The sequence below is a fragment of the Neovison vison genome, chromosome 8 (assembly GCF_020171115.1).
Source record: "Neovison vison isolate M4711 chromosome 8, ASM_NN_V1, whole genome shotgun sequence".
Taxonomy (NCBI): Eukaryota; Metazoa; Chordata; class Mammalia; order Carnivora; family Mustelidae; genus Neogale; species Neogale vison.
The window spans coordinates 31089064-31232200 of NC_058098.1; the positions used below are offsets into that span (position 1 = coordinate 31089064).

Here is a 143137-nt window from a genome sequence, read left to right on the forward strand (position 1 = left end):
TCCCAGTATAAAGCTTTATCGATCTCTTTACAACTCCAGTGTCAAGGCCCAGGAGCTTCAATTAGAGTACTGGCCTCCCCACACTCCTCTCCCATTACCAAATGCACCTAACTTCAGAGGTTGCTTCACATCACACCCCTCTGTCCCTCATTTCCCGAGTGCTAGTTTTTTCCCCATATGCACTCACTCTGTGAGTAATGTCATCCAGCTTTTAGATATTGTCCCAACAATGACTCCCTAATTTCTATCCCTGGCCTAAATTATCTCCTGAACTCCAGATCCACAGTTTGCAATTGCCTACTAAACAGTTTCATGTGGATGCAGAGTACGCATCTACAATTTAACACATCCAAAAATGAACTTACCTCCCCCAATAAACTTGCTCTACCCACAGCCCTCCAAATCTCAGTTGATGGCCCTTCCAGGCTTCTAGTTGCCCATGTCCATAAGCTCAAAATAAAAGGATGACTGAAAAGCAGTCTGACCCACAAGGCCCATTATCTAAAAAGTTAGGTGGTCCTGGGTACTGGGATCAAAGATACCATATAATCATTAAAATGTTTTCTGAAATATACTTGAAATTAACTCACTGGAAGTCTAGGTTTAGATTTTGACATTTTAATTTCTTTTGAATATGTTACTTTGTGCAAGCTAGGAACCAGAATCAAACTAAGGCAGTCTAGTCCATCTAGGGATCCAGGCTGAGTCTTGCAATCTTCAGCAGAATGACATCATAATGCAAGATGCTAACAACAGATTTATAATCTCTAAATAACAACCACTTATCTACATTTTTTTTCCTTAGGAAACAGCCAAAATCCAGTCCTTAAAGGCATGATATACAGAACATCTTGATCTACAAAGAACAGAATAAACCATATTTTATGCTGGCCAGCTTACTGGTGGCTGACCAAGGACTGGTGAACAGAGGGGTGTTTACCTTCTAGGAACTTGCTCTGAGACTTAAAAAAGTCCTGGCTACTGTTAATAAGAAAGCAAGTAAAAAATATTACAGATGCACCTACACTGACATTTGATTTACCAAGGTCTTCCACTAGAACACAAAGTGAGAGATGAGTGTAGGGGTAAGCTACTTAGATGTTTTCAAAATAAATTACTAGTAACATGAAATTTGACATATTAAATTCTTCCATTTGCTACCAGAACTGACAATGAGGACTATTTAAAACAAATGCTGAACTCTAACAAGGGTGACAGCAGTAACATTCTGCACTACACAAGAACCTCCTGCTTTCCTACATCATTAACACTGCTACTCTTCCAAGATACACATTCATGTGGAAAAACTTATCAGCTTTTGCCAGAGCCAGGAGATGAAAAACAGAGCATGTCCTAATTAGTTAATTTGTAATTGTAAGCTCAGTTGACATCTTGAGGATGGACCCGTAAAATCTGGCCATTCTTTTGTTTAACATCTGCAAACTGCAGAATGCCTTAGCCCTTTGCCAGTATCTACTCAGTATCTTAAAGCTGGTCTCAGTCCCATCTGTGACTCTTCTCCTCAGGGTTGAGGGTGGGTTAGCTAGTCATCAAAATCTGGAATGTCATCATAGGAGTAACCCCGGTAGCCTTTGGATGCATAGTAGGCGATGCGCAGGTGGTAAAATCCTGGCAGGAACACCAGGATGCCAATGATCAGGACGGGAACGGCCCGGTCTGCCCCCTAGTGGCAGAAGGAGGCAAACACATTAGTACCATACAAACGATCACTTAAAATAAAACAAAGCCATAGGTTCATTCCATACATCAGTATTTTACACTCTTCAGAGTATTTTCCTTTGGATAGTATGCTACCAATGGAACAGGTATACATCTCTTTTCCTCCTTATTATAAAATTCAGAAAAACTACAAAGCACTAAATATTATAAACAAATTGTCCATCTGCATCCACAGATAGTTCCCTTATTTCCTTCTGTTCTCCATTCTAGTTTCTAGTTGTGAACACACCATACTCTGTGCCTTGTTTTAGTCTCTTAATATAACAAGCAATTGCCAAGGTCTTATGAAAAGTTCTGCACTGGGGGTGGGAGACAGGCAAAATGGGTGAAGATAGTCAGAAGGTACAAATTTCCATTCACAAAATAAGTTCTGGAGATGCAGTGTACAACATGGTGATTATAGCTAAAAACACTGTATTGTGTATTATTAGCAAGTTGCTGAGAGTAGATCTTAAAAGTTCTTGTCACAAGGAAAAAAACTATGTGTGGTGATGGATGCTAACTAGACTTATTGTGATCATTTCCCAAAATATACTATACTGAATCATGTTGTACACCTGAAACTAACACATTATGTCAACTAATGGTGTCTACCATTCCACTGTAATGGATGCACCACAATTTTACTTAACCATGCCCCACCGACTGTTGGATACTTTGGTTGTCTCTCACTTTTTGTAACTGTACAGGATAACACAATAAACTTCTTTTTCTTAGCCTTTCAGATTCTTTCTTTAGTGTATATTCCCATAATCACAATTCACAGGTTAAAGAGGAAGAAATGGTGTTTAGTGTAGGGCTTCAACTATTTGGGGAGTTCCAGGAGGGCAGGGACTTTTGTTCATCCCTAGATCACCACCTGCCCCCAACATACAAATAAATATATTAAATGAATGAATCCACTCTTATAAAATTGCTCTGCCTTATTTTTAGGTACAGTTTTAAATGTTTATACAGTTAGGCTTATCCTCCTTTTCCTTTGTGATCTTTTTCCCATTAATTTTTTTTCTTTTTATTAACATATAATGTGTTACTTGCTTCAGGGGTACAGGTCTGTGAATCATCAGGCTTACACATTTCACAGCATTCACCATAGCACATACCCTCCCCAATGTCCATAATCGTCACACTATCCCTTCCCTCAACCCCCGAGCAACCCTCAGTTTGTTTCCTGAGATTAAGAGTCTCTTATGGTTTGTCTCCCTCCCTGGTCCCTTTTTGTTTCATTTTTTTTCCCTCCCGAACCCCTAAGAACTCCCTCACTCTCCCTTTCAAATTCCTTGTATCAGAAAGATCGTATGGTAATTGTTTTTCTCTGATTGACTTATTTCACTTAACATAATAACCTGTAGTTCCATCCACGTTGTTGCAAATGTCAGGATTTCATGATTTTTTTAAAATAAATTATTTTTTAAATTAACATATAATGTATTATTAGCTCCAGGGGGATTTTGCAGTTTTTGATGGCTGCATAGTATTCCATTGTATATCTATACCATATCTTCTTTACCCATTTATCTGTTGATGGACATCTAGGTTCTTTCCATAGTTTGGCTACTGTGGACGTTGTTGCTATAAACATTTGGGTGCATGTGCCCTTCAGATCACTACATTTGTATCTTTAGGGCAAATACCCAGTAGTGTGATTGCTGAGTCATAGGGTAGCTCTATTTTCAACTTTTTGAGGAAGCTTGCTCTGTTTTCCAGAGTGGCTACACCAGCTTGCATTCCTACCAACAGTGTAGGAGGGTTCCCCTTTTTCCACATCCTCGCCAACATATGTCATTTCCTGATTTGTGAATTTTAGCCATTCTGACTGGTGTGAGGTGGTATCTCACTGTGGTTCTGATTTGTATTTCCTTGATGCCAAGTGATGTTGAGCACTTTTTCATGTCTCTGTTGGCCATTTGGATGTCTTCTTTCAGAAATGTCTGTTCATGCTTCTGCCCATTTCTTGACTGGAATATCTGTTCTTTGGGTGTTGAGTTTGATAGTTCTTTACAGATTCTGGATACTAGCCCTTTATCTGATAGGTCATTTTTCCCATTAATTTTAAGTCTTCCCTCAGCTAAGGATTTAAACCCAGTCTAAAAATCTTTTTTTTTTTTTTTTTAATTTATTTGTCAGAGAGAGCAGGCACTTGCGCACAACCGGGGGAGTGACAGGCAGAGGGAGAAGCAGGCTCCCTGGTGAGCAAGGAGCTCAATGTGGGACTCAATTACAGGACCCTGGGATCATGACCTGAGCCGAAGGCAGATACTTAACCGAGCCACCCAAGTGTCCCTAAAAATCTCCTTTTAACATGGCTAGTTACACAATGTATACTGGTAGATTATCTACTCAATATAATTTTGACTGTGTCGTTCAAATATTAGTATTTACCTCATATAAGACAGTAAAAACTAAGTGAGGTAATACGTGTAAAGCAAGGAGCCTCAGCTGACACAATGACTCAATAAATCCCAGCTTAAAACCAAGGAAAAAAAACAAAACAAAACAAGGAAAGAGAACTTGAAGGGGCTCTCTCAGCCTAAAGATGGGACTACGTGAACATCACAGAAACAATAACAGTCTACAACTCTCACAACTGACATACTTGGTGCTATTTCTGTTATCTTATTTTACATTTTCTGCTTTCCTTCTTCTTTTTTTCTTTTGCAAGATATTGACTGTACATCCTTAGTAGGATTAAAGAACTGCAAAGGAAATCTATAGTGCATTTAGCCTTCCTATACTTAACATTAACACTCACGCTGGAGGGGCGCCTGGGTGGCTCAGTGGGTTAAGCCGTTGCCTTCGGCTCAGGTCATGATCTCAGGGTCCTGGGATCGAGTCCCGCATCGGGCTCTCTGCTCGGCAGGGAGCCTGCTTCCCTCTCTCTCTCTCTCTCTCTCTGCCTGCCTCTCCATCTACTTGTGATTTCTCTCTGTCAAATAAATAAATAAAATCTTTAAAAAAAAAAAAAACACTCACGCTGGAATTTTTTTTTTTTAAAGACGTTATTTATTTATATTTGTCAGAAAGACAGAGAGAGACAGAGAGTGAGCACAAGGAGCAGCAGACAAAGGGAGCTGAGCCAGGAGCCCGATGTGGGACTCAATCCCAGGACCCTGGGATCATAATCTGAGTCAAAGGCAGCTGCTTAACTGACTGAGCCATGCAGGCATCCCTGCTATCTTATTTTTTTAAAGATTTATTTATTTGACAGAGAGAGAGAAAAAGAGAGCGTGCACGTGCACACACATGAGCAAGCTGGGAGTGGGGTAGAGCACAGAGGGTCAAGTAGACTCCACACTGAGCATGGAGCCCAACATGGGGCTCAATCTCACAACTATGAGATCATGACCTAACCTGAAACCAAGAGTCAGAGGCTCAATGGACTGAGCCACCCACGTGCTACCCGCAATATTATTTTAAAGCTACTATATGTATAACATAGAATAAGGCAAATAAGTAATGACATCACTATCATAGGGTAGATATACCCATACAATATCAAAGAAATTAAGCTCTAATTAAATTAACTCTAATCTTAAATTTGCACTGAAAACTGTTTTCTAAAAGATACCTATTTCTTAGGGTGCCTGGGTGGCTCAGTGGGTGAAAGTCTCTGCTTTCGGCTCAGGGCATGATCTCAGAGTCCTGGGATCGAGCCCCACATCAGGCTCTCTGCTCAGCAGGGAGCCTGCTTCCCTTCCCCTCTCTCTGCTTGCCTCTTTGCCTACTTGTGATCTCTGTCAAATAAATAAATAAAATCTTTAAAAAAAAAAAAAGATACCTATTTCTTTTTTTTTTTTTTTTTTAAATTTTATTTATTTATTTGAGAGAGAGAGACAGTGAGAGAGAGCATGAGCGAGGAGATGGTCAGAGAGCGAAGCAGACTCCCCATGGAGCTGGGAGCCCGATGTGGGACTCGATCCCGGGACTCCAGGATCACGCCCTGAGCCGAAGGCAGTCGTCCAACCAACTGAGCCACCCAGGCGTCCCAAGATACCTATTTCTTGATTCCATTGCTGAAAAGGTCTAGAAACAATCAAAACTGAAGCATGAGCACCACTAATGCCCAGTCTGTGATCTCTCTAAATCTACTTCCTAGGGGCGCCTGGGTGGCTCAGTGGGTTAAAGCCTCTGCCTTCAGCTCAGGTCATGATCCCAGAGTCCTGGGATCGAGCCCCATATCAGACTCTCTGCTCAGCAGGGAGCCTGCTTCTACCTCTCTCTCTGTCTGCCTCTGCCTACTTGTGATCTCTCTCTCTGTCAAATAAATAAATAAAATATTTTTTAAAAAAAATAAATAAATCTACTTCCTATACAGAAACCAAGGCTCAGGCGCCTGAATGGCTCAGTTGGTTGGGCGACTGCCTTCAGCTTGGGTCATGATCCCGGGGTCCTGGGATCGAGTCCTGCATTGGGCTCCCTGCTCCATGGGGAGTCTGCTCCCTCTGACCTTCTCCCCTTTCATGCTTTCTCACTGTCTCTCTCTCTCAAATAAATAAATAAAATCTTAAAAGAAAACAAAAAAGAACACCAAGGCTCTTTGGAGAAATAGTTGTTTACAAGTTAGGAGACAGGAAATATATAGCTGGGCCTGGGATAATTTCCTGTGCCAGAAAGCAAGAAAGCTATCAAAGGCTACGTAGGCCATGTTTAAAAGATAAAGAAGTAACATGAAGGAGTTCTACTGACCAAACATGGAACAGTTTAGATACTAAAAAGAATATGGGGGACACTTGTGCGGCTCAGTTGGCTAAGCATCTGACTCTTGATGTCAGGGTTTTAGGATTTTGAGTTCAAGCCCCGCACTGGGTTCCACACTGTGTATGGAGTCTTCTCAAAAAAAAAAAAAAAGAATATGGACTGTGATTGATTGAAACACAAATATGTAGGGGCGCCTGGGTGGCTCAGTGGGTTAAGCCACTGCCTTTGGCTCAGGTCATGATCTCGGGGTCCTGGGATCGAGTCCTGCATCGGGCTCTCTGCTCAGCAGGGAGCCTGCTTCCCTCTCTCTCTCTCTCTCTGCACCTGCCTCTCTGTCTACTTGTGATCTCTCTCTGTCAAATAAATAAAATCTTAAAAAAAAAAAAGAAACACAAATATGTAAAAGAAAAAATAGAAGTTTATACTGATACCATTCTCTGAGTACCTTTTGCGGTTTTGAGGTTGCTAGGTGTATTTTTATAAAAGTTGTGAAGCAGAAAAACATTTTTCCTACCTTCACTATACGCATTATATTTTGGGGTAAACAGATGGTAGATTTGAGAAAGACCTTTACAGCAGAATTTCAGCTAATGAACGCAGAAAATGACAGAACTGCATTCACTAGTATAAATGGTAATGGGGAAATTTATAATAAATGAATTAGGCTGAAGGCACTTAAACCCAGCAATCTACTTTATTATCAACTAAAAGCAGGATAACCATTACATGCCTCCTAATGTAATACCACAATTTGGTTCTCAAATTGTGGTTTATGGACCACCAGCATTACCTGGGAACTTGTTAGAAATGCAGATTCTCACAACCCACCTACAGAACTGGAATCTCTGAGAATGGAACTAAGGAATCTGTGTGTTAACAAGTCTGCCAGATTATTCTGATGAACATCGAAGTTTCAGAACCAACCTGCCATAGCAAATACACAGCACCTCCCATGAAATATACTTTCTAAAACAAAACTAACCTGAATCTAATCAAGTCTCTAAATCTAACAAAAATATGAAGATCAAAGATATTAATACAGCATCTGTAAACTTATATAAAAACTGTTACAGATGCATACCGAAGATGCACACTTGAGAATACCAGCAAAATAGAGGTGCCTGGGTGACTCAGTTGGTTAAGCATCAGTCTCTTGATTTCATCAGCTCAGGGCTGTGATATTGGGCTCCACGCTGGCTGTGGAGCCCGCTTAGGATTCTCATTCTCTCTCTCTCTCCCTCTGCCCTCCACCCCACCACCGCTCCCATGCGCCCTCTCTCTCTCAAAATAAAAAAGAATACCAGCAAAATATAAATCTGGTATTTGGTTTCCTACACAGGAAAAAAAAAGTTGGGGGGAATACATGAAGCAAAATGTTTGTAACTGTTGATGAATGGGAGACACGCAGGGGTTTAATACATTATTTCATTTACTTCTGTTTTTGAAGTATCTGTAATAAAAAGTGAAAAAAAAACTCCAAACCAAACTTATTAGTGATTCTCTTAATTAACATCTTTATCCTTATTTATAAAGCAGTCTTTTATAAACCATACAAGGTAAAACGATATTTGCTGCATGTGGATCTCACCTCCACTCTCAATATTTGTAATTAACAGAATCCTCTGGGACTGATACCTCATACTGCAATGAAAGTTAACTGAATGGGGCATCTCGGTGGCTCAGTGCGTTAAAGCCTCTGCTTTCAGCTCAGGTTGTGATCCCAGTGTCCTAGGATCGGGTCCCGCATCGGGCTCTCTGCTTGTCAGGGAGCCTGCTTCCACCTCTCTCTCTATCTGCCTGCCTCTCTGCCTACTTGTGATCTCTGTCAAATAAATAAATAAAATCTTAAAAAAAAAAAAAAAAAGAAAGTTAACTGAAGGCACAGTCCTGAAGTTAGATGTTCAAACAAAGACTGCACCAAGTAAGCATCTGGTGACCACATAGTAATTTTAAGTAGGTAAGACCAATGGCAAATCAGATTCACTTCTTAAAAACCATATGCAGCGATTTTATTGCTACAATGCTACTATTCTCAATTTCTATAATGTCCACAGTTTTTCAAATGTTGGCTATGTTCCCTCTGCAGGACAATATGACCATGACTTGTGATCATTATTAGTTCAGATCAACTTGGGCACTATTAGCACATGTATACAGCCCAAGAAAAAGAACCACCAAACACCCCTTTAGGTAATAAAGATAACATTCTGAAGCTCAACAAGAACTCCAACCAAACCCAATGTAGTAAGGATCAGACTCAAGAGTCACAAGTCCTGGCATGGTCAGTGGCCCCAGACCTATACAAGCCTCACTGCTTCTTCCCACACATGGAACGTCTATGGCACTGCAAAATTATAACAACACATTCTACTCTGGGTACAGCCTTTATCAATCAGAAATCCTCAATGCTAGGCTCAAGTTTGCTGTTCCAAACTGTGACAGTGGGAAGACTGCTTGACATCTCAGAAGGAAAATGTGTCACACACACACACACACACACACACACACACACACACACATACCTCATAGAAACTGGGACAAGCATGTTGTTGCTCAAAAAAAGAAACGTATGTTTTGTTACCAGAGAACAAAATCTAAAAGAAAACTCTCTTCTTCTTTCTGCTGGAAACTCCTGTACTAGATATGAATATAAAACAGAGCCCAGGCTCACACTTTAAGGATTTCATGCACACCCCCACAAACTCTTCAGCTTACCCCTTTGCTGATATAGCCAGCCAGCAGGAGGGAACCTATGATTATGAGAAAGGCCCCAATCAAAAACAGCACTGTCGCAAGCGCAATGGCCTTATACGGGATCTTGGGAGGACTCTTCTTAAACTGGAAGAAAAACAAACAAAATACATAGCATTATGAAAATACCAGGACTGAAACACTTTAAAGCAAGGAGGATAATAAGAACCAATGTGGTTGGTTTGTGTGTCTTGAAGGAAGTCCTACTACCCACTAGAGCTCTGGGAAAGAAAGGCAAGGGACAAACAGGAGGTGAAGCTCTAATTACTGCTCTAACAGCCACTCGGAGGAGTCCCAGCAGAATGTTACTCTTCCTACTTCTAATTTTATTCCATATACCACTCACCATAAGAAATTACTTTCTCACAAAAACAGAAGATACTTTATGGTCATTCACTGATTAGATATTAGATACTTATTATGTGCCTGGCACATGGAAGGCTGTACTAATCTCTAGGGATTCAAGAGGAACATCGTGATCTGGAGAAGTAAACAAAACAAGTGACTTCTGGCATTCAAAGTTAAGTGAGCATACAAAGGTTTTAGAAACAGCTTTTTCTCAAGCATTAGTTGCCCACCCCAGGGATCAAGTAACCTGACTTGTTAATAAGTTCTATTCAAAGTTAAGATTCAGACACAAGCTTTCTGAGGTTTGCCTCATTTCTGTATCTGACCTAATGGGCTAGAAGATTCTCAGATGTGCTTTTAAAAAACAAAACTTCTATCCTTCAAGTATGGGTCCAAAGAGTGCAAAGAGTCATTGATTTGTTTATATTTAAAGAGATGGGTTCCTGCCTCTTCCTCCTTGGCCCTGGTTCCACCTAAACCATTCCAAGGGAAAGTGGGCAGAAGGAAATATGCTACATCATTAAGTATTTTATAAATAACGAATCAGGGTAGGATACAAACTTAACAAATATTAAATATTCTGTTTTACTTACTGTTTGCCAAAAGAATACCTTTAATAAATTGGATCTCATGACATCAGGAAAGAAGGAAGATTCCCACAATCTGTTGGCTTTAGCAGTTAGTTTCTCCCTTAAAAGATGAACTGGCTTTGACTAAAGTGTAAATGAACCAATGACAAAGTCCTTAAAAAAAATTCTACTTAACAAAACACAATCTGAGTATTTTCCAGAAAAACTAAATAAAATTTGTAACTACTGGGCTTTGGTGTTACAACTAAAAATTCTTAGAAATGAACAATGTTTATATTGGTTTGAAACTGCTCTACCAAGGCCCCTCCTTCTGCAAACTATGGCTGAAAGGGTCTCAGAGATAACTGTCCTTCTTGCTGCTGCTTCTAATCCCCAGAGACAGCAAAACCTCCACCTAGAAGGTCTTCCTGCTAACTCAACAGAAACGGAGCCAGCCAGTCTCATTAATTCCCTTCTGCATTTACCTGAAGGTCAATGTAGCCATCGTCTGTGCTGGAGAGCCTTGAGTATTTCACTTTACTACTGGGGATTCCAGTAGCCAGGTTGGTACGAGACGGCATCATAACACACTGACACAGCTACAGTCTGAAGACAAAGAAAACTGTCATTATATGCCACTGACCACAGTGTGTTACATATATTAGAATTTGGGTTAAAATGTCATACTAAGCAACTGGCAATTCACGACCCACTGCACTTAAAATCTGGTATTTCCTTTGACAAAGTGAAAACATTCTCCTTATGTACCTTCTCTGGCTTGTCCTGGTAGAATGAAAGTCAAGACACTGACCAAAAAACAGACCTCATGTTTATCTTCTCACCAATATTCCTGTGCCTCCTAATTTTTTCAAACCCTCCACACAGAGCAGGTGGAAGAGTGGTGACTTAAATACAAGTCTGACACCAAAGTCCACATTTTCAGTCATTCTGCTATAGTACTGCCTGGCCCCTGTCCCTGCTTCAGGAAAAAGCAAGAGGAGCATAAGCTCAAATGATTCTTACCTGCCAGGGAGGGATATGGAATACACTCACATTAAGCATTTTGTTGATTCTCCCTAATGGGTATCATTCTTTTATTTATTTTTATTTTTAAATTTAATTTTATTTAATTTTGAAAAGATTTTATTTATTTATTTGTTAGAGGGAGAGGGCACAAGCAGGGGAAGCAGCAGGCAGAGGAAGAAGCAGGCTCCCCACTGAGCAAGGAGCCCCATGTGGGATTTGATCCTAAGATCCTGAGATCACCAAACAAAGCCCAGCAGAAGGCCGACACTTAAAGGACTGAGGCACCCAGGCATCCGGTATCATTCTTTTAATGCAAAAAAATCTGCAGAGCCTCCAGTAAATTTGACTATCAGCACTACCACTACTGGTAATCAGCACTGTACCAGTGCCAATTTGTCTGCCTCTCTGCCCCACCCCAAGCACTGAAAGTAGTGATTTCATTTTCCAGATTACTTCTATAGCCACCTAAAAAAATTAAAAATAAAAATAAAACTTGTTTTTTGTGCAAAATATTCAAAACCAACTTCAGTAATGAAATCATGGCTATTTTGTCACTAGTTTAAGAGGGAGTAGATAAGATAAAAAAACAATGACATTTAAGTCAGAAAACATTTGTAATTTGATACAATAGACAAATCTATTTTGACTGTGGAGCTATTTCTAAAGGTGACATGGATCTGTAAAGAGAAAATTAAGTATCTCACAATAAGGGCACCATTAAAAAAAAACAATCCAGAAACCATAAAGACTTTGTCTTCCTCTGGTATGACACTTTGTAAACAATCATCATTATAATAATGTTGGTTAATAATTACCCACACTTAGATACCAGGTACTAGTCAAAGTGCTTTTTATATACTTTATCCCAATTATTAATGAGCTGTTTTAAGTGGCCAAGAGTCAACCTAAAATACTATGTATAATAAAAATGCTAAAATAACTAGCAATATGATGGAATTGGTGCTAAATGTGAATGTCCCTTTATAGCAATTATATAACAGTGCAGAAATCAAGTACTGGATCCAGTATGCTAATTTATAGGCTTTTCTGAAGTTAGCTCAAACTGCATCGAATACCAGGTTTTTAAGTGTTGCGATCCCGATTACATGATAACCTAAATTAATTCTACAAAATTTAAAGGCCAAACTACCGGTATGTGGGAGTTTGAGGGCATTTAATCACTTGTGATTTCTATCGTCTAAAAGACGATAAATAAAGTTTACGGACTCAGCTTTACCTATTCACACACCCGCATCAAAATAAGAAAGCGAAGGGTGTGAGGGAGAGGGGCGACGAATGCTTACTGGTAGCAAAGAGTAAGAATTCTGCAAAAGGAAGGAAAAACATAAACCGAAGTTTTCAGAGTACCATTCAAGTTCCCCAAATATATATATATATTTTTTAAACCGGTTCCACCGCAACTTTCAAACTCCCCGAGCCCGCCGGGGCTGCGAGGCTTTAAAAGCATCAGTAAAACCCTCAGCGCAGTGCCTAGCATTATGCGCCTCCACACACACTATCTTCCTGCCCGTCTCCAGACCTAGCCAGGAAGACAAATAAAAACCGACGCGAATTTAGACGGAAACAAACAAAACCGGTTTCTGGGAAGAGGCCAGCGGTGGCCCAGGCTGGTGAACGCTCCACACCCAGGGCGCGAAGCTAGATTTCGGCAGGGAGCGCAGTCTCGGCCCCGCCGGGCGCCTGAGGGGGGCGCTTCTGTTCCCACCCCGCCGAACACACGCCTTACCGGAGCCCCGCGCCAGGCCGCCCGCGTGCCGACAGCTCGCTCACGGTTGGCAGCAGAAGCGCCTGAGGCCTCATGGCCCGCCTCACCTAACTGCCACCCCTCAGCTGCCCCCCTTGACGCCGGAAGTGGCCCGCTGAACGGCGGCGTACCGGAAGTGGCGTCACCGGGAGCGACCTCTCTCAGTCCCCTTTCCGGAGCTTCTGTTTCCGCCTTGCGCTAGTGGTAGCGTACTGCGGGCGGTATGGGCGGCGGGAGTCGCTGTGGCCTGGGTTTGTTGCCAGGCACCTCCACTGGGTTGTGAAGGTGTCCAGGATGACCACTCCCGGAGTCCCAGTCAGACTCCGGGTGAACCGGCTACCTGTTTCTTTCCCTGATCCCTCGGGCAGTGTTGGAAGCTGAGTGGCACCAACGGGAGACAGAAGCGGACATTGAAGCTTGCGGATGACTGGAGCTGGCAGGTCTATTCAGTGCCCATGGCTGTAGCCCTTCTCGTGGGCGCGCCGCGGTCTCTGCATCAATACCCCACCACTACTCTTGCGTGGCCCCACATTCCTGTATTTCAGTTTCCCGCTCCTCGACATCAGGCCTGGACCAAGTAAGAAGCCCGCCCACAAGGGACATTTTGCAGCACATGAAGCTTTGTAAATGTCAGATTTATTAAAGTATAATTTACATACAATAAAGTACAATTGGATGAGTTTGACAAGTGCATACAGTCTTGGAACCATCACCGGTCTATATTAAAGTTACATCATTCCCAAAACTTCCATCAGGCCCCTTTGCAGCCAATATCCTTCCCTGCCCCCAGGCACACAGAAGGTAATTACTAGTTACCTACTGGGTATAGTGGGTTATACCTCCAGTAACCAGAACTCAGTCCAGGTACTACAACAAAGGAACCAGTCGTTTAAACCATCAAGCACAGAACACACCAGGAATAAAGGACTTTAATAAAGCGATTCTCAGTATGTGCTATGCCAGTTAGGCACAATTAGTAGGAACATTTAAACAATCTGTTTCACAACTGCTAGGATTAAGTCCCAAAAAAGGCTACTTATACTAGAAAAATTATTTTTGCACAATCATATTGCTTGGCCCCTATCACAGATCTACTAAATCTTTCAAGATTCATTTAAAAGGCTCCCTAGGCTAAAGAAACACTGCCCTATAACAGTGCTAGTCTTCTAAAGCCACACAGCTTTGGGTACATAAAGCTGGAAAAAAAGTGTTAGTTTTTGCTAACAAAATTGACAAAATAGCAAAATATATAGGTCTACTCTCCTGTTTATATCTTGAACTCAAGTTAGAAGAATACCAAAATAAGTTTGACAAATGAATCCCCCAAAATATCTTGTCACCTACTGTAGTTGGAATACTTTTTATTGCTATATCAAATGTATTTTTATCAGGCTGCTCTAGACTAGAAAAATAAGCACATTTATATGAAATGGTAGCTTGAACTGAATTCCCCAGGATACTTGCAACAGTCATGGTCCAAATGAAGGCACTGTCTTGTTATGTTTTAAATTCAAAAAACTTTTATTTAAATTGAAAAAAATTCTCAAAACTGCATTTAGAATCAAAGCCCTTTTGTTATGAATACACAAGTATTTTTAGGTAAGACAGAAATATTTCTAGGTTAACAAGACCAAATTTGACTTTGGATTTTATTCTTTAAACAAATTGTAAAGAATGAAGGAAAAAATAGGTTATTTACAGAAAATATCTACATATGTACTCAAGAGGTACAAATTTGGTGACGAACTTAGTACATGCCGGCATCTCAGAAGCAGTTCTTAAAGAGCTTAACTTTATTTTCTTGGATTTTAAGAACACCTAAGATCCTTCTTCATCCTCGATCTTGGGAGCCAAATAGTACTTTAAATGTCCCATGTCGGCAATTTTATACTCTACAACTGAAAGAAGACAGGAACACAATTATTGAGAAGTACCACATATACCATCTACAAAACAAGATTCAACAAACCAATTATCTTACCAAGGGGTACATCTGCAGACATACTGAGGGTTACTGTAGGAGAGAGCGGAGTGGCTTTTGTAAAGAAGTTCAGGTATCTCAGTGCAAAAGTTAGCTGAACTGGCTCATTCATCTCTATAGTAACCTGAGAGAAAACAGAAAGAGTAACCATATTGAAAAACATCAAGAAATTGCAGTCCATTAGTTTAGAATATATTTCTAAAGATTTATTTATTATTGGGGCGCCTGGGTGGCTCAGTGGGTTAAGCCTCTGCCTCCGGCTCGGGTCATGATCTCAGGGTCCTGGGATCAAGTCCCCCATTGGGCTCTCTGCTCAGCGGGGAGCCTGCTTCCCCCCCCTCTCTCAGCCTGCCTCTCTGCCTACTTGTGATCTCTGTCAAATAAATAAATAAAATTAAAAAAAAAAAAAAAAAAAGATTTATTAGAGACAGCGTGGGTGCAAGCAAGACCTTGAGTGCAGGGAGAGGCAGAGGCAGAGATTCCAGGCTGAATGCTGAGCCCAAGCAGGGCTTGTTCCATGAGATCATGATCTGAGCTGAAACCAAGAGTCGGATGCTTAACTGACTGAGCCACCCAGGCACCCCTAGAATATATCTTTAAAAACAAAACAAAAAAACCCTTACTGGTTTACTTTGGAGAGCGATATGAAACTAATTTTGAGGACTGGTAAATAAAGCAAAAGAATCAAGTATTTAGTCTGTCTTCCCATATGAACTGTAGCTCAGGTAAACAAAATTATGTGGTAAGAGAAAACTTCTCTTTATGGGAATGTTTCTAATAAATAAATCAGCTAATAAAAGGAGGAATGAAATGTATTAATACAACTCTAACCTAATGATTCTAAACAATTATTATGGCTGCTAAGAAAATGCAGACACCTCATACCTACAAGGGGTATACATACAAGCATCTGTAAAGTATTCTTATTCTCTCACTCCCCAAACAAAGAAAACACCGAATATCAAGCCTCTAGTGCTGTAACTACCAGTTTATAGGAAATATAGGTTAGAGAAGAATATTAATTGACATAAGGGATACAATAGGCAAAACCCAGATTCAGGAAAACTCAATGACAAAGGACTTGCCTCAACAAATTGTAATGGAGAGGGGGAATAAAGAAATTGAATGGAAAACCAATGGATTAAAAGAATTTGAGGGCCTATCAATGAACTAGTGTACAGAGCATATTAAAATTTTGATTCAGGGGCGCCTGGGTGGCTCAGTGGATTAAGCCGCTGCCTTCGGCTCAGGTCATGATCTCGGTGTCCTGGGATCGAGCCCCGCATCGGGCTCTTTGCTTGGCGGGAGCCTGCTTCTCTCTCTCTCTCTCTCTGCCTGCTTGTGATCTTTCTCTCTGTCAAATAAATAAATAAAATCTTTAAAAAAAAAAAAAAAGGGGGCGCCTGGGTGGCTCAGTGGCTTAAGCCTCTGCCTTCGGCTCAGGTCATGATCCCAGGGTCCTGGGGTCGAGTCCCGCGTCGGGCTCTCTGCTCAGCAGGGAGCCTGGTTCCCTTCCTCTCTCTCTGCCTGCCTCTCGGCCTACTTGTGATCTCTCTCTGTCAAATAAATAAATAAAATTTAAAAAAAAAAAAAAAAATCTCCCATCCTCTTTAAAAAAAAAAAAAAAATTTATTCAAACAACTTCTGAAATAACCAAGGAAATAGGAAAACACTGAAAAATTCCTTAATACCAAATAATGTCAGGGGCGCTCAGCCCAGGTCATGATCCCAGGGTCCTGGGATCGAGCCCCACATTGGGCTCTGCTCCATGGGGAGCCTCTCTGCCTACTTGTGATGTGTCAAATAAATAAAATATTTAAAAAAAAAAAAAAACAAATAATGTCATAAACACTCACATTTCAGATACAAAAATACTTACAGAAAAACTAATCTGAGATTAAAAAAAATAATCCAGAAAGGCAGGGAAGGTACCATGTAATTTAGCAGAGATAATACAGAATTAGCCCCTGAACTTTTGCTAGTAATATTTTTAAGTCTTCATTTAAACTGAGGGTTGAGGGCGCCTGGGTGGCTCAGTGGGTTAAGCCTCTGCCTTCAGCTCAGGTCATGATCCCAGGGTCCTGGGATGGAGCCCCACATTGGGCTTCCCCCTCTCTCTCTGCCTGCCTCTCTGCCTACTTGTGATCTCTCTCTGTCAAATAAATAAAGTATTTAAAAAATAAATAAAATAAACTGAGGGCTGAATACTCATGCAAGGAACTAAAATATCTAATAATTACTATAAACATAAAATGTCACACACTATGGTAAGCACTTTGAATGTTACCACATTTAAGCCTAATAATCCTAAGAAGTTAGAACCTTAAATTGTCCTTCATTTACAGAATTAACAGATGTTTTTTCAAAGGCTAGTAAGGCTTTAAAAAAAAAAATACAATTACATGGGCGCCTGGGTGGCTCAGTGGGTTAAGCCGCTTCCTTCGGCTCGGGACATGATCTCGGGGTCCTGGGATTGAGTCCCGCATCGGGCTCTCTGCTCAGCGGGGAGCCTGCTTCCTCCTCCTTCTCTCTCTACCTGCCTCTCTGCCTACTTGTGATCTCTCTCTGTCAAATAAATAAATAAAATCTTAAAAAAAAAAAAATACAATTACAAAATATTTGTTTATAAATATTCTTCTTAAAAAAAAGCACATGATTTTCTAGGAAAACCTTAATTTAAGGATGTTTAGTAATTAGAGTGTTCTTTGTCCCTAAATGGAGGTTCTCTAGGCCCCCTACTGGGCCTACATTGTTGAAACTTAAATATAAAGATTACATAAGAGCTCCTAACAGGTTAATTTTTACCTCCAACTAGATCCTCTGTTGAGTTGCAATTACCTTGCTATGGACTGAACGTCTGTGTTCCCAAAAAGTTCCTGTTAAAACCAAATCCCCAAGTGATGGTACCTGGAGGTAGGGCCTCTGGGAGGTGCTTAGTGCTAGTACCCTTCTAAAAGAGACCCGAGAGCTCCTCTGACCCTTCTATTGGGCAAGAAGCCCACTGTCTGAACCAAGAAGCAGGTCCTCACCAGACACTGAATCTGCCAGATTTCCAGCCTCTACAACTGTCAGAAATAGATTTCAGTTGTTTATAAGTCATTGTCTACCAGTATTTTGCTATAGTAGCCTGAACAGACTAAGGCACAATCTATTGTTAAGAAGGGTTACCATTCTCAGAAGAAGAAGAAGAAGGAGGAGGAGGAGGAAGAGGAGGAGAAGGGTTACCATACTCTTCAGAGTATTTTGTTAGTTAAGAAACTACTTACAGCTTCCTCCTCCTTATCGACATTACTTGTTTGTGACAACTTAATATTTCCATTTCCTAGTTCTCCACTTGCAGAAAATTTCACTCCATCTTTTGCACAGGAAATTACAACAGCATCTCCAATATGACTGAGATCTCGGCATATACGTGCAAATTCACCAGAAGGCATCTTTACTACACAGCTATACTCTTGTTCCTAATAAAATAAAATAAAAGTTCATCTGCTGGAAATTAAAAATTCTCCTTTTCTGAAGACTCTGCATCTAGACAAAAATTCAGAATTTAAGACTTCCTGATTACTTTGAAATATCACTCATTGTGCAATTTCATAACATACTCTAAACCTCGAAAAGCAAATGTAGATATAAAACAAGTATGTCATAATAATTATACTTAGAAAACTAAAATAAGAGTTTAAACCTTTAATGATAAATGTACTATTCAAGGAAAAGAGCCTTCCCCATCACCCTCCAGGGCTAAATCAAGAGGACATTAGGGCATGGCATACAAATGATGATGTGTATGCAAACAGGCCAAACTGCTTACCAAAACAAAATAAGAAAACAAGACACTAAGGATTTTAAACATCTTAACTCTCCTTTTATGTTGACAAACCCAACCTTAATGAATTTCTGCTAACACAGCCTTAAAGTCTACTCTTGGGAGGAAAAAAAAAGTATGGAGGTTAATGCTAATATACATTTGGAAGCAATCAATTCAACAAGATTCAATTTAGAGTACTGTAGTTTAATGAAAATTACAAATGTCAGTCTAAATACTAAATCCCTACTTTGGAACATGTACAGCAAATATACAGAAGTTCCATTAGGAATTGGGCTTTAAACTGTATTATTAACACTCTCTTATGTAACTATCATGCCCTGTGTACAGTACACTCAGAAACTTTGATACTCACTGGAATTCCAAGTTGTTCAACATCTAAATCCATTAGTTTCATTTCATAGTCTGAAACCTTTTCTTGATCTACCAAAAGAAAGCAGATTGAAGAGAAGCATTTAAGTTTATAACTATGATGCTAAGTTCTACAATCATCACATTTTCTTAAATTTCTCACAACTCTTGAGATACACATTGCATTTAAATTTCCCCTAGTATAACTTAGTTGAAGGGTATGACTTACTTGGAGCTTCAAATACTAGGGCCAGGGTGTCCGCATTATCTTCAGCCCTTAGTGTAATGATGTCCTCATTGCCAGCGCATTTCAGTATTTTGGACATGCTAGAATACAGAAGACACAGGATTTAAAATCCACACAATGTTCTCAAGATCGATTTCTGACTCAAAAGAAGGAGTTGCTATTTTTACCAGGGCTGTCAGAGGAACTGGGTATGTTAGGTAAACTGATATGGCCATTTTGTAATGCAATTTAGCAGTATTTATATTTTAGCAAGCACACACCCTATCACGAGCAGTTTCACTTCTGGAATATCAACAAAAGAGCAGTATTTTACGACCTGCACGTCCCTTTGGTGGGTGAAGCCAATTATTCGGTTGTGACGATCAAGAAAAATGATGGAGGATCCCCATCTAAACTAACACTCCATGTAGTCGGGTAAAGTATTTCTCACAAACATTGAGATTTTTTTTTAAAGATTTTATTTATTTATTTGACAGACAGAGATCACAAGTAGACAGAGAAGCAGGCAGAGAGAGAGAGAGAGAGAGAGGAAAGCAGGCTCCCTGGACCCTGAGATCACGACCTGAGCCGAAGGCAGGGGCTTAACCCACTGAGCCACCCAGGTGCCCCAAGATTTAAACATGTTTATGTACTAGACAAGTAGCGATCAAAACTTTGGAAGCCCCTGCCCTGGAAAAACTTTAAGTCATGACCTCAGGGTGCTCAATGCAACTTTATAATAATAAAAGACCAGAATCGACCGACTCTCCGTCCCCAGGTAGGGTGACAGAACTGGTCAATCAGGCCAAAGGTCTCTCGCCCAAGGCCGCGAGCACTTAATGCCCCAAGAGCTGTGCAACTCTCTTCCTGGCATTTCGAAGAAGCCCGTCATTTTCCCGCCACCACCCGCTTTGTGACTTTGGCGCGGAAAGTGCCGGTTCGCGCGGCTGCCAGCGCGGGCTTTCCGAACCGCGCGCTCCGCTAGGTCCCGCCCCTCGGCGTCGCAGGCCAATGAGTTGGCGCGGGTCGCCTGTGCCGGCCAATGAGGGCCTAGCTCGCCGGCGCTCCCGCCAAGAGCCGGAGGTGGGGGTGCACGAAGAGCCCGGCTCTCCGCCACCCTGGGGCTCACCTGGTGAGGTTCACACCCATGGCCAAGTTGCGGTCGCAGCGGTACGTGTCGAAGCCCTCGGAGCGCAGGGTGAGCTGCACCAGGGAGACGTGGGAGGAATCCATGCTCTGCAGGTTGACGCCGCTCGAGCTTATGTCCCAGCAGGCCTCATTGATGAGATCCTTTAGCGCCTCCAGCACCTTCTTCAGGATGGAGCCCTGGACCAGGCGCGCCTCGAACATGCTGGCAGAGTCACAACGACGCAGCTACAGGCGGAGATAAAGAGGAAGTTGTTCCCGGCTTGGGCGTCACTGGGTAAGAGCGAGCCGGCGAACGCAGGAGCTCACGACTGAGAGCCAAGACGATCACAACCAGCTCGAGGCGCCTGCGACGGTTTAATAGCGCCGCCTCTGCGAGCGCGCGCTCTCCGCCTCTGCGCCGCGTGTGGATACGTCACCACGCTGCCCCGCCCATTGCCTGTCGGAGAGACTCCAGGGCCAATAGTGGCCCTGATCTGCATGTAGCCCGCCCTCTCTGAACATCCATTGGAGAGTTAGACCCAGGGGCGGGGCAGGAGCGTGGCGCCTCCGCCTTCTTTTTTACCTAGTTCTGCGAACCCCGACGCTAAACAAGTCTAGGCATGTGAAGGCCTGACAGGGGTTCTGGGTCTTATTAGAGTTTTGTGCTGCCTGCTCAACCTCCCTCTTCTGGAAGACCAAGAAAGTGAAAATGAACCGCAAATCCAACCTAGCAGGAGGAAGACGCCTTGCAGCTTCAGTACAGCTGTTTTAAATGTGCGTTTTACTTTTGCTGTTAACGGAAGTGATGTGCTCCTAAAAGTCAGACGATGCAGAGGTGTGCAGTTACGATTAGAGAATTACCATGCCCCTTCCTCGCCCGCACGCACCCCAAGCTCTTGTTACTTACTGTAGACAACTTTCTAAGCATTTTTTTCTCTACAAATACATTTAAAAGAAAAACAAAATGAGTTTATACCAGAAACACTTCTACAATGTATACTTAATAAGCTTATGTTTTAATTTTATGTCACATACCACCTCTATATCATCACTTCTTAAAACGATGGAATTGTATCCTATGCATGTAGCCAAACTTGCCAATTTCTTGTAATTACAAACACCTTTGGGTACTTAGTTGATTTTTGTGAGATCGACTCCTTGCAGTGGCATACCCATTAAAGTTTTGATAAATGTTACTAAATTGACCGCTGAAAGATTGCAATTTGCCTAAGCCTGTGGACATGCTCATTTCTCCATGTTTTCCTAGCTATAGATACTAGCAATTTATTAACATAGAATGTATTATTAGTTTCGGAGTTCAGATCTGTGATTCTTCAATCTTACACAATTCACAGTTCTCGCCATAGCATATATCCTCCCCAGTGTCCATCACCCTGGCACCCAGTCCCTCCCATGCCTCTCCCCTCCAACAACCCTCAGTTTGTTATTTGCTGAGACCAAGAGTCCCTTAAGGTTTTTTTCTTGTCTGGTTTTGTCTTGTTTCATTTTTCCGTCCTTTCCCCTATGCAATCTTGTTTTAAAATCTATGCTTATTTGTGTGAAAATTCCAATTTGCACATTAAAATATTGTTACAGGGGGCACCTGGGTTGTTGGTTAAACATCTGCCTTCCCCTGGGGTCCTGGAATGGAGCTCCACAGGCAGGCTTTATTTAGCTCAGCAGGGAGTCTGCTTCTATCTCTCCTCCCTCTTCCCCTCCCCCTGCTCATGGTCTCTCTCTAAAATAAATTTAAAAAAATCTTTAAAAAAAAGGATTACAGGGTTATGAGTGGCTGCCTTCAGCTCAGGTCATGATCTCAGGGTCCTGGGATGGAGTCTAGCATCGGCTCCCAGCTCCGTCTGCGTCTCACTTGTGCTCTCTCTCTCTGTCACATAAATAAAAATTGTTACAGGTTGGATATCTTTTATATATATATACATATATATACTTTTAAAGATTTTTTATTTATTTATTTGACAGACAGAGATCACAAGTAGGCAGAGAAGCAGGCAGAGAGAGAGGAGGAAGCAGGTTCCCTGCTGAGCAGAGAGCCTAATGTGGGGCATGATCCCAGGACCCTGGGATCATGACCTGAGCTGAAGGCAGAGGCTTTAACCCACTGAGCCACCCAGGTGCCGCCTTTCATATATATATATATATATATATATATATATATATTTTTTTTTAAGATTCTTGACCATTGTATATTTTTATCTTTTCCCTTAAACTCTTTTTCCTATTGATTGCAAGGAGCACTTTATATATTAAGCATTTCTCTATTATGTTTATTCCCCCCACCCCATTTTGCTATTTTCCTTTTACTTTGGTTATAGCATTTCCCTTTAATTGTGTTTGCTATCTTATCTTGGTCTGTAGAATTAGTTTTTCTATGGTGTATCTCGATATAGATTTAGTTTTATTTATGCTGTCCAGGGAGTTTAGTTTCCCAAATCAGAAGATTTATGTATTGTATCAAGTCTGGAATATTCTCAATTATTAGTTTCAAATATTGCCTTTCCCTACTCTAGTCTCTCCCTCTGACAATTCAAATGGATGAATGTATTTAGCTGAAAGTAAGATAACTTTACCGTAAGATACACCATTGTTTTATGTAGCACAAGAAAAGAAAGGTTGAACCATCACACAATGCTATATCATTTAGAATTCCTACTTTTTTTTAAAGATTTTATTTATTTATTTGAGAGAGGTGAGAGAGACAGAGAGAGAGAGAGAGAGAGAGCACGTGCACAAGTGGATAAAGGGCAGAGGGAGAAACAGACTCCCTGTGGAGCAGGGAGCCGGATATGGGGCTTGATACTGGAACTCCAGGATCATGACCTGAGCTGAAGGCAGAGGCTTAACCAACTGAACGACCCAGATGCCCCTAGAATTTCCACTTTGTAATTATTGAAAGAACTTTTAGATTAGGGCCCCTGGGTGGCTCAGTGGATTAAAGCCTCTGCCTTCGGCTCAGGCCATGATCCCAGGGTCTGGGATTGAGTCCTGCATCAGGCTCTGTGCTCGAGCCTGCTTCTTCCTCTCTCTCTGCCTGCCTCTCTGCCTACTTGGGATCTCTGTCAAATAAACAAAATCTTAAAAAAAAAAAAAAAGAACTTTTAGATCATTTAAAATATTTGTATCATATATTATTCTTCTGCATACAGAAGCATATAATCAAGATGAATTAAGGTATTCTTTTTTTTTTTTTTTAAAGATTTTATTTATTTACTTGACAGAGAGAGATCACAAGTAGGCAGAGAGGCAGGCAGACAGAGAGAGGAGGAAGCAGGCTCCTTGCTGAGCAGACAGCCTGATGCGGGACTCGATCCCAGGACCCTGAGATCAGGACCTGAGCTGAAGGCAGCGGCTTAACCCACTGAGCCACCCAGGCGCCCCTGAATTAAGGTATTCTTAATATTTCTCCACATTCAGTCTTTCACAGTTGCTGATACTGCGGTTTCCATATGCTAGCATACCCTTATCACAGGTGTTGATGCAGCATTCTCAAAAGTGCTACACTCTTGTCCCTGGAATCTTTTCCAAGTCTGTGCCACCCATTTGTAAATTAAAAAAAATTTTTTTTTTAAGTTTTTAAAGTCAATTTAAACAAAACAAGAAAGCAGTACACCCATTTCTCCCACTCCCACCCCTCACCCCTGGTAACCACCTATCTGTTCTCAAGTTTTTTTGTTTTTGTTTCAGTTAGAGGCTCCACACAAAGATCTTGTGCTATTTGTCTTTCTCTGTGTGATTTACTCATTTAGGGTAATGCCCTCAAGATGCAGCCATATTGTTGCAAATGGCAAAATTCCATCCTTTTTTGTGGGTAAATAATATTCTGGTGTATATGTGTGTGTATTACATTTCTGTATCCATTCATTCATCAATGGACACTTAGATTGTCTATACCTTGACTAGTGTAAATAAAGCTGCAGTGAATGTGCAGATATATATCTATATATAGATATAGATATATCTTTTCAAGTTAGTGTTTTCATTTTCTCTGGATTAATATCCAGAAGTAGAACTGCTGGATTACATGGTAGTTCTATTTTTAATATTTTGAGGAACTTCCATAGTTTTACATTGTCATTATACCCATTTACATTCCCACCAATAGCGCACGTGTTCCCTTTATTCATCTCCTTGCCAACACTTTTTTTTTCTTTTTTTGATAATAGGTGTGAGATGATATTTCATTGTGGTTTTGATTTGCATCTCCCTGATGGTTAATGATGTTGAGCCTATTTTTATATGCCTGCTGGCCATCTGCATGTCTTCTTTGGAAAAATGTCTATTCAAACTTTTTGCCCAATTTTAAAATTGAATTGTTTGATTTTGTTATTGTGTAAGATTAGCCCCTTATCCTTTACATGCTTTGCATTTATTTCCTCCCACTCAGTAGGTTGCCTTTTCATTTTGTTGATGGTTTCCCATTGGTAAATTTTGATGTGGGTGCTTTCTTGCCTTATGTATGATCAACTATCCTTTGCATACATTTTAATATCAAAACATAATAGGTTTATCCATTAGTGAGTATTTTCCTTTCTTAGTTCTCTTAGAGTCTTCATTCCTTTGCAAAAATACGGAATTTGTTCACTCCAGAGAGGAACATTTGCTTCACTAACAACAAATATACACTTGGCTACTCTGTTTCTTTGCTTTTTGCTTACATAATTACATTTTGGTCTAATGCCAGATCTAAGTATAATTACTTTTTTTTTTTTTAAGATTTTATTTATTTATTTGACAGAGAGAGATCACAAGTAGACAGAGAGGAAGGCAGAGAGAGAGAGAGAGAAGCAGGCCCCCTGTTGAGCAGAGAGGCCGATGCGGCACTCAATCCCAGGACCCTGAGATCATGACCTGAACCAAAGGCAGCGGCTTAACCCACTGAGCCACCCAGGCGCCCTAAGTGTAATGAAGGCCATTTTTTTTTAAATTTTTTTTTAAGATTTTTTCATTTATTTGTCAGAGAGAGAGAGGGAGAGAGAGCAAGCACAGTCAGACAGAATGGCAGGCAGAGGCTGAGGGAGAAGCAGGCTCCCTGCCAAGCAAGGAGCCCGATGTGGGACTCGATCCCAGAAGGCTGGGATCATGACCTGAGCCAAAGGCAGCCGCTTAACCAACTGAGCCACCCAGGCGTCCCTTGAAGGCCATTTTAAATGGCAATTAAACTCCATCAATGTGGCACCCAATCAGTTGAAATAAGGGCATATGAATGGCAATGGCCTGTCAGAGAAGGCCTTCCAAGGTAGTAGAATTTTATCAGAAAAGCTAGCTGTGGGGCGCCTGGGTGGCTCAGTGGGTTAAGCCGCTGCCTTCGGCTCGGGTCATGATCTCAGAGTCCTGGGATCGAGTCCCGCATCGGGCTCTCTGCTCAGCAGGGAGCCTGCTTCCCTCTCTCTCTCTGCCTGCCTCTCTGTCTACTTGTGATTTCTCTCTGTCAAATAAATAAAAAATAAAATCTTTAAAAAAAAAAAAAAAAAAAAGCTAGCTGTTTGGAGATGGAAGAAAGCCTGAAAAGAATAGTATGTTGATGGGCACCTGAGTGGCTCAGTGGGTTAAGCTGCTGCCTTCGGCTCAGGTCATGATCTCAGGGTCCTGGGATAGGGGCCCGCATCGGGCTCTCTGCTTGGCGGGGAGCCTGCTTCCTCCTCTCTCTCTGCTGCCTCTCTGCCTGCTTGTGATCTCTCTCTGTCAAATAAATAAATAAAATCTTTTAAAAAAAAAAGAATAGTATGTTGAAAAATGATGCCAGATGTTCCGGTAATAGTTTGTTTTACAATTCAAAGACTTTTTTTTTTGCAGATTTTCCGGTAGTGGTTTGTTTTACAATTCGAAGATTTTTAAATGGGTACTCTCCCCCCGTTTTATTGAGATATAATTGACTTATAATAATAGAACTCAAAGATGATATGTTTGGGACACATTGATAAAAGGGGAGACTGGTGCAAGGTGATGTTGTAAAGGAAAGCAGGAGTGACAGCTCATAGGACTTTGCAAATGCAAGGGGAAATTATCAGAAGATCTTTGACATGATCTAATGTGTGTGTGTGTGTTTTAAGCTTTTACTTACTTACTTGACAGAGAGAAAGATCACAAGTAGGCTGGGCGGGGGCATGGGAGGGGGAAACAGGTTCCCTGCTGAGCAGAGAGCCTGATGCAGATGCTGGGCTTAATCCCAGGACCCTGAGATCATGATCTGAGCAGAAGGCAGAGGCTTAGCCCATTGAACTATCCAGGTGGCCCTCTAATTTGTGTTTTAAGAGGATCACTTTAACATTTGGTAAAGGTACTGTTCCAATCAGTGAGAGAAACAATGTATTAAGTAAACTATCAAACTTGACTAAATGTCTAGGAAACAATAAAGCTATAGACTCTTCCTAACAACTGTTCACCGAAATAAATTCCAGATAGATTAAAGAGTTAAAATTCAAATAAATAAATTCAAAATTCAAGTCAATATTGGCTCAGTCAATAGAGCATGGGACTCTTGACCTTGGGGTTGATCCCCTTTTTAAAACTAAAATCTTGAAAAATTTTTTTCAAATAAATATAAACCCAATAAGATGTGTAAAAGTCTTTTGGTAAATATGTATGAGATCTTGCTACAGGCTTCTTTTTTTTTTTTTTTTTAAGATTTTATTTATTTATTTGACAGAGATCACAAGTAGGCAGAGAGGCAGGCAGAGAGAGAGGGGAGGAAGCAGGCTCCCTGCTGAGCAGAGAGCCTGATGTGGGGCTCTATCCCAGGACCCTGAGATCATGACCCGAGCGGAAGGCAGAAGCTTAACCCACTGAGCCACCCAGGCACCCCTCAAATACCATTCTTAAAGAACATTTAATGATAAAAAGAAAAGTCAGGTTAAGAAATGGTATAAATAGGGATACCTGGGTGGCTCAGTTGGTTAAGCAGCTGCTTTCAGCTCAGGTCATGATCCCAGCATCCTGCGATGGAGTCCCGCTTCAGGCTCTTTGCTTAGCAGGGAGCCTGCTTCTCCCCCTGCCTCTGACTGCCACTCTTGTCTGCCTGTGCTCAATCTCTCTGACAAATAAATAAATAAAATCTTTAAAAAAAAAAAAAGAAATGGTATAAATAGTAGCATTCCAATTTTCTAAAACTGTTACATCTGGAAAATAGAATGAAAATGCAGTAATATAAATAACAACAGTAGTTCCCCATGGCTGATAGTACCACTAATGATTTTAATGTTTGCCATTATACATTTATGCATTTTCCACACTTTATCAGACATGTATTATTTTTTTTTTAAAGATTTTATTTATTTATTTGAGAGAGAGAGAGTGTGAGAGAGAGCATGAGCGAGGAGAAGGTCAGAGAGCAAAGCAGACTCCCCATGGAGCTGGGAGCCTGATGTGGGACTCGATCCCGGGACTCCAGGATCACGCCCTGAGCTGAAGGCAGTCGTCCAACCAACTGCGCCACCCAGGCGTCCCAGACATGTATTATTGATTGGAAATGTTTAATGAATGCTGGAAGAGAAAATGCTGTAAACTATTTTATATAATTTCTGGTAACTTTCTTTATAAGGTGATATCATGTATTAGAGTGAGTCTCAAGTCTACTGCCCCTTAGAAACACTTGGGGAGGAGCACCCGAGGGGCTCAGTCAGCTAAGAGTCTTCGTTTGGCTCAGGTCATGATCCTAAGGTCCCTTGGTTGGAGCCCGGCGTCAGGCTCCCTGCTCAGCAGAGAGCCTGCTTCTCTTTCTCCCTCTGCCCCTCCCCACTGCTCGTGCTCTCTCTCAAATAAATAAAATCTTTATAAAAATAATGGGAACTAATCAAGGAATGTAATGAAAAGAAGTCTCTGTAAACAAGATATGCCATAAGACTGAAAGAAATGAGCCTAGAAGAAAGAGATAATATGAGGAAAAGAAGAGAAAAATCAGGGATAGAGGAGGAAGTATAAGGTAATGTAAGGATCTGGGGCAGCTGGGTGGTTCAGTTAGCCAAGCATCTTCCTTCAGCTCAGGCCATGATCCTGGGGTCCTGGGATGGAGCCCTCAATTCAGGCTTCCTGCTCAGTGGGGAGGCTGCTTCTCCCTCTGCTGCTCCCGCAGCTTGTCTGGTTTTTTTTTTTTTTTCCTCTCTCAAATAAATAAGAAAAATCGTTATTTTTTTAAAAAGATTTTATTTATTTATTTATTTATTTGTCAGAGAGAGAGAGAGAGAGCGAGTGCACAAGCGGGCTGAGGCAGAGGGAGAAGCAGGTTCCCTGCCAAGCAAGGAGCCCGATGTGGGACTCAGACCCAGGACCCTGGGATTACGACTTGAGCCTAATGCAGCAGCTTAACTGACTGAGCCACCCAGTTGTCCCGAAATAAGTAAAATCTTAAAAAAAAAAAAAAAAAAAGTAAAGGATCAAAATTTTTCTTTGGGCCGGAGGTAGGGGGAGATTTTTACTTTTCATTTCTTAATACAGTTTATACATAGAGAAACCCTAAAGCTTGCCTAAAGGCCTATTAGTATGACTTTCCCGGGTCTGAATACTGCTTCCTATTATCTACAGCACTGACTTCAGAAATGTACTTGGTTTAAGCTCAGCCTGGGAGGGCTGAGAGCAATGGCTGAGAAGTTTGTTCTGGCCAAACTGTAGGGCTTATCCAACCTAATAATCATACTGTTCATTCTGAAACTGATTTATATGCAGTGCTCTACCAGCCTCCTTTATATTAGGCTCAGTTTGAAAGGCAGCAGTTGATTTGGATATTTAGTTGTGAGCTTCCACAATTACATACCCTAAGGGGTGAGGATTTGGATTCATCTCTATCTATCTCTATCTCAGAGGATGACCTTGTGGCGTTCTCTGTGTTTACATCCTTCCTACATCTTTTAGATAATAAACCTGGGATAATTTACTCAAGAGGTGTCTGGTTTTTAGATGAAGAAGTAACCACTGACATTGGTCAAAATGGTGGTCAGAGTCCTCCAGAGATTAAAAGAGCTTTAAGATTACCATCACTGTGCTGTTTACTTTTGTAAGGTCAAAACAAAAGACAAAATAAAATACAAAAGCAAAGCTTTCTATAAAAAAATTATGGACTGAAAGGAATGGTCTGTCATGTATGTGGAGTCCCACCTGTCCACACCCGCCCGGCCAAAACCCACTAAGTATTTGTGCAATGTTGTTCGTAGGGAACAAAGCACACCAGGAGTTCAGAATTCCTCCACACCTAGTTTACCATCACTGTGAAGAAGTTACAGGAACTTTGGAATATATTTACAGAAATCAAGAAAATAGAATGCTTTTCTCAGAATTCTCACTACTGTACCCAGAACCCACAACTAAGGTCAAAACTGGTAACATAAAATTGCAAAACTGCAACTCCTACCTGCGCAGGTTTCTCTCCTTGTTAAATTATAGTATGCTTATGGGAAGGGACCCCATTTCATACTTGTCTTACATTACTCACAAAGCAGAGAATAGGGACCGCTGAAGGCAATGTTTGACAACACAGGTATTAACAACGAATTTAGGAAGCCAGAAGTATGTGCAATGGTTATCACGGGCTTTGGTAACAAACGTATCTGTGTTCTAATTCCTAGTGGGTACTTTGTAGGTATGAGACCTTGGTTAACTAATTTTCCTTTTCCTTAGGATATATATATATATATATATATATATTTTTTTTTAAATGATTTTATTTGAGGGAGAATGAGCAAGAGAACGTGAGAACACGAGTGGAGAGAGGGGCAGAGGGAGAGGGAGAAGCAGACTTCCCAATGAGCAGGGAGTCCAACGGGGAGGGGGGCTCTCAATTCTAGGGCCCTGGGATCCTTACTTGAGCTGAGGGCAGACGCTTAAGTGACTAGGCCACCCAAATGCCCTTCCTTTAGGAGAATTTTTAAATCCATTCAAGTACTAAGTATATATCAGGTACACAGGGGATCGACTGCGAACGAACTAGGCAGCATTCCTGTCCAAGAAAAGGTCTTTCAACAGTCCAGAAGACGGAAATTTGAAAAACCGTGGAAGATCTTATCTGTAAAATAAAAATCATATCTGCTTCCCGGCAGCTTCAATGAGATAAAGCGATTACTTAGTTCAGTGGCTAGCATAATTAACCATAAGTACTAGAGACAGCTTGGCAAAGCAAAGCCGACTAAAGTTTGGGTTTCACTTCTTTATCACGTGGGCGTCTTCTCTTACAGTGGGGGCTCCTCGGCTTTTCCACTTCAGGGCCTAACAAGTGTCTACCTGCATGCGTGAGGGACGAGCCCTGGCCTCGGAAAACGCGAAGCCTAGAGCAAACACCATCCTCCAGGCTACAGCTTGGAGGATGCCGCTTCTCGACCCGGCTACTCAGTTTCCGCTTCTCGACCCGGCTACTCAGTTTGCCTCTGGGAATCAGGACGCCAGCGCCAGCCTTCCGCTGTCAGGCCGGAGCTCCCATTGGCTAGTCTCCTTAGGAAACACATGCCTTTTCCCGCCTCCTCTCGCAGCTAGCCCAATGCACGCTTCTCCGTTCCACTCCTCCCCGCCCCCAGAACTCCGCCTCCCTGATGCATTCGCGCCATTAGTGGATCTCTGCGGCCGTCCTGGCGGCGGTGCGCGTGCGCGCTCGCTCCGGGGGCCCTCCTCCCTAGCGGGGTGAGAGGGCCGGTGCTGGAGCAGGCTGTGTTCCGTCCGGGTGAAAGGGCGGCGGCGGCGCTGGGCGGGGCAGAGTTCCACGGCCAGCCGCCGGGCTGTGGTGGGTCCTGAGAGCTTCGCAGGCGGGGCGGGGCCGGCCGAGCGGAGTCCGCGCGCGCCCCCACTGAGCTGCCCGCTCCGGCGGCTGCGCTGCTCGCCTGCCGCGACGTCGCGCCGGGGTCTCCAAGCATGACCGAGCTGAGGCAGAGGGCGGCCCGCGAGCCGGACGCGGCGCCCGAGGACAAGGTAGCGGCGGCGTCGATGTTGGCGCGGCCGGGCAGCGGCGCCCCCCGGAGGTCCGCGGGGCCGCGCGCAGAGGGGTCGTCTCGCTCTCTGACCCTTTTGTTGCGGCCGACGGCGGCCCCGGGCAGCACCGGGGGTCTTTGGGTGGGGGGCTTGGCGGAGCGCGTGAAGGGGGAGGTAGGTCGGAACCCCGGCTCCGGGGACTGGTTGGAGATGGCATCTCCGGGGCGCAAGAAGGAGCGCGCGGGAGGTTGCGCGGGGCCACCTGCCTCGAGCGTTGCTTGGGGTCCCCACCTCCGCGAGGCCTTCCTGGTGTGGAGACATCGGGACCACCGCAAAGCCTTCTTTGGTAGGAGACTCATCTGAGCCGGTCTAAGGCTCTCTGCTTCCCTTTACAATGTTATTTGGGCGAGGAGGCGGCTATCAGGACAAGGCCATGGGATTTGCCTCTTAGGAGATTTCATTGCTTTCTTGAAAGTGAGATCTATTGGCTTTAAATTAAGCAGAGAGGTCTCTTGACTCACGTCGTCAGCAGGTCTACGCAGGTCTACTCCCTGCGTAGGTTTCCTGCTTCAAGTGTGGGCATTGATGGGGTAGAGCAGGAGGGTAAAAAAGAGGCCATCTTGGCGGGGACGCAGCTGGTTGGGGGGTGAGGGATGAGGGGAGTAGACAGAGACCTTTCACAGAAGTCAAAGATTTGTGTGGGGGAGTTCAGGAAGGTGAGAGTGGTTGGTTCTGTGGACGTTGAATGACAGCGTAAGGGTTGAGACTTGGCGGTAGTAGTTCGAGCTTCAGGAGCGTTGTATTTGGTGGCAGTGATGTGTGGAATGGACCGAGGGAGCCTGGGTCAGAATGGAAGACCCTAATTAACTTGGGGGTTGCCAGTGGGTGTCCTGCACATGTTCTCTTTGGTTCATATGCTATTTTAAAGACCAGAAGGTTTCTCCTAACAGTGTGAATTTCAGGCCTATGTGAGTAATTGGGAGATCTGCCATCATAGTCTGACCTGGTTAACATGGGGCTGGATCTGAGGAACAGCTGTTGCCACCAATCCCTGTTGTCCCACGCCAGGACTACCCCAGGCCTACAACACCCACTTATGTATGTAGCTTGCAGATTTTGATAGCTGGAGGAAAGAGACGTTGGAGAAAACACCAGGAAGGAAGAAAGCACAAACTTTGGGGATAGGGTGTCAACAGAGCAGTTATACTAGGATGCATGTTTGAGGTGAAAGATAATAGGGTGTTGAACAAACTTTTTGTTACTGCTGTTGACAGAAGATCATTCAAGGAGCACTCTTCATATTAATTTTTAGAATACATTTTGGAGAAAATTTAGGGTTTCAGCCCAAGTTTAGGGGTCAGTTTCAGAGAAACGGTACTTTGAAATCTCTTATCTTCCCATTAAATATTCTGGTTGGGGGCGCTTGGGTGGCTCTGTGGGTTGGGCCGCTGCCTTCGGCTCGGGTCGTGATCTCAGGGTCCTAGGATCAAGCCCACGTTTGACTCTCTGCTCAGTGGGGAGCCTGCTTCCTCCTCTCTCTATCTCTGCCTCCCTCTTTGCCTACTTGTGATCTCTCTCTGTCAAATAAATAAATAAAAAATCTTAAAAAATAAAAAAAAATTCTGGTTGGGTGTGGAATTCTGAAATAACTCTGCCCTATCCTGCATATATTAGTTGATGAATCTTTAGATGTTTAGAGGTTGGGTAACTCTGTTTAAGATTTAATGTTAATGGGACTTTGTGGCCTAAAAGCTATGAAGACAGGGAGACAAAAGAAGGTAAAAGAGCCAGGGGGCTATAAAAAAGCTATTTGTAATAGACATACTTACTGGTGAAAACAAACACTCCCCTCTATGGGATTGTGAGGTGAAAGTTTTTACCTTTCCCACTCCTTGGATCCATCTCCCAGAGGAAAAGTTGCAGTTGAGTCTTAATTATTTTCTCATTCCATGTTTTAGGTAGGGAGAACTTGAGGAGCTGTCCAGCTAAAGGTACCTTAAATTTTTACAACTGCTCTTGAACTGCTTGTACAATGACAGAATGCATGGGGTTGTGAGCTCCACTAAGTGCTTGTTCCCTAAAACACAGCAGCTATGCATTCAGTTAAAAACCTGATTGATGTAGTCCATTAGCCCAGAACAAGGTACTCAGCTCCTCCCCTGCCCTGTTATTCAGTATTTCTGAACTACCAAGTATGGTATTTTTAATAATAAAGATACATTTTAAGAACTGTGAAATGCTTTATGTACCTTTGATGAATGTATAGAATCTTTAAAAATACTCTATTTCATAGTTTGAAAAACCAATTTCCACGATTCTGGCTTTGCTGATATTCTTATGTTAAAACTTAAGAAAATTAGAATAAAACAAGTCTGCTTCTTTAAAGAAATGAATTGTGAAATGAGAATTTTCTTATTTCATAGTAGAAGAATTCAGAAAATAATACCAGGTCAGTTCATTAAAAGAACTGGAACAAATTTGAAAGAGTCTTTAAAATGTTCCATTTGCTTAATGGTCGTGGCAAAATTGTTTTGTAAATAAGCAGGCAACCATTAGTTTCAAAATAATGTGGAGAATGTGTTTATTAGAAGTCAGAGGTATTTTGTTATATTTAGCATCCTAGAATGGAATTTTCAAAGCCAACTGCTAATAAAGGAAATGTTTTCCTCTGAGAACCGTGCTTATAATTTTAAAGTCCCAAAGCACAGTATTGTTGCCAAATTTAAGAAACTTGGAATTTAAGCTTTGAGAATGATCCTCTTTCTGCCCAACCGTGTTTTTCCAATGGAGGTTAGGAAAGAAAAGGATGAAACATGGGCCAAAAGATTGGCATCTTAAAATTTATGTTTGGGTTCGCATTACAGGAGACTTTGTTTTAGAAGTTATAGTGAAGGCTCTGCTGTATTTAGGTGCTGGGGTGCTACTTAAATTAGAGGTTTACTTGTTTCAAGACTTCCTTAGTAGATGGATGAAGGCAGCATGGGGAGGAAATAGTGACATCATTTAGAAAGGGGAGTTTAAAGTTTAAATGAAGACACTCGTTAGGGGCAGGGACAGTGCCACTTACCAGCTGTGTAACTTTGAGCAAGGCACTTATAAAAGCCTGTTTGTCCATCCCTAAAATGGAGGTGATAAAGTAGCATGTGTTTCAGAGGATATTCCTGTGGATTAAATGAACATGTGTGTTTCAGAGGTAGGGCAGGAATTGCCACATTGTGATAGTCTATTAGCTAAGGTTGTTTCTGGCTGAAATATAGTGTTATAGAAAAAAATAATATTCACCTTCCACTCTTGTTAGATGATTAAAACATCAAGTTATGAGTGTTTGGAGTAGTTTTTCGCTATTCATCACTTTTTAAGGAAGGTGTTATAGACAGGGCTTGGCCTTCTATGACCTGTGTTTTCAATTCATTTTCTTGCTGAAATTTTCAATGCTCAGAATTAGTTTAGTTATAGAAGCAGCATTGCTGTATGCAGTTATCGTCCCTTCACTTCACTAGCTATAATGTGTTTGAGGACAATTGTGACTAATTAAAAGTGTTTTTGTGATTTTAAGAATGAATTACTGAAATAATGAAATCTTATTTTAAAAGCTGTGAAACTACAGATGTAGGAGAAATGCTCTATTTCAATTTCTTTTTTTATTGAGAAATACTTCAGGTATTAAAAAATTAGTAAACCTTGACTATGGTTCTTTTTAAAAATTTTTAAATTTTATTTATTTATTTTAAAAAAAGATTTTATTTATTTATTTGACAGACAAATCACAAGCAGGCAGAGAGGCAGAGAGAGAGGAAGTGAAGCAGGCTCCCTGCTGAGCAAAGAGCCCCTTATGGGACTCGATTCCAGGACCCTGGGATCATGACCTGAGCCAAAGGCAGAGGCTTTAACCCACTGAGCCACCCAGGTGCCCTAGTTTATTTATTTTTAAGAGAACACGTGCATAAGCTCCCACTGAGCAGGGTGCCTGATGCAGGGCTAGATCCCAGGACACTGGGATCATGACCTGAGCCAAAGGCAGATGTTTAACCGACTGAGCCACCCAGATGCCCTTGACTATGGTTCTTTTTTTTTCTTTAAAGATTTTATTTATTTATTTGACACAGAGAGAGAGATCACAAGTAGGCAGAGAGGCAGGCAGAGAGAGAGGGAGCCTGCTGAACAGAGAGCCTGATGTGGAGCTCAATCCCAGATCATGACCTGAGCTGAAGGCAGAGGCTTAACCCACTGAGCCACCCAGGTGCCCCAATGACTGTGGTTCTTAAACAGGAAGAGAAGGTACAAGATTTGTCACATAACCCACCATTAAAAAAATTTTTTTTTAAAGATTTTATTTATTGATTTGACAGAGAGAGAGATCACAAGTAGGCAGAGTCAGGCAGAGAGAGAGAGGGGGGAGCAGGCTCCCCGCCGAGCAGAGAACCTGACGCAGGGCTCAATCCCAGGACCCTGAGATCATGACCTGAGCCAAAGGCAGCGGCTTAATCCACTGAGTCACCCAGGCGCTCCTTAAATTTCTTATTTATGTTGATCCAAGTGTGTAAGTTTAAAAACTCAATTAGCTCCCATTTTGTGACTACTTAAAATTCTTTTTTTTTTTAATTAGTTTTTTTTTAAAGCTAATTTTGGGGGTGCCTGGCTGGCTCAGTTGGTAGAGCATGCAACTCTTGATCTCAGGATTCCAAGTTTGAGCCCCACATTGGGTGTAGAGATTACTTAAAAATAAAATCTTTTTGAAAAAAGCTGATTTTGTTTGTTTTGTGTTTGGACACATTTGTGATATTTCATTAGAAGAATTTATATCTTTTTTTTTTTTTAAAGATTTTATTTATTTATTTGACAGATCTCAAGTTGGCAGAGAGACAGGCAGAGAGAGAGAGGGGGAAGCAGGCTCCCCGCTGAGCAGAGAGCCCGATGTGGGGCTCAATCCCAGGAGCCTGGGATCATGACCTGAGCCGAAGACAGAGGCTTTAACCCACTGAGCCACCTAGGTGCCCCAGAAGAATTTACATCTTATTAAAATGTTAAATTGTTCTCATTGGTTATTAGAACTAGAAAGATCTTAGAGGTCATTATTTGATAGAAGAGGATACCATATCCCAGAGAGTTTACTTGCTCAAGGTCACACAGCTTGTTAGTGGCAGAAGGGGTCATATGAAGGTTTTCTTCATTCTTATGAAGGTTTTCTTATTTCTCTTTCTTTCATTATGTTGCATAATGCTGCCTGCAAGGGTATAGAATTAATTTACAGACTTTATTTTCTTTTAAATATTTTATTTATTTATTTGACAGACAGAGATCCCAAGTAGGCAGAGAGGCAGGCAGAGAGAGTCGGGGGAAGCAGGCTCCCTACTGAGCAGAGAGCCTGATGTGGGGCTCCATCCCAGGAGCCTGGGATCATGACCTGAGCAGAAGGCAGAGGTTTAACCCACTGAGCCACCCAGGTGCCCCTAATTTACAGTCTTTAAAAGCATGCCCAAAGAGCTTCTGTTTTTCTTATGTGGCTATAAAAATCAGAAAAATAACAAAATAGCTATTATCAGTAGCAAAATGAGTCTTTCAAAATATATGTGTGTGTATATTTTCATATATATATCAGTAATGTGGAGATCCTGAGGGGAAAAAATGGGCAGAAAAAGTTGATTAGGCCCAGTTTTCCCAGTTACTGGTGGTTTATATATTTTGAAGTCCATCCCTGGGAGCAGCCACTCGGGTATCTTTGGAAGAAACTCCTGGTGTGGGGTGGGCTCCTCACACTGAGCTGCACATGAGGCTGCTTTCTGGATGATGACTTTTAGTATCAGAACTGTTTGTTCCAGCAATAATCAGTCACTCAGTATTCCACACACCTTCTCCTCAGAACATTCACTGAATCCTGTGTCTGCTGTGTACAGTCTCTGTTAGCTCTGAGGGTGGGCTGGTGTCTGTTCATGAAGAAAATATTCAGGATTTTTTTTTTTATACCACTTTTGGCTCCAAATCTCCAAATATTTCATTCTTTCTCCATTGATCTCAAGAAATACAACTGCACAAAAAATGAATCTTGTAACTAATTTCCCAGTTGCAAAAGGATGCAAATAATCATCCTTTAAACTGAAAGAATGTGAGCGTCCATACAGTACCCCCCCCATCTGCAGGGGATATATTCCCAGACCCCAGAGGATGCCTGCAACTGCAGATAGTACCGAATCCTATATCTACTGTGTTTTTTCCTAGACTTATATACCTACGATAAAGCTTAATTTTCACATTAGCACAGTGAGAGATGAACAACAATATTGAAATAGAATAATTACAACCATATACTCTAATAAAAATTATGTGAATGTGTTCTCTCTCTCAAAATGTTGTTCTTTACTCGCCCTTCCTGTAATGATGTGAAATGATAAAATGCCCATGTGATGAGATGAAGTGTGGTCAGTGACTTAGGCATAGTAACTTAGAGGTTGGCTACTGTTGACCTCCTGACAGTACCTCAGGAGGATCACCTGCTTCCAGGCCCTGGCCAACTGCTGGTAACAGCCCTGGGAGAGCAATACTGCAGACATGGGGGGCTACTGTGTTTCTGGTTTGCATGCTCTTCCCTCTGCTCTAGGAACCATGCAGGTGGACTGTATTGAACTCATTTGCGTTTCCACTAGGCTTGCAGAGTACCTATCCTGCACACGGCTTCGTGTTCCCCATGCTGTGACAGCATCCCTGACTCTCCTGACCCATGCTGGAGGCTGCTCAGCATGAGAAAGAACAACCTTTCATATGCTGTACTGCCTCTGGTTTGTGAAGAAGACGTAGAGACCCTGACTCTTGATTAGTATTTTTCCAGGGTCATCTTGGAAAAATACAAATTTGCTCCCGGGCTTTGGGCAGAGCTCTTGCCTTCCAAGCCTTGTGCATGGTGGTGCAGTGCCAGTGATGGTAGGCTGGATCCGTTAGGCAGCTCCCCGCCAGTCCCCGGTCTTTGTTCTCACGCCGTTTGCCCCAACAGTGGGAGTGGCAATAAGGCCCACTAAGTTGAGTGACCTTTTTAAGAAAGTTAAACTTTATTGTGTCCTTTTGACTGGGCAGTGCATGGTTCCAAATTAGAGAGGTGCAAAGCGTACACTGTGAATTGCACCTTCTCTCTTCTCCAGAGTGCCGCAGAGGCAGCGTTTTGAGCCAAGTTTCATTGCTCGTGAGTGCCCACTGTTGGTGCAGGATGCAATATCTCCTTCCAAAGTCAGATATCCTTTTGTCACTTTTTGTCAGCAAGTCCTTTGTATTAGGGTCACCGCAGGGCCAGCCTGGGGCTTCTCCATGAAGACTCTGCTGAAAGAGCTGTTGAGACTTGGGATTTACTGACAATACTCTCTGCTCCTGGGTCCCTAATGTTGAGAGGATTTCTGTCATTGACCCCAGATTCCTCAGCAGGTGATTCTCAGAGCCTTCACCCCACAGTCTGTTTCCTGCTGGTCCTGGTGGTTTCAGTGACATCCAGAACATTCCTTGGTGCATATCCCTCAATCAGCGACTATCTCAAATCTGACTTCCTTTTTTCTAGACATTGACCCTCTTTCTGTCTCCTCTGCAGGTAGAATCAGATTTCTAAGTTGCTCTAGGTTAAGTCCATTGGTTCCTGTGTCTTCTGCTCTCTCACCCCATCCAGGTTCTAACCAGGGGTTAACCTGGATTCCTTACCTGTTGTTCTAGTATATTACTTCTACTTCTAGTCCATCCTTTCTATCCTCTGACAGCTCTGAAACCACCCTATAATTGGAGGGGAAAAAAGAATCCTGGCTATCGAAACTATAAAGTCTTCTCTCTTACCCAGTCCCTCTACTTGCTTGGTGCCCTGTGATATCAATCTAGGCTCTTGCTGTTTCCACTTCCTGAATTGTGCTTTTTCTCTGTCACCCCTCTCCCTACCTCTACCTATTTAAATCTTATTTTCTCAAAATCTGTTTTAGCTCTTCTCTGTCTCTTTACTTCATCAGCATATATTGTAGAAATCACAGAGATGTGTACATATGAGTATGAAACCCATCTGCAGTCCCATAATGCAGGGAGACAACCATTGTTCAAATGCATGTGGTTGCACACGGTCATAATAGCAGTTACCATGTCTGATCTGATAGCTTGCCTTTTTATGCTGCCAGAAGCATTTTCCCACACCGTTAAGGTTCGTTAAGTTCTTTATAAGCATTATTTCAAACTTTTTCTTACCGTGAAAGAAACAGATGAAAATAAATGATATTCATCGTAGAAGCACCAAAAAAGAAAATAAGTCACCTCAAACCTGCCATTGAGAGAGAACCACTGTTGTTGACATTTTGGTGCATAGCCTTTCTTTGTATATGCACTGCACATTCCTGTAGTATGAATACTACTGTTTTATAACTCATTTTTTTTTTAAAGATTTTATTTATTTATGTGACAGACAGAGATTACAAGCAGGCAGAGAGGCAGGCAGAGAGAGAGGGGAGGAAGCAGGCTCCCGCTGAGCAGAGAACCCGATGTGGGGCTCGATCCCAGGACTCCGAGATCATGACCTGAGCCGAAGGCAGCGGCTTAACCCACTGAGCCACCCAGGCGCCCCTATAACTCATTTTTAAACTTAAGAATATGCCCCAAACATTGTTCAAGTCTATAAACATTTAACCAGCATCATTTTTAATGTCTATATGTCATTTCATTGTGTGTCTGTACTTGAACTTATTGAACCAATCAGGCTTTTAAGTTGTTTAATTTTTTTTTGCTATTATAAGCAAGCTGCAGGAAGTACCCTTGTTGAAATAAAACAAAACACAAAAAGCCCTTTCTGCACATGCGTATCCTTAGATAAGTACTATGTTTAGAACTGCTGATTTAAAAAGGGATGTACATTGTCTAAGCTTTTGATACAATTAATATATTTCCTTCCTGCAGTAAATTTGTAGCTACCCTAACTGTATGAGAGTGTCTATCTTTGTGGTCTCTCCTTCCCCACAAAGACATACTGAGTATTCGCATGTTTCCTGTTCTTAGAAGAGGCATTAGAGCCTAGTAGTTACAAGCCCAGAGTTCTTCTTGGATTGCTTGGTTTATAACCTGAGTTCCCCCCAATAATTTGCTTCCGTTTTCTCCTCTGAATAATGGGGCTTAGAATGAGGTTGTTCTGAGGCACTATCATGCTTTTCCCATAGGAACTATACCTTAGAGTAACCAAATAGTTGATTATTTTACTAGAACAAATGGAAAAAGAGTGATAGAATATTAATATATTCAACTCCCCACTGAATTGATAAACAAGACCATAACCATCAATGCTGCTACCATCAGACAACCAGATATTGGGTATCTCCTGATGGAAGTACAAATCAGAGGAGGACTCTTGTCCAAAAATCATACCAGAGCCTAATCAGTACTTTAGTTCTAAGGGCTAGTTTACAGGAAATTCAAGGGACAGGAGAACACATTGAAAAACACTATTGGACAAATGACCTGGTTACTTTAGAAAATACATGGCAAGGAGATATTGTGCCCCATTTTAAGAGAAGGGGGGAGCAATAGATATGATAAACCTATGCATTAAAATAATAAGGCATATTAATGATTTCTGGACCTTATTTGGGTCCTGATTCAACCAAATTGCTATGAAGAAGAAAAATATGTGAAAATTTTGGGTAAATTTGAATATGGGAGGTTTAATATAAAGGAATTGTTAATTTTTATAGGTGTGATAATGGTATAGTGATAATTAAAAGCCTCTAATTAGAAAAAATAAACACCAATTATAAAAGAAATGGTAAATAGAGCTACATTAAAATTAAGAACTAAATGAAAAGGAAGTCTAGAGATGGAAAGGAAGTCTAGAGATGAAAAGGAAGTCTACAAATGAGAAGATAAAAAATACATTTGACATAAGACTCATATCCAGAATCTATGAAAAGAAGTCCTACAAAATGAATATATAAAAAAGACAACTCAATTAAATGGGGCTCTTCATGGGGTGCCTGGGTGGCTCTGTTGTTAAGCATATGCTTTCAGCTCAGGTCATGATCCCAGCATCCTGGGATTGAGCCCCACATTGGGCTCCATGCTTGGCAGGAAGCCTGCTTCTCCCTTTCCTGCTTCTGCTTGTATTCTCTCTCTCTTTGTTGAATAAGTAAATAAAATCTTAAAAAAAAAACGGGGCTCTTCAGGTGGTCAATAAATATATGAAAGTGTGACCAACATCATTAGTTGTTAGGGAAGTGCAAATTAACAACATTTTTAAAAAAGTTTTTTAAAGATTTTTATTTATTTATTTGAGAGAGAGACAGTGAGAGAAAGCATGAGCGAGGAGAAGGTCAGAGGGAGAAGCAGACTCCCCATGGAGCTGGGAGCCCGATGTGGGACTCCATCCCAGGACTCCGGGATCATGATCTGAGCCGAAGGCAGTCGTCCAACCAACTGAGCCACCCAGGGCGTCCTGGGAAGTGCAAATTAAAACAGCAATGAGATTCTACTGCACACCCATCAGCATAGCTAAGATTAAGAGGACTGAAGATACTAAGGGATGACAAGTATGTGGAGTTCATGTACTGTTTGTGGGAGTATAAATTGGTAAAACCACTCTGGAAAACTGTTTGGCAAATATTTACTGACACCTATGTATAGGAGCATCTGGGTGTCTCAGTCGGTTGGATGTCCAACTCTTGGTTTCAGTTCAGATCATGATTTCAGGGTTGTGAGATCGAGCCCCATGTTGGCCTGGGTTCCGTGCTAAGCTTGGAGTCTGCTTGAGATTTTTTCCCTCTCCTTCTGCTCTCCCCCACCTGACTCATGTGTGTGCTTTCTCTCTCAAATAAGTAAAATCTTAAAAAAAATAAAACCCATGTATACACAAATCCTATGAACATTCATAGGTGATTACTTGATAGAAATTTGTACATAATGTTCATAATGTTCACTAAAAGACAAGTTCTAGAATATTGAAAGCAGTGTTCTCTGCAGTAGCCCCAACCTGCGAACAACCCAAATTGTGAATAATGCTGCTGTGAACATGGGTGTACAAATATCTGTTGGGATCTCTGATTTCAGTTCTTTTGGGCATAGACCCCAAAATGGAATTGCTGGGTCATGTGGTAATTCTGTGTTTAATTTCTTGAGGAAATGCTACACTTGTGTTTTCCTGTATTTTGGGAATTTCTGTTTTAATATCTAATAATGGCAGTTATTGATTGATATAAATTACATAGGCAACTACTGAGGTCCTCAATAATTATGAGTGTAGAGAGGGAGGTGCCTGAGTGGCTCAGTCAGTTAAGTATCTGCCTTCCACTCAGATCATGATCCCAGGGTCCTGCAGCCAGATTTCATCCTGCAGCCAGCTCCCTGCTGGAAGAGGAGTCTGCTTCTTCTTCTTCTACTTGCTGCTCCACCTGCTTGTGCATGCACTCTCTCTGTCAAATAAATAAATAAAATCTTGAAAAAAAAGGCAAGAACTGCAGCTTTAATGAACTGTATTACTCACGAAGGAAGAGAAGGGTTGAAGCAGTCTTTGCTCATGGATGTGGATGAGGTGGGTGATACTCTCCTTTGCTCTGCAGTGTCTCAGTTTGGAGGACACCTTATATGGTCGCACTAATAATGGGATCCATTATTATTTTTTTTTTTTAAAGATTTTATTTATTTATTTGACAGAGAGAGATCACAAGTAGGCAGAGAGGCAGGCAGAGAGAGAGGAGGAAGCAGGCTCCCTGCTGAGCAGAGAGCCCGATGCGGGACTCGATCCCAGGACCCTGAGATCATGACCTGAGCCGAAGGCAGCGGCTTAACCCACTGAGCCACCCAGGCGCCCAATGGGATCCATTATTGGGTGGATCGTCCGACGGGGTGTTGTTTGGGGTTGTAGTAGAGCTTCCTAAACTGGCAAGCTTTCATCTTCTTGTAGACCATGCTTTAGGATGAAGAAACTACAGAGTATAGCTTTATTTCACCCTGGTTGCTACACTAAAAATTTCTTTATATGGTACTATAAGACATCAGGTCATTTTCTTTTCTTTTTTTTTTTTTTTTTTCCTAAAAGAAAGCCTCTTATTGTTTATTCACAAAGCATATGTTGTCAGTGTGACCACTCTCAAAATACCAGTAATCTGAAGACCATATATTCCTTTTGAATTTTGATTAATGTTTTGAAATCTATTAATTCTGACCCCCTGCTGCTGTTATTTGGAATGTAACTAAAATTTCCCAATGTACTGTTTTGTTAAAAGTCTAAAATGCGGGTGCCTGTGTGGGTCAGTCAGTTAAGTGTCTCACTCTTGATTTTGGCTCAGATTGTAATCCAAGTCTGTAGTCTGCTTGAGATTCTGCCTCTCCCTCTCCCCTGCCTTCCCCCCACCTTGTGCTCTTTTTCACTCTCTTTCTCCCTAAAAATAAGGAAGTCTGTAAAAAAAAATGTCAAATGGTAAAGATTTTACTTATCTATTTGACAGAGAGACAGCGAGAGAGGGAACATAAGCAGGGGGTTGGGAGAGGGAGAAGCAGACTTCCCACTGAGCAGGGAGCTGTATGCTGGGCTCGATCCCAAGACCCTGGGATCATGAACTGAGCTGAAGGCAGATGCTTAATGACTGAGCCACCCAGGCACCCTTCAGATGGGTTTTTGAGACACAAATATTTGTTTCTTAATAAATGTTGACTGAAAACATCACGTTGAGGGTCATGTGCACTGTATGAAGTTTGCATATTAACAATCTCTATGTGTCTTCTCAGGAAAATACTAACTGGGGGGGGGGTGTGTTGCAGGGTGTACTTGCTTGAGTCAGTCTTTTCTTCTGGTCTGCAGGACATAACTGCTTCCTCCCAAGGCAGGCGGCACCGAGCCCATCCAGTTGTTAGTCCTTGTATGCAGCCTAGAGTCTGTATCACAGTTTGATGTCCAGTGGTCTCATTGGGTCTGGTTACCATGTACTAAAGGTTATCTTCCATCCCTCTCGCCTTCAAGGACAATTGTGGAAGAGGGTCTGGATGAACGGGGCAGGATAACCCAAATAAGTAAAATCTTATTTTACTTGTCCAAATTCTCTCCATTTGGATAAGGAGAGAATGAGCAGCAATGTCTGGGCTTACCTCTCTCCTGACTGGGACTTTGTCTGAGACCTCTGTGTGCTTAGATGGGGCCTGTTGCTTGATAGGCTTCATTTTAGGTTGAACGGATGGGGAGCCACACCTCCTAAATCTCTCTATCATCCCATATGTCAGATCTCAGTCCGGAACTCCTCCAGGGTAGCAGAGGGCTGCTACTTTCTCTGGAGCCTTTCTGAAGTATATCCTCTTGGCTACACTTTGTTTTATATTCTCCATCTTAGTTCTTCAATCTACACTATTATCCAGAAATTTCTCGAAATCTCGTATATGTGGTTGGTCCCTGTCCCTTACTATTTCTGCCTAAAAGGACATGGTTTTATTCCTTACTATGCTTATTGACATTCATTTCAGTGGGATATTGAGGTCAAAAGGCATGCGCCCTGTCTGCTTTCATCAACAGGGGCGCCTGGGTGGCTCAGTGGGTTAAGCCGCTGCCTTTGGCTCGGGTCATGATCTCAGGGTCCTGGGATCGAGTCCTGCATCGGGCTCTCTGCTCAGCGGGGAGCCTGCTTCCCTCTCTCTCTCTCTCTGCCTGCCTCTCCATCTACTTGTGATTTCTCTCTGTCAAATAAATAAATAAAATCTTTAAAAAAAAAAAAAGGAAGTTTTCAGTTTTGAGAGACTGAGCTCATCTTACATTAGAAGCAGTCAGTTGCAACACTTTTGTTGTTCCGTGTTTGGGGTGAAGGATAAACATGGTTCCTCTTGATTGATGGCACCTGTGAATTCTGGGCTTCTGCTGTTGACATTAAGAAGGGCAAGAGCTGACAACTGATCATGGAAAGTGCCTGTGTTCGATTGGAGTTGACTGGTGGAGGAGAGGATGCTGGGTAGGAGATCAGGGAAGAGTCAGAAGAGGGTGGTGCAGGACCTGGCCGCGCTCCTACCTGAAGGGCCTAACAAAGATGCCGTGGTTAGATTCTTAGTGTGATGGGGCACTTCTCTTCAGAATGAATCAGTTATTGATATATTCAGTCTTCAAAATCATAATAGTCTTCTAAATAAGAGGTTATTGGTGGAAAAATAATCAGTTGAGAAGCGGCTCAGGGGGATTGACCAGCCAGCGTGCATTCTGATTCCCTTGAGCTAGTTTTTCCAGGGGCTTCCCTCTGAAGGCATAAATCATAAATCCTCTGTATTCCCCTCAACTGTCGGTGTGTAGTGTCCCACCCTACTTTTTGAGTAGGAGGGGAGTTAATAGAAGCCCGAAGACCTCCTTCACTGGCTACTTTAAGTAGAATCTCCTACTGCAATCCGGTCTGTTCTGTGTTGGGGGTGACGTCTTTCACCCCCTATAGATTTGGGAGAACAAGGGCCACATGGGCTTTGTTTTCTCACAGGGATGCCAGCCAGACTCTCAGTTTTCTCTTGAACAGCTGCCATTTCTATCTTCTGTCTGCTCCACAGAATTCTCCGTACAGAGAATTTTTAATTTTCACATAGTGGTCTGTTGAAAACACACTACATTGAGCACTTCTGACCAAGAACCATTTCTTCCAGAGATATCAGCCTTTCCTAGAGGCTTATCAGACAAGTGACATCTTAACATTCTAGAGGGTCCTGCTTGAATCCTAGGAGCTGTGGTTAGATCCTCTTTCCTAGATCTCAGGAAGAATTATCTGCATTACGAGGTTTGGTGTTCTAACACACGATTCTTAACATTTCTCATTGGTCTTAAAATATCCAGAATACAAACTCCCTGTCTTCTGTGCACTGGGAGCAGCTCTCCTGCCACAGCCCCTCATTCCCTGAACACGTAGGTCTGTGCGAAGTTCATCTCCACCCCCTTCTTGGTCAGGGGCACCTCTCAGCCCTTGAACCGATTAATATCTACAGCAGTGCTAAAAGCACCGGAAACACTGACGGATAAGAGCCTCAGCAGCTTGGCAGCCCTGTGTCCCCTGACCTCACTTATTCCCAGTCACAGCTGAATCAGAGCCATTTCAAGGGACATTGGCACAGCAGCCAAGTGCATGGGGGCTGGGGCTGCAGTGGTAGGCGTGCCTGGCTCTGGGGCTGGAACTGGGACTGTGTTTGGGAATTTCATCATTGGTAATGTCAGGAACTTGTCTCTGAAGCAACAGCTCTTCCCCTGCACCATTCTGGGCTTTGCCCTCTCGGAGGCCATGGGGCTCTTTTGCCTGATGGTGGCCTTTCTCATCCTCTTCACTATGTGAAGGACCTGTGCCTCCATCTTTTTCCTGTTTCTCCTCTACCCTGTATGTTCCTTTTCTTACGCCTCCCCAGGCAGCCAGAGGAAAGTGGTTAGCTCAGAGTTTGACAGAGGGAAGGCAAATAAATCCTGTATTAATAAGATAAAAGAAAATCTGAAGTATAAGAATGAGCCATTATTTGAAGTTGGAAAACCAAAGACTTTTAGTGTCCAGGGGATTAAAGGTGGGGTGCAAAACCAAGATGAGCTGAGATTTTTCAGGGCCCCCTTTTTTTTCCAGGGAAATTTTCCATGAAACATTTTTTCCTGGAAATTTCCTGAAGATTTTCATCTTCATTCATCACAAATGTCTCTTAGCTTTGATGAGTTTAGATAGATAGTGTGGTTGGGGAAGCTGACCTCAGGGGCTGGTCGTTTTGGTTAATTTGCAGAATCTCCTGTTGCCTCCTATAATTATCCATGTGGGACTGGGGCTTGCTCATCATTCTGACCTATTTAGCATGGCTTGGGGGCAAGGACAGAGGAAGGGCCTGTGGGGTGGTGACTTCTGAGTTGAAGGAGCAGGAATGTGTCTGGAAAGATGGACGAAGAATAAGTCAGGGGTCCCAGTGGAAAGGCCTGAGGGCCAGGCCAGAAAGTTTTAGGGTGAAGCCAGCACAGAGGAGTTGGAGAAGCTTAGATATATCCATTTGGCACTTTTTCAAAGTATAGAAACAATACTTGTTTGGTGATAAATGTGGAGCTGATTGGAAAATATTTAAAAATTTAAATTACCTTTAATTTTACTACTTAGAATATAACTGCTGATAACATTTTTATTGTGCCCTGCTTATCTTTTTTTCTATGGCTGCTTGGTGTTTTTCCCTATCTTTGTTAAGTAGATCATATAAATTGTTTCTTCTTCTTCTTCTTCTTTTTTTTTTTTTTTTTGTTAAAGATTATATTTATTTGAGAGAGAGAGAGAGCGAGAACACACATGAGCAGGGGTAGAAGCAGCGGGGAGGGAGAAACCTACTCCCTGCTGAGCAGGGAGCTTAACATGGGGTTCCATCCCAGGACCCTGGGATCAAGACCCGAGTCAAAAGCAGATGCTTAACCATCTGAGCCACCCAGGCGCCCCAGTTGTTTCTTCTTATAAGGACATGATGAACATCCTCATATAAATGAAGTATTTTTATAGATACTCACTTTGGGTATATTTCTTGCCAAGGAATGACTAGATCAGAGGAGATGTGAACCATTTAAAAGTTCTTAATACATATTTCCAAACTGCCTTTCAGAAGGTGGTACTAATTTACATTTGTGTGAGTACTGTATGAGTTCACGGGTTTTCTCTAAGCCTGGTCCACCATGAATGTTCTTTTGATCTGTTCAGTCTGATGTAAGAAAATGGCTTCTATGGCCGTTTTATTTTTTATGACACTGATTATTAGTGAGGTTAAATAAGTGTACAGGTTATTGTATTTGGCAAATTGTCTCTTGCTGATTTTTTTTCATGTGGGCATGGGTACATCTTATTGATTTGTAAGAGTTTTGTTTTGTTTTGTTTCTCATAGTTAAGGAAGCGGAAAGATCTGCTTTTTCACAGACATGCTGCAGTGATCCCTGCAGGTGTGTGAGGGTCAGGGGGCGCTGTTCAGCAGGGCTGTGATGTGATTACACATCCCAGTCATAAGGTCCTGGTCATACCATGACCAGCTGGTGACTTGTATATGCATCCAGAGGCAGGCTTCCTGGATGATCAGAAGTATTGGCTCTTGTTTTACAGGGATGAGCAAAAAGGCCTGAACTTCAAGTCAGAATTTGAACCCAGGTAGGCTGAACCTGAGTTCCATGCTCTTTGCTTTAGCCATTCTGCTTTCCTGGCCTCCTGGTCTCCCTAGTCATTTCCTTCCATGGGTTGGTCAAAGAGCCTGTAACAGAGGAAGACCTGTGAGCATCTCACCGTTAGCCAACAGGGCAGCGGGGCGGGGGTGCGGGGAGCACTTGCCTTACTCTGCACCTGTCTTGGAGAGAGGAGGTGGGTGGCCCTCCCACAGAGGAGGTGGCCCCAGAGTTCTTTGGGGCCTGCATGCTGGAAGCAGGGACATCTTAGCATGGCCCTGGAGCCCTCACCAATGTGAGGCCTGTGTGGCGTGGAGCCCTTACACCCTTATGTTCGCTTCAGCCCCAGCTTCTCGTGGAACCCTCTCTGCTCCTGCACTCCATTTCTTCATCATCCTTCCTTTTCCAGTCTTCTGTGGGACTTGACTATTCAAATTCTGGTTAGGTGCTTTCTCATCAGCAAATAAAGTCTCTGGGGTTGGGCTCCTTGTCTTGGAGTTCTGCATCTCCCACAAGATTCATTAAAGGATGTGTGTCGATCGGTCATGATGATTTCTGGGAGGGAGGCAAAACCGACTATCCCTGGGACAAGAAAACTGGAAAGCACAACCCTCCTGCCGACTTGGTCAGAAGCTCTTGGTTACTGTCACACTTGGCTTGTCCCTAGCACATATGGTTGTCAGACGGTGGAGTAGTGCTAAGTCAGCTGTGAAGATTAGCAACTGGTTGGGCAGTGAGAACCAGGCTTCTGGTTTCAGGAGGAATTTGTTGAGTAGTGATTAGTGTCGGAGAGCAAAAAGAAAATATTGGCATGTCAGTATTTATTTCTAGTACTGAAGTACCACATTATGTTAGCATGATGTGTACCCCTTTCAGAATTAGCCTGACTCCTGGCACCATATTTTATTTTTTGCTAGTTGTGATCCACTGAACTGATTTTTAAGACCCAGTAGGTTTCAATCCACAGCTCAAAAAACACCAATACCCCTGAGATAGGAATTGTTTCTGTCTTACGGATGAAAAACCTGAGGCCCAGAGGTGACATGATCTCTTCTAAGATCACACAGCTAGTACTGCTTTCCCCCTTTCCCCATTCTTCTGGGGGTACTCTTCTCCTTGATATAGACTTGCTTCTTTGGAAAGTCAGTTGCAGCCCCTTTTTTTTGGTTTGTTTTTGTTTTTGTCTAGTTCACCACTCCCTCTTACTTGTGTTTGCGGGATTGATGTTCATTATTAATGAATGTAGCATTAGTGAATTCTAGGATTACAGTTCTTAAGTACTGAGAATGTATTTGTGACGATGAGTAGTATACATTTGCTCATTATTTTGGAAGTTGTGTGATTTGGAGCCTTTCATGGTATTCATCCTCTGCATCTCCCTAATAGAATGAAACTCTACAGGCGCATAGTTGGCATGCAGTTGTGAAGGTGAATTGGACTAGGTATAGACAGCTCCCCACTGTCACCAGCTGCAAAGCATGATGACTCACATTTCTTTCTCTGTGTGTAGACGCCTGTAGATAGATTTCTTCTCACCTGATGTCTCCTCAGGCCTCAGAATACCTGCCTGCAGAGCCTGTGTGTCTTGTTGGTCCTGCTGATCTCAAGCCTTTCTGGTTGAGAGCTTATTGCTCCAAGCCAGGACCTCTTGGAGTAAATGGCTCTGGAACAGCAGGGACTGATGTTTAACTGTGCATTTCTAGAAGCCCTTGAGTGGGCACCGAGTCTGAGGACCCTCTCGGACGGTGAATTGCTCACTCGCTGTATCCATTCTTAGGTCAGGCCTAGTTCTAAGAGCCTGGGCCATCTGCATTCTCCATCCTTGATAGAGTTATCTGGGAGAGAGGCAGCTTGGAAACACTCTGAAGACAGGTCTGCAGTGGCCTGAGAATGAGGGAGGATCTTCTGGAATTCACATTTGAGCACTGAAGCAACAAAGTCTATATTATTGGGGCAGATAGCATCTTCATTCATTAGTGCCTGAGTCCTGCCCAGGCAGAACAATTGAGATTTCAGGCACTGAAAACAAGATAGCAGGCCTCTAATGGAGTCCCTCATGCTAAGCCTTATATCACCAAACTGAGACTTAATTAGTTTCAGCTAGTCAAAAGTTATCTGACAAAAGTTATCTGACAGCACCAGTTAGGTAATCTGCCTGATAGACCCTTGTCATCCCCTAAAGGAAAATGACTTCAAAGTAGCCAGTCTGCTTTGGCTTAGCATGACTTCCTTATTCCTACTCACTTCTGTCTATAAAAGTCTTTCATTTTGTACAGCATCTCAGAGCTCCTTTCTGTCTGCTAAATGGGATGCTGCTGTATTCATGCAACATTGGATACAGCCAATAAAATCTTTATTTAAGATTTATTTAAATTTATTTATTTAAATTTTACTCAGCTTAATTTTTTTTTTTAACAAAGAAGACCTAGGATGATGTCGTTAAATAAGTGTCCTCATTGCAGAGGTGCATAATAATCTTTTGATAGAAGATTTGCAACCCCGAACATTGATAAGAAATCTTTTTTTTTTTAAATTGATGAAGCAGGTACATTTTGGTTATCTAGAAATTTCACTGTGGATTAGTGGAGTTTTTCTTAATACTAGATGACTGAGGTGTTAGAGCTTATTCTATTCGTCAAACTTCAACTTCTCAGCTGAGATGGAGTTGGGTGGGGACAGCCAGCCTGTCCACAGTGCGATGACTAGAGGGGCCGCTGCAGTTGTGCTTGTTACAGAGATGGTGAGTAAGTTTTTTGGTTGATGCATCTGTCTGTCTTTGCATAGAGTGACAACCAGTTTGGCAGGGGCTTAGCTTCTGGAAGTCCAAGCTGAAGGAAGCAGGTATTTCCCTTTTGCAAGATTGCTGGACAGAAAAGCAGCCAGCAGCTGCTGGAGACTATTTTCTTATTCTACTACCCACCTTCATTCTGGAGGTTTGATGTCTCATCCTTAGAATGTTCTTGGGAATTTCTCATTCTTTCCACTTACGGAATTAGCAAATCTATGTGAATGCCGTGAGCTGGTGCTGTTTTATGCAGAGTGGCTGGCTATGTGAGAAATTATGCTTGCCATTTTAACCTACAGACCCAGAAGGGGAAGACTCCTTAGTTGTTCCTTAACCTGCCATCTTCTCTTTCTTCCTCCTTTTGTGAAGAAACCTGCATTGGGGACCTTGTATATATCAGTCAGTGTTGAAGGCCATGGGGGATATAGCAGTGAATAACTGAAGTCCCTTCCACGTGGACTTTGTGTTCCAGTGGGGGAGTCAAATGTGTAATAATTTCAGGTGGTAGTGATGTTATGAAGAACAAAGCAGGGTTTTTTTTTTTTTTTTTTAATATGGGGGTAGCATTTTGAATTGTTTGAAGCCCTTCCACTAATGAATCTGATTGGCTCAAAGGACAGATGTGTTCTTACTCTTTCTGGAGCATTTTCCATTACTCAAGGGAAATATGCAGAGACTTCTACCTTTTGTAGGGCAGGACTGAACCATTTAGGGCTCTGAAAGGTTTTACTCTGCCCACTTATTCATTATTCCTGGTAACATTAGTTACTGTTTGCAGATAGAGCTCATGACCACTCTGGGTTTTATGGGTGCCCTGGGGGATCTCCCTCAGCAGCCTCCCTGGCCCCAGTCATTTTAACCTTTGGGAAAGACTGAAAATGCAGCCCTTTTAGTCATTAGCTGGATTTGTATAGCTGTAGCTCTAGGGGTGATCTTCCCCACACAAATGCTGGCACACCATTATTCTAGGCTTTGTGGATAAAACATTAATGACTTTGATTAAAATTTAGTGAATTTTGGGGCACCTGGGTGGCTCAGTCAGTTAAGTATCAGACTCTTGATTTTAGCCCTGGTTTTGACCTCAGGGTCATGAAATTGAGCCCCATCTGGTCGGTTCTGCACTGGGTGTGGAGTCTACTTGACATTCTCTTTCCTGGGGCACCTGGGTGGCTTAGTGGTTTAAGCCTCTGTTTTCAGCTCAGGTCATGATCTCAGGGATTGAGCCCCATATCAGGCTCTCTGCTCAGCGGGGAGCCTGCTTCCCCCTCTCTCTGCCTGCGTTCTGCCTACTTGTGATCTTTCTCTATCAAATAAATAAATAAATAAAAATCTTAAAAAAAAAAGTTTCTCTTTCCCTGCCTCTGCCCTTCCCCACTACTCCTGTGTGTGCTTGCCCTCTCTTTCTCTCTCAAAAAACAAAAAAACAATGAGTTTTAAAAAGACAGTTATTTAGCTTTTACCAGATTCAAGGCAAGGAACATTCAAGATCAACAAAGATGAATAATGCAGTCCCTACTTTTGATGAGCTTGAAATCAAATCAGCTTACGGGATGTTCTGTCTTAACATAAATACAGATGGGCAACAAATGGTGTGAGAGAGGTATGAGTTACATCCTGTGGGAACTTTATTTGTAGGAGATAAAGGTGGTGGGAAGAATGGTCTGTTAGTTTCCTGGGGCTCTTCTAACAAATTACCAGGAACTGGGTGGTTTGAAACAATAGAAATTTATTCTCTCACTTCTGGAGGCTGGAAGGCTGAAATGAAAGTGTTGGCAGGCTTGCATTCCTTTCAGAGTCTCTAGGGCAGAATCCATGCCTCGCCTCTTCCCGGTTTCTGGTGACTATTGGCATTCCTTGGCATATGGCCACATCTCTGTCTATGCTGTCCTCACATTGCCTCTCCTCTATGTGTCCAAAATTTCTGTGCCTCACTCTTAGAAGGATACAGGTGATTGCATTTAGGGGCTAACTGGATAATCTAGGATTTGCCTTCTTTCAGGACTCTTAATTCAATCACACTGCCTTATGAGGGAATATTTACCCTTTTGCCATGTAAGGTAATTATTCACAGATTCTTGGATCAATTTATTTTCAGGGGAAGCCATTTTTTATTCCCGCCTGCTACAGATGAGAATCAGGAAGGACCTTCCTTGAGTCTTGGTGGCTTCTAAGATGGGACTTGAAGCATGAGCAGGGAGGTGAAAAGGCAAGGAACGAAGCGGGAGAAGAAGGAAGGGTGGGATGTAATCAGGGTCAACGGGTAGTTAATTGTGCTTGGATGGAGCATGTGGTGTGTGCAGGGTGTAAAGGGCCTGGAATGGAGGTAGTTTGTCTAAAGACATTTCACTAGGCAGAAATGAGTGGAGGAGGGGGATGCTAGAGCTGTGCTTTATGAAGATTAATCTGGGAGTGTGTGCAGAATAAATTAGAAAAGGGAGGAATTGGTGGAGAACCAACTGGGAGGCCGTTGTAGTAGAGAAAGGTTGACATGCAGACGTCAGCAAGGGTACTAGCAGTGGGAATGAGAATAAGGAAAGACCCTGTCATAAGAGGATCACACAGTTTGAGAACTGATGAGGGGATCCTGTGTGTGTGTAGGGGGGTTGTTAACCACAGTTCAACTAAGTAAAATTTGTAGGTTTTTTTTTTTTTTTAAAGATTTTATTTATTTATTTGACAGACAGAGATCACAAGTAGGCAGAGAGGCAGGCAGAGAAAGGAGGAAGCAGGCTCCCTGCCGAGCAGAGAGCTCGATGTGGGGCTTGATCCCAGGACCCTGGGACCACGACCTGAGCCGAAGGCAGAGGCTTAACCCACTGAGCCACCCAGGCACCCCTCAACTAAGTAAATTTTAAACAAGATCTAATTGGTTTTTATTAAATGATTCATGAATTGGGCAGCAAGTAGAGGGGAGCTCTGAGGAGAGGTATGGAATGGAAGGTTTTTATGGGGGCACGGGGTGGAAGAAGTTACTAGCAAAACATTCCAGGCAAGGGGAGAGAAGCTGGAGGTCTTCTCATGTAGATAGCATTATCTTCCTTTGGGGGATAGAGAGGGTCCACGTGGCTGACCAACAGGCACTGATCAAAAATTCCTGACCAACCAGTTAAGACTACATTTCTGGGGGAGGTTGAAACTGCAGTTAGATTCGGTGTTAAGCTTCAGTTTGGGAAGTTGGTGTAAGTGATGCCATTTGGGGCCTGTGGCTTCCATCAGGGGCTTGGAGACAGTGGTGAAGATCAGTGTTTCCCATGGAGTGCGTCTCAGGTACATTAGCATCTTGAAGGAGAACAGAAGGAAGAGCTTGTGTGGTTGGAAAGGAGGTAATGAGTTTGGACCTACCAAGTTTAAGGTGCTGGTTGGACATCAAAGTGTCTTACTGGCAGGTTGAAATTTAGAGCTTGGGAGAGAGGACATAACTAGTGTCCTGGAGGATGAGCCCACGGAAGAGACGCTGATGACAGTGGATTGCTCACTAAGGATACGGTGTACAAACACAACCTGCACTTAGGGAGTGTGGGGAAGAACAGAAAAGATGTAATCGGGGGCACCTGGGTGGCTCGTCATTAGGCATTTGCCTTTGGCTTGGGTCGTGATCCCAGGGTCCTGGGATCAAGCCCCACATCGGGCTCCCTGCTTGGCGGGAAGCCTGCTTCTCCCTCTCCCACTCTGCCTGCTTGTGTTCCCTCTCTTGCTGTGTCTTTCTCTGTCAAATAAATAAATAAAATCTTAAAAAAAAAAAGATGCTAATTGGAAAAGAAGAAAACTAAGACTGTTTTAGTTATAAACACAGCAAGCTGCTCAAATTTTGTGAAAAAGGAATTCATTGGCTCATGTAACTTAAAGACCAAGGGAATTCCAGCTTCAGGCCTAATTTAATCTAGGGGCTCAGAAAAAAGAAAAAAAAAAATCTCGGGACTCAGATGTCACCAAGCCTCGGTCACTGTCTTTCACATTGTTTTTGTTTTCAGGCTCCACATGGTTGCAAGATTTTCCAGCAGGTTAAAGCCCCATGGCCAAGGTCATGCCTTCTTCCTGGGGCCCCCACAAGAAGTACAGGGAATTGCTGTGATTAGTTTGTGTATCCAGTGAAAACATGCCAACTGTGACCCAAACATATTTATCAATATTATCAAAATTTACTGGTTGTTGAACGCTATCATTTTGTCAATAGACTCACAGTTTAAGGTACATGCAGTTGTTAAGCAGGGATTTTAGAAGTTTTGGTAGGGCTTGATTGTAATGTCCAAACCAGTGTTCTCTTTGTATTGAACCAACGATGATTAGATTTCCTATTGTTTTTCCCTCTCTGGGGACAATTGTTGGGTATCTCTGGTCAGTTTTTCTAAATTATCATTTGGCAGAACATTCTTTTGAAACATGACAGAAGTTAGGCTGTTGGTTTCCTTGAGAACAGTGTTTTTGGCAGAAATTTCAGCAAGGTGTTCAATTTGGCATCCAGGGAGTTGAATCTGGAATTCCTAGGAACCTAAATAGTAGCCAGAGCAACCAACAAAAGTATGGCATCTAATAAATTTTGGACATAGAAGCCATATTTATTTTTGTCCCATTGGAGGTAGGGATACCTAGTTGTTTCTGTAACATTCCAAATCATGAGTTACCCCAAAGGCATAGCAGCTATCAGTATAAATATTTACTGTTTTGCCCTGGGCTAAGCTCAAGTAACTCTTTTGGGCTGAAGTAGCTAAAGGTAAAGGTGCTGCCTCAGTGACTTCAAAGGAGTCACACTAGTGTACCCAGCATGATATTTACCATTTTCATCCTATAAATAAAAACAGTCAGCCAACCATGAAAAATTTGCTTTGGTTATAGGAGTTTCCTATAAATGTCATTGAAATCCAAAAGGTAATCTGTCTGTATTAAGCAGTCATGAGGAGTTCTGTCTGGATGCAAAAGTAGTTCTTGTTTCCAGATCAGATGCCCTAAATATGGAACCTGAGTTTGAGCAAACTGGCGGGGGAGGGGGGAACATATATATGTAGAAAGAGAGAGGGAGGGAGAGAGGGAGACTTTATGTCCCTTTAAGGCCCAAAGTGGTTGTTGTTTTTCCTTGTTTGTTTGTTTTTAAAGATTTTTAAGTAATTTCTATACCCAGTATGGGGCTTGAACTCACAACCCCAAAATCAAGAGTCATATGCTCCATCCATTGAGCCAGCCAGGTGCCCCTAAGGCCAAAAGTTTTAGCAGATGAGTGTTGTCTCCTGTGAAGAGATTTGAGAAAGGGAGCAGAGAAGCAAATCATATACATATTATAACCAACTAGAGCCTGCAGAAAACTTTATATCCTCCAAATCAGCTTTTAAGGTTTATAAGGAGTTAAGAAGGTCTGCCTGTATAACCCGGAGCATTACTGTCCAGGTTTATTACTGTTCTTCCCAGGTGAAAGCAAGAAGATACTGTCCTTATGAACCGGAATACTAAAAGTGCACTATATAGAACAATTGCAGGGAAGGAGGATTTGCTTTTAGTGGGAAAGGACATCAGTGTGTGGGGGTTGAGAACAACAGGGCGCCCAGGGATAATGTTATTTATTGCTCTGAGGTCCTGGACTAGCCTCCATCCTGGCCAGGGGTCTTCTCACAGGTAAAGTAGGGGCTCCCAGGGCCTAGTACAGGGGATGATAAGGCCCTGAGTCTGTGGTCTCCTACCCTGGGCTTGATTCCTTAAAGGGCTTCTTTATTTATAGGGCATTTGTTCTGGGGAGAGGTGGCGAGGGATCTGTTTGAATCTTGGTGGGAGGCATGCTGTGAATCTTGCCAGTATCAGTTGAGGAATCTGCCCATAAAGAGGGTGGCAGCTGACCCGATGGGGACAAATGCGCCGTGTCCCCAGACTCCCCTATCATGCCATCAGAGATGGAGCAAACAGAAGAGGCTGAAGGCTCATTTAATCCACCTGGCTGGCAATTTTGATTCTAAACTTATTTCCTTCTTTCGGGAGAAATTCTGGCATAATACTTTCCTAAGAAATCTTGCCCCATGAATGAATGGGATGGAGAAACTAAGGAGAAAAGGGTGGGAATCTCTCCAAGGGTCTAACCGAGAAGGTAAGGTGCAGAGACAGGAACCTTTGAGGTTTATGAGAGACCCCCCCCCCGCGCCCCCCCCCCCACTCTATTTGGGCTGTTTTCATGCTCTGATGCCTGCAGGACCTGCTCTCCAGGACTGGCGTTGCATACGGAGAATGTAGCTATGGAGTCAGTAAGACAAAGATTTATTCTCAGTCTGGAGAGTGGTTTCTTCAGGCCAATTAAGAGTGGGGACTGGGAAGAGCCCCTATAAGTCCTTGGAGCTTTGTTGCTGGGAATTAGGAGGATATTGGAAAGGCTGGCAAGAGGGCTGAAGGCTCCTGGAATACTTAAGTTTGTAACAGTCTTTTTTCCCATTGCCCTGGCCCTTTGCACCTATGGCAGAAACCAAGGGGTTTTGGTCTGTTTAGGGGCTGTCATTGGCCAGGGTTGAAAATCAAGAGTTTTACTGGTCTTTCAGGTGGCCCTTGTGGGTGTGAGTGAGCTGGTTTGCCAAGCTAGCTAAATGTGGAGTAGACACAGTTACCCATTCCATGCTGCTCCTTCAACTAAAAAATCCTGGTTCAACCTGTTAGTAAATGAGAGCTAAATGCTACCCAGGTGGATTCTCTAAAGGAAGACTAGAATCTTCCCCGGAGACACTTTGGCTTTGGTTTTAGTAGTTACGACCAGGTCATCAGGCTGTTGTGTGCAAATCTGAATTCTGTTTCAGTCAACAGGCTTAGGAAAAGCTACTGTAATTGCCTGATGGAGATTTCCAGTGAGCGTTCTAGGATCTTGCCAAAGTTAGGGGTTTGTTTCTCTAAATGTTTTAGGATGTTCTCATGGGGCTAATTTCATCCCGCGTTTGGCGTGGTCCTCCCCAACGAGTGCATGGCCTGGCTGATACCAATCTTAGAAACTGGGGTGGTAAGTTGGAAAACTATGTTAAATTCTTTTTTTTTTTTTTTTTTTTTTGGTTTTGGTTTTCAGAATTTTTTTTTTTTCCAATTTGTTTATTTTCCTATGTTAAATTCTTCAGCGAACATGGATCCTGAGTCACTTTAGGAAATTTTAACTCTGGCTCACAGTCTGACTTTGGTCCAGGGAACGTAAGAGATTTGGGATTTATTTGGATCCAAAGACTTAAATTTTTTTTTTTTAATTTTTTAAAAGATTTATTTATTTGACAGAAAGAGATGGTGAGAGAGGGAACACAAGCAGGGGGAGTGGAAGAGGGAGAAGCAGGCTTCCCACCAAGCAGAGAGCCCGATGTGGGGCTTGATCCCAGGACCCTGGAATCATGACCCATACTGAAGGCAGAATATTAACAACTGAGCCACCCACGCATCCCAAAACTTAACTTTAAAGTGGCAGGTTTTATTACATTCAGGGAAGGAGGGAGTGGGGAGAAGTTCAGAGGAAAAGGGAAGTTCTGTGAAAGGGTCAGTATACAAAGGGGGGGGTGATGTAGCGAAGGTAGGAACTGAATACCAGATAAATTGGAGATAGAAAACAGGAAAGGAAAAAAGAGGCTTCAGAAGCCCCCTTTTCTCCTTTGCTTGCTTCCATTAGTCTAGAAGAGGCGTTTTTAGATTCTTGGTAACGTTTGGAAGCTTCAAAATCCCCAAATCCCAAAATCATATTCAGTTTTAACAATTTTAGAGCCATGGCTGCCCAATTCAGTTTTGAGAAAGTAAGTTTGGGGAGATTGAAAGTTCTCTATAATGGCCACTAAAGTTTTAAATTACTTTTGTTTAAGTTGGTCCATTTAGTTAGAAAAAGAAGACTTAGAAGCTGTTTAGTCTTCTTTCCATGATTTGCTTGGCTCAGTTAATTTAGAAATAGTGTTTTGCACAGAGGCAATCTTTGAATCCTGAAAACGTTTGGATCCGTCAAGGTATCAATTAAAATGGGCATCCCATTCAGGTCTCTCTCTGTCTCTCATTTAAGGAGCCACAGCTTTCTAATTTAATTTGAGACAAACAAGTTTGGGGAGATCGAAAGTTCCCCATAATAGCTATTGGTGCTCTAAAGTACTTTTCACTAAGTCTTTCTATTTGGTTATAAATGTGCATGTGGAGGGGCCATAGTTTTTAAATATAAAACCAGTGAGGGTCCCAGAAAGGGGGGCACTTTCAAAGCATTCTGATGACTGGGATCCCATATCTTAGAGGTTTTTCTCTAAAGCAAGGAGAAAATGCCTGAAAGCACAGTTTAAACAGGAAGAGCCTGGTTCGAGAAGCAATCAGGCCCAAGGCCAGGACAGTTCCAATAGGAAGTCTGTCTCTGAAATGGAGTCAGACTGAAGGGCAAAAGAGTACTCTCATAAGAAACAAGACCTTAAGATAGATTTCAAATAAAGAGCTTGGACACAAAGTAGAGCTTAAAATCCAGGAAAAAACTTAACCTTCACACTCCAGGGTCGTTGAGAAAGCAGTGAACCCATTTGGCTCTATGGGTACTGGTACCTGTTTGCTCACCAGCCTTGGAGTTTTGAGGGATCTTTCCTGGGTCCCACTTCCTACCACAACTAATGTTAACATTAAAGATAAAAGTCATGTTACCAGCAAAAGTGGGTTTGCTGGGAAATAACAGAGACTTGTAATCTGAAACAAGAAAACTACTTCCAAAACCATGGGCAAGTTAACAGAACAAAGAAGAATGGTCTACCATGGAGGAGAATGGGGGAAGGTGGCAAGGCTGTTTCAAACAAAAAGTCCATGGGAGTAAACTGGAATAGTAGCTTTTCATTGGCTGGGTTGGGACTGTCTCTCATTGGCTGGGCTGTTACCAGGGAAGAAAAAGAACCTTTCTTCCTCCTGCTGAGATAGTAAAGTAGTAGTGACTTGACCTACTGACTTGAAAGATAGTGTCTTCCTGTTGGGTCTGCACTTGACTAGGAGTGGTAGGGCATGAGAGCTTCCCCTGCTGGCCTCCTGACTTCATTGTGAACAAGGTGTCCTTTCTTTAATTTTCACAAAGTGATACGAGTTTTAGAAAGACTGCTGGCTCTGAGGAGAAGGGAGGCTGGAGGGAGCAATTAGGAATTCATTGTAGATGAGAGATGATGGGGCTGGAATGAGCCTAGTCATTGCTGAGATAAAAGGGATAGATTTGATATATTTTGGCTGTGGATTCAACAGGACTTGCATTTGCAAATAATTTGCAAATCTAGTTGCAAATAATCATGAAATTGATTGGCTTAAACCATTCTCTGTCCTTGCCTTTCAGGTGTTGGTCATCCTTAGGCTGTCATGGAGGTGCATGCCAGGGCTAGTAGCACCTGATTTCCTTTTTCCTCATGCTAGTGAGGGAGAGAGAGCTCAAGTGTCTCCCCCATGGCCTTTTTATCAGATTCTAGAGCTATATTTTGATTGTACCATCTTAGGCTAAGTGCCTACTCTAAAACAATCATGGCTTTGGCTGGGGATAAAAATGCCTCTTCAGGAAATTGTTGCTGTGACAAAGGAGATGGAATTAAAATAATTAGTTTGCACAGACTACTGTGTGCCATCTAGGAAGAGTGGAATGGATTTTTGGAGGGAGCCACCTATAGTGTCTGGTACCTGGGGGAAGATGAGGGGAGAGGAATTAAGCATCACTCCCAAGTTTCTGGCTTATACAGGATACAGATTGTGGTGTCAAACCTGTTGGCATGGTGAGCCCTCAGGATTACCAGTTTTGTGGGCAACATCTGTAGTTTTGTTTAGATAGTTAGGTTTGAGATGCCTATGAGACCTTTCTGGTGGAGGTGTCGTTAAGTATTTGGAAACAGTAGTTGTGTCTGCCACTGGAGGAGGGATTGAGGTTGGTGGAATTGGTAATTAAAACCGAAGGGCTGGATGATGATAATTAGGGAGAGAATGTAGGGGGTTTAGAATCTGACCAGAAGAGCCCAGCATTTAGAGGTCTTGGAGAGGGAAAATAGCACAGAGACTGAGACAGAGCAATCAGATAAGATGAGAACCTGGAAAGTGTGTATCGTGGAAGCTGAGAGAGGAATGTTTCAAGGAGGAAGTCGTCAACCAGATCTAACATTGCCAAGAGGTACAAGATGAACACTGGAAAGTCCATCCAGTTTGGCAGCACTGAGGCTGTTTTATTTCTAAACGTGTTAGAAATTTCATGTTTCTTTTAGTTCTGAAAGCCTGGGGCATCACACTGAGGCCATGTTGGTTTTTCTCTGTTGAGGAATCTCATAATCCCTTGCCCTTCAGCAGACCAGGCAGCTCCCGCCCCTGCACCTTTTTTCCCTTCTAAACTTTTTATTAAAGGAGCTTTTCAAACACAGAATAGTTTAATCAATTTCCTCATACCCATTATGTGGTGAGGGCACGCTAAGGACTCTTTCCTTTTAATTATTGATTTTCAAAAGATGATCTAGTGTCCCAGCAGCCTTCAAAGGTGGCCAGTGTGGCTTCTTACAGTTATCATTATGAACTCACAGATTTTCATGTACTTGTGTTTAAATCACATTTAGTCTTTTAACACTCAAATTATCCCATCTTTGGGGATCAGGAGTCTTTTATTTCTTAAATGGCTTTCTTGTTTTCCCGTGCATCCTTAATGATTTATCACAAAAGCCATTTCACTTTGTTGCTTTCATAATTTCATCTATAGTCAATACAACAATTCTGAGATTGAGAACACTGTTAAATTTTTTTTCCCCCAATGGAGAGGAAATCTATTTGATTAGCATGTATTTCCATGACTATTAGTTATGAATCAGGAGTACCAAAAAAGTGACAATATTCCAATGCTATAAAACAGCTTAGGGTGCTTGCCCACTTACAAGGGCAGGGGAGGTTGGGGCACAAAACACAGGGACATCAGCTCTCATGCCCACTTACCTTGTCACCTTTGTAGTAAGCACTGTTGGAGATGAGGGAAACTGAGGCAGGTACCAGATGGCAATTTATGATTTAGGGGCTTGTCAGATATGGACCTCAGCAGCTGGTCTTGGTTTCACTTTGTGGCAGAGGTCTAAGGAGCACAGTTGAGCCCATTTTTGGGATTGCAAATATATCTTTCTTTTTCATCTTACTAGATTTTTGGGTAGTATTTTTTTTTTTAAGATTTTATTTATTTATTTGACAGAGATCACAAGTAGGCAGAGCAACAGGCAGAGAGAAGGGGAAGCAGGCTCCCCACTGAGCAGAGAGCTCAATGTGGGGCTTGCTCCCAGGACCCTGGGATCATGACCTTAGCCAAAGGCAGAGGCTTTAACCCACTGAGCCACCCAGGGGCCCTTTTTGAATAGTATTTGATATATTCTCTTTGAAAGAGTCTTTCTCTAATAAAGAGGAAACTTTTTTTTTAAGTTGCTTTCTCCCTCAGCAAGGCTGAAGACTCGTTTTTCCTTAAATGTTCAATAAAGATCCATGACTAGGGAACAGAAAGTAAGAGGACCTATCGGATTCCAGCAGGGCTTCTAGTATTTTGTGCTCTGACTCTGTAAGACAGTGGAAAAACAAGTGATCTCCTCAGGACAGAACCTTGGGCAGAGCCTCCTGGGAGACAGAGGCCATTTTTCCACCTTTGGTCATCTCTGACCTGAACGAAATAATGTCTTGTGATGATGGATACCAGTTAAGAGTTGTATGGTTCTTCTATTAGTAATGGATGCATTTACTCCAGAGGGAGGTTGAGTGGGAAAGGTGGGAGAGGGTGTTGGGAGAAAGGAGAATTCCTGTTCATTCTCTGTCATCCACACTCTTGGTTTTATGTATGAGACTGGCATTTTCGAGGAGGTTGGGACCCAGTCCTGTGTGTGAATTTGAAAGCCTTACATTCAGACAGCTTCTTCTTCTGTTACTGAACTGTTCTCAGAAATACCTTTATTGCAAATCCTGGGCTTTTTGCATCCCCGATAGCATTTAGGATGTGTTTGGCCACAAATGACTGAAACCCCAGAATAGAAGTGCTCTTCTCTCTCATGTAATAAGCAGCGCAGGCCCTTTTACTGTGTTTGTCCTATTAAACAGTCATCCTCCATAGCTATTCTTTCCTCGTTGTCAGCTCATTCCGTCTTGTTGCTTAGTCATTCATAAGAGGTGGATTTCACCTCCTAATTTGTTGCTGGAGCCCCAGCGAGGCAGTCTGCATTCTAGTCAGCATGAAAGAAGAAGGGTAGGATTGTACACAGCATCTGTGCTAATAACTCACTGGCCAGAGTTGGAAAACGTAGTCTTGATTCTAAGCCCAGCTAAAAATCAGGGCTTTTATGACAAAGAAAGAAGATAGATAGTGAGACCATGGGCTTCAACCCTGTGATGCTTCATGTAGTACTTGTTTTGTTTTAAAGATTTATTTAGGGGTACTGAATGGCTCAGTTACTTAAGAATCTCCTTTGGCTCATGTCTTGAAGAAGCCATGGTCCTGTAATCGACCCTTGCATGGGACTTACCACTTTTCCCTCTGTCCCTCTTCTCACTAGAGCTCTTTCTCTCACTCACTCTCTTTCTTAAGTAAGTGAATAAAATCTTAAAAAAAATAAAGATTTACCTGAGAGAGAGTGAGCAGGTACACAGTTGGCCACATGCACACAACTTGGGGGAGGGACAGAGGGAGAGAATCCTCAAGCAGACTCTCCACTGAGCATGGAGCCCTACACAGGCTTGGATCCCCCGACCCTGAGATCATGACCCCAGCCAAAATCAAGAGTCAGACGCTCAACTAACTAAGCCACCCAGCCGCCCCCTCAAGTACAACAGTACTTGTTAAGAGCACAGAAAATGAGTTGCTAAGTCACTCAGCTTTCTGCCAATTCAGTACACCCTGGATCCTCTTGGAGTGATTGGCTGAGTCCCCTTAAGCATATGTGGTAAGACCTGCTTAACTGTCTTCTCTGTTGTGGGTCCCATGCCAGATGCTGGATGTATTGTGGTGAGGCAGTCAACAGCAGGAGTCTGTGCAGTGTGGGGTGTCCTCTTAAGAAATGTTAGGAGGTCACTGGGGCACACAGGGAGTTGGGAAAGCCTTGGAGAGAAAGGGATCTTTTAGCCAAGATTTGAAGGGTAAATTAAAATTGGCCAGAAAAGAGAGAGATGGGTGTCCGTAGAAGTGATGTGCAAAGACTGTTCGAGGTAGGAACAGAATGAACAAAAGCCCTGAAGGTGACAAAGTACAGCCTGTTCTAGGAACTGATTGTACTTCAGAATGGTTGTGAGGAATGAAGCTGGGAAGGTAAACAAGACCCTTATCTCAGAGTGCCTGGAACACGATTGAAACAAGTGTGGACCTATCCTGTAGCTATCTATCCTTCAGATCACTAGAGGCAAATTGCCTCCATTTAGACTGGGCTGCTCCAGAGGGAGTTCAGGACAGGGAGTGACAGTATCAGATTTTTCTTTCTGGGTCAGGTTTTTAAAAGCTGAGTCTCGCACACCTGCATCTTTCATGTCCTTTCTCTGGAACCCTTTGGTGTGGAGTGCAGACACCTGTGGACGTAGGTGAAGCAGTCCATTTGAAGTAGTTGAGCACATTTTCTGTGGGTCATATTGATTGGAGCCTTTTAGAGGACAGGGGTATGGCCATATTGCAGATGACTGTGAACTTTCAGAGTAGGACTTCTCTTCCTTGACCTTTTGTCTAAAGAAGTAAACTTGGCAAATGGGATTAACATTAGAAAAAGCTAGAAATATTTGCTATTCCTAACACTACACACACACACACACACACACACCCCACCCATACTTGACTTTCTTAGTAAGAGGGACACTTAGGTCTCTGATGCTCTTATTAAAGATAAGCCCGTTTCTGGCGATTTCTCTCCTGGGGATATGTCTGTAAGTGGGGGAGTGGATTGCTTGGCAGCTCCCACAGGGTTTAAGAAGATGGCAAGCCCAATATTTAGCAGCAGGGTTAGGCTCAGCCTGATGACTTTCTTCCAGGATAAGGTTTGTGATTTGCATCTGAAGCGGCGCAAAACATAGTTTGTGTGAATTCCATAATTCACCGAGTAAATGAAACTTATGAATTTGAATGCACTGCCAGTGGAAAGGGCCGAGTTGTTGGAAGCAGAACCAGCCAGTGCCCTGAGCATACCTCTTAATGAAATTTCCCTGAAAGTGAAAAAGAGAGGGAAGAGCCTAGTGGTTGCTATCACTTATTTTTTTTCCCTAGTTTTTTGCCCCTTATGGGCAAACAGGAACAGAATATTAATATGTTTTCTTTAGCAAGGTAGAAAACTGAGTTGGCATCTGGTAAGGAAATGGGGTATGGGATAGGGTGAGTACCTTCTGCCCAGAGTCTGGTAGATACAACGCCAAGGGCTCCTGTGTAGCCTGGCCACAGCCACACTTTTTTTTGCACAAGTTCTGACCGTCAACCACTTGGGGGTGTCACTGTGGAGTCTTGAGAAACAATAAGGTCAGAGGGTGTACCCTGACACCAATGATGACCAGAAGGGAGCCCCAAAAGGATGCTGCCTCGTAAGCTTTCATAAGCTCAAGGCAGTCCTTCAGGAAGCACTGGGAATTAGGAAGGAGTGGGAAGAGGTAGGGTTTTCTACCCAGAAAATAACAGTGAAAATGAGCTCTATGAGTGCAGGTCCATCCCCAGGCCAGGAAAAGCCAGACCTCAACTGCAGGGAGCTTCCCTTCCCACCTGCTGTTTTCTCTGGCCCTCTCTCATTGCCTTCTCTTGCTTGCACTGAAGGAAAGTTTCTGTGCTGTGCTGTTTTGAGCCTCAGGTCAGGGCTAGGGTTGGCTTCTGGGCAGGGGCCCTGGAAGGCTGGAAGGGGAAGCCTTTCCTAGAAAGAGTTCCTCCAAAGATGTCAGCAGGCCTCCTGTGAGCCTTGGTACCCATGATATTCCCTCTGTCCATTATCAGACTTTCTGCTTTCCCTTCAGGGTCTAAGTGGACCAGGAAGGCCCAGAAGGGAGCTTTTTTCTTTATTTTGAAATTTCTTTTGTTTCCTGTTTACAACCGCACGAGGCCCCTTGGGGAATGACTAAGGGACTGTGGAGGATGGTTGTTGATGGAGATAGAATCTCTGAGAGTCTGTGCTCTACTAGCCTCTGATCTGGGCCTTTGGGTTGAAAAGGGAGGGGCTGCCTGGAAGCTGGGCTGAGACAGTTTAAAGCAGCAAAGCGGTTTTTCCTTGCTACCCTCCCGACAGGTAGGGGGATGGAGTGGGACTGGACTAGTCTGGTCCCGCTGTGAGGGCCACTGGGGAGGCAGGGGCATGGGTGGTGGCATGTGAGCTAGAGATCACAGTGGGTTCTGTCACTCTCTCCATGCAGTCTGATGCTTTGGTCTGTGGTAGGTCAAGTAGAATTCTCATTAACTCATTAGGTCACCAAGTCCTTGGGTGCCTGCTCTGTTCCAGGCACTGCTCAGCACAGTGGGAAGCAGGGAGCCCATGGCCACTGAGATACCGCCGAGTCTGACGTGTATGTGATGCTTTAGCCCTGTGCCCAGCTGGCACAGACTTAGGGAGTTATGTACGTGTACTGGTAGGCCCATTATAAAGTATGCACAGGAAAGAAAATACAAAGGAGAAAAATAGAAGTTAGTTGTAACATTTCTTCCCACACTTCAGTGGATTGTGTTGCACACCTCCCACTTCAGAGAGCACTAGTATGGGCCGCTGCCTTTATGTGTCAGTAGCTTTGGGAAGTGGGTTACTTTTGAGTTGGGGGGCTGCGTACTGGATGAATGGAAGGCATGGAAGAGGAAGCGGGACAGGGCGATGCTGAGCTCACGTAACTGGTGAGCACTTGGGCCCCAGCAGGTCCTGCCAGACACCATTCTGCCCATGCCACCCTCCTTGGGAAGGGTGCCCAGGTTGCCTGGTGGCAGGGGGTGGAGGGGTTAAGGCTCTGTGTTGCTGTCCTATGTGCCCTGGTCAGGATACTGAGGGCTGTGGGTGGCGGCGTTGCTCTTCTGCCTCTTTATCGTTTTCACAGACTTCCATTGCTGTGGCATTTGGATCATTCCAGATAAGATAAGGGATCCTTTCTTCCCTGGGAACACCAAGAGATCTGAGGCCTTGGGGGAGTGTAGTGAGCGTCAGAGCTAGAGCCTGGGCCCTGCTCTTCCAGACTGGCCGCTACCTCCTCCTGCAGGAGGTCATCCTCTGCATCTGCCGATCTTGTCATCCCCTGGAGGAGCGCACCAGTGTACCTCTAGCACCTCCGACTCTTGGTCTGGCATGTGCCACCTTGCTGCTGGGCAAGAACTTGGGCCAGGTCCCTGGCCCCTCGGCATCCCTGCCCGTAATGGAAGTTGCCTCCTGGACTTGGCTGCTTTTACTCAGGCATAAGCAGCCAAAGAGGAAGTCCCTAAGGTCTGAGCGAAAGGCCTTTTCCCACGGGGTGGAAAGGAGCCCGAACACCATAAGCCTCCAAGTTCTCTTCGCTTTTTATTCCCTTGGCCTGTTCTCTTGTGACATCTACACCAAGGGGTTGAGGTGGGGAACTGGGGGTCAGGAGCCCAGAGAGCTGGCTGTCTTGCCTGCTCCCCATCCATGTTTTTTGGGCTATGCCCTTGCCCCTTGCACAGGGATTTGCCCTTCCTCCTTGCTGGGTCCTATTGCAGCTTGTGAGGGAGTGGTTGTCTGGGTGGGTGCTGGTCTCCTGCTCAGAAGGTGCCACCAGTAAGGGTTCTGGAGATGCTGATTCAGTGACCTGCATCACGCATGGGTCCTGGGGTTACTTGCTTATGAGGCAGGTAAAACCTAGAAAGTTAACCCTCTTTCAGGCTTGTTCCTTTAGGGTGTTAACTTCATTTCTTAGCTTTATTTCTTAACTTCATTTCTTAGCCCCTGCATCGAGCAGGGCTCAATCCCAGGACTTTGAGATCATGACCTGAGCCAAAATCAAGAGTCGGCTGCTTATCTGACTGCACCCCCCAAGCACCCCTTATAGCATCTAGAATTATAGATAGAGCACTAACTCTTGTACTGCTTTCTGCCCTGGATACCCCAGTACCCCTCAGCCCTTCTCGCAAGGAAGGACAGGAGTCAGGATGATCTTGCAGGACACAGTGCTGGGCGAATGCTCATCAAAGGATGTGGAAGGACCAGAGAGGCTCAGCACGGAGCTGGAGCTCACTTCCCCTCCCCTGTGGGCGCTCTGCCTGGGCTCCTTCCTGCCCTTCCTCGCCTAGGGAAACCAGCAGCCTTTGTGAATCTCCTTGACGACGGATGGATAAGTTAAAAATAACCTTGTGCTGGGGCATGCATGCATGCGTGCGTGCGTGCGTGTGTGTGTGTGTGTGCACATGCGCTTGTGGCTGGATACAGGCTCTCTCCCGTGCTGGACTCCAGCCCAGCCCCTGTGGCTTCCTGATGCTCCTGGTGAGCATCTGTGGGAGGCCTTGATGCGGCCCAGGAGGTCACATGCTGAAGCTCCTCAGGTTAGGGGTCAGATTTAGATAATCTGCAGCATCATTCCTGTGCTGATGCTTGCCACTGGGGTGTGGGTGTTTATGTTAATATAAGGAAGGGAAAGCTTTTCTGAATGCCTCAGTCTTCGTTCACTCTAACTGGAGAGGGATGATTCCAGAGGCATTGCTGTGGTTCAGAACCTTTCAGTGCCGGATTAGGACAGAGCCATGGGGTGGGGGTGGGGGTGGGGGGAGGGGCCGTGGGAGTTTGGCAGTATCTCTTTAGGAAGGAGGATCTTTCTGGGCCTGTTTGATAAGGTGAGGACTGTGCAGCATGGAGACACTTGCGTGGACTTGTCCAGAGCCCCCTCGCACTGCTGTGGCAGCGTAAGGAACAGTGACCATGTCATTAGAAGCTAAGGCTCTTGCCTCACATCCTGCTGATAAGGTCATCTGGATAGGTCCTTCACCAAAGCCAGCTGCCTCTTATTAGCGGTCTTACACTAGTTAAAGCCCTCGGTTTTAGTGTAGTTTAGAAAGAGCTGTTTCCCTGAGGGCAGGGGCTGGGTAGCTCTTTACCATACCTGGAATTAATTCCTGGCTTCCTCTCTCCATTATTTTCCCATCCATTTGTGAGCATTTTGCTCTGTATCAGGCATGGGTAGGTGAAGAGGAAAAGGTGGTCCTTGTCTTGAGGGAACAACAGACAAGTACAAAAATATCGCCATCAGTCTGCATTGTGGCCAGCACCCAGAATGAGAAGGTTAAGAGAAGAAGTGATCGGGTTAGAGAAGGCTGGGAGAACACAGTGACACAGGGTACTTGAGGCTGGAATGTCTGAGACGCTCCTACAAATCCAAAGGAGGGCAGGAAACTCGGTAGAAAAATGATCAATGACTTGATAGACACTTTACAGAAGAAGATATCCAAAAAACCAGTAAACATGAAATGGTGCTCGATTTCATATACTTCTTGGGGAAATTCAAATTAAACTTAAGTGACTGTTTTCTGTTTTCACAAACCTATATAACAAAATCTTTGAAGATGTGGTGTTTGCCTGTTTGCCATTTCTAGCTTACTTCATAGTGAACTTCTTGCCGAAAAGTAAAATGGGGTCCCCAGCCTGACCTCCACAATCCCATCTTCGCGGCTATGGCCCCTACCTCCACACTCGGGGTGCGCTGGCCCCTGGCGAGCCGGGAAGCCTGGGTGCCCTGCCGCTCCCTGCGGGCTAAGGTCTGCTCATCGGGAACGTGCCATTGCTCCGAGGCAGTGGTCCACACCCTACCCGGGTGAACACGCTGTAGCAGCTTCTTGTGCTAGCTGTCTAGCGTCAGGAGGATATCAGGAATGAAGACATCCTGAATTCCCTCAAGGACCTCTGACCCAGTGGCGGGTTCGAGCCCACCCTCATCCTTTTTTGAGAAGTGCGAGGTGAAGGGTATGCAGGTGCACCTCCTCTTCACCTTCCTGCTCTGCCTGGCCCCAATGACTACACCACTGCCTTCATGACTGACCCCCACTTCACACGGTCTCCAGTCTGCCGCAACGATGTCGCCTGGAACCTCCTGGTGGGCCCAGATGGCATGTCTGTGTGCAGTCCAGGCCCTGCTTTCCAGCCATTGACGTCCAGCCTGATTTCGAAGACCTGCTGTCCCAGGGGCCCAGCTGTGCTAGGGTGCCCCTCCCCTCTCTGCTGCCTGGCAGTCACAGTGCTGTCCTCTGGGGAATTCATTCACGATGGTATTTCCTCGAACTCTGTGTAGAGGAATGCCTGTGGTCCAGGAAAATCCCCTGAGATGGGCACTTCTTGTCCATCCCAGCCCCACCCCCTCACCAAACCCAGTTTCCTTACTAATAAAGTGTCAGGTGTCAAAAAAAACCCAGTAGATTCCAAGATGCTTAAATAAAAGGAAATGTAGTGGGATGAACATGGAGAAGTCAGAAGACCTGGGTTAATAGGAGATTTGGGGCCCACCATTGAACTTGCTCAGATAAGGATCTTCCTGTCTCCTTTCCCTTCTTTTCAGAATGACTCTGTGGCTCACAACAGGTATGGAAAACAATCTTACAGCTGTTGAGAACTCTGCAAATCGAAGCAATGTTGTTCGACTCTAATTTGAAGTGATTTGACTTCTTTTCCATCTCTTCCCAACAGCAGTGGTTCTAAATTCTTGTAAGATAAATGCTCCGAGTAGTAAGGTCCCTAGGATTCAGAGCAGCCTGCTCTTGGTACTTTGGATAGAGAACCATTGCTGGCATGACTCTGCTCCCCTCGTGGGGGGGCTGGCAAGCAGGGTGAGTTTCTGACATGGCCGGAGCCCAGATGGCAACTCTGTGGGTGACATGGCAGGGTCCTCTGGTGCCTGGGGCTGTGTGGCTGGGAAAGGACAGTGGCACCCCAGTCCTGGTGAAGCCAAGACTCTAGTAAGCAGTATGGTGTGTTTTCCACACTGCCTAGGGCTGGCATCCTCATGGGGTGCTCCTGTGGAGTCTGGAAGTAACACAGCGGACTTTGGGGCATTTAGCGGGGAGGGGGGGGGGGATGACAGCCTGCACACCTGGCTTTTCTCTGAGAGCCTGGCCAGAGCCACTGGCCACTCTGGGGGCACTAAGGGTCCACAGCATGTTGTGGGAGAGCAGGGACTTTGCTGCATGATTTAGGTGTTGGTGGAGAGGTTTTAGAGGTGGATGTGTCTTTCTGGGTCCCCACGGCCAAACCCTCCTTGGCAGTAAACCTGGCAGCAAGGGCAGGGTCAGGAATGAGGTCCTGCTGAAATTCAGGCCTGCCTCCCCTTTTGGATACAAAAGAATCCCTTTCCCCCTCCTCCAGACTGTTCCCTCCCCTGCCCCTGGGAGGGCAGGGGGGAATTGAGCAGATAGTGGCTGTTCCTCAGTCCCCCATGGCAGATGCGTGCTTCGCTTCCAGCAGAGTCGGCCCCCTCGGCACATGTCAGAAGAGTGTCGGGATTGCTCTGAGTCCCATCTGCTCTGTCACCTGGCTGTGCTAGGTCCTCGAGCCTTGTTGGGGGGTCTTTTCCCACAGATCTCTTATGACGGGCATGTACTTCTCATTTTTGACCTTCTCCTCATCCTGTTTTTCTGCTGTGTAGGAATTGGAGTCAGAAGTGAAGATAGATGGAGAGACTGCTTCAGACAGTGAGAGCCGAGCGGAGACTGCTCCTTTATCAACGTCTGTAGATGATACCCCAGAGGTCCTCAACAGGGCCCTTTCCAATTTGTCTTCAAGGTATAACCTGGCTTCATGATACAGATGCTTGCAGGGGCCTCGCCTCAGGTCCGAGTGCTGTGGAAAACCCAGAGCCCTCAGGCAGCCTGTGGTCATGGGACGTGAGCCCATGGCTATCAAAGTGTACAGGCTTGGCCTGCCCGGAGGCAGTGGCCACCGTCTCCCTGCTTCTGCTCAGGCCTCCTCTGAATGAAACCTTGTGCTTGATGGCAGCTATGAGCACAGCCTAGAAGGATTTGGCCTTTGAAGGGTGCTTCGGTGGGGCCGGGAGGGACAGAAGTCTGAGGAGGAGGAAAGTGTGGACAAAGGGGTAGTGGCAGGCAAGGTTGCTGATAACTTGTGAAGGGTTTGTGACTAATCAACAGGCTGCTTTTCACAGAGGAGCCCAAGTTTCTAGGTCAAAGTTTAGTTTTCCCTCTCCCACACACATCCATTGTGGACATTCCATAAATTCACCCAGAAGAATTGAGAAATCTCAACTCGGGTGAATCCAGAGCTAAATTATTAGTCCCTTGAGACTCTGGTCCTCCAACACTGGCTATGTGGGCAGATTAAAAAACGCAAACTTTAAGACCTCAAAACATTATCTGAAGATGTTGCTATGTGTCTTGCACCCATGTGTCTCTTTGAAAGGTGGTGTCGTGCAATGGTCAAGGGCTTGGGTTCTGGAGTCAGACTTCTAGGATTCAAATCTCGGTTGGACCACGTCACAGCTATATGATTTGTGTATATCCATTTCCTATCTGGAAGGGTTAGTAGTGTTGAGGCTTAAATGCATTAATATATGCTGAGTCCTTATAAAAGTGCCAGATGCATCTTTGTGATTGTTATTACTGTTGTTGAATGTTGTTCATACTATAAAGATACAGGGGCAGAGTGATGCAGGATTTTGCTGCTGGAAAAATGTGCATTGTTTTTCTTTGGATAGAGAGCCCTAGAGGCTCCTTGCTCGGCAGGGAGCCTGCTTCTCCCTCTGCCTCTGCCTGCCTTTCTGTCTGCCTGTGCTCACTTGCTCTCTCTCCCTCTATCTCTGACAAATAAATAAATAGAGAGCCCTAGAAGCCATCCAAGTAAATATAGAAGTGGGCACCACATTTCCCTTGGGACTTTTGCCAGATTCGTTTGTTAAGATAGTAAGCTGGGAGTATTTTTCTGTACACCGTGGAGCACCTGCTGAGTTTGGTGTGGGTGAGGTGATGGCTGTTGGCCCTGCTTTTGCCCGCATGTGGCTAGTACCTCTGTCAACGGGAAGGAGGTACGCTGTAGGAAGGGATTGATCTCTCCTTCCAGAAAGAGCAATCCCCCTTGACTTTGTGCTTTGCTTCTTTCCTGGCTCCTAACATGTTTTCTCCTTCTCCTCTTAGATGGAAGAACTGGTGGGTGAGAGGCATCCTGACTTTGGCCATGATTGCATTTTTCTTCATCATCATTTACCTGGGACCAATGGTTTTAATGATCATTGTAAGTGCCACTTTGCATGCTTTTTGGTTTTGCCTTCAGTTTTTCCTGTGGCTCCATCATCTTAAGTGTAGGGTATTGGGTTGGTTCTGAGAATCAGTGGGAGTCCTGGGTCCTCAGACCACATCTGCCTTAGAACTGTCACTGCTCCCCTTCCAGGAGCCAACTGGAGGGCTGTTGGCATCAGCCAGTTGTGTGTAGTTAAAGATATCTCTTCATTTTAAAAGTTGATACTATTATTTCAGCCGTTTGATTAGCCAGTGACCCTGGCTGTGACTCTATGTGACTCTCCGTTTTGTTTCTTGTTTCCCTGGGGCCTCACTGTGGGGCTTAGGACTTTGATTTAAAAAATCCCAGTCCACAGCACTGCTCTCTTAGTCTTCCTGCTGGCACGGACAGGGTCAGATGACTAGTGGCTGACTGCTGAGCAAAGCAGTTGGGGATTTTCAGGTATTTCCATTCAAAGTCAAAAGGGGGAAGAGATTGATGGAGTCCAGGGAAGTACAAAAATAAAAAGTTAATTGAAGCTTCAGAGGTGCCTATTTCTTGGATCTAGTCTGTGGGACACAAAGGACTGCACTGCCAAGGGGGTGCAGAGTAAGTGGGAAAGGAGGAGGAGAGCAGAGTCACTGTAGGACTGACATTCTTAAATATGATAGTTTTTCTTCAAGGCCCATGACCTCTCTGTGCGTTTCTGTTTCCAAAAATGGTAAGAACTGGGGAATTAGCAAGTACTCTGATTATTTTCTATCTTGTAGGTGATGTGTGTTCAGATTAAGTGTTTCCATGAGATTATCACTATTGGCTACAACGTCTACCACTCCTATGACCTGCCCTGGTTCAGAACCCTCAGCTGGTAAGCCCTCTAGCCCCACAGGGGCCCTGAACGGATTTGGATGACGAGCGTTTTGTTATAGGTGTTTACAGTCATGGTGGATAGAGGGGAGTGATGGCCTCTCACTCAGATAGCCCCTTTAAGATCCAAGTATTTTATGTGGCTGGCCTGTGGGGAGTGTTTTGTAGTTGTCTGGGGTCTGGAGTCTTCTACATGACTGCGTCTGTGAGCACGTTTGCCTTGGTATTTGGATTTATCAGATGTTGCACAGCGGCCCCCACCTCTAGACCAGCATATTTTTTATGCTCTGATGTCCCGGCATCCCATGAGAGTCCTCTGTAGGTTGTCTGTGCTGGTGTTGCTGTCTCTGGAACTTGGTTTCCTTGTCCTTGAGACAGATGGTTGAGACTGAGTCTGTTGGCTTTGGAACCCTCATTCCTTGGACAGAAGTGCCTTAGGGGCCAGGTGGGCAGGAGTGACCCTGAATACAGAGGATCTGGGCTCCTCAGAGAAGCTCTGGTTCCTCTGTCATAGGAAAGGGCTCAGCTGCCTTCAAGCAGAAACAGGATCAAAGCCTATAGCCCAGGTGATGTGTGAGGTCCCTTTCTGATCTGAAACTCTGCTGTATTGGCCATACTGTCCTTGTGGGACACGTGAGCAGAGCTCTGCGTGGTGCCGAGAGGACTTGGGGCAAATATGGACCCTTCTCACCTTCTGTGTTGGGATGCAAGGGTTGGTTCCATGACTTAGCAGCCTGAAAGGAGTGTTTCATGCCCCAGCAACGTGGTCATGACCAAGGGAGCTGACGTGCACAGACTTGGGCTGGACACATCCTTCCTAGAGATGCTTCCCCACCAGCCAGCCATGCAAGCTGCCTCATGGTCTCCACACAGGCCTGTGCCTGCCACCCAGGTTCAAGTGTAGGTCTCTTCATGGCTCTTCTAGAGCTGGCAAGCGGCATTTTAAATTTTGTCCACACACTCAGGGTGTCTGACTTTCGATTGTGGTCACTGACCAAAGGGAGTGTTTTTCATGTAACAGAAGACAAATCCAATATGAGAGTTCTTGAACTTTCACAATTAAAAAAAAAAAAAAAAAGAAAGAAAGAAAAAGAAAGACAGAACATGGCAGAGAGAAGTCCTCCACTCTCTTTCCTACCTCAGGAACCTGGCTGAGTATTTGGAGTAGGCCTGCTTGCTCCCATACTCTGAAGCACCGCCGAGGCTTTAAAGGTATATGAGCCATGGCTGCCCCCTGCCCAGAGCTCCAGTAGAGGAAGCAGGTTATACACACATGAAGAGTTAATGCTGGTGAAAGGCTGATGTGTCAGAGATAGGCTTCAGGGAGGCAGATACTCTGAGACCGAGAATAATTAATTGCTTAGTGAAATGACCAAATACTACATACTATAGAAATAGACATGGGGGAGGCAGAGACCATGTTAGGTTGTACAAGGCTTTTATGAAGACAATGGTATTTGAGCAACGAGTGACAAAATGGGGTGAGTGAAGTGGATGTCCCAGGCTGTGGGAGACAGGAATGAAGCGGATGGTGGCAAAGCCAGAGTAAACCACTGTGATAGGTGTGCGGGGTTCCTGGAAGAGAGGAAATAGGATAGGGAAGCAGGATGAGCCACGCTCTGGAAGGTCCTCCTGCGGTGGGAGTGTTCTTAGATTAGGCATGGTAACTTTGCAAAAGGGGCAAAAGCTGAGTCCCAAGTTTGTGACAAATGGAGAGTGAGTGAAAGCTGCCACAGATTTCCAGATGGACTTCCCAGCCACAGGGTTCCCAGTGAACAGGGAACCATGGTTGGCTTGTTCTCAGCAAGCTGCCATGGGTGGTGCAGGGTGTCGGGGTCGCGCGGGCTGCTGCTCTGAGTTTTTGCTGGCAGCCTCACCGGAAAGGAGAGGCCACAGGTGCTCCCCACAGCAGTGACCTGTCTTCTTTTACAGGTACTTTCTACTGTGTGTAAATTACTTCTTCTATGGTGAGACAGTGACGGATTACTTCTTCACTCTGGTCCAGAGAGAGGAGCCTTTGCGGATTCTCAGTAAATACCACCGGTTCATTTCCTTTACTCTCTACCTAATAGGTAGGCATTCAGCGGTTCACCAGTTCTTGGGTTTGTCTGGTTTGTGTTTGCTGAGTAGAGGTTGGGGCACTTCTTGGTGCCTGCACAGTCTTGATGATGTTAAGCTTGACGGTGCAAGGCTGCAGAGCTGAGGACCCTGCCTTAAATCTGAGTCATAGCAGCTCTTGACTAAGAAGTGGGACTGAGGGCCTTGTGTGGCTGTGGGGACTGCAGTCATGGCCACCTGTCCTTGTGTCCCAGCCTCTGTGGGAGGGCAGCATAGCACGGTCCAGTCCTGACTCCCCTGTTGGCAGAGATTCTGCGGTGAGATCAAAACAAAAACCACCCAGGAATTTGGGTATAAAACCCAGCAGCTGTCTTTAGGGGAGTCACCTGAGAAGCTGCGTGAGAGACACTGCAGTGTGGTGGAGATTTTACCCAACTGGGTTTAAAAAGACTTTGTGACTTCGGAGGAGCTGGGGCTTAGTCTTTGGGTCTCTTGTCCTCTGGAGCTAAAACAGCAGACGCACTGTGAGGATTTGATCAGATGCATTAAAAGTTCACAAACAGAAGGGTGCTGTGTCAATCTAAACTCAGTACTACTAGAGAGTTAAGTGTTAATGCTCGTGTTTTTCATAGTTGCCCTCAAAGCCAGTTTGAGGCACAGGAGAAATTTGTTCTGACCTAAATTTCAGTCTGACCTATTTTTGATGAGCTTGATAGCAATACTTGGCTCCATGAATGGCCCCTGGCCATTAAAATAGAAAATCCACCGCCAAGGGGGTCTGTTGCTGATGAGCATAGTCCGAGAGTGTGCCTCAGGCCCCGAGAGTAGCCTCCCGTAGCGGGAGGCCAGGGGTCTGGAATAGCCATGTGTTGTCTTCTGGGTAGGGCTGTGTTTGAGGTGCCCAGCCACTCTTCTGGGTAAGTGTTTCTCTCCTTCCTGAAGGAGTGTAGGGGCCTTAAGGTTTATATTCATTTTTATTTTTATTTTGCCACCATGTGGGTCAGTGTGAGAGATGCAAGGCCCTGACTCCATGCTAGGGAGATCTGCCCCCCCTTAGCCAAACCTATAATTTAGGACAGGGGTCAGCAAGCTTTTTCTTTTAAAAAAATTTTTTTTTAAGATTTTTATTTATTATTTATTTGATAGAGAGATCACAAATAGGCAGAGAGGCAGATGGGGGTGGGGAAACAGGCTCCCTGCTGAGCATAGAGCCCAATGCGGGGCTTGATCCTAAGACCCTGAGATCATGACCCGAGTCGAAGGCAGAGCCACCCAGCAAACCCCACTGAGCCACCCAGGTTCCCCCAGCAAACTTTTTCTTAAAGGTCTAGATAATTTTTAGGCTTTGGGGCCCATAGGCTCTTTGTTGCAACCCTTCTGTTCTGCCCTGGAGCATGAAAGGAGAACCCCAGATAATATGTAAACAAACAGGTATGGCTGTGTTTCAGTAAGATTTTATTTGTGAAAACTGGTGTCTGGTCTAACCTTTGTTATTTGACCCCTGCTCCAGGATCAAAATGTTCCTCTCTGGTGAACAGTATTTTAAATTGAGTGTAGTCTGCAAGATTTAAAAAAAATATTGCCTTCCTTTGATTGTCTTGAAGGAGTCTGTTTTTGCTTCTGACACTTACTGGAATAGCTAGGTTTATTCCCCCTGGGCTTTGGAATTGTGCATTGCTTAACTGCTGCAAAGAAATTGGCCAGAAGACCGTTTAACACATCTAAAGGAAATGATTAGGACAAAGATAATGCAGAGTGTGATTCATTTTGCCCTTTCTCCTTCTCAAACTAGGGTTCTGCATGTTTGTACTGAGTCTGGTCAAGAAGCATTATCGACTGCAGTTCTACATGGTAAGCGAGATGTGTGTGTGTGTGTGTGTGTGTGTGTGTGTGTGTGTGTGTGAATTCTTGGCTTAAGTGAAGTTCTACAGAAACTCACAAGGCCTCTATGCTTTCTGTGACAGATCAAAACTCTGGAACACAGTCTGTTTTGTGTGCATAGAACCTAGAGCATGAAGGGATATCTCCTATTTAAGTTACCCTGCTCTACATCCACCTAGACCCAATCACTGTTAACGTACACCTCCAGCAGCCTCTCCACTAGAACCTGTAGGTGGCATCCAAGTGTGGCTCAAGGTGAAGCTTTAGGCAATGCCCACAGATACTCTACCTGCTACATCACTCCCTCAACTTGGAAGCAGCCCCTCACTGAGGGGCCTAAGCAAGGGTCCTAAGTAACATTTTCTTAAGATTTTATTTATTTACTTGAGAGAGCGAAAGAGAGGCAGCAGAGGGAGAAGGACAAGGAGAGTCCCCATCCACTGAGCAGGGAGCCTGACATGGGGCTCCATCACAGGACCCTGAAATCATGACCTGAGCCAAAAGCAGGTACTTAACCGACTTAGCCACCCAGGCATCCCAGCACTCAACATTTATGGAGAAAATGAGATGTACCCAGGCTTTCAGAACATAGAAGGACTTGTTCACTGGTGGGCCCTGTGGTCCCTACTTTTGGTGGTAATTGTAGCTGGGGGCAACGTTAATCCCAAATGCCTGTTCTGTACCTTTTTACTTCCAATAAGACAGGTAGAGAAGCAGACATATTTTCTACCTGTTCTGTTGTTGTTGTAGTTCAGCAGTTTGTATTTGTTATTGACTGTTATTTGAAGTTCCTTTCAAGGTAACAGGTAGGTCAAATGTATTCTTGATTTTCTTCTGCAGTTTGGCTGGACCCATGTAACATTACTGATTGTTGTAACTCAGTCACATCTTGTTATCCACAACCTATTCGAAGGAATGATCTGGTGAGTGATGTCAGGGAGGGAGATTTCCCTTTTATTTTGTGGGTTTTTCTCATGTCCAGGTAGACTGAGAATCCCTGCTTACCTTCTAAGCCAGGGGTTCTCACCTTGAGCTACGTCAAAATCCCATGCAGGGGCTGGTTACAACACAGATCACTGGGCCTCACTCCTGAGGCCTCAGCAGATTCAGTAATGAGAATTTGAATCACTAGTACATTCCCAGGTGATGCTGCTGGTCAGGACCTATACTTTAAGAACTGATATTCTAGACTAACAAGTACATGGATAATTAAAGAATCAAAGACAATGCAACCCTATAGCAACAGATTTAAAAAACTAAAGGAAAATGTTGTGATCTGGTAAAATGTAAACTACCAATAGTCATGAAGAAGAAAACTTGAAAAGATCATTAACTGTTAAAGATCTTTGAAAATTACCTAAGAATCCATACCTGGGAAGAAAACAACCAATGATAAGAGCAGAGTTTTATCTACCCCTTCATACTAAAGCTGATAAGCTTGGGGAGGCAGAAAGAAGAATGTTAAACTGATTTCTTTAATGATTACAGATAAACCATTGTAAATATTGGCAAATAGAATCCGGCAATGTGTCAAAAGCACCATGTACTCATTACTTAGTAGATTTTATTCCAGAAATGCAATGGTTTCAGTAGGAAATCTATCAACATTTATGGAAATCAGCAGGCTGAGAAAGCCAGATGATTTTGGTGAAAGGCGAAGGCATATCCTCATTTATATAAGAGGTACTGAAGTGTTGTGCTTAAGACCCCAAACTGTGCTCTGTTTCCAGATCTCAGAATGAGGGTATAGTAATATTCACCTCCTGAGGAATAAATTAGTAAATATATGTAAAGTGCTTGGAACAGAGACTAGCTCATATAAATGCTGGTCTTGCTACGTTTAAAACAATGGTAGTAATGGTCTGGGGAGGCTCGCAATTTTCCCCTTTCAGTTTTTGTTAGGTAATTCTAAAGAATGGCTTCTGATAAGTCCTTATCTTTAGGGCCAAACATGCCACTTGTTTCTACAGTGAATCATATTAAAATCTCTGGTTATTGGTTTTCAGCTTTACCTACAGGATTTAACTGTAGGTATAGAAAATATGAAGAGCAGAGGATATGTGCAAGAAGCCTGGACAAAGTAAATAATGGGCGGGGTTGTGAGGATACAGATGCTCCCTTAACAAACAAGATATTGCCTCTAGTTGATGGGCAAGGAAGTCAGAGATTTACGTATACTATGTTAAATACAGAACTTTAAATAGAGGACATTTGAAAAACATGATGGTCAGGGAGTGGAGAGGGAGGAGAGCAGAAGGATACAAGTGTGGAAATGGCCTCCTTTTTCATAATGGGGATCAGCAGGTGAGGAGGGGGGCGCGGGAGCTCGAAGAGATAGCTAGATCTGTGAGTTGTGATTCTGTGCTCAGCGTAGCCCTAGGGAGAGGGAGTGCTCCTGAGAGCTAGTCATAAACCGTTCACCTAGATAAATTATGAAATAGACATGAAGTAGTCAGGAATGAGTAAAAGTAGTTATTTGGGGGGAATGGAGATAGGGACAGGGAAACAAGGAAAACTTTCTCTTCTTTACAGTTCAAATTTGTATTACCACGTGCATATATTACTTCATAACAAAAAAGGAACACATGACATTTTATAGAACCCCACCTCCATTTACTCAGGAGCCATTTGGTAAAGATTGGAATGTCTGCTGTGTGCCAGGTGCTAGGTATAGCTTGTCTGGTATTTTCTTTCTTTCTAGCTTATTCCTTCATGGATGACAAGTACTTACGGGTTATTTTTTCCTGGAGTTGATGAATGGCATTGTTTTGTAGACCTCTGAGGTATTGTCATCTGGGGAGAGTTGGTTTTCACTTTGGTTTATCCCCTAGGTTCATTGTCCCCATCTCTTGTGTGATCTGTAATGACATTATGGCCTATATGTTTGGTTTCTTCTTCGGTCGGACCCCACTCATCAAGGTAAATGGGTCACCCTCACATGAAATACCACTGTGAGGGAAGGGTGGTCCTTTCCGTAGAGTAGATCAGCTTGGGGCAGAAGAAGTCTAGCTTGTATGAATGTCTTCATGTCGTCCTGGAGAAAGGCTGGCAATAACTTAGTTTTAGGAGAAAAGCCAAAGGAAGACGACTATTCATAGAGAAAAAAAGAGCTAACAGAGAAAATATCTTATAGATTATATAGACACATTTTTGGGACTTTGATCGGAATTTGCGTGTTGTCATTTAATTATATTTTATATATAATATAAAATATATTTTAAAAATATATTAAAAAAAATATATATATATAAACTGGGACAGACAGAAACTGAGGGGTATCAGGCCAGGAACAAAGAGAGCAGGCAGGGGTTGTTTTAGAAGGGAAGGGGGTTAACAGAATGAGGTGGGGTTTTTGTTTTGTTTTGTTTCTTATAGTAGGAAGGTTTTTAAATAAGTAATCATTGTTCTCAAAGCCAGTTATCAAAATGCCCTTTGTTAAGAATTTGCTTTCTGTCTGTAGCTGTCCCCGAAGAAGACCTGGGAAGGCTTCATTGGGGGCTTCTTTGCTACTGTGGTGTTTGGCCTTCTGGTAGGTGGTGGTTCGCTGCTGGGTGGGGGAGTGGACAGAGACCTCCCACTCTCCCTCAGAGCTTGTCCAGGGCTAGAGAGCTTGTTTCCTGAGGCCCAGGACTCTGTCCTGCTGCACGGTAACCTCGCCCCTGAGGGGCGTGAGTATGGCACACTCTGTAACTAGCCCCATGCCAGTTCTCAAACAGGGTCTTGGCAGCTGAGGGGCAGGGCCAAGTGCACCTGCACTCCCCTCGGGCCGAGGCATGTGACGCCCAGCAGGTAGTGTTCTTGTCCACCCTTTTGATATTTCAAGGTTGAGTGACTGGCAGCTGAGAGTAGGAGGGGAGGTGGGCTCTGCCGCTTTGGCCGAGGTTCTCTCCCATGTGCGTCCTGTGGGAGGAGGATGATCTTCCCACCCTAACCCTGCTTCTGACCATCAGTCCAGCCTCTCTCCTTTTTCAGGGGTGTCCAGCTGTCCTCCAGTACTGATTCCCTTTCTTCATTGCTCCTCCACCTTCTTCCCCCAGGCTGGCTGTCTCTCACTGTACCACTCCCTGATGTCCTGCCTCCAGTTCAAATGAAATTAAGGGATCCTGAGGAAAAAGGACCATAGCTCCCCTAAATGGGGAGAATCTTCTTGTAGTTCTTTGCCCAAATTCCTTCAGGTCTTTCATGGGTTTTGACCTAGGTGTTCAGGCAATTCTGTGTAAAGCCTCAGCAGGCCATGCACCTGTTTTCAAATCCTTTTCCAAATTTCAGGCAAAATACTCCTGTGGGGAAACATGAACCTCTGATTTAGTGCCCAGCTCACAGTTAGCAGGGTCCTAGGCACTGCGAGGGGGACAGCCAAGCCCCATGTGTGCTGCCTGGGTGGGCTGGCTGGGCCTTGTCTCTTCTGCCTGACTCTGCTTTTCATCCTCAGCTGTCCTATGTGATGTCCGGGTACAGATGCTTTGTCTGCCCCGTGGAATACAACAATGACACCAACAGCTTCACTGTGGACTGTGAGCCCTCGGACCTCTTCCGTCTGCAGGAGTACAGCATTCCTGAGGTGATCCAGTCGGTCATTGGCTTGGTATGTGCCACTCACATCGGGCAAGCTATCCTTGGTTAAGTAGTGACTACAGAGAGAGCGAGCCCTCTCTCCACCACTGCCACTCCCTCAGAAAAAAGCCTAGCTTCCTCCCTCCACAATGCCAGGGCCCAGGATAGAGGAGACTCGTTCAAGTCAGGTCAGAGTGAGAGCAGAAGGAGACCTTTCATCTCACCTCAGTTCATGTAGACCAGTGGTTCTCAAACTGTGCTCTGTGGATCCCTAAGGAACCCTGAGATCCTTTCAGGGGGACTGTGAGGTCACAGTTATTTTCATAATAATAATATGACATTATTTGCCTGTTTTTACTTTGTTGACATTTGCTGTGAATGGTGCAAAAGCCTTGGTGGGTAAGCTCGCTGATACTCTCGCACAAGTGAAGGCAGTGGCAGGAAACTGGACTAAGTCGTGGGATTTTTCATGCCACACACTCGCAGTTAGAATAAGCCAGCTCCTCTTAAGAATGTCTTTGATGAAAACGTAATGTGGTTCATTTTATTATATTCTGACCCTTGAATACATACCTGTCTATACTCTTGTGTACCCAAATGGAAACTATGCCTAGAACATTTCTGCTAAATATTGCAGTCCGGTGCTTACCTAAAGGAAAGTGCGCATGTACCTGTTTGGGTTATGAGCTGAGCTAGCTGCTTTTTTTTAATAGGGACATACTTTTTACTTGAAAAGAACTGACAAACTCTAGTGTTTCAGCCTTGTGTATTTGATAACATTTTTCTTCAAAATGAATGAAGCGAGCCTGTCACTTCAAGGAAAACCCCTGACAGTGATTGTTACTGATGATAGAATTTGGATTCCAAGTGAAAATTAATATTTTGGAAAGCATGTACCTGTCCCCAGAGTTTGACAGCTTCCTGATACTTTAAAGCTTTGTGGATGAGAGCTGCAGTGATTTTTTTGTGTGTGATTTTTATAGTGATTTTAACATACGATGTTTTGACATTATGTGTAGCAAACTGTCTACACTTGGAAGACTTACATAATTCGGTGAACTTTCGTTTTCTAAATGGCCAGTGCGTGGTGTTACAACTGTCAGGTGTGGGTCAAAGATCCATTCAAAGTGCAAGACATATTAATGGATTTTAATGTTAAGAGCACAGAAAGTTCATTTGTAGGATTTCAAATTCCACACTGCACCAAATTCTTAAGAAACTACCACTTGTCAAGTTCTGGTGTAGTGTCAGAGAAGAATACCCATAATTATCTAAAATACTCTTCCTTGGGGCGCCTTGGTGGCTCAGTGAGCTAAAGCCTCTGCCTTAGGCTCAGGTCATGATCCCAGGGTCCTGGGATCGAGCCCCGAATTGGTCTCTCTGCTCAGCAGGGAGCCTGCTTCCTCCTCTCTCTCTGCCTGCTTCTCTTCCAAGTTGTGATCTCTGTCTGTCAAATAAATAAATAAAATGTTTAAAAAAAAATAAGGTAAAGTACTCTTCCTTTTTTCAGCCACTTAATTTGTGTGAGGCTGGATTTTCTCCACATAGTTCAATTAAAACATCATACTGCAACAGACTGAATGCATGATACTGAATGTCCTCTATTAGTCTGAGCAGTAGAGAGCTACAGACAAAATCTAGTTTTCTTAATAATTTTGTTTTTGGAGGGAAAATAGAGTTCATTTCATAAAGACTCACTTGTGTTAACAAGGCATCTTGACTGATTTCATTTATTCTTCGTAGACAACAGTCTGGATGTACCCCTTCCAGATCCACAGCATCGCCCTCTCCACGTTCGCCTCGCTCATTGGCCCCTTTGGAGGGTTCTTTGCAAGTGGATTCAAACGAGCCTTTAAAATCAAAGTAGGAAAACCCTCTTTTTTGTTTCTCTCATTGTCTCCCAGCCTGGTCTCCTCCTGTCCCACACCACCCACTACCCTCTCCTTCAAAATACTGAGCTGTAAATACCAAGCTGTTGGTATTTAAACCAGACTATTAATGCGTGCTCCTCTTCACCCATGGGTGGGATTTAGGCTGGTAAATTTAAAGTACATTGTTTCCGGGGCACCTGGGTGACTCATTTGGTTGTCTAACTCTTGATTTCAGCTCAGGTCATGATCTCAAGGTCCTGAGATCAAGACCCACATCAGTCTTGGCACTGGGCATGGAGTCTGCTTAAGATTCTTTCTCTGCTCTTTGGCCGCCCCCTCCCCACATGCGCGCGCGCTCTCTCTCTCTCTCTCTCTCTCCAAAAAACAATAACAACATTGTTTCCAAGAAAATTATCATAGTTGACCCTTGAACAACACAGGGGTTAGAGGCACTGATCCCTCCCTCTTGTCCCCATCCTCCCACGCAGCAGAAAATTCACATATAACTGCTGACCGGAACAATTACTGATAACAGTTGATTAACACTTATTTTGTATATCATACGTATTATAGACTGTATTCTTACAATAAAGTAAGCTAAAGGGAAAAAAATGTGATTAAGAAAATTTGAAAGAAGAGAAAATGCATTCACATCAATGTACTGTATTTACTGAAAAAAATTCACGTATAGGTGGACCTGTGTGGTTCAAACCCCTGTTGTTCAAGGGTCAGCTGTAGTTTAATTTTCAGTGTATTTGTTCATATATCTTATATCTTTCTTCAGAAGAAACATTATATCATAAGACTCTGTCCTATTATACCCTTAGCATTTGAACCAATACTTCTTACTTTCTGTTGCCCTTAGCTACTCAGGACAGTAGCTGGGCACCGAGGTGGGAGAGTAGGCCAGGGTTTGGGGTTGGCCTCCCCAGGTTCACCAGTCTTGCCTCTGCCTGTAACAGGACTTCGCCAACACCATTCCTGGCCACGGAGGCATCATGGATCGCTTTGACTGCCAGTACCTGATGGCCACCTTTGTTAACGTGTACATTGCCAGTTTTATCAGGTACAGTGCCTTTCCATCTGGACCAAGTTGCTGTGATTCTGAATGTGGTGAAATTCTAGAAGTGTAGCTACAAATCAGTGGGAGGGAAATGCATCCCAAACATGAATGCGGTTTTCAGTTGCTACTCTGTCTGGGTTCTCTGAGGGTCCCCCTGCCCTCCACAAGTAGGGAATCCAGCGGGAATAGCAGCTGTTTGATAATCAGGCCCCAGAAACTGCTGGACCTCCGCTCAGCGCTGTTTCCTCACATTCTCTTCTAGGGGCCCCAACCCAAGCAAGCTGATTCAGCAGTTCCTGACCCTGCGTCCGGACCAGCAGCTACACATCTTCAACACTCTCAGATCTCACCTGGCCGACAAGGGGGTGCTGACAGCTGCCGTGGAGGATGAGTAGCGCCCCCAGGCCCAAGATGGCAGGAGCAAGCGAGCGAGGGGCTAGGCTCCAAGGCAAAGCCCCCCTGGTGTGACTCAATCGATGACAAGGCTTCAACTCACTGTCTTTTTTTTTTTTTTTTGTAGAGCATTTTTTATTTGTGGGTTTTCAGAACAATCTGTATATACAGTCTATGTGCTTATGGTTTGGGTCGTGGGTAAACTACAAGTTGAAAGAAATCACCGGGGTCAGACCTTCCAGGCTTTTTAAACAGAAGTTTTAACCTGGAAGACAGTGTTGCCCACCTGGGCTGCATCTGCTTGGTGCTTCTTGCTCCCAAGCTAGAGTTTCTGTTGCCGGGCTCCATCAGGGAGGGAGCGGATGTTTATCTGTGGCTGACCAGTTCAGGCCCCCCCCCCTTCCCCCAGCCTGCCCTTGTAGCTGCCCCCTAGCTGGAAAGAGGTGCATGGCTTGGATGTCTTCGCTCCGGAGAGCTTTCACCTGGGCCTCTCGAGAATCCCTGCCCTGGAGTGACGGGACAGTTGCCTTCTGTCTGGAGGGACAAAGACTGTTTAATTAGATAAGCATTCTACCCGCAAGATCCTGTGGGGCGTGAGCTCTGCTTTATGACATGGGTTAACCTTACTTCATCGCAAACTGAAAGAAGGCTTCAGTATTTTTTTTTTCAGGAAGCACGAGAAATTATTTATAATAGTCCGAAAAAGTACACTGTAATATTTTGAGTGTATGCGGTAGAACGTGCCGTCACGAGCCCTTCCCCTAGGTGGTCGGCTCACGTGGCTCCTCTTGGGCAGTTCGGCTAACTGTGTCTTTTCAGGGCCGATGCCCTTCACGTTTGTGCTGTAGACTTGTTGCTGCTGAATCCCTCCTGGGGGCTCTCCTGTTCGGCAGGGAGCAGGGGGTTTCTCGTTCACGTGCCCTTTGCCTGACCGACCGCCCTTGTAGCTGCTGTGTTGTGTATATACTACTCTAAAGGCAAGTGTGTACCTGTGTGTGTGTTTTAAAAATCACTTAGTTCTTACAGTGATTTCAGTTGTACCATGACTTCTTCACTGCAACCACAAAATCCTGCTTACAACTCTGGAAACCTAACCTGATTAGAGGTATAGAGGTGTGACTGTTCTGAAGATTACATGCACACTTTATATATATATATATACATACATACGTATATATATATATATATGAAATGTGACCAGTTTAAATGTGGTTCATATTTTATTGAGGGACCTTTTTTCTTTTAAACTGTGATCCCCCCCACCCCACCCCCGCCTTCTGATAGGAGTGATGTTGACTTTAGGGAGACAAATTCTTTGTTAGGTCAACAAGCAGGGGAGGATAGGAAAGAGAACTGGTGCCCATCTGTGTTCAGTTCTTCCGTGCCATGCTGGTTCTCCTTGCCAAATGAGGGTGCGGTGACTTGCTTCAGCACCTTGGTCTGCTACTGTCTCATTCTGTTTCTGTTTCCGTCAATCGTCCTTGAAAGCTCACGGTCAGCTCAGCTCACTGCCATGTGCGGGCACAGGGCGGCAGGCCCCCGTTGACATGGCAGCTCACGGTCACTGCCTGGGTCTCCCCACGAGTGCAACACTGAAGCAGCTTTCCCCGTCTGACCTTGTACTTCCGTTTCAACATGTGGCTTTCCTGGTTCAGGGCTGAGGGCCCCATAAAAACAAAGTGTGTTTTTGTGTGGGGTGTCCATTCTGCCCGGGTAACCCTGGGCAGGACACATCCCTCTCTGGTCCTCGTGTTCTGAGCACTCCCTTAATTCAGTATTCCGTGATTCTGACTGAGCAGGTTCGTGTCCCCAGAGGCTACTTGTGAGTATTGAGTTGTGTCCTCGGCACACAAACAGCAAGAGCTTTCAGGCCGTTTCTAAATGCTTGTCTTTGAGATGAATCAGTATCTCACCAACCTATCTTAAACAGTGGAGGTTATTAGTAACAAATCTAGTTTTCACATTGAAGAATGGACTTGGTTCCTAAAACCAGAGACAGAAGGGGTTGTCTCTGTCACCTTATTGTGGGTCTGCAGTGGGCGTCTTGGTGGCTGGGGCCCAGCAGCCCTTGAATAGGGGCATCGTTGGGATCGGCGTGCCTGGCGCAATCCTTTGTGGAAGGCAGTGGTTGCTGAGGGGGCCTCTGGCGTCCTGGGAGACTGAAGCTGGATGTTCACAAGAGCTCTTCGCAAGAAGTCCAGAAGGTCAGCTTCGGTTTTATCTTCTATTTTCCCCACATGCTTTCTGGTCAAGGAAGAAGAATTTCCTAGCCTAGTAGCCAGGCAAGCAAAGCCACCTGTGTCTCTGTCTATACACAGTGTTTTTCTTTCTTCCATTTATTGAGGTATTTCACCATATAAACAAGATTGCTAGAGACTATTTTAACATACCCCTGTGCAGGTCTTCATGAATGGCATAACTTGCTTCAGATCCACTTGTTTGTGTGTGAGAAATAAAATGTGACAGAAACTGTGTGCTCTCCCTTGTGACTTCCGTGTCTCCCTTCCATGTGTGGTGTGATGTTTCCCACTTGTTATTGCATCATAAATATCCTGCAGTCCTGGTTCAGAGACTTTTGTTTTCTGCTCTGAATCTTCCACTTTCTCACAGCGGCCCTCTAAGGCGCCTCAGGTGGGAGTCCCGAGCACCTTGTGGCTGAGGACGCAGAGGCCCAGAGCAGTGGGAGCCTTTCCCAGGGTCATGTGGCAGAGGCAAGCCTCACTCTACCTTGCACTCTGTGTACCAGGACAGGGTTCATCCCTCGCCCCACTTGCTTTTGTGAAAGTGGTGGTCAGTGTGCCAGGAATTCAGCATCTGGTGGACCTGTGCCCCAGGATGGAGCTTAGGGAGGGAGCTGATGAGCAAGGTTGTCATGGAAACCAGGGAGCATCTACAGAGTGTCCTCCCTGGGGACTGCTCAGGGGACACCCGAGTCTTTTCCCCTTATGAGCACTTGCCACCCCTTTAACTGCATTGCCTCAGCATTGAGAAAGTCACATGTATGTTTTGCTTCTGAGAGTGAAACCCCCTAAGGCAGCCTGGGTCTTATTTGTGTTTATTATTTTTTGCCTATTTCATATTCTGAGCATATTAGTAGCTATAGTATAATTATATTTAAAATGTATTTACTCTTAGTATTTTCTATATTCTGTATTCCTAAGTCGATAATGTATGTCTGAAGTTAGTATCTCTTTCACTTTTATAAGGGGTGAAATGTAGTATTTCATCATACACAGGTGGACTTAGGAGCCATTTTTGTGGTATTTATTTATTTTTCCCCACTGGGCTTCTTCTCCTGTAACTTGACATATTTTTGGAATCTTTCTGTATACCCTATTTTAAAGGAGATTAAACAGATCCTGATTTGAGTAAGCTAGTTGCTGAGTTGGCTAGAGGCTGATACGAATGGATCCTTGAGTTCAGATCTTCCAAGGGTCCGTGAATCCGCAGCTGGCCCAGAGCACCCCTGATGTTGATGGGAGATGGCAGGGGCAGGATGTGAATGACTCAGGGCAAAGTGCGTCACTGCTCAGAAAACTCAGCAATGGCCTTGCTCTGTAAGGAGCCTGCCCAGGTCCATTTCTAAGCAAGTAGCTTTTCATTACTCTACCAGATGTCTATCATTGCCAGAACCTCTTCTTGTGTCTGAAGTGTCTTTGGCACCGTCGCGATCTTCCTTGCTTTCCCATTGCGGTGATGTGCTGAGTAGCAGGTAGAGTGGGGAGGGGGTTGGTTTCACTTGGACCCACCAAAGTGGGTGGGAAGAGCTAAGAGGAGGATGTCCAGGTGGCTGTGTAGACATCACAGGGCGGTAAACCGTTTGCAGACTCACTGTGCTTGTCTGCAGCAGGGACCCCGAAGGAATAGCTGGAACAAACCATTGGCTTCCCGCAGACGGGCTAACTCCTGGGCAGAGTCTCATTATTCTGTCCTTGTCATGGTCAAAATGAACTTCTCTTTCCCTCGATTGCTGTCCACACAGTTGCCCAGTTTCTAGTTTTTGAAAACATTTGCCACTCCCACTACCTGACTTGGTTTCCCTTGTTGGGTGAGGATCTGATGGCCTGATCTGCAGAGGGTGCTGCCCTTTGGACCAAGAGATAATGAGTGAAAGGTCTCTTCTAGGCCCACCTTCTCTTGGTCCCAGACTCTGCTCACCCACGTCCTTGCAGAAGGCGGCCCTCTTCTCAGTAATGAATGGAGTCCCAGTTGCTGACTGCTTGTACCACTGGATGGTGGCCCTGTCTTTCTGTTCCTCCTGGCTCTGCCCTGCCACCCTCCCCTTTTCAGGCTGACCAGCAGTGACCTTACTTACCTGGGCTCTCAGAAGGGTAGAGGCTATACTTCCCTGGGGCTCTCTCCTGACTGAGTGAGATTTTCGCTGGTTTGTATGTAGACTGTTTCGAGGGCAAAGAGATCATAGCTGTGAGGGCCATTTGGAGGTATGCTTTGGATGCTGAAATGTTAGGGTTTGTAGAACATGTGGATGATTTATGAGACTGGGGGCAGAATAGGTGACATCTAGGACCTTATGGCCAGTGGGTTTCAAATCTGTTGGCCATTTGAAGACTCTGTCCCGTTCCCTCCCTCTCTCCACCAAATGCCTTTCTGCTGAAGCTCCTTTTTATTCTTGAGCCAGTAATATGCCAACAGTGTGTTTGTTAATAATAATTGCAATAATAGTCATAGTGCTTAATATGTGCCAGGTATAGTACTAAGGGCTTATCCCTTTTAATCTAGAAAACAACCTTTAATTAGGTATTATCCCCATTTTATAGGTAAGGAAACTGAGGCACCATGACAGGCTGATCTCAGTGGCTGAGGAGATAGACTTGCGGCTCCAATAGCCCTAGGTCTGGGCAGGTTACTGGGTGTAACTCCAACTGGTGGCGTCTGAGAGTTGCACCTCCCTCGTGGGAATGTTGTGAGGATTTTTAGGAGATAACGCATGTAAGCATTTAGCATAGTGTCTGGCACATAGTAAGCCTTCAGTAAATGGTAGTTATTTTTGTTGAACTCAGCGTGTAAATTGAACCTAGTTGGTGTAATGCCAGAGACTGGGTTCTTAGTCACTGCACTGTTACCTGTCCAGCACGCATCCTGGGTGTTCACAGTCTAAAAGATTTTGAGAGAAGTTATCCAACCTTAACACCCACCTCCAGCGTCTGGGTGCATCACACTTCTCTTTCCTTTCATCAGGCTGGCCTTGTAAATGGCCATGAGGATGGTCAGAAATTGTCCACTCTCAGTTGGAATGGTTTCCTTGAGGTCTTGCCCACTTCCTGTTGCCCCTGGTGTGGACTTTCCTTGGAGAAGGAGGCCCTTACTTCCTCCCTATTGGTGCCTCTGCTCCATGAGAGGGGAGGGCCTGTGAGTCACCCTGGACCCTGTTTTCTTCTGCCCAAGGACTCTGCCCTTTGCACACAGCTCAGGGACCTGCAGCTGTTCCCTGTGTGTGGGGACCTCTCAGTGGGGGAAAAGAGAAGCCTTCTGTGTGGCAGATTATAGCAGTGACAGAAAGCCTAAAAGCTCTGCCTGCACCCTCACATCGCCAGACAGGGGCCTTGTGTTTCGAGCTTCCTTACAAGTACTAACGGGCTAGAAGCAGGTGACCTCTTGAGGACAGATGGTGTGGGGTGTTTCTCTTGGAGTCTGGGTTAGCTAGAATCGAGCTTAGTTTAAAGGATCACATGGGTGTGTGATGAATGAAGGGGAATGGGCACTGGATTGTGTGAAAAATCTTTTCACTTGGTTTTCTGAATAGAGATGGGGACTTGGGGAGGGCATGGGTGTGAGGTGGAGGCTTCTTTGCTTTGGAGGAATCTTGTTGACAGAGAATCCATGAAATTCTCAAACCAATGGACTAGTGATAACAGAACTACCGATTGAACATGGACTGTTTCCTGGGTGTTGGTGGGGAAAGAAGACCAGACTCAAAGGCCCATTGTATTTAAAGAATGGTTTCTCCCCTTCAGTTGAATAATGAAGTACTGGCTATGACAGAAATCAGGAGAAGGTTGTGGAAGAGTTCAGTAAGCAGCTGCTGCGACAGGCTGATCTTGGCTGGTTCTCATGCCCTTCTGGACCAGCATTTGCCAGGCCTGGCACTTCTTCCCTTACTGTTGAGGCTGATGGACGCAGGCTGCTTTCTGTCTGTAGAGAAGTTGTCCTCTCAACACTGGGGATGCGGACCCAGTTGGGCTGTCGATGGCCCTGTGTTGGTCTCCCAGGCATTAGGCAGGGCCTGGCTCCTTGCAGCCTTTTCCTGTATACAGTGCTCTAGGGGTTTAGGTGGTCCGGCCACCTGTGATTCTGTTCCAAGTGAAATTGTGTCTCTGATCTCATCCCCGTTGCTGTTTTTGTCCTTGGCTCCCAGAACACGTCTGCTTCTCACCTCCATTCAGTTCCTGGACTGGGCTTGCTGCCTTGGTGCCTGGAAACGCCAGAATAGGAAGGGAGTTAAGAATATTTTCTAGTGGACAGAATGTATATACATGTTTTTCTGAGAGTGTCCTCGGTGTGCTGCTTCGTTTTCATACACAGAGCATTGTGTTGCTACCTTATGTCCCACTGGCTGGGTGTCTGGGACCTGGCTAGAAAGAGAAAGGGCTGAGCAGACATCAGGGCCGATAAAACTAAAGGACTTGGACCCAAGAGAACAAGTCAGGACAGGATGCAGAGATGGGGGGTTTCCAGCCAGAAGACCGCTGAGGAGCTGTGGGGGCAAAGGAGAGGCCAGGAGCCCCACAGCTGAGGACAGGCGGACAGAGGCCAGCACTGTGTTTTATAGGTGTGGGGACCAGAAACAGGGCTCAGAAGCCCATCCAGAAAGATTCAAAGCTCGTGGATTATGGATTATCTTCTGGAGCTGATGCTGATACCAAATTTTAATTTTTATTGATGTTTAATATTTTCCAAAAGAGGAAGGGAAAACCAAAGTGGGTGAGGTAAGAGGCTCCCCCTTGGAGCCCTGGGAGCTCTGTGTTGTTGGGTGAGTCGGGCGCAGCTGTGGACCCGCTCAGGTCTGTGTGCTCCGAGGATCTGTTTAATGGGAAAGATGCCCCACACAGAAATGGCCTCCCCACCCACACTGGGGAGTGTGAGGCAGTCACCTAGGGCCCATCATCGCCTGTGTCTGCCACCCAGAGCTTAGCCTGGATGTACCCTGCCCCCTCGAGGTCAGTTTCTCTGCCCCTCCTCTGGGGGGTGCGATTCAGTGGACCCACACGGATAAGCCGGGTACTGACATTTGATTTCTGGCCCTCAGATGCGGGGGACCTTGGAGCCACTCTTGGGTGCGTGTGGAGCCCACCGGACAGCCCCTAAGGCCTCCACAGTTAGGGGTGTGTGTGTGTGTGTGTGTGTGTGTGTGTGTGTGTGTGTGCTGTGCCCTTTAGCCAACGTGGGGGTTCACAGAGTCTGCGTGTATTCGCCACAGCTGACCTTTGTGTGCTGTCTGATCTGTGTTGAACAATACATGTAGATGCTTTTTCAGCGCAGTTCCAGAACATCCTATATTGTACATTGGGAAATATTTACCTTATTTATATACCTGAATGTTCCTGTTACACAAATAAACATCTATTAAATTCTGTGTTGCTCGTGGTTTCTGCTGGGGGAGGAGTGCCTTTTGAAGGCGCACACGGGCTTGGCTCGAGAAGGGGGTGATTTGTGTGGAGCCAGCATCCTTTCCCAGAATGCTGCCGACTCCTGCCTGCTTCTGGAGACACTCTGCCCTTGGCCTTCGCAACCTCCTCTCTTGGCTTTCCTTCTGCTTCCCTAACTCTTCCTCCTCTGCCACTTTTCTGAGTATCTTCTTCCACCTGTCCGTCCCTCAGACTGGGGCACTTTGCCCAAGGCTCTCTTGTCCCCAGCACCGAACTGTGTCCTGTGGGCTCGATGACCACTCTCACCTCCACGATTCCCAAGTGCACATCCCTAACCCACATAGGCTGTGAGGTCTCTTCATGTGGACTTTGCATGACCAAACCCAGACCCTGGCCCTTGACCCACACGTGCCCCAGTCCAGTGTTGTGTCCCACAGAGTTGTGTTCCACGGCTGGTACCTGGGAGCCATCTCGTCAGTAAGCACAGCCCGCCCGTCCTACCTTCATCCTGCCTGCCTGCGGGCTCTGCACAGCCTGGCTACCTCTGCCGTCCCAACCCTTCCTCTCCATCTGGGGCAAGATTTCTCCGCTGAAGCCCTCCTGCGGCCTGAGGGCCAAGTCCAGGCTTGTTTGTGAGTTCCCCAGTCTGTAACCTCTGACCCCACACCTGGGCCCTATTCTCTTACAACCTTGCTCCGTGCATGTCCCTGCTTTGTCCCAGCCACTCTTACCTCCCTGCCCCCGTGCTGTTTTCCCTGCCAGCTTTCTCTTCTCCTATCCCCCTGGTTTCCCCCACCTGCCTAACTCCTACTCACCTTACTGTCCTACCCCAAGACTCTGCTTTCCCAGCAAGACTGTGGGCCTGGTGGAGGTGGTGGTGGAGGACACCCTGAGTCTGTAGTCCCGGGACCCAGTGGGCCGGCCCCACCTGGGCTAGTACTTTGGGCCAGTGGGACCTCCAGTGTTTGCCTTTTGCAAGGGACCTCTGCCTTTCTTGCCCACAGGGACCCTAAATGGGGGGACTTCTGGGATGAACTGCTTCCCAACAGTCAAGGTGCAAAAAATTCTGCATTTACTTCTTTAAATCCCACAAAATCTCACTCCAAACCTTGGGTTTCCAAGGTTAAGGAGAAACGGAGCATTGGTTGTTTGCCCTGGCTGCCTGCCCCTCTTTTGTACTGGGAGCCACGGGCTCATGTGGTGCTGTTCATGTGCTAAGGCTCTTGTCGTCCTGGCCTGTGAGGTCCATCTGCTCACTCTGAGGAGGCCTCAGTCCCCCGTGGGCACCCGTGCAGTCTGCTGCTAATGTCCTTCCACCTCAGAGCCCCCGTGCTTCGATCTGGATGGTCTCCATGCACTCAGCACAAGCTCCTGGAGCGCCCGCTCCGTGCTCGGCCCGTCTGGACACTGGGATGCAACAACCAAGTCTCTGTCCTCATGGAGTTCATTTCAGGAGAGCGTGGCAGACACTTGAAAAAGGCAGTAGCTAGTTAGCTGGAGAAAACGTAGCCAGGAGAGGAGAACACGAGTGATTATTTTAAATAGGGTGATCAAGGAAGACCTTGCTATCAAGGTGACGTTTGGGCAACTGGGCACACTGAAGGGTGTGGGGAGGGTGTTCGCGCAGATGCGCAGCAAAATGCGACACGTCCTCGAGGAGCTGCAGTGGTGGATGGAGTGGGGTGAATGGGGAGCAGCAGGGGTTGGAAACGAGGTCCCAGAGATTGGGGGTTATCATGCAGGGCAAGACCACTGGCTTTTACTTTGTGCAAGATGAGAGCTGTTGGAGAGTTTGGAGCCAAGGAGTGATTTGATCTGATGTTTGTTCTCAAAGTCACTTGACTGCTGTGCTAAGAGCAGATTTCAGAGGGGTGAAAGGAGGAGGACCAGAGAGGGGGACACAGCAGCAGCCGAGGCAGCAGAGGACAGTGGCTCGGTGTGGTGGTACAAGGAGAAATAGCAACATCATTCAGAATTTGCTGGAGGATTCTACTTGGCAAGGGAGAGGGGTGAAGGATGGCTGTGGCTCTATTGGTCTGGGCAGCTGGGAGAATGGCATCCCCATTGTTTGGGGCTGAAGAAGGCTGGGGGAGAACAGGTTTGGGGTGGGAGGTAGAGCAGGGGAGAAGATCAGGAGTTTGGTTTTAGACACAGTAAGTCTGATGTGCCTGTGAAATACCCACGTGGGGATGTCCAAACCAGGGGGGTGGCCAAGATACGGAGATTATTCTGGACCAGAAGACTAGATGAGACCATTGATGGGGAAGAGTTCAGATCCAAGGCCAAGGTCTCTGTTCATTGTTCTGCACTTAGGAATCTGCTTCTTTTCGGCTAGGGCCCTTGCTTTCAGTGAGATGGTCTCGTTTCTCAGGGATTCTCAGACAGTCCAGCTCTTGGGCCAGGACAAAGACTTGGATGAAGTTTGTCTTTGGGTGGCCCCACCCCCACCGGACAGCAGAAGCGGTTGCTAACTTCCTCCTGGGTAGGGGACCAGAATTTTAGAGGCTTGAGTGCCTTTTCCTTGAGAAGGAGGGGAGCCATGAACTTTTTGGTCTTTGGGGGGAAGGTGGCAGAGGGAAACAATAGAAGAATGACTTCTGTATTCGGATATTCAGAGGACAGGCCATTGTGGTAGAAAGCCCCAGAGAATGGACTGATGGCCTGACCGTGACATCATCACAAGCCACTTCCTCCCCATAAAAGACATGGCTAGTTCCAAAATCCGTCAAAGCCCCAGTAGCTGTCAAATGGAATAAAATAATGTTACCATTCCCTTCATGCCTCTTCTCAATTTTAACAAGAAAGCTCAGTACATTTTCAGGGTCAAATGTGTGTCCATCCGAGACTAGGTTCAGGGTTAATTCAGATTTCTATTTGAGGTGACTGAAGCTGTTATTCCTACAGCAAAAATGGGCCCCTCTGATCTCGTTCATGTGGTCTTGATTTCTCTGAGATTCGAAGAGCCTTGGAGGTAGTACTTTCTAAGTCAGTGATTCTCAAGCTTGGCTGCACATTGGAATCACCTGAGCAACTGGAAAAAGAACATCAGTGCCCAGGCAGCACCTCAGACCAATGACATCAGAATCCGGGTGTTTTAAAGAAATTCCCAGGTGAGTCCAATGTGCAGCCAAGGTTGAGAACCAGTGGTTGAAACTCCCTCCCGGGAGTCTGTCCCCTGTCAGACACCCCCTCTCCCCCTGCAGGTGGTCAGTGCCCTCTTGGGCAGCATCTCCAATGGAGAGTCGCAGGTGCCCGGAGGTGAGCCTTCTGGATTAATTGCTGGAATGGTGTTGTGCACCACAGCCACAGTGTAGAATGACGTGCCTTCCAGCCCCTCCACCCAGAGCTCATTCCGTCATCTCGCATCTCGCAGACTGGGTCTGCTTCTATTTTGCTTCACAGATACCCTCAGTGTTCACTATGTGCCCCCAGGTAGCTCCGGTCCTTGCCACCAGCCTTGTCTTCCCAAGCTCCCCATTTTCTGCCCTTCCTTCTTCCTTATGAGAAATGCCTCTGCCCCTTCCCTCTGCCAACCAGTGTCTGGACACACACAGGCTTATCCCTTTTGAGGGTGCCCTCTCGTTCCCTGTAGTTGTGAATACCTGTGTGCATTGGTGGGGCTGCACATGGGGTCCTTGGGAACTGAAGACCTATAGTCCAAGAGGTAGCTTCTGCTTCCTCTCATCTTAAGCTTGGTCCGCGTACTCCGGACCGGCTGCAGTGCTTGTGATTATCGTCATGAACACGAGCCCTGAGGGTCATCGTTTTGTGGTTTCCTGCAGACTCCATCAGTTGCCAGCTACTGTCTCAGGAGAGCTGTGGTTGGTGGCTTCCTGTAGGTACAATTATTTACATTTTTATTTGAAATAATTTTTTAAAGGATTTTTAGAAAAAATTTATTTGACAGAGAGGGGGAGAGAGAGGGAGAGAGCAAACAAGCAGGGGGAATGGCAGGCAGGAGAGAAGCAGGTTCCCCAGTGAGCAGGGGGCCCAATGTGGGGCTCCATCCCTGGACCCTGGGATCATGACCTGAGTGATCAGTGGCTTAACCAACTAAGCCTCCCAGGTGCCCTTGAAATAATTTCAGACATATAAAAAATAGTGTGAAGAATTCCCTCCAGACTTCACCCAAATTCCTCAAATGTGAACGTTTTATCGAGTTATTCCCTCTCTCTCTCTCCACACACACACACACACACACACACACACACACACACACACACACACACACTTTTTCAAACTGTTTGAAATTATAGACATGAGGCCCCTTTACTGTTATGTAACCTTATTCAAATTCCACCAATGATTCATAACAAAGCAATACATAGAGTTTGGACTAAGGCAATTCGTCATTGTCAGTGACTCTGCCACTCTGAGAATGAGAAATACCATCCCTGCCCTCCTCCCACCCTGTCCCCACAGGGCTGCCACCACTTCGGGGTCAGATGGAATCACTCTAGAGGCCTAGGTGACACGGGGCCCAGCACAGCGGGGCAGTGCTGTCATGAGCCCAGCAGAGGGCAGCCGTGAGTCACAGTGAGGCCCAGGGCTTTGCTGTGAGAGGACTCTGGGTGGAAGCCTCGTCCAGTGGCCACCAGCTTTGTTGTCTTGAAGGAAATACTCAACCACTCAGCTTCCTCCTCTATCAAATGGAGATAGAGCAAATCTGCAAAGCACTTGTCCAGCACCTAGTACCTACTACGCACCCATCAGAAACTTATTTGTGGTACTACTCCTGTGGTCTGAGAAGAGAATTTCTGGGGGATGCAGGCAGGGGAAGGAGCTGGCACCCACGCTCCAGCAAAGACAGGAGCAGAGCTGGACACAGAGGCTGGTGCACCCACCAGGCAGGAGGCTCTCGGGAAGGAAGGCAGGGGGAATTGAAGTTATCAATAGCAGGTAAATTATTGACCTTGGGCATCCCAAGGTCAGTTAGATCTGAAATTCTCCCTGGGATGCTGCCTGAGCATATCAGGGCATTGCACAGATTCCCACGTGGTGCTGCAACCCCCGGCCCCCCGCTCCCAGCCCCGCCGTGGAGGCCCTCACAAACCCACAAAGGAGGCGTGGCTGGCCTTTTCTTTTATGGCTGGGAGAATGACCCACCTTGTCTCCTGAATCCATCATTTCCCGGTGTGACCTGATGTGACCTGGGAGCTTCGGGCAAGTTCTTTAACCTTTCTGTGCTTGTTTCCTCAGCTATGAAGCAGGGGTAATGGGAGCCCCCACCCCACAGCATTGTTGTGAGGGTGACATGAATTAGGTCTTGGGAAGACCTTAGACTAGCTTCTGGCACATGGTACGTTTTCATAAATATTAGCTCTTATCATTCCAGTGTTTCCCTCCTCCCTTCTCTTCCTGATCTGTGTCCTTGGCCTTTGCATATCGCCCTGGAGACAGCCCCATGGGGATGAAGGAGTTAGTGGGGAGGGCAGCCATCCCTCGCTTGAACATTTCTGTCGTCCACAGTGGCTGCTCACACTGAATTCCCTGGAGCCACCAGGGATTTTAAGCCATGTGGGATTTTAAGCTGACCAAGGGCTCCCTACCCGCCCATTAGCTATTGCCGCAAACATACCAGGGAGCTATAAAAAACAATAGGGCCATATCAATAAGAAGAAGCTGCCGAAGATGGGACACTCCAAACGTCAGTAAGAGTAATAAGGGCAGTTGATTGAACCCTATCAATTGTGCTTAAATACATGAGTTCAGGAGGATATTTACGCTCAGTGGATCACTACCAAAGGATGCTAGAAAAGGAGATCTCTTTCTAGAATGTGTAAACAAAGGGGCAGAATCAAGCATGGACCCTGCCTTGTCTAAATAAACTGTACCCGGAGAATCAAATACCTGCTGCATGAAGATGAACGTACTAGCCGCCTAGGTAGCGATTTTGAATTCGATAAATAAAGTGAAGAATTAAGAGCAAGGAAACAGACTGCACATCTATGATCACTTGGTGTATGACCAAGGTTAGTGCTGCGGGCAAAGGTTAGTCTTTCCCATAATTGCGGACCGGGCGCCACTGTTTCCTGGTAAGAGGCTCGCTGCTTAGCCTAGGACAGAGGTGGTCGTGGGGAGGGGGAGAAAGCCGAGGGAGCAGGCACTAACTGCATGAAGGATGTTTCAGAGGAGGAACACCTGGACATCTCCCGCTTTGCCTGTCCCCATGCTGCAAATCAGAACTTCTCATGGTAAAGTTGCGCTCGTCTGGGAGCTGAGAGCACCATCCAGGGCTGGCTGCTTTGGTGCGTTTGTTTCTGCTATCTTTGTTTTGACAGCCTCTCTCTTTCTGGCATTTCGTGGGCGTCAGCATAATTAGGTTTGCAGAAGTAACAGTGCTGCTTCTTCTGCCCGCTGAGTGTGATTGATGTGACTGTCCTTTGCGTGTGTTTGGTTACTCTGTGAAAATGACACCCCGTCTACACAGGAGCCTGCAGAACCGGAAGGGCTGAAGGGAGAATCCACGTGGCCAGTCCTTTAAGCAGCTGCTTTAGGTTGGGCTTCTCCGGGAGCAGACCCCAAGACGGGGAGGTTATTGGGAAGTACGTTCAGGGCAAACCTGCAGTGGTGTGGGAAGCAGACCGAGAAGGGGTTATTAACCAGCAGGTCCTGCCAGGGGCAGCTGGGCTCCATCCCCCTGCAGGAACCCGTGAGGCTGGGAAGAGCACGTTCTTTGGCGTTGGCACCACCAGGAGGCGCCGAAGTTCCTCCAACCTGCTTTGTCCCCGGTTGAGGGGAACTTCTTGGGGCATCAAATCCTCTAGCACCCTGTACCCCCTGTGCAGTGCGCTAAGAACTTTTCCACAGTCCAAGGCAGCCCCGCAGGCGACAGGTGGCAAGCACTTGCGTAGGAAGCCGTGGCACATTGGGAACCTTGAGGGCGCAGGGGGTTTTGGTGGGGCCTTCGTGTCCTCAGCCACAACAGCTTTCAGGGAAGACCTGGGCTGCAGGACCTCAGGACAGGACTGGGAGGGCAGGCGGATAGTCTTTCCAAGCATGACACAAAGGAGACCGTTGGGGTCTGTGGCAGTGAGATCCTCATGACCGATTGTGAATAATAGCTAAATAATGGACCATGACCCTTCCATTTCAAAATATCCCATGCATTTTTGATATTTCATCCAACTATTTTGTTCTTTAAAATAGCCAGCTTAGGGGTGCCTGGGTGGCTCAGTGGGTTGGGGTCTGCCTTTGGCCCAGGTGGTGATCTCAGGATCTTGGGATTGAGCCCCGTGTTGGGCTCTCTGCTCGGCAGGGAGCCTGCTTACCCCCTCTCTCTGCCTGCCTCTCTGCCTACTTGTGATCTCTCTCCCTCCCTGTCAAATAAATAAAATAAAATCTTTAAAAAAATAAAATAATAAAAAATAAAAAATAAAAATAAATAAATAAAATAATAAAAATAAAAATAAATAAAATAGCCAGCTTGGATGTAGCCCACGCAACTTTTGGAGAAAGGATGGGCTGGATGTGGCCGATCTTTTCCAGAAATTCATGGAGGCACTATTGAGATAATTAGCTGGCTTTAATTTATTGATACCTGACCCCTGGGAGCTCAATCTATTGGATTCTGGAAGGCAGACAGCATACTGCATAAGGATGCTGGCTGATGGGGGTCAAAGGCAGTACAGCTACGCTCACTAGCCTCCAATGTCCAGCAAGGAGTTACATCCAATCTGGATACATCTGGACACAAGGAATCTACAGCCTGTCTGGAGGGTGTATCTGTTTCTAATTGGTACCAAGTTAGCATATGGGTTAACGGGAGCCCTACATAGGAAAAGTGAGTTTAGAAGAGAATGGTTTATAGCCGCAATATGTCATTAGGTCAGCCGTTGGGCATCATGAAGGCACTGTACTGGTTGGTGTTCAGTGCCGACAGGAAGAGAAGTCCTAATTGTTCTGGGAGCTGCCATGTTTCTTCCCATCTCAGTCCAAATGACACTAATCCTTCTGAGGACATTTAACCATTAACTCGAGAAAGAATGGAAAGGAGTGGAAAGTCACGTCAGCTGTCTTTAAGACAACTTTGTTTTACTCCAAAACAATTGTGATAACAAATACCAAATAACCACATTCCCACTTCACACAAAGGGAGAGAAACACAGGAGCCTACCAGTGGGGGCCTCGGAGAGTCCACAGCCTTAACCAGCTTCTGGAGCGGTGTGGATGTCACAAGCCCATGTAGACTTCAGAGTCCCCTGCAACTAAAGATCCAGTGAGAAGAGTGAGTTAGTCACCTTGAATAATGTAACAGGAAGGTTGCAGTCTGCACTCCCACTTTGGCCAACGTACGGAACGGACCTTCCATGGGGAAGATGGTAAAAGTTCAGAGAGGGTCTTTGCCATGAGGAAAGGAATGAGGAGGAAGGAGTGGGGAACTAGCTGAGTGATTGGACACTGCCCCTCACGTCTCCGAGCCCACACCTTACACAGGCAGTGTCCACGTCTGGCTCTCTTCTTGCCGTGTAGGTTTTATGGCATGGGTATCCAGGGTGTCACTTCTGGTACAAATGACATTCTACTTACACTTTCTCTTGAAAATGATGTACTTCCGATCACTTCTTGCCCCTTGCTATCACTTTGGAATGAGCCACTCTCCTAACTGATCTCCCTTTCTCTATCTCTTTCTTCATTCTAGTAGCAACACAGCTGCCAGAGTGACTCAGCCCACTCAGATCCTATCCCTCCTCTCCCAGAACCCTACAGGAGATTTCCTCTCACTCAGCAAAAGCCAGGGTCCTTACAATGTCTATACGATCTGGCTTCATTTCCTCCTCATGTACTCTGTACCAATCACACTGGCCCCCTGGAATAGTACGTCCCGCCTCAGGGCCTTTGCACTTGCTGTTTCCTCAGTTTGGATTGCCCTTATCCCAGATATCCATATGGCTCCTTCAGATCTTTATGCCAATGTCTCCTCCATAGTGGGCTTTCTCAGCCCACCTGTCAGACCTCCCCTGTCCTCTTGCCTGATATTTCTTTTTCCATAGTGCTCAGCACGATCTAACATACTACATATTACTCATTCTCTCTCCCTCTTAAGGATGAGATTCCCGAGGGCAAAGATTTTGCCCACTTTGTTCACTGTTGCATCATAACCTCCTGAAACAGGGCTGGGCCATAGTCAGTGCCCTACAATACAGATTAAGTATGAACGGTGGGAACCGAGCACTGCTCATTATGAATTTATCAGCAACCATCCCAAATGGCCCCTGGGATCACGTCCCTTCTGGATTCCCAGGTATGCAGGTATGTGAAAGGTTAGATGTTTTGGCCTCTCCTTCCTAATCCCCTATTTCTGTCTAGCTGTATGGACAAAATGACATGAAGTCCTCTGGTCTATGGTTTCCCATAAAATAATGGGTTTGAACTAGATGATCCTGGGGCTCCTAACTTCTAAATTTAGTCTCCTAAGCTTTAGACCTTTTTTTTTTTTCCCCCCCATTTTCTACTTTCATGTGGTCAACCTTCAACAAAACTGAACTACCAGGGTAATTCCTGATTCCTTCTGGGGAGTCTCAGTCTCAGCTGCCTACTGTAGACCCTCCTCCCCCGCAGTGACTGGCCCAGGTCTTGGCTCTCACCAGTACAGGGCACACTGACTACAGTCCATTGTGAGCCCCTGCACCTTTCTGCATAAGACTTTTCTCTCCACAGGGAGGAGGTGGAAAGTTGTGGGGAGTAGGCGTCCTTTAGCTGCTGGTGTATGAGTTGGCAGATAAATGATCCAGTCCCTTTGCCCTGCTGGTGGGCTAACTCTGAGTTGTGTTTTATGCTCTGTCCTGGAGCTGCCTGAAGACTGAGCCCCAGTTTCCCAGGGGGGCGTTCTGCTTGTTGCCACTTTCTGCCATCTCTCTATCTCTCATCCTACTCCCCTTACCAGTGTTTCAGTGTTTCAGGGGATCACCTCCCTAATCATCTACTAGCACTCAAATCCTGTCTCGGGTCACTTTCTGGGGAACCCCCTAAGACACTGTTCCCTAACTTCTGCTGTCTCTCAGTGTGCCTGCCTCCATGAGTCCTCCTTTCTCTGGGATTGGGGGCAGAACTGGTCTCATCATCCTTTCTTTCTTTCTTTCTTTTTTTTTTTTTCAAAGATTTTATTTATTTGACAGAGAGAGAGATCACAAGTAGGCAGAAAGGTAGGCAGAGACAGAGGGGGAAGCAGGCTTCCCATCTGAGCAGAGATCCTGATGTTCGGCTCGATCCCAGGACCCTGGGATTATGACCGGAGCTGAAGGCAGAGGCTTTAACCCACTGAACCACCCAGGTGCCCCCTCATCATCCCTTCTATGGTCCCTTTCTTCCACCATATTGCTAGGACACCTTTGGTCCCAACTCCCCTTCCCATTTCTCCACACTAACTCCAGGCTTCAGCAAGCAAATCCCAAATCATTATGCAGAGTGATTTAACTGTTCTTTATCCTTATTTCTCTCACCTAGGCAATGCCCACAGGGATCTTTACTTCCCTACCAACCCTACCTATCAAGATGCTTGGCTAAGCGAAACAGTAAGTCTCACCCTACACATTTTGCTTACTTCGCTGAGTGTTAGCTGCTGCTCACTCTGCAAACAGTTTTAAAACTGTATTTTCCGGGGCGCCTGGGTGGCTCAGTGGGTTGAGCCGCTGCCTTCGGCTCGGGTCGTGATCTCAGGGTCCTGGGATCGAGTCCCGTATCGGGCTCTCTGCTCAGCAGGGAGCCTGCTTCCTCCTCTCTCTCTCTGCCTGCCTCTCTGCCTACTTGTGATCTCTCTCTGCCAAATAAATAAATAAAATCTTTAAAACAAAACAAAACTGTATTTTCCTCATCGCATCTGGCACCATGAGGACAAGTTAGCTCAAGGTCCACCAAGGAGCCTTAAAGCCACAGCTGGAAAGTTCTTTTGGTTCACAGTGTTCACGGTAAGGCATGCTCTCTGTTACTCACAGGAATGACAAGCAGAGATACAAATTGTACAAAAAGATAATGTTCCTTCTTCCTGGAATCTCTCTTAAAGAGGAATGATGAGGACTTTGGGTATTATTATTTGAAATATTAGCATATAGCCTCAAATTGCCAATCAGCCTCAAGCACACACTTGAGCCTATAATTTTTCCTGAATGTCGAGCATACAGACGTTAGCCTCCATGTCCTTCACTAGACTAGCAGCACGGACACACTGGAAATAGTGAATTGCCTGCCTGGAGGCCAGGTGGATTGGAAAATAAATAATGCATTCCATAACCCCATGCGACATCATGCTCCATGGAGCCTTAGAGATGTAATGCGCTACTGTCACTCTGTGCTCCCCCAAGCACTTCTAATTAACTCAAGGACCGTAGGCCCCTGTGTGGGATTTCGGGAGAAGGAGACGTCGGGGAGAGAACACAGATCAGAGAGGTTTTTTCCCTTCCTTCTCATCTTCATCTCCATTTGGCCACCCCAGATCTCTTTGCCTCAATGATAAGGGGCAAAACAAAACAAAACAACTTCCCAAACTCAATTAATTGCAAATCTGTCCATCTAAACACCCAGCCCTGAGATCCAGCTAGATGATCAAGGTGTGATCAGATGCCATAGCCCTTACAGTCACGTTTGGAAGAATATTGGTATACAGGGATAAATGTTCACAACAGATTGCAGGGTGCAAGGCAGAATGTACAGAAAGTCTTCATTTTGACAAATTATTTAGGCAAATAAAAATCATAGACACGTTGGTAAATTCCTCCCATATGTATGATACATGCTTGTATTATTCCTTTAAGTTACTTACACACATCAGCTACATATACAAAAATTCGAGGAAAGTGGATATGACCGTATTCATAATGGGTACATTGGAAGGAGGAGTGGTTTGGAATTTTGGGGAAGATACTACTGGTGCATTTTCACAGGGTTTTTATTGACCGTATTCTTTTTGTAAATAGAAAAACACATCAACAAAAAGAATATTTTCTTTCTCCTCTTGATGCAGATAGTTTGAGCAAAACTACTCCTTTTTTTTTTTTTAAAGATTTTTTATTTATTTATTTGACAGAGAGAGATGACAAACAGGCAGAGAGGCAGGCAGAGAGAGAGGAGGAAGCAGGCTCCCTGCTGAGCAGAGAGCCAGATGCAGGGCTCGATCCCAAGACTCTGGGATCATGACCTGAGCCGAAGGCAGCGGCTTAACCCACTGAGCCACCCAGGCGCCCCAAAAATACTCCTTCTTTCAGTGGCTTCTCTTCCAACCCTAGCTGTGGCTCCGTCATTCATACTAAAACAGTTTACCTAGGCTGAGGTGCTAGTCAAGGTCAGCAGACCTGAGGGCAGGCTCCTCACCCATGGGGCCTCTATCCCCATGAAGAAACAGCTGTGTGTCCTCTAAGTCTTGTCAGAACACGCCACTGGCCGTGGTTATATGCTCTTCATTGTCCTCCGTATCAGCTTAGACAGCAGGGGAATTGCTTTTAGTGCAGGGATGACCCCAGCTAATGACAGCATTGCCCTGCCCACCACAGAGATGGACCTACCTGCTGCTTCAACAAGGGCTCAGCGTGTTTTTATAATGACGCTGTTACACTGAGATATAACTTGCCTTGACACCAGAAAAATCTGGCATTAACTCGTAGGTCAGAGTTCCAACCCTACGTGCTGTGTGACTTGGGACATGTTACTTAACTTCTCTGAACTTCCCTTTACCCATCTGTAAAACAGGATCCATGAGAGGGTTATTGTGGGGATTAAGAAAGTTCATCACCCAGTGCCAGTGCTGGTGGCCTAGTCAACATGTGACGGCCATTATTATGGTCTATTTTGTCACTTTCTAGCTTTTGACCTTAGGTTAGAACTCTTTCTGAAACTCGAGTTTTGCGTTTATAAAGTAAAAACAGAAACAACAAAAACCAAACTTGCCTGGCTAACCCCCAGGGGATTGGGGTGAGGATTAAGTAAGGTGAAAATGAGAAATGGTTCTTAACCTAAACCAATGGGAAGAACTCAGTAGTCTCTCATGGAGAGGAACCAGAGAGAAAGATTAAGGAGCCACTCTCACTGCAGAACTGATTGCAATTTTAGCTCGACTTCTTCCTCTCCTTGTACCTACCTTGGCACTGCGACCTTGTAGCTCCTCCCATCAAGAGAGAGAGAGTTCAGGGTGCCTGGGTGGCTCAGTTGGTTGGGCGACTGCCTTCAGCTCAGGTCATGATCCTGGAGTCCTGGGATCGAATCCCACATCGGGCTCCTTGCCTGGCAGGGAGTCTGCCTCTCTTGCTGACCTCTCTCCTCTCATGTTCTCTCTCTCTCTCTCTAATATATAAATAAGAAAAATATTAACAAAAAAAAGAGAGAGAGAGACGGAGTTCATATCTTACTCCTGGAAATGGGGCTGGGACATGTGACTTGCTCTGCATCGCAAACGGAAGCATCAAAAGCCCTGTGGAGCCTTCCCTTTCCAGGGGCTCTTGGGAACCCCAGTTCCACCGCTATGCGACTGAACCCACTGCCAGATGAGCAACACATGCTCTGATGAGCAGACCTTTACCGCCCCTGCCGACAGTCAGACACTCGGCGAACGTGGGAGTGAGCTCATCCGCCGAGAGCTGATGGCAGTGCACAAGGGAACCCCGCCAACACCTTGGTGAGCAGCCATCCGTCTGGCCCAGCCCATCTATGGCGAAAGGCATCCCTCCCTGTCTATAAGGGAAACGACTCTCTGAATTATTGCCCTTGTTAGTTGCGAAGCTACAGTTTCAAACCTTATCCTTGTTCCATGTATGTTTGAAAGCAAATGGTACAGGGCGCCTGGGTGGCTCAGTGGGTTGAGCCGCTGCCTTCGGCTTGGGTCATGATCTCAGGTCCTGGGATTGAGTCCCGCATCGGGCTCTCTGCTCAGCAGGAAGCCTGCTTCCTCCTCTCTCTCTCTGCCTGCCTCTCTGCCTACTTGTGATCTCTCTCTGTCAAATAAATAAATAAAATCTTTAAAAAAAAAAGCAAATGGTACAATCCCAGGCTCAGACAAGGCACTTGCTGAGTGTTTGTAGACTGACTGACAGCAGCAGAAATGGTGATGCAGGTCAAGGCAGGATACAAGGCTGGAGCAGGGGGTTCTGGTGAACAGTAGTTAGAGCAGGGTTTCTCAAAGTTACTGCTGTTGATATTTTGGTCCGGATAATCCTTCGGGGTGTGTGTGTGTGTGTTGGGGGGAGGGACTGTCCTGTGTATGGTAGGGGCACCCCTGGCCTTTATCCACTAGATATGAGTAGTGACCCCCCTGTTCTCCACACTGTGACAGCGAGCGACAATCCACACATTGTCAGATGTCCCCTGGGGAGCAAAACCAACCCCCCTCCTCACAGAGTCCAGGGAGAAGATTCTGATCAGCTGTTGGGGTTACATCTAAGTCGTGGTGAGCAGCTGCCTGAGATCGAGGGCTTCATCCATGGAGCCGTGAACAGCACGGAGCGGTCAGGAGGGCTGGCTGCAGGTTCTGGGGCTGAATGTCAGAGTTCCTGAGCCATGGGATGTAACAGAGCTCCGAAGCTCAGGTCCAGGGTCAAAGTGGGAAATGAATGATCTAGTTTGTGATAGGCATCTCTCTCCCCTGCCTCCTCACTCTTTGTTGGTATCTCACTGGTCAGTGCACAGAGGAAATAAAAACCGAAGAAGCTCCAGGGAACCAACATTGTTGTTCGCTGTAAGGGTGGGGGGAAGGGAGAGGAAATGAACCCAAATGGCCTTTGTGGGAATTTCGGTTTCCGGGGCCTTCATCCCTATATAGAAAAGGTCATTAAGAAGTAGCTTTAGGGGCGCTTGGGTGGCTCAGTCAGTTAAATATTCGACTCTTGGTTTTGGCTCAGCTTGTGATCTTCAAATTGTGGGATCAAGTCCCACATTGGGCTCCACACACGGTGTGGAGTCTGCTTGAGATTCTCTGCCCCTCTCCCAGTCTATGCTCCCTCTGTCTCCCTCTCTCTCTAAAATAAATAAATCTTTAAAAAAAAAGTAGCTTTATTTCCAAATAGCAACATACACCCAAACTGACAGCAATCCTTACCAAAAAGCAACTGATTGGCAATTGTTTAGGAGAAGATGGTGAAGTCAGAGCATTAAATATTTCTCCCCATACAACGCAGCAGAGATCAATAGCTATTTGAGTACTTCTCCCTCATAATCCAACCGTCCACAAGCCGCTGGGTAAGACGGTGCTGTTACAAAGCCTTGGTCCACCGATGACGTTTTAATGTCCCCTGACACCATTACAGAGCGAAGATGTTCTATAAACAGAAGGCAGCAAATATGCCTGGGCTAATAGCTTTTCTCTCCCACTGTTATTCAAACCACCCTAATGCAGAAGCTCTCACATTTATAATTCTCAGCAAAACAAAGCCTGCTTCCCGGCGTTATCAACCGCCGGTACGGGGGTGGGAAAGAAAATACACCAAGGAGATGCCTGAATGTCCATGTTTCCACAGAGGTAGAGCATTAGATGGATGTGTTTTTATTGGCGGTCTCTGGGCCCTGGGGATAATGATGCACTACGGTCAGGGGTTTTCTAACAGGATTGGAAGATGAGATTTCCAAGTGAACCAAACATCCTGGCCTTTTGGAGAGTTAATGACTATCAGTGACTTTTTGCTATATTAGACTATTAGTTTGCCATGACAAAGTACCACAGACCTGGGTGCCTTTAGCACCAGAAACTTACTTATTTTTCACAGTTCTGGAGGCTAGAAGTCCAAGATCAAAGTGTCGTTGGAGTTTCTTCTGAGGCCTCTGTCTCCGTGTCTTCACATGGCCTTCCCTCTGTGTGCATCTGTGTCCCAATTTCCTCTTATAAGGACGCCAGTCTTAATGGATTAAGGCCCACCCAGGCACCTCATTTGATCTTATTTACCTTTTTATTCATTTATTTTTTATTTTTAAAAGAAGTTTTATTTATTTATTTGAGGGAGAGAGAAAGAGAGAGAGCATGCACAAGCAGGAGGAGCAGGGTGAGGGAATCTCAAGCAGACCCCCACTGAGCTTGGAGGCCGACATGGGGCTTGATCTCATGACTCAGATCTTGACCTGAGCCGAAACCAAGAGTCGGACGCCTAACTGTCTGTGCCACCCAGGCACCCCTTAATTACTTTTTGAAAGACCCTATCTCCAAATACAGTGACATTCTGGATCCTAGGACCTACATGCTGGATCCTAGGACCTCAATATACAAATTTGGTGGTGGTGATGATGGGAACAGTTCAGCCCCAACAGTGACTATAGCCAGGCACATATCCTGTCTCTTCCCAATCCACATATCACCAAATGCACAGAAATGCCAGGCCCCTTCACCAGCCAGTGTACCTGTCTAGGAACTTCCTTGGGAAAGGCTCTGTCCCCTCTCTGGATGCCCACAGCTAATGAAGACTGATTTTGGGGTACAAATCAGTACAGCAGGGTACTGTACAGCCCCCTCACCTTAAGGTGAGACTGACCATGTGGTGCGGTTCACACTCTCGAGCTCCCTGTGGACAGGCTGACACCACACTCCAGCTGAAGCCACAGCCCTGCTCAGCTCCTTCCCCTGCCCCCTCCTCCTTCTCTCACCCCCTTCTCCAGATAGTCCCCCTCTATAAATCGTGCACCTGAATCCTGTCTCAGCTTCTGCTTTTTTTTTTTTTAAGATTTAATTAATTAATTAATTTATTTTTTTGATTTTATTTTAAGATTTTATTTTATTTATTTGAGAGAGAGAGAGACAGTGAGAGAGAGCATGAGCAAGGAGAAGGTCAGAGGGAGAAGCAGACTCCCCATGGAGCTGGGAGCCTGATGTGGGACTCGATCCCGGGACTCCAGGATCACGCCCTGAGCCGGAGGCAGTCATTTAACCAACTGCGCCACCCAGGCGTCCCTAAGATTTAATTTATTTATTTGAGACAAAGAGAGGGAGATTATGAGCAGGAAAAGGGGCAAAAGGAGAGGGAGTAGCTGAATAGGGAGCCCGATGAGGGGTCCAATGCAGGGCTCAATCCCAGGACCCTGAGATCAAGACCTGAGCTGAAGGCAGATGCTTAACCAACTGAGCCATCCAGGCACCACACCAGCCTCTGCTTTCAAGGGATTAACCTTGAGACTGAATTTCAAAGAAAGCACTCAAATGCATTTAACAGGAACCTTCTTCAGAAGATAATGTAGTTGTTCTTGGATGGCCCAGAAGAGACTCCCTGCCCGTGCAGTGTCACAGGGCTCTTACTCTGATCGTCAGTTACATATTTCTACAGGGGGGAGGAAATAGCCCTGCACAGAGCACACTTCTGGCTAGAGCATGCGAGGACACATTTTGATTTAACAGCGGCTAGAACGCAGTCTGGCTAGATGCAAATAAAGCCAAATCTGATGGCAGAGCCAGAGATCAGAATATCTCTGGTTGACATCCTCTGTACCAACGCCACAAAGCATAGTCATGGTGCTCTCTCCTGTGTATCTTCTTGCTCCAACAACACTTCCCATTGTTCATTTCATTTCTAGATACAAAGGCTATTAGTGTGGGGAGTCAGTCATCATTCCTCTAACAACTATTTTGAGCTCTGTGATGGGCTGGATGGCGTTTCCCCCCAAGATATGTTGAAGTCATAAACCCTGGAACCTCAGGAGATGGTCTGTCTTACTTGGAAATAGGGTCATTGCAGATATAATTAGGATGAAGTAACACTAGAGTGGGGATGGGGGGAGAGTCTAATCCCAAACGCTCTACTTTCTCATTGTTTTGTTTTTTAAAATCATGGGAAATGGGTTTTAGAACTTGACAAAATTTTATGAAACGTCATGGCAAATAGCCACTTGTTATATTTCCTATTTAAGAGTTTAAAGATGGAAAGGTCCACGGCGTTGTGTAAAATGTCTCATCCTACTGGAATAAAAAATGATTGAAAGAATATAGGAAAACAGTCTGGTAGCAAAATCAAAATGCTGTCCTTGGTCAGAAATTATGTAGAGGACTCCTGGAGATTTGGAAAATGTTAAATGACACAGGTGGGAAGTTTGCAATGTGTTTGATGGAAGTCCAGAGAGCTGTTACTTATGTGTGTGTCCCAGAATATCGTGCTTGTTAGATTCAATCAGTAATAAAGTGCAGAAGGTGTTTTTTTAAAATGAAGCATGAAAGGAAAGATGAACTAGACGAATAGTCTCAGTGGTAATGGCTTTTCAAATAAAGCCAGTGTCTGATGAAAAGGAAAGCTACCAAAACTTATAGCCACCCAGGATCATCTATTTTGATTTGGAGAGGGGAACAGAAAGGATTTTGGTGTAAGGATTTTGGACATCCCGTAAAAAAACCTGCATTCACCATTGTTTCGGAGACCACGTGTTGCAGCAGAGCGGGGGAAATCAGAAGGGCTCTGTGGACATCGCTTGCTAAATAAGGACATGTTTAAGAGGATGACCATGGAAAGCATTTGATAACATGAGAATTCATGAGTGATCTGGTGGCCAAGTTTGTTAAAGAGCTTCTCACTTGAAGATAAATTACACAGTTTTCCTTGAAAACAAGACACGCGTTTCAAATTTGGGAGCCTATTCTGGGAAGACAAGTAACTATCAATCGAATTGACAAATGACATATGAGGGCTCAGCCTGGCGGAAAGCCAGGAAACACTCATGGTTGGGTAAATGAGCAAGGCTCACTCATTTCACTGATGGGAGTCGGTTATAGTCAGAATTCACTGCAAAGAGATCAGGAATGTTCACTGAGCCACACGGAGGTGCAAACGTGTGCACTAAATCTCCCTGAGCTTCACAATGTCAGATGACAAAATCTGATCAGGTAAGGATTCCAACAGACCTTCTGGAAGTCTGTGTCTTTGGCTCCAGACTTAGCCAGTAAATTCTGCACTAGAGCCAGAAGCACTTCATCACTCTTGGAGTTTATGATATGAAGTATTATTATAGGTCCTAGTACCCTCGGCCATGAACACAGCCTTCTGTGTCCCCTTCGGTTCCCCAGGCTAAAAGCCTTGTCCAGACACATTCCTGAGCTTACTGCTGTCCAGCTGTCTTGGATTAAGAGGGACCTGAGAGACCTATCAACCAAATGCAATATGTGGTCCTTGTGTGGATCTTGGCTAAGACAAACCAACAGCAAAAGACGAGATGGCAACAATTGGAGAAATCCGAATATGGATTGGGTACTAGGTGACATACAATAATTATTTGTTCATTTTGTTGGGTATTGTAGTATAGGTTTATGTAGGAAAGTCCTTATTTTTAGATATGTATATAGGAGTATTATGAGGTAAAATGTCACAGTCTGTAATTTATTGTAAATACTTCGGCAAAAATTATGAAGCTAATCTGGCAAAATGTTAACAATGGTCAAGTTTAGGTAAGGTGTATATGGAAGATCATTACACTCGTTTTTCTATTTTTCCATATTTTTGAAAATGCTCATAATAAACATTTTTATAATAAGCAAAATTAATAAGAAACCATCTGTACCATCAAGTTGAAAATGATGGGGTTCAGCATTGAGAAAGAAAGCAAATATTTTTTGGGATAAAATATATGGGGAGGATATTTTGAAAGTTTATATTTTATTGATAAAAGAAAAAAAGTGGGTCATCGACCTCCTGCCTTACTTTAAAAATTTTTGGGAAACACAATAAACAACCCAAAAAGGAAATTAAGAAAATAATTACATTTATAATAGCAATAATGAGAAGAAAATACATAAGATTAAACTTAACCAAGGAGGTGAAAGACTCCTATCCTGAAAACTACAAAACATTATTGAAAGAAATTAAAGGAGATAAATAAATGGAAAGAGATCTTGTATCACAGATAGGAAGACTTAATATTATTAAGATATCAATTCTAGGGATGTCTGAGTGGCGCAGTTGGTTAAGCTTACGACCCTTGGTTTCTGCTCAGGTTGTGAGATCAAGCCCTGTGTTGGTCTCTGTGCCCAGCTCAGAGACTGCTTGGGATTCTCTCTCCTCCTCCCTCTGCCCCCCACCCTCGTGTTCTCTCTCACTCTAAAAATAAATAAATACTTCTTTAAAAAATGGTATCTAGGGGCACCTGGGTGGCTCAGTGGGTTAAAACCTCTGCCTTTGGCTCAGGTCATGAGCCTGGGATCCTGGGATCAAGCCCCGCATAGGGCTGTCTGCTCAACAGGAAGCCTGCTTTCCCCTTTGTCTCTGCCTGCCTCTCTGCCTACTTGTGATCTCTGTCTGTTAAATAAATAAATAAAATCTTTAAAAAAAGATATCTATTCTATCCAAAGCAATCTACCAATTCAGTGCACTCCCTATCAAAATACCAAAGACATTTTTCACAGAGACAGAAAAATACATTCTAAATTCATATAAAATCTCAAGGAAACCTGACTAACCCAAAAAATTTTGTAGGGATAGAGGGAATATTTCTCAATTTCATAAAAACCATCTATGAAAAGTCCACAGTGAATATTATTCTCAAAGGGGAAAAGCTGACAGTCTTCCCATTGAGATCAGAAACACGACAAGGATGCCCACTCTCACCACTGTTGTTCAACATAGTACTAGAAGTCCTAGCAACAGCAATCAGAAAATGAAAAGAAATAAAATGTATTCAGATTGGCAAAGAAGAAGTCAAACTCTCTCTCTTCGCAGATGACATAATACTTTATGTGGAAAACTCCACAAATTACTAGAAAGCATACAGCAATTCAGTAATGTAGCAGGGTAGAAAAGCAATGCACAGAAATCAGTTGCTTACTTATACACTAACAATGTAACTGTAGAAAGAGAAATTAGAGAATCAATTCCATTTATAATAGCACCCAAAACCTGAAGATATCTTGGTATAAACCTAACCAAAGAGGTAAAAGATCCATATCTAGAAACTACAGAAACTTATGAAGGAAATTGAAGAAGACACAAAAAGATGGGAAAACATTCCATCTTCATGGATAGGAAGAATGAACATTTTTTTTTTAAGATTTTATTTATTTATTTATCAGAGAGAGAGAGCGCGCGAGCACAGGCAGACAGAATGGCAGGCAGAGGCAGAGGGAGAAGCAGGCTCCCTGCCGAACAAGGAGCCCGATGTGGGACTCGATCCCAGGATGCTGCGATCATGACCTGAGCTGAAGGCAGCCGCTTAACCAACTGAGCCACCCAGGCGTCCCACATTTTTAAAATGTCTATGCTGCCCAGAGTAATCTATACTTTAATGCCATCCTGATCAAAATACCACTGGCATTTTTTGAAGTGCTGTAACAAATAATCCTAAAATTTGTATGGAACCAGAAAAGACCCTGAATCACCAGGGTAATGTTGAAAAAGAAAAAAACAAAGCTGGAGGCATCATGTTGTCTGATTACAAGCTACATTGCAAAGCTGTGATCACCAAGACATCATAGTACTGGCACAAAACCAGACACATATTTCAATGGAACAGAATAGAGAGCCCAGATATGGGCCCTCAACTCTATGGTCAACTAATCTTTGACAAAGCAGGAAAAAAATATCCAATGGAAAAAAGACAGTCTCTTCAATAAATGGAGCTGGGAAAGTTGGACGGGTATATACAGAAGAACAAAACTCAACCATTCTCTTACATCATACACAAAGATAAACTCTAAATGGATGAAAGACCTCAATGTGAGACAGGAGTCCATCAAAATCCTAGAGGAGACCATAGGCAGCAACCTCTTTGACACTGGCCACAGCAACTTCTTTCAAAACACGTCTCCAGGGGCACCTGGGTGGCTCAGTGGTTAAGCCTCTGCCTTCGGCTCAGGTCATGATCTCAGGGTCCTGGGATTGAGCCCCACATCGGGCTCTCTGCTCAGCAGGAGCCTGCTTCCCCCCCCTCCACCCCGCCTGCCTCTCTGACTACTTGTGATCTCTGTAAAATAAATAAATAAAATCTTTAAAAAAAAAAAAAAAACACGTCTCCAAAGGCAAGGGAAACAAAAGTGAAAATGAATTTCTGGGACTTCACCAAGATAAAAAGCTTCTACACAGCAAAGGAAATCAGTTAACGAAACAGAGACAACCCATGGAATGGGAGAAGATATTTGCAAATGACACCACAGATAAAGGGCTGGTATCCAAGATTTATAAAGAACTTCTCAAACTCAACTCTCAAAAAACAAATAATCAAGTCAAAAAATGGGCAGAAGACATGAACAGACATTTCTCCAAAGAAGAGATGCAAATGGTTAACAGACTCATGAAAAAATGTTCAACATCATTAGCCATCAGGGAAATTCAAATCAAAACCACATTGAGATACCACCTTATACCAGTTAGAATGGCAAATATTGACAAGACAAGAAACAACAAATGTTGGAGAGGTTGTGGAGAAAGGGGAACCCTCTTACACCATTGGTGGGAAGGCAAATTGGTGCAGCCACTTTGGAAAACAGTGTGGAGATTCCTCAAAGAATTAAAAATAGAGCTACACTATGACCCAGAAATTGCACTTCTGGATATTTACCCCAAAGATACAGATATAGTGAAAAGAAGGGCCATATGTACCCCAATGTTCATAGCAGCAATGTCCACAATACCCAAACTGTGGAAAGAGCTGAGATGCCTTTCAACAGATGAATGGATAAAGAAGATGTGGTCCATATATACAAGGGAATATTATTCAGCCATCAGAAATGGTGAATACCCAACTTCTGCATTAGTGGATGGGACTGGAGAAGATTATGCTGAGTGAAATGAATCAAGCAGAGAAAGTCAATTATCATATATTTTCACTCATTTGTGGAACATAAGGAATAACATGAAGGTTATTAGAAGAAGGAAGGGGAAAATGAAGGAGGACATAAAGCAGAGGGGGAGACAAACCATTAGAGACAATGGGCTCTGGGAATCAAACTCTGGGTTGTTGGGGGGAGGATGGGTAAGCCCAGGGATGGGCATTAAGGAGAGCACGTATGCATGGAGCACTGGGTGTTATACGCAAACAATGAATCATGGAACACTACATCCAAAACAAATAATGTGTAGTATGGTGACATAACATAATAAAAAAATTATAAAAATAAAGGAACAAAGCTGGGGGCTCACATTTCTTGATGTCAAAACATATTACAAAGCCACAATAATCAAGAATATGGCATTGGCATAAACACAAATAGAACAATGGGACAGAATAGAAAGCTCAGAAATAACCCTTGTGTATATGGTCAAATGATGTTTGACAAAGATGCCAAGCCCACTCGATGGGGGAGGACAGTCCTCTCAACAAATGGCCATGGAAAAACTGGATATCCACATGCAAAAGAATGAAGTTGGACCTTTATCTTACACCATATTCAAAAATTAACTCAAAATTGACTAAAGATCTAAACTTAAGACTTAAAACTGTAAAACTCCTAGAAGGAAACTTAGGGGAAACGCTCTTGACTTTATCAATGATTGCTTGGATATGAAACCAAAAGCACAGACAACGAAAGCAAAAAGACAAATGGGACTACATCAAACTTAAAAACTTGCACATCAAAGGACACAATCAACAGAGCGAAAAGGTGAGATACAGAATGGGAAGAAATACCAACAAATCATATATCCGACAAAGGGTTAATATCCAGAATATATAAAGATCTCTTCTAACTCAACAAAAAAATTCAACCCAATTTAAAAGTGGTCAAAGGACTTGAATAGATATTTCTCTAAAGATGATATCGAGATGGCCAATGGGCATTTTAAAAGATGTTCAACATCATGAATCATTAGAGAAATGTGAATCAAAACCATGATGAAGGGGCACCTGGGTGGCTCATTCCATTGAGCATCTGACTCTTGGTTTCAGCTGAGGTCATGATCTCATGGGTTGTGAGATAGAGCCCCATGTTGGGCTCCACTCTCAGTGGGGAGTCTGCTTGAAGAATCTTTCCCTCTGCCCCTCCCCCACTGGCATGCACAGGCTCTCCCCCTCTCTCTCAAATAAATAGATACATAAATCTTTTTTAAAAAAAACCCATAATGAAATATCATCTCACACTTATAGTGGCTACTATAAAAAACAATGATAGAAAACAGTAAGTGTTAGGGAGGTTGTGGGTGAATTAGAACCCTAGCGCACATTTGGGATTGTAAACAGGTGCAATTCCTATGGAAAACAGTGTGGAGGTTCCTCAAAAAATTAAAAACTATCATATGCAGCAATCCCATTTCCTTTTGTTTTTTTAAGATTTTATTTATTTATTTGAGAGAGGATGAGAGAGAGAGAGAGAGCATGAGAAAAGGGAGGGTCAGAAGGAGAAGCAGACTCCCTGCTGAGCAGGGAGCCTGATGTGGGACTCGAACCCAGGACTCCAGGATCATGACCTGAGCTGAAGGCAGCCACTTAACCAATTGAGCCACCCAAGCGTCCAGCAATCCCATTTCTGAGTGTATATACAAAAAAATTGAAATCAGAATCTTGAAGAGGTATTTGTACAATCATGTTCCAGCAGCACTGTTCACAATAGCCAAGAGACAGAAGCAACCCAAACACCTACTAACTGCTGAATGGATAAACAGAACATGGGGACATCTCGGTGGCTCTTTTGGTTAAGCGTCTGCTTTTGGCTTAGGTCATGATCCCATGGTTCTGGGATTGAGCCCCAAATCAGGCTCCTTGCTCAGCTAGGAATCTGCTTCTCCCTCTGCCTGCTGCTATCCCTGCTTGTGCTCTCTCTCTGTCTCTGACAAATGAATAAATAAAATCCTTTTAAAAAAACCCAAAATAAACAAAAATGTGATACACACATGCAAAGACACACAGACAGATTATTCAAACTTAAAAAGGAAAGAAATCCTATCACAAGCTACAACATGAATAAACCTTGAGGACTTTAGGTGAAACAAGCAAGTCATGGAAAAACAAATATTCATGATTTCACTTACATGAGGCATCTCAAGGAGTCAAATTCAGAGACAAAGAGCAGAAAGGTGGTACCCAAGAGCAGAGGAGAAGGGCAAAGAGGAGTTAAAGGCTAGAAAATTTCATATTTATGGTATAAAAAAATTTTAGAGATCCATTTGCAACATTATGAATATACTTAACGCTAATGAATTTTACATTTTAAAATGGTAAATTTTATTATGTGTTTTTTACCACAATAAAAAGTGGAGGGGAAAACTTGGGAACAAAAGGATTGAGTTATTTAAAAGTTTCCAAATGAAGTATTTCAGTAGGTTTTAGGCTTTTTTTTTTTTTAAAGATTTTATTTATTTATTTGTCAGAGAGAGAGAGAGAGAGAGAGCGCACAAGCAGGGAGAGAGGCAGGCTGAGGGAGAAGCAGACTCTCCGCTGAGCAGGAAGCCCGATGAGGGACTCCATCCCAAGACCCTGGGATCATGATCTGAGCCGAAGGCAAACGTTTAACCCACTGAGCCACCCAGGCGGCCCTTCAGTAGGTTTTGAACTGAAACACATTGTTAATATATAAGAACACGGCACCTCCTCATTAGTCTGCAAGAACCTCAGGGAACAGAGTGATTTACTTGCCGTGTGTCAACAAGAGTCTTGCATAATTGATGGTGGAAGAGAGAAAAATGAGCATTGCAATTTCGGAGAGCACATCTGATGATGTCTTTACTACATTCACTTCTTGTGAGAAAACTTTTTTGGTTAGAACAGATGTCAAAAGCAAGTGTTGAAAGGAACAGACCTCCCTTCAAATTATAGTACACAAAATGTGAAGTCAATATTAAAAAAAATTACGGTGAATCGAGTTGTGTTTATTTATTTTTTTTTTTTTAAAGATTTTATTTTATTTATTTGAGAGAGAGAGACAGTGAGAGAGAATGAGCGAGGAGAAGGTCAGAGAGCAAAGCAGACTCCCCATGGAGCTGGGAGCCTGATGTGGGACTCGATCCCGGGACTCCAGGATCACGCCCTGAGCCGAAGGCAGTCGTCCAACCAACTGCGCCACCCAGGCGTCCCTCGAGTTGTGTTTAATTCAAAGTACTAATAAACATATTTTCATGAGAACTATTGACCTACTAATACATTTCCGAAAATATTTATTAAGTATTTATTTCCTGTTTAGTTTATTCTTTTAAAATTTCCTCTGGTTACAGCTCCAGTATTTTTACTGACCACTTTATTACCACTCCGGGGTCATTGCTGGAAAGTTTATTCATACTCACAAACCCTGTCCAATCTCTTCTAGAAATTCTGAACCCAATGTAAGAAGAGGCCGTGGTAGAAAAGAAGGGAGGGACGAAAGAGGAGAGGAGTCTGGGAGGAAAGAGAAAGACCTCTATTTAATTTGATTTTCAGATTCTTTCAGTTATCAAGAACAACTCCACTGAGGAGCTTTCTGTGAGGAGGAGAATGTTCTCTTATCTGTGCTGTCTGATCCCATAGCTACTGGTCACCTGGGGTGACTGAGCACTTAAAATATTGTTATTGTGACCGAGGACATGAATTTTCAGTTTTGTTTAATTTAAATTAATTAAGATGTAATGGGCACATGTGGCCAACGGCTACTCTGTAGGTCATGGCAGTGCTGGAAGGAACCCGCAGCCGAACACGCCTGAAGTGTTCAGGGATCAAAGGGAAACAAGAAATGCGTGAGCCTGGCCGTGGAGAGCTGCTCACGGGTCAGCCTGAAGGAGTAAGCGGCTGCCACGACGTCGAGTTGGGATGATTCGCACGATGTAGGTGGCTGAGTTATGCCAAGCTGCTGTTACATTTTCTAAATTAAGACTGAAAGATTTCTCATCTCTGTGCTGTGGCAGAACGGAAACACAACTCAGGTGTCACAACTTACCGCCTCTGAAAGGCGTATGCAATATACTTTCTGTCAGTTTAATCGTATTTCCTAGTTTCAAATAAGTTTTCCTTTGTGAAGTTGCAGGTAGGGGGATATGTACCCTCCCCTCTTGAAATCTCATACTCTGGGTTTATAATTTCATTGCTGTAAGCGGGGTAATTTCAGTCTTTCTCTCTTCAGGGTTATAGATGGCCTCCAGATTTCAAGTTCTCTCTTTGTCTTTGTGAAACCGCCCTCTTCAAAATATCTCCTTCCATTGCTGACATAAAATTCCTTTTACAGGTGCACCTGGGTGACTCAGTCGGTTAAGCGTCTGAATTCAGCTCAGGTCATGATCTCGGGGTCCTCGGATTCAGACCTATGTGGGGCTCCCTGCTCAGTGGGAACCCTGTCCCTCTGCCTCCCTAACCTGCCCTTGGCTTGTGTTCTCTCTCTCTCTCTTTCGTTCTCAAATAAATATATAAAATCTAAAAAAAAAAAAATCCTTTAACAGCAAGCAAAGTCTTTTGTTTCCCAATTAGAGATAGAGGTTTATGGTAGAGATACTACCTGACATCACACAAGAAAGATACATGTTAAGAAAATAATTCAATCAGTGAATTGAAGAGGCCATTGGCTCCTTCTCTATGAAGGAGAGGTAGATTAAAAAGGGGAACCAGTGGTTCCATTTTTTTAAAAAATGTGTACTGTGGGGATAAAGATGAACTGTATTATCAGGCATCATCATCCCTTTGTCTTTGGCCAAAGGGGAAGAACAAACTAAAATCAGTGTTTGGGATGCTTGAAGCTCTGGGCTGTGGAGTTTAGAACAACTCCAAGGGGACTTGTCTCTATAGAGACATTGTAAATTCTGGGAGGACAGGGACCAACTACAATAAATTTCCCACCTGCATCCTGGTTGCTTCCAACATGGTGCCAAGCCCCCCGAGTATAAGTGTCTGTTGGAAAAGTGAAAGGATATAACTTTTTTTAAAAAAAGATTTTATTTCTTTATTTGACAGAGAGACAGAGATAGAGATAGAGAGGGAGAGAGAGAGCACAAGTAAGCAGAGCAGCAGGTAGAGGGGAGAAAGAAGCAGACTCCTGCTGAGCAGAGAGCCCGATGCAGGGCTCAATCCCAAAGACCCTCGAATCATGACCTCAGCCGAAGGCAGCTGCTCAACCAACCCAGGTGCCTCATAACTTTTTAAAAACCTATTTAAATCCTGGAACAGTTCCCAGGGAGGGAGCACTTTCTTTCCCCCTTGAACAAGTGGATGAGAAAATGACCTAACTAAAAACCTCCTGGGAATGACATTCCCTCCCAGCCTCTGCTTCTCACTGATGAGAACGTAGACTGAAGAGCTCTTCTGAAAGTTCTTTAGCAGCAGCCAATTTACTAATGAAAATCAGTGTTAAGTCTATGAGCATTTTGGAAATTAAGACAAGGAGGCTTTCCATATAAACTCAGATTTTTCATTTGTCAAAGCAAGATTTATTATGGGAAAGATGATATGATTTTATTGAAAGATGTTAAGGAATATTTAAATAGTTGCATAGAAATGCCATGTTTATGACTAGAAAGATGCAGTGCCACACACGTATCAACTTCTCCAGAAATGAGCTATAAATACAAAGTCATCCCCCACTCCCCCCAAAAATAAAAGAAAGAAAAGAAAGTCAAGATGCTCCCGACAGAGCAAAACAAGGCAGTGTGAGGTCATGGTCTACTACATATCAAGACTTACTGAAGTTCAAGTTCAGTGTGATATTGTCACAGGAGGGGCAACTGGAGTAAGGAAGCCAATAGACGAGCCAGACTGGAAACACAGGTCCCTGGAAACTGAAGATGCTCACTGGGGGCCATTGCAAGAGGAGGAAGGGGCGCATTGATTGATATAAGGCTTTATGACCCCATAAAAGGCTTGGTGCTCTATGCTTTCAGTTCCCCTGTAACAGCACTCCAAACCCTCTTAAGGGTTAGCTTGCCTCAAGAATACACTCTCCTTGGGGCGCCTGGGTGGCTCAGTGGGTTAAGCCTCTACCTTCAGCTCAGGTCATGGTCTTCAGGTCCTGGGATTGAGGCCCGCATCGGGCTCTCTGCTCAGCAGGGAGCCTGCTTTCCCCTCTCTCTCTCTCTGCTTGCCTCTGCCTACTTGTGATCGCTCTCTCTCTGTGTCAAATAAATAAATAAAATCTTTAAAAAAAAGAGTACACTGTCCTTCCTAGCTGACCCAAGTGCCTTGATCTGTAGCAAAACAGACTTACTTTGAGATTTGTAGACCACTGGCCTTGAGGAGTAAAGGACCAGACTTTCCCAGAAGATAAGGCCAGACCACATTCGAGGACAGCTATCCCAGAGGCCAGCAATGACTCTTGGTCTCACTTCAGTTCTTGATCTCAGCGTTGGGAGGTCAAGTTCCATATTGGGCTCCACACTGGGCCGGAGCTTACTTAAAAAAGAAAAGGAAAAAAATGTAAATATGAAATTAGTATATGACCCAGCAGTTGCACTCTTGGGCATTTATCACAGAGATATGAAAACATGCTCACCCAAGAGCCTGCACACAAATGTTCCTGGCAGCTCTTTTTGTAATACCCTGGAAATGGAACAACCCAGATTTCCTTACATGGCTGAACAAACCATGGTGTCTCCGAGCCATGGAGTATTCCTCAGCACTAAAAAGGGACGCTGGGGGACGCCTGGGTGGTTCAGTGGGTTAAGCCGCTGCCTTCGGCTCGGGTCATGATCTCAGGGTCCTGGGATCGAGTCCCGCATCAGACTCTCTGCTCAGCAGGGAGTCTGCTTCTCTCTCTCTCTCTCTCTCTCTCTCTGCCTGCCTCTCCATCTACTTGTGATCTCTCTCTGTCAAATAAATAAATAAAATCTTAAAAAAAAAAAAAAAAGGGACGCTGGGCACTGCGTACAACAAGCTGGTTGAATCTCCAGAGAATTGTCCCAAGTGAAAAATCCAAACGTACAGTGTTATGTACTGTATAATTCCACTTACACCATATTCTTGAAAGGATGGAATTGTAGAAATGGAGAGGAGGTTAGTGGTTGCCAGGGGCCAACGAAGGGGTAAGGATGGGAGGGAAGTGGATGTGACTCTAAAGGTTAACATCCTGTGGTGTTGATAATGTCCTGGGTCTTGACTGTATCCATGTCAATATCCTGGCTGTGATTTTTTTTTTTAAGATTTTATTTATTTATCTGACAGACAGAGATCACAAGTAGGCAGAGAGGCAGGCAGAGAGAGAGAGAGGAGGAAGCAGGCTCCCTGCTGAGCAGGGAGCCTGGATGAGGGGCTCGATCCCAGGATCCTGGGATCATGACCTGAGCAAAAGGCAGAGGCTTTAACCCACTGGGCCACCCAGGCACCCCCCTGGTTATGATATTTTACCACAGTTTTGCAAAATGGTAAACAGGATAAAGGGTATATGGAATCTCTGTATAATTTCTTGCATCTGCATGTGAATCTACAATGATCAGATAAAAAGCTGAAGCAGGGGACACTTGCGTGGCTCAGTAGGTTGAGTGTCTGCCTTCGGCTCAGGTCATGATCCTGGGGTCTTGAGATGGAGTCCCACATTGGGCTCCCTGCTCAATGGGGAGTCTGCTTCATCTCCCTCTGCCCCCCTACCAGCTCCGCCTAGCTGATGTGTTCTCTTTCTCTATTTCAAATAAATAAATAAATAAATAAATAAATAAATAAAGTAAGTCTTCTAAAATATTTGAAGCTGTGCCATTATGTCTTTCAAAAATATATTTTTACCCTTGTATTTAATTTCTTTAAACTTAGACATAATTTTATACAAACGTATTGGGTTTATTTCAGTCTTGTTTTTGTTTTTGTTTTTACTTGTCCCTTCCCTCTTTCTTCTCATGTCTTTATCTACCACCAGCTCCCCTCCCCCAACCCCTTCCCACTAAACTGTTGTTAACAGGCTTCTGCAGAAAAACAGAACCATAGAGAATGTTAGTGGATAAATGACAGGTCAGGGAAAAATATCAACAATGCAGATGACACAGTTAAAATCGTTAATATTCAAAGAGGCTTTACAAATTCACAAGAACAAGATCAAGCACCCAAAAGGAAAAGAAAATGGGCAATGATTGAAAGAAATGATTTATAGAACAGCAAATTCAAATGGTCAACTTGCCAGTGACAAGATGTTGAAACTCACCAGCAGGCAGGGAAATACCAGGTAGAGTAACAAGTATCACTTTGTACCCATCAGTCTGGAGAAATCACCCGGAGGGATATGAGGGCCAAAGGCACTTTCCCTCATTGCTGTAGCCATGTGAATTTAGACAGCAATCTGGCAACATCTCTGACAATTAAAAATATTGATCCTTTAAAAATTCATTGAGTCATGCACTCAAGAATTGTGCACTTTACTGAAATATGTCTACTTCCGCCCAGGAACACTCTCCTAGAAGTCTGTCCCCTGCACTAAAACTACTGGTCCATAAAAAACGGAGATGCTTATCACAACATTGTTGTGCCAAAAGAAACTGGGAATAAAGAAAATGGGCACATGTGGAAGCACGCTTTCATATGGTGTAGTTGTGCTAGGAAATAGCGCGCCGTCATTAAAAGGAGCCTATCAGAGTTACACAAATGGCCTGGAGCAGTCTTCCCAAGATACTGTGGAATGAGAAAAACTAGGTTTAAAAAGCATGCGTAAGGTGATCCCATTTTAATAAAGAAATATCCAAGGAACCTTGTATGTATGTATCTGTATCAGCGTGTGTATGCACATCCTTGTGTATGTTCTTGACTTTCCTCTCCCACACACACTATTTTTAAAATTGAGAGGGTTACCAAGGTGCAAAGGTATCTGAACTTGCTCCCACTTCCCCTACTGTGGATATACACTTCTCGCTCCTGTTGTGGGAGCTGGTGATTTAGCCCCACTGACCTGCCTGTGAACTCTCCAGGCTTTTCGGATCACGAAGCAGGGAGATGTCCTTGGCAACCCATGAATGTCTGTGTTAACACTACCCACTTCCTGGTGGATCGGATGTGGCACTTTCAATGACTTGATGTCACCCACACACAGCAGGGGACTCTGGAATGGAATCGTGTTGCTAAATTGTCTGCCCGGCACTTTCTCCGATGGCGTCTCTTTTCATCGTCTCCTTATGGAGTCACTTAAAATACATTAAGGTTCTATTTAAAGATGTTTTCAAATGTTTTGGAATGTTCTGGGATAATAATATAATCGTGATACTTAACATCTGTTGAGTCTGGTGTAGGGTAACTGTTCTATAAATGTTAGCCTCTGAGTGGCAGTTGGAGAAGGGAAGGACAGAAGAGAGGAAGGGGAGTGAGGCCAAAAGGTGGAACCAGCTGCTCTGAGGGGAGGGGATGCCTCCCCCGCTTGGCCAGAATCCCTCAGGCTTAAGGTGCCCTTCTTAGATTTAATTCTTATGTGGAGGACAGAGGCCTGCTTTATCCTTCACTTAAGGAAGTGATGCTTAATGTCAGGAGACATTTAAATGTTTGTAAATTACAGTCACAATTAAATTTAATATCATTATAAAATTAACTAAAATGCAACGGCATGACTATCAGAATGGCCTAAATCCAGAACACTGGTAGCAGGAAATGCTGGCAAAGATGTGGAGTGATAGAAACTCTCATTTCTTTGCTGGCGGAAATGTAAAATGGTACGGCCACTTTGGAAGAGAGTATGTATGACATCTTCCTGCAAAAGTGAACATACTCTTACCATACAGTCCAGCCATCCCGCTCCTTGGCATTTACCCGAAGGAGCTGAAAACTGCTGTCCACACAAAAATCCCCACATGGATGTACACAGCAGCTTGATTCATTTATTCATTGCCCAATCTCGAAAGCAACCAAGAAGTCCTTTAGTAGGTGAGAGTATGAACTGTGGTCCACCCAGACAACGGGATCTTATTGAAATGAGCAATTGGGCCAGGAAAAGACATGGGGGAACACTAAATGCGTATTACTAAGTGAAAGAAGCCAATCTAAAAAGACTATGTTTTTTATGATTCCAACTACATGATTTCCTGGAAAAGGCGAAACTATGGAGATTGTAAAGGGATCAGCAGTCGCCAGGGGTTGGGGCTGGGGGTGGGGGAGCGGCGGGATGACAGATGATTAAACATCTCTCATTAAACAGAGCACAGAGGCTTTTTTGATAGTGAAACTATCCTGTGGTGGTATCCTGTGGTGGTAGATCTATATCATTATACATTTGTCTAAACCCACAGAATAGACATCAAGAGTGAACCCTAATATCCACTATGCACTTCGGGTGGCAATGATGTGTCAAGACGGGTTCATCAACTGTCACAAATCCCTCTGGTAAGGAATTGATAATGGGGGAGGCTATTAATCTGGGGAGGGCAGGAGGTGTATGGGGAGTCTGTACTTTCTGCTGATTTTGCTATAAACCTGAAACTCTATTTCAAGATCACAGAACTCTGGAGAGCAAAACTGAAACTTCCTTTGTTTCCTAACAATGAGCGCAGTCATCTAGAGTCTCTGTCTCAGACAATATTGATGGCCTCCCCCACGCCCACCTCATGTCTCAGTGCTGGCTAATCCTATGGCTTCCTGTGGCACCTTTTCCCCTGGGAATGTTCTCTGGCTACTTCTGTCGGACAACGCGGGCTGGAAGAACCAAGGAGTTGGCCTGGGGGCAGACCTACCACTGACTGGGCCACCTTCCTTATTCCCATTGACAACAGTCAACAACTCCCAGGGGAGCTCTAAGCTGGCTTCCAGATGTCTCTTGGGTTGAGCCTAGTTGTCTACAATGGTAATCTGCTCATCAACCCGTTCTTCGTGGGCCCCCTTCTCTTGGCTGTCTCTCTTCCCCACTCTGCCACATGTGGTCTTCTGACACCGTCCCCTGAATAAGCCACTTCACTTACATCTTTCACCCTGGGGTCTGCTTCTAGAGTAGACCAAACCAAGATGGTCTCACCTTCCACCTGAATGCATAAAACTGAATCCTGTGATTTACGGGTGAATGTAGTTACTTCAACATTTGGAATTACTTTTAGATTTCAACTCAGTCAATTCAGGGTCCCTCCCTCACCCCTACCATCTGCGCCATGTTTCTCCTACTGTATGCATCTGGGATCCTGGGGCTGGCGGGGGGTGGGGATGAGGCATTGTTTACGTGGTGTTACAGCACTGTCCTGGGCAGTGAGGGTGGGATGTCCACCTGCCTCGGCCAGGCACAGACCACAAGTACAATGGAAGGAAAAGTGCAGGGGGAATTACTGTCCCACCATACGCCTACGGAAGGAATGACTATCTTTCTGTATCTAAAGGCCATGCCAGGGAGGGGCCCTGAAAACATCGTGAAAGACCTGGAAGAAATAAACACCCTAAAAGTGGAATTCTGGATTAAACTCCTGGCTCGTGTTTGGGAACAGAGCTGAACCCCATCATGTGATGTTGCCAGGGACTCCTTTAACGAGCTGGCTTTAAGAGCTACTCTCTCTAGCCCTTTTGTGGCCGAATGGGCTAAGTCCTGGAAAAGGGTGGTGAGAGATTTCCCAAAGCCACATCGAGACAGAAACACAAGGGCAGAGTCAGACCTGGAGAGTGACATTTCTTCCACACAGAGGAACTCACTGGGGTGAAACATGAGTCCCTTTGTGACTTACTTCTTTTAGTCCGTGTTGATTTTGAATCTGTGCAGTGATACATATGTAGCTAAGAGACAGTCCTTTTCCTACTGTATATTTCAAAATATAAATATAACAAAAAAGTGTAAAAAATATGTAAAATCCTTGTCCTACAGTGTTCCATTTTATGAATATAACCACAATTTATTGATCCATTCTACTGTCAATGATCATTCAGATTGTATCTGGGCACCCCCCCCACTTTTATAAATTAGAAATCATTTTGTTTTGAATATTCTATTTATGCCTCCTATGGCACAGGTATAGGAGGAATGGAATTGCCATAGACATTTTATTTTATATATGTGTATATAGAGAGAATATTACATATTTAATTTATATTGCACATTTATATAAATAATATATTTTAATATGCAATTTTTAATATATATATCAATATGTATATATATACATATATATGTGTATATATATGTATATATCCCCTCTTAGTAACTTTCTTCTAATTATTATTTCTGTCTCTGTCCATGGCTTTCCTCAGTTATTGGGTTGTCTGCTCACCTTGGAAGGGCATGTCGCTAAGAATGATGAGAGTCTGTGCTCATGGGTGACACTTGTTGACATTTTTTTTTAAGATTTTATTTAGGGGCGCCTGAGTGGTTCAGTGGATTAAGCCTCTGCCTTTGGTGCCTTTGTCTCAGGTCAGGTCATGGCCTCATGGTCCTGGGATCGAGCCCCACATCGGGCTCTCTGCTCAGCAGAGATTTAAAAATCTTTAAAAAGATTTTTAAAAAGATTTTATTTTATTTATTTGACAGAGACACTGAGGCCATGACCTGAGACAAAGGTGCCGAAGGCAGAGGCTTTACCCACTGAACCACCCAGGTGCCCCACTTGTTGGCCTTTTTTAAATTTTAAATTTTTTTTTTTAAGATTTTATTTATTTATTTGACAGACGGGAAGAGATTATGCTGAGTGAAATAAGTCAAGCAGAGAGAGTCAATTATCATATGGTTTCACTTATTTGTGGAGCATAACAAATAGCATGGAGGACAAGGGGCGTTAGAGAGGAGTAGGGAATTTGGGTAAATTGGAAGGGGAGGGGTTTGAAGTGGAGATCACAAGCAGGCAGAGAGGCAGGCAGAGAGAGAGAGGAGGTAGCAGGCTCCCTGCTGAGCAGAGAGCCCGATGCTGGGCTCGATCCCAGGACTCTGAGGTCATGACCTGAGCTGAAGGCAGTGGCTTAACCCACTGAGCCACCCAGGCGCCCCTAATTTTTAATTTTATTTTTATTTTATTATTTTTTTATTTTTCAGCGTAACAGTATTCATTGTTTTTGCACCACACCCAGTGCTCCGCGCAATCCGTGCCCTCTCTAATATCCACCACCTGGTTCCCCCAACAACCCCCCCCATTGTTTCTCAGAGTCCTTAGTCTCTCATGGTTCACCTCCCCTTCCAATTCCCCTCCACTCCCTACTCCTCTCCATCTCCCCTTTTGTCTCCTCAATGAGCCATGTGGCTGGGCCCTTTTAGTAGGGAAATTAGACGTCTTTAGGTCTTTCCTCTCTGGGCTGGCTGGGCCAATTTCCAGAGAAGAAAACTCTGCCCACTTCCAGGATGTGGCCCTAGTTGCCAGAATTTGGGGGATAAATGGAGGAAGAGGGTTGGGGTGTAAAGTCGGTGTGTAAAAATATTTTTGCTGGTGTTCCTGTTCACCATATGGTACTTGCTTCCTTCTGCTGTGCCTGGTGTTTCTACTTTGTTCTCTTTGGGGGTGGGGGGTCCTCTAGTCTTTGAATGGCACCAAGGAGGAGAATCTCGGTGTCTATTTTCTTTGCCACCAGACTCTCAACCTCATCTTGTTTTCGGCATTGCCCTTAACCCTGCTCCCCACAACACCTGGAACTTCTGGGGGTTCTGCTGAACAAAGCGGGTTGCTTCTTGGATTTTCCCACTGTTGACTTTCAATTCTCAGTTCTAACTCAGTTACCCCACAGCCTGCTGTTGCCCAGTACCCAAAACGTGGCGCCTTTCATTTCCTTTCCTGCTCTCTTTATTTTTGTGGCTTATGCCTTTTAAGAAGCATTTTTTGTTGTTTTTCAGGGGGAGTTAAGGAGGACTAGGAGATAATTTGTGTGCTCAGTTCCTTTTTTAAATTTAATTTTCAACTTTTTTTTTTTTTTTTTTAAATCAGCTCCATACCCAACATGGGGCTCGAACTCGTGACCCTGAGTTCAGGAGTCAGGTGCTCTATCGACTGAGCCAGCCAGGCACCCTAGTGCCTTATTTTAAGTTAGAACACCCCAATTTACTTCTTACCAAATATTTCTTAAAACTGTCCCAGCTGGGAGTTGGTAATGGCCATAGTGTGACATCCCACCCCACAAAACATTTGTTCTCAGTCCTGACTGGCCCTGCAGAATCACCTGTGGAGCTTATGGAAACACACAGACCCCACCCCCCCACCCCCAACCCCCTAGGCTTCACTCCAGAGGTTCTGATCTTCGGCTTGGAATGGGGCCCAGGAATGTGTATTTCAACCTGTCAGAAGCCCATTGCAGTCAGAAGCCCAATGCAGTAGGGAAACTCCCTGATTAAAGGCCCAGCAGATCTTAGTTTCCACCTTCGCTGGCACACAGTGCAAATAATTAGGGGATTGAATACTGGAAAGTGATTTCATATACACAACTTAACTCTGTATCCCCAGGAATCTTCTGTCTTTACTTGTAATTCGACTCTTTGAGGCTGTTCCTTCCATGCCCGTTTACTATGCCAATACTGAAAGCAGCTACAAAATGTTTTCCCTTCTTCCTTTGGCTTCCTCTTTTCTTGGGCAAACTCACCTACTCCTTCATCATCCCGTGCAGCCACATCTGGCTACCAGCTCCAGTTTGTCAGTATCCTTCCAGGAAACGTGGTGGTGTTCCAAAGGGAACCCAGTACTGTGTCCAGAGTCAGACTTTACATATATTATTGTGGCCACTGATGACACTGCTTTATTTCATTTTTTGCTTTTAAAGCCCATTCTTACTGATGGTTTGATGGGGTCTTAGAACCAGATGCCTTCTCCCAATGAGAACTTCCATCAAGATAGATTCCTTCTGTTGGGTCTCCCCTGGCCACACTCAATCTTGGACTCTAATGATGTGTTGAATTAATAAACAGATGGAGGAGTGAATGAATAAATAGACTTCCACAGGAAGTTGAGAGAGTTTTCCTGATGCCATAGAATTTTGGTGAATCCTGGAAGGTGAGGATAGTAGGCAAAAAGTTACCCTCAACTTCCCAAAGAGAGGTTCTAGAATGAACGATGTGAGATGTATTTACCTACATCACCAAGAGGCACCAGACACACCTATGCCAGACTTACTAGGAAATATCAGAAGTTTAGTGGCCATCAACCCCCTTCTTACCTCTAGTCTTTATGAGAAAGGAAAACTCTATTTAAAATGATTATGGAGGAGTCCCTGGGAAAGGAGAGCCCAGTCTAGTGTGAGCTGCTGTGGTTTTTCTCCCTTCTCTCCATGGTTCAAACTCCCCCAGCTGGCCTCTTACTTCCTCACTGGTGACCTGCTGAGATGCAGAATTCTGCATCCACCTTGGTGCAGCCATGGGGAAGGAGGGAGGTGAGAGTGTGTGGGTGAACCCGGAAGTGGGGGATTTATGTGAAACCTATTGGAGTCCATGACTTAGCAGGTTATGCTAAAGGTGGAATGTTAGTTGGTGCTGATTGATAGCAGGGCTGGGAGCAAAGGCATCTGTAGGCAGAGAGCACTCTTCATTTCAATGAGCAAGGATGGGTGAATGGATACTATGGGAACTCACCAAGTTTAAGCAGCCTTGATGGGAGGTTGCCCAAGAGATTAGGGGATTCCAGCGGGAAGAAATTTTAGGATGAAGTGGTTGGGCAAGAATCAGCAAGGAGTACATTTCTCATGTCAGAGAACTAAACAGTGTGGAGGTTTGTGCAAAGATACTTCTAAAGGACTCCCGGTGTACCCCACCAGGAGCAAGGTTGAGGGCCTTCTACATCCAGAAGACCTTCACAGGCAAGGCACACCCACAAACAGCACAAGCTAAGTACATCAATCCTTCCCCATTTTCTCTAATCCCTACTTCTCCTGCTTTGTCCCATTGGAGGGAGGAAGTGGAGGAAAGCAAGGACAGCTGACAGCACTCTTCCTCATTACAGGGCCTGAGCCATGGTTTAGGAAGGAGCTATTAGGAGAGCTGATGCTTGGAATTGCACATGACACTGGAGTTTTGATTGGGAAAGGACTGGACTTGGCTTTCAATAGCTAAACAGTGAGTAGAATCAAAATGAGACTGGTCTTGTTGTTGAAAGTAGTCAATTAGCCCGAGATGTTTTCTAGGGGTAGGGGCTGAGTAATTTTGAAGGAAAGTGGATAAATTAAGCTATTTCCTGTTTAGACCTCAACAAGCTCAACGTATTTAGTATTGAATGAGTGGATTCAGGATTGGTGATAATGGATTCTTATAATTGTGCACTCCAAATCCCAGAGAGCTGCTAGTTTCTCGGACTCCTGAGGTCCCTGTGGTCAGATCTCCATCCATTCATTCATTCATTCATTCAACTTTTAATTGGCATAATGTTCTGTGCTTAGCTTTGAGATAGACCCTATGGGTCCTGGATGAGTGATTGAGCCAGACCCCTGACATCCAGGACTCCTTAGAAGAGGAGGCTCTTGGAGAAAGAGGGGATTCCATTGAGTCCTAAAAGATAGCTCAGGCCTGGGTTCATTCATTCATTTGTTCATTCATTCATTCATTCATTCAAGAAATATGTGGGGGAGCATCTGCTTAATTTCAGGGTCATTTGCCCAGCATCTTTCTTAGAGTGGCATGACATGTCTATTTCTCTCTCTGAGAAATTCAGAAAAGCAAAGAGGTAGTGTGGGTTAAATGTTTTGGAATCCATATTTTCTGACTTTCCCAGTTAACACTCCAGTGTTTCCAGATGCTTTCTAGTACTCTGTTGACTTCAGACCAGAACCAAAGCTGGAAAACAGGGCAGATTCGATTTGCTGGAGGGTCTAAGGGAAAGAAGGAAGGGTCTGTGGCAGTTATAGTGTTTCTGACCTTCCACCTGAACCTTGGGAATAAGGCTGCCAGATAGAGTTGTCATATTTCAACACCCTATTCCAAAACATTATTCATGTCTTATCTGAAATTCAAATTCACCTGGACAAACTACATTTTAATTTGTGAACCTGGCAGCCCAACTTGGGAAGGGCTCTTTCTTCCCTGAGAAAGAGCACGAGACTCATTTCTCACCTTTTCAAGAGCCTCTTTCCCTAGAAACCTTCTCCTCAGGCCAGCAGGCTGGCCCAGCTGAACGCTGCTATGGACTCTCCACCACTGGTCCTCATGGAGGGAAGGGAGCCGGATGGCCCAATGGGAACGCCTTAGTCTCAGACCAGACCTGGGTTCTAGGTTATGGTCTGCCCCCAACAGTTTCTGTGACGTTGCATAGGGCAGTTTGCCTTTCGGGACCTGATTTCCCTCTTCTGGTTCTTCTTTTTATTTTTATTTTTTTAAGATTTTATTTATTTATTTGACAGACAGAGATCACAAGTAGGGAGAGAGGCAGGTAGAAAGAGGGGGTGGGGAAGAAGGCTCCCTGTCAAGCAGAGAGCCAGATGCTGGGCTTGATCCCAGGACCCTGATATCATGACCTGAGCTGAAGGCAGAGGCTTAGCTCACTGAACTGCCCAGGTGCCCCGCTGATTTCCCTCTTTAGAAAGTGAGAGGGCTGAGGGTTCTATGGACCACTCAGGCACCACCTACAAGCTTCTAAGGACAAGGAGGACAGGAGCCTGGGGTCATTTGTCCCTTTTGCTCCCAGCCAGGGCTGTGTGTGTGTGTCTATATTGAGGGACGCATGAGAGAGTCCAAACTGCCCTAGATAGTGCAGGAAATGGCTTGTTAGGTGCGAACAGCCATGCTTTTTCAATTTTATAGTGTGGCAATAACTCCTGTGTTGACAGATAGCAGGTAGCTGAGGAGCGGTTGGAGGTCCTGTCCCGTTTCTGTTTCAGACTGACCTTGCCTCCATCCCTCCTCACTCCCTGGAGAGCACAAACATTCTTTTCCTGTTCCTGGAATAAAAGGGAACAAAGACACAACAGCAGACTGTTGAGTTGAGCTTGAAAAGGCACAGCCACAGGAGCCCAGGTTCCCCTGGAACTACAGAGGGCTTGGATCACCCCATCTGGGAGGCTGCCTCCGCCAGCCCTGGCTACTCATTCATTCAGTCCTGCTCTGAAATATAAGGTAGAGACGAGGGGCAGATGTACACAGAATCTATGGGGAAGCCAGAGAAACAGCAGCAGTAAGAGGAGAGAAAAGTGTCTCCCTCCAAAATGCTGCTTTTATCCCTCAGCCTTGGATCATGGACATTTGGTGACACAGAGAACTAGTGGAGTGGCGTTGGACAAAGCTCCTGCTAGGACTGGAAATCCAACCAGTGCATGCTCAGAACAGCCTGGGCAGCAGAGCGATGGCAGCAGGAGGGTGGAACCGGCTGTTGCCCTGGAGGAGAACAGTACTGGCTCTTGGTTTTAGGAGAGGAGCTGATGTGTGTCTTGGATATTGTTGTTTTGTTGTTGTCCCACCTGGATCCCCTGAGGTCCCTCTGCCCAGCTCTTTATGTACATCCCCAGCTGCCATGGACTTGGCTGTGAATACTGGCACCTGCGCCTTTGGGAAGATCAGCTTGGGCAGTGACAAGAGCTAGAGGGGCCTGGGAGTTCCACGACCTTCCCCTCAGATCCTCCCTTTCTAGCCAGGGATGACTATGGAAGTACACAGCTCAGCTCCCCAAGGTAGACAAAGTCCGAGGTAATGTATGCTCCAGACCTCTCTATGAGAGCAGGCTGAACCTGAGGCCCCACCGGAAATGCTCTCCTCCTTGGCTTCCTCCCCTTCCATATCCTGCTTTCCCTGCTCTCTTCCTGGGTTCTCCTTAATTCATTAATTATCTGACTCATTAAGGAACTTATGTTGTGATTGACCACTCACACCTGATCTCCAGTCTCAGAGTCAGATTCTGATCTGATCACAATGTGGGACGGGGGTGGGTAGCCAGTGTTTGAACCCTGAGAAGATATTCTCATTAATGCTCCAGGTTCTCAGGAAGGAAGAGAACTAGGGGAGCGTTAGCTTTAACCAGCAATGGGCCAGAGGCAGAATTCTCACTTAGAAAATCTCCTGGGAGAGCAGCGGGTGATGGTAGGAGCAGGGGCTACTGGAGGTGGGCATCAGAATCTCTCATGTTTGCGTCTCCACTTTCGGTCCTTGAAATGATTTATAGAGGGGACTTAATTTACACGTTCAGAGCATGTGTTTTAGAGCTGGACAGAGCCGGGATCCTGTCCTCCTTCTGACACTCACTAGCAGCATGACCTGGGGCAAGTTGTTCGACCTCTCTGGGCCTTAGTTTTCTCATCTACAAAATGGGACTAATACTGGTTTATACCTAACAGAGTAGCTGAAGAGTTAAATGAACTAGTGTGTGTGGGTGAATGCCAGCCAGTGGTGAACGCGTTGGTTCTCCTTCCTGAATCTCAATGTTAACATAAAATAGAAGCCCACACCCTCTGTTTTGCTAGGATGTCGTTCGAGGTGGGACATGCCAACTGCTAAATAATGCAGCTTGCCCGTGATTTTTGCAAGTGTAGTTATGGCAACCATATTTTTAAAAGTCACTTAAAGTTGGCAAAGAACGTGGAACTGGGACTAGGTGACAACACAAAGTGATGGGATGACATAAATAAACCTAGAAAGAAGGAGCTGGGAATACGAGATGCAGGTAGGAAAATGGGCATTAAGTCAGAGCAGACAGCAGTGTCTAAGTGGGGGCTGGGAAGCTGAGCCTGGTCTGGACAGAACAAAGGGTAGGAACTTGGAAGGGACACTGCTACCTGGTCTGCAGCCCTCCTGATCAGGGCTGCCTGAGTCATTCTGCGGCCTGCTGGGCACCCCCGGCAGGAGAGAAGGGATCGTCTCCCTTGAGTGTCCCAAGCGATTGGACCAAAGGGTCCTGGCTTGAGCTTTGAACTTCTGTGGTCTTCCTCCCGTTTGCCTCTGTCCTACCTGCTTGCCTTTCTACTGGGAGCTCCCTGGTGGGAGTCACACCCTCCCTGTCCTCTCTCTGGAAGTTCACAGTCACTCCTGTGACCAGAGACCCTCAACCCCCAGGAGTGGGAGGAAGTCTGAATTGTAGCTGAGTAGTTGGAACAGCAATGGGGGAGCCATAAGACCTTGACAATGGCCAAGTGGACATCTCCTGAAGGACTTAAGAGAGACTCCCCTCTCTAGGGGCCAGGAGAGCCCACGTGATGGAGCAGAAGCTCTCAGAGTTGAAGGAGACAAGAAGAACCTACCATGAGAGAGGTAGGATGCTTGAGCTGTTGGCCCAGCCCAGACTCATTTTCTACCCTTCTCGGCTCTGCTCTGTGCATGGAGACTGACCGTAGGGGTGGCATTTTGGGGGATTCGCATGCCAGCTGGATTCTTGTTGGGTCTGACCAATGGGAGGCATCTGAGACTGGAGGGCAGCAGGAGAGAAGGTCAGAATACAGTCTCCCTGCCCCCTGCTTTGACACTAGTTCCATCCCTCCAGCAATGGCCCCTTCACAGCCTGTGACTCTCTCCAGGCTCCTGTGCCACCAGTTCCTTCCCTTCTCTCCAGTCCTCAGGGCAGTTAAGCTGCCCTCCGCTGCTGGGGTCCAGGAGCCCAATCACCGGTTGTTGGTTCCCTTAGCCTCATCCACACTCTGTAAATAGTCCCTCCATTAAAGTCTCCTCATTTGAACCACCTGGCTGGTGCATGGAGAAAGAGTAGAAGTCCCAGTCTGTGTAGGATTGATTTTCTGAGGCAGCAGCGGTGCCGCTTAGAGGGAAGAAGGAGGTCGAATAAACTTGGGACCCATGGAGCAGGACCCAGGAATCAGGCACAGCAGTAGAACTGGCTCACGTGGTTCTACTTCATAGATTATCGTTACTGGTCTGTGCTGGTGCTGACACCGGGGAGGCGTTCTCTGGTGAGGAGAAGAGGCAGGGGTCTTGGGCAGTGGCAACACACCTGGGGACACACTTCACTCTGGGAAGTCCTTCTGCATCTAACAGGGCTCGGTCCCAGTGTGTTGGCGAGCCCAGACACAGGCATGAGACCAGAAGCAGCCAACAGTCTGAGAGTCATTGGAAAGAACCAGTTCCACCAGAGAAACTGGAGTAGGTAATAGGGATGGAGGCAGGGAGGTTGAGGGTTATTTTTGTGGTCTTAGAGGAGTCTGAGTAGGGATGAGACCAGGGGCAGGCAGGAAAGGGCACAGGAAACAGAGACCCACCCCATTTGTTTTATGTGATAAATGTAGGGTGGCGGAATCACAGCTCATGATTATGTAGCTTTGGCTTATTCTTCAGTGATGGTAGTGGGAAGGAAAGGGTTATTATAAAAATGGGCAAAGACACTGGAAATCTGTCTCTGGCAGAAAGGAGATTGCAGAATGTTTAGCAAGTGAGTTCCTGGTATGTTATGCATGAGAGAGGAATTCTGTTGGTAATATGTGATATTGACTGGGTTTGGGTGGAGTCATCCAAGGACCAGCCTCCCAGCTTCCAGGCCTTTGTCAGGGGAGCTTCTCTTCAGTCCCGCATGAGGTATGGCAGTAGCCAGAAGTCATGGCTCTGTCTCTGCTTCTGCTCACTTAGCTGCTAGCAACCCAGAAAGGCCTGGACACCACACTCCCCTCATGATCCAGTTGCCTCTGTCCAGGCATCCATGCAGGGCTGAAGGGGGGGCAGATGACATTTCCTTTTCCTCTTCTATCCCCTTATCCCTTTCAGCACCTCCACATTAAGTATGAAAGGAGGCTGGAAGTGTAAATTTTTAGTAAAAAAAAAAAAAGTTGAGTGTGTAAAAGTCTCACTCTGTTTCTATAACAGATTAGTTCTTGAGTCGTAACTTGCACATTTTGGAGAAAATTTGATTTTTTTTTTTTTGCCAATTCCATATATAAATGCATCTGCATCTGTCTCTGGGGCTTTATATTCTATTTCCTTGGCCTAGTTATTGACTATAGCTTCATAATAAATATTGGTCTCTGGTAGAATCCCTTCCTCAAAAAGGTGACTTGGCTTGAATTTTGGAATAAGCTTGTCAAGTTCACTACTGATTTTTGTTTCTGGATCTTAGAGCCAACTACCTTGTTTTACTCTTTTATTAGTTCTATTAATTTTTACTAGATTCTTTTGGTTGTAGACAATTAGATCATCTGCAAACAAGGACAATGGCCTTTTATAATTCTTATATATTTTTTCTTATGTTGACTTTTACTACAGGTTGAATGGAAGGGATGAAAACATTTTTTTTTATCTTGTTCTTGCTTTATTTTTTTTTTTAAAGATTTTATTTATTCATTTGACAGACAGAGATCACAAGTAGGCAGAGAGGCAGGTAGAGAGAGAGGGGGAAGCAGGCTCCCTGCTAAGCAGAGAGCCCAATGTGGGGCTCGATCCCAGGACCCTGAGATCATGACCTGAGCTGAAGGCAGAGGCCTAAACCACTGAGCCACCCAGGCGCCCCTTATAATTCTTATATATTTTTTCTTATGTTGACTTTTACTACAGGTTGAATGGAAGGGATGAAAACATTTTTTTTATCTTGTTCTTGCTTTATTTTTTTTTGAAAGATTTTATTTATTCATTTGACAGACAGAGATCACAAGTAGGCAGAGAGGCAGGCAGAGAGAGAGGAGGAAGCAGGCTTCCCGCTGAGCAGAGAGCCCTATGCAGGGCTCCATCCCAGGATTCCGGGATCATGACCTGAGCCAAAGGCAGAGGCTTTAACCCATTGAGCCACCCAGGTGCCCCTTGTTCTTGCTTTAAAAGGGAGCACCAACTTATCTTTCTTTCTTTTTTTTAAGGTTTTATTTCAAAAAATGTTTTTAGAGCGTGTGTGCTCACACATACACATGAATCGGCGGGGGAGGGGGACGGCAGAAGGAGAGGAAGAGAGTGAATCTTAAGTGGGCTCCACACCAGCCCAGCACAGATCCTGATGTGGGGCTCCATCTCATGACCCTGAATCATGAGCTGAGCCAAAATCAAGAGTCCACACCACACTTAACCGACTGAGGCACCTAGGCGCCTCCTCTTCTGGTCTTATCATAGGACAACCACTCACTTTTTTAGACACTCCATGTTTACCCAAAGGATTTGCCTCACCCAGGATTTATCCCCCCTCCCCTTGGCAGTACTTTCTCTGGTGCTAAGGAACTCCTTCTATGAGAATGCCCTGGGGGCTCCAGAAGGCAGTTCAAGGCTTTTGACCTTCCAGATCCCACAGAGGATGAACTCATCCAGAAGTCCCCATCTGCATATTTAGTAGGCATACCTCTTCACCCTTCACATTTTTCAGTGAGCTGCTGTTAAATCAGGTGGGAAGACATGTGGCTATGTGTTCTCTCTGTTTTTCCCTCCCTCCTTCTCCTCTTTCTCCAAGGAGAATGAACTTCTTTGCTTAAAGATTTCTATTTATTTATTTGAGAGAGAATGAGAGAGGAAGCACACATGAGTGGAGGGAGGGGAGAGGGAAAAGCAGATTCCCCACTCAGCAGGACGTCTGATGTGGGACTCAGGCCCAAGACCCAGAGATCACCACGTGAGCAGAAGTCAGCCGCTTAATGACTAAGTCACCCAGGCACCCTGAGAGAACTTATTTTTTTTAATTACTCCTGGATGAGGTGAGGGGTCTTGTGCTCCCAACAGCTATTCACAAGGGAGCCCTGATAACATACCACATTTCACTTTGCTTACTAATCTCACTCCTACATTAAGGACTTCCAGGTGGGGTAGGAGGGAGGAGTTTAACCACCTTTAAATGATGAAGTGAGATGACATAGAGGTTTAAGCACGCTCCCACATGTCAAGAGTGTCTCACAGACACTGTCTCACAGTGTCTGGCAACCAAGATGGTGGCGTCTTCCACCATTGGTTCTCAATCTTTCTAGGTCATATGCAAGACTCATCTAAAAGGTGTTTGAGGAGGAATGAGCTTGGGGAAGCATTCCTTTGGTGCCTCCCTACTTCTTGATGCTAGGCTTCCCCATAACTTAGATGCTTCTATTGTAACCCTAATTCTACCGCCTAGATTGAGCCTGTAAAGGAGAAAGCAAGGACAAATACCTCTGATGTTCAATTAATATTTTTTCTTTTTTTCCTTATCTCATAGGGACTGGAAGGAGTGGTCTTTGTTTTTTTTTTTTTTTTTTCTTTCTCTATAGAAAGGACTTCCCCCAACACCATAATCTCCTTCCTGAAGGTCATTAAACTTCCTGGCTCGGGCTTAACAGTGGAAGGGCATCCTCACATTATGGGAAAAAATTCTGTGATTTGAGCTGCCCTGGTATGGCTGGGAGTCCAAGATGACTAGAGACTTGAGATCACAGAAAATAAAAATACACTGGTTTGATAACCTAAAAATATTATATCCATTATACATGACACAATGTTCTGGATTCATCTAGAAGAAATTCTGTTCCTACAATTAATCATTCTAAAAATAATAGATAATATCTATTGACTGCTTATGATGTACTAGGCATTTTAAAAAGATATATATTTAGTCCACATATAATCCTATGAAGGAGGTACTATTATTACTCCCATTTAATACACAAGGAACTAAGGCCTGGATAAGGGGTAAGATATTTTCCAAATGCACATGTTTAGGCAGGAATTACTGTTTGATCCTGTCTGATTGTGCATCCCAGCCTCTTTCAGGCCCTCCCCATCCCCTGGCCTCTTTCTTCATCCTTCTCTTAAGCCTACTGCCCAAGTCTGTCCTCCCTTTAAACACTCTGCATTCTTTGTGCCAACCAAACAACTCATCATTCCATGTGTAGCCCCTCTCATTTTCCCTCTTCTACATTGTTGTTCATCCTGGCCCCTTTGCCTGGGATGCCCTCTCCCCACCATTCACTATGGTCCAGGGCTCTGCCTATTGACCTCACCACCCCAAAACTTCTCTGATCCCCATGACTAGAAGGAAACTGTCTTCTGAATTCCTTTTATTTTTCTGTTTACCCTGTCTCTATTTCAACACAGAATTAGCCACATACTATTTTTTTCCTTTTTTAAAAAAGATTTTATTTATTTGGAGGAGAGAGAGAGAACGAGAGAGATAAAGAGAGAGAGCATGAGCAGAGGGAGGTGCAGAAGGAGAGGCAGAAGCAGGTTCCTTGCTGAGCAGGGAACCTGATGTGAGGCTCGATCCCAGGACCCTGGGATCAGGACCTGAGCTGAAGGCAGATGCTTATCGACTGAGCCATCCAGGCGTCCCCTAGCCATATGTTATTTCAAGAGTGACCTCAGGATTTTTGCATCTCCATCACCGCTGTTCCTCGATAGCAGCCAGCACAGACACTGGATGAGTGGGTGGAAGACCCTTGTTTGCCCACAGTGGACCATCCCTAAAGCAGAGTTCAGCCAAAGGATGGTGTTAGATCCAGAGCTAGGATTAACATGATTAAACAAGATTAAACAAGATTCTGGGAATGACCTCTTTCATATCAGCCTGTGACTCAGCTGTGTAAATTCAGTATAAGATTCAGTAAAAGGGGAAAAAAAAGGAAGAGTTGGTAAAAGGATGCAAGGACCTTATGTGTATGTGGCCTTCTGTTCCAAAGGATGACCTTGGACTAGGCAAACCTCCTGCCTATTGCCCTGTCCAGCAATTACTTATTCTTTTTTAAGTTCCAATGAATCCCTCGCCTGTCCACAGTGTTCCATCCGAAGAAAGTGCCAAACACATTTTTTTTCTTGTACCAGTTTCTCTCTCAGAGAAACTGTCCCATATTTGGAGCCCTTTGAACATTTATACAGGAGTAGGTGGTACAAGCTGGTCCACAAGGTCACATGTGCCTGGTTGGCGTACCTCAGGAGGGAGGCTGACCTGGTGACTGGAAGGCATTTGGTTCTTAGGTAGCATGAAGAATGACCACTGCTCAGGGCCAGCTGGTAGGGATTTGTGTGAATCCCTGTCTGGGGTGGCCCTAGACTTGCTTTGTCTTTGAATATGAACCCCTTCTCCCACTATCTGGGTCAGGGTCACTTTTCCCTTGTGCGCTAGCATCATTTCCAAATAAGTCCATGTACCTTCAAACCCATGTGTTCCGACCTCCCTCTCTCATGGGGAAAAGAAACACAGAAACACTAGAGGGACCCTGGTGTAATTCTTTGGTTTCTCTGGAATCTTGGAGTCTGAATTATAAAGTCACATGGATGGGATGCACTATTCACTTGTTAGAGGGAGGGAAGGTATCTTTTGAGCAATTTAAGATTCTCCCAGGTGGTCAGAAACCAGTTTCAATGGCCTTTTAAGCATTCTTAGAGAAGGTCATCTCTTTTGGACTCTGGACTACAGTGACCGAGTGCAGTTCACTGGACCAGAGTTAGACCTTGGGGCAATGTTTCGGCTCCAACGAGTGTTCGCTATCTGTCCTTAAGCAAGTCTTTTCTTCATTTGGAGTTTAGATCTCCTCACCCAAGCAAGGAGTAAGTTGAATCATATGCCCTTAAAAGGCTATTTCCTGCTTTGGGGTGTGTGCGCATGTGTATGCACGCGTGAGCATTGAGAGTCAACTTATTTGGCTATAGGATGCTGAAAGAAAAACCTCTAATAGTTTCATCACAAAGCCATCTTTCCTCTTATTCCGGCCAAAGAAATGGACCTGGTTTGCCAAATGAGATTATATTTTCAATATACAATAGGATGTATAAATGTTGACATAGCCGAGCTCATTAAAAAGTATCTTAAGCTTGGTGCAGCCTCTTTGGAGAAGACTGTGGAGATTCCTCAAGAAATTAAAAATAAAGCTTCCCTATGACCCTGCAATTGCACTACTGGGTATTTACCCCAAAGATACAGATGTTGTGAAAAGAAGGGCCATCTGTACCCCAATGTTTATAGCAGCAATGGCCACGGTCGCCAAACTGTGGAAAGAACCAAGATGCCCTTCAACGGATGAATGGATAAGGAAGATGTGGTCCATATACACTATGGAGTATTATGCCTCCATCAGAAAGGATGAATACCCAACTTTTGCAGCAACATGGACTGGACTGGAAGAGATTATGCTGAGTGAAATAAGTCAAGCAGAGAGAGTCAATTATCATATGATTTCACTTATTTGTGGAGCATAACAAATAGCATGGAGGACATGGGGAGTTAGAGAGGAGAAGGGAGTT

General features: G+C 44.7%; 3 protein-coding genes and 1 pseudogene across 4 annotated transcripts; 2 read left to right on the plus strand and 2 right to left on the minus strand.

The window, feature by feature from the left end:
- Positions 1-602: 602 nt before the first annotated feature.
- On the minus strand, positions 603-13006 carry TMEM230 (transmembrane protein 230). Its single transcript, XM_044263411.1, has 4 exons — positions 12880-13006; positions 10592-10712; positions 9154-9276; positions 603-1684 (listed from the first exon to the last, which is right to left on the minus strand). The coding sequence occupies exons 2-4, from the start codon at positions 10688-10690 to the stop codon at positions 1544-1546; spliced, it is 363 nt and encodes a 120-aa protein (XP_044119346.1). The 5' UTR covers positions 10691-10712; positions 12880-13006; the 3' UTR covers positions 603-1543.
- Positions 13007-13516: 510 nt separating this feature from the next.
- PCNA (proliferating cell nuclear antigen) lies at positions 13517-20806 on the minus strand. The gene is made up of 6 exons (XM_044263412.1): positions 20411-20806; positions 19285-19382; positions 19060-19127; positions 18145-18339; positions 14879-15002; positions 13517-14795 (listed from the first exon to the last, which is right to left on the minus strand). The coding sequence occupies exons 1-6, from the start codon at positions 20629-20631 to the stop codon at positions 14716-14718; spliced, it is 786 nt and encodes a 261-aa protein (XP_044119347.1). The 5' UTR covers positions 20632-20806; the 3' UTR covers positions 13517-14715.
- Positions 20807-31097: 10291 nt separating this feature from the next.
- CDS2 (CDP-diacylglycerol synthase 2) lies at positions 31098-93521 on the plus strand. 2 transcript variants are annotated; one of them, XM_044263414.1, is made up of 13 exons: positions 31098-31311; positions 71658-71794; positions 73159-73255; positions 74011-74108; positions 76040-76179; positions 77958-78016; positions 78887-78969; positions 80878-80965; positions 81507-81575; positions 82479-82631; positions 84344-84463; positions 85434-85537; positions 85797-93521. In XM_044263414.1, exons 1-13 carry the CDS (start codon positions 31255-31257, stop codon positions 85927-85929), a joined length of 1338 nt encoding a protein of 445 aa, XP_044119349.1. In that variant the 5' UTR covers positions 31098-31254; the 3' UTR covers positions 85930-93521. The 2 variants fall into 2 exon arrangements, with proteins under 2 accessions (XP_044119349.1, XP_044119348.1); XM_044263413.1 differs by lacking the exon at positions 31098-31311 and adding an exon at positions 50972-51137.
- On the plus strand, positions 36784-46577 carry LOC122916243 (annotated as a pseudogene).
- Positions 93522-143137: the final 49616 nt, after the last annotated feature.

Excerpts from the sequence above, each read along its gene's own strand:
- TMEM230 (XM_044263411.1), bottom strand. The coding sequence starts at position 10,690 with ATGATGCCGTCTCGTACCAACCTGGCTACTGGAATCCCCAGTAGTAAA. Across the intron at positions 9,277-10,591 it reads ATGGCTACATTGACCTTCAG|TTTAAGAAGAGTCCTCCCAA; the intron begins GTAAATGCAGAA and ends TTTTTCTTCCAG. Across the intron at positions 1,685-9,153 it reads CTGGCTATATCAGCAAAGGG|GGGGCAGACCGGGCCGTTCC; the intron begins GTAAGCTGAAGA and ends TTCTGCCACTAG.
- PCNA (XM_044263412.1), bottom strand. The coding sequence starts at position 20,631 with ATGTTCGAGGCGCGCCTGGTCCAGGGCTCCATCCTGAAGAAGGTGCTG. Across the intron at positions 19,383-20,410 it reads ATGGGTGTGAACCTCACCAG|CATGTCCAAAATACTGAAAT; the intron begins GTGAGCCCCAGG and ends TCTGTATTCTAG. Across the intron at positions 15,003-18,144 it reads TCGATAAGGAGGAGGAAGCT|GTTACTATAGAGATGAATGA; the intron begins GTAAGTAGTTTC and ends GTTTTCTCTCAG.
- CDS2 (XM_044263413.1), top strand. The coding sequence starts at position 51,057 with ATGGAGTTGGGTGGGGACAGCCAGCCTGTCCACAGTGCGATGACTAGA. Across the intron at positions 71,795-73,158 it reads CTTTCCAATTTGTCTTCAAG|ATGGAAGAACTGGTGGGTGA; the intron begins GTATAACCTGGC and ends TTCTCCTCTTAG. Across the intron at positions 82,632-84,343 it reads TCCAGTCGGTCATTGGCTTG|ACAACAGTCTGGATGTACCC; the intron begins GTATGTGCCACT and ends TATTCTTCGTAG.